Source organism: Ceratosolen solmsi, unplaced genomic scaffold (genome assembly GCF_000503995.2).
Source record: "Ceratosolen solmsi marchali unplaced genomic scaffold, CerSol_1.0 scaffold23, whole genome shotgun sequence".
In the NCBI taxonomy this organism is placed as follows: Eukaryota; Metazoa; Arthropoda; class Insecta; order Hymenoptera; family Agaonidae; genus Ceratosolen; species Ceratosolen solmsi.
In genome coordinates, this window is record NW_011948430.1 from 3551101 (window position 1) to 3695279 (window position 144179).

The 144179-nt window shown below is 32.2% G+C and overlaps 6 protein-coding genes and 1 long non-coding RNA gene across 7 annotated transcripts in view; 3 read left to right on the forward strand and 4 right to left on the reverse strand.

The window, feature by feature from the left end:
* Nucleotides 1-10403, forward strand: part of LOC105364027 (coronin-2B) — a 12729-nt gene extending 2326 nt beyond the window's left edge. The window contains exons 2-10 of the mRNA XM_011501868.1: nucleotides 5766-5963; nucleotides 7014-7130; nucleotides 7212-7526; nucleotides 8088-8312; nucleotides 8410-8619; nucleotides 8880-8997; nucleotides 9261-9487; nucleotides 9795-9863; nucleotides 10164-10403. Coding sequence (XP_011500170.1) covers nucleotides 5766-5963; nucleotides 7014-7130; nucleotides 7212-7526; nucleotides 8088-8312; nucleotides 8410-8619; nucleotides 8880-8997; nucleotides 9261-9487; nucleotides 9795-9863; nucleotides 10164-10364 — 1680 coding nt within the window. The 3' untranslated portion in view covers nucleotides 10365-10403. The remainder of the gene's footprint in view (nucleotides 1-5765; nucleotides 5964-7013; nucleotides 7131-7211; nucleotides 7527-8087; nucleotides 8313-8409; nucleotides 8620-8879; nucleotides 8998-9260; nucleotides 9488-9794; nucleotides 9864-10163) is intronic.
* Nucleotides 10404-12436: 2033 nt separating this feature from the next.
* On the reverse strand, nucleotides 12437-17632 carry bou (glycosylphosphatidylinositol anchored membrane protein boudin). The gene is made up of 4 exons (XM_011501869.1): nucleotides 17376-17632; nucleotides 14166-14321; nucleotides 13655-13801; nucleotides 12437-12889 (listed from the first exon to the last, which is right to left on the reverse strand). The coding sequence occupies exons 1-4, from the start codon at nucleotides 17428-17430 to the stop codon at nucleotides 12681-12683; spliced, it is 567 nt and encodes a 188-aa protein (XP_011500171.1). The 5' UTR covers nucleotides 17431-17632; the 3' UTR covers nucleotides 12437-12680.
* Nucleotides 17633-21447: 3815 nt separating this feature from the next.
* LOC105364124 (cytosolic carboxypeptidase-like protein 5) lies at nucleotides 21448-24303 on the reverse strand. The gene is made up of 10 exons (XM_011501988.1): nucleotides 24235-24303; nucleotides 24035-24159; nucleotides 23670-23962; nucleotides 23261-23599; nucleotides 22919-23190; nucleotides 22728-22857; nucleotides 22530-22623; nucleotides 22161-22446; nucleotides 21867-22074; nucleotides 21448-21796 (listed from the first exon to the last, which is right to left on the reverse strand). The coding sequence occupies exons 2-10, from the start codon at nucleotides 24135-24137 to the stop codon at nucleotides 21551-21553; spliced, it is 1971 nt and encodes a 656-aa protein (XP_011500290.1). The 5' UTR covers nucleotides 24138-24159; nucleotides 24235-24303; the 3' UTR covers nucleotides 21448-21550.
* Nucleotides 24304-26832: 2529 nt separating this feature from the next.
* eIF1A (eukaryotic translation initiation factor 1A) lies at nucleotides 26833-28287 on the forward strand. Its single transcript, XM_011501870.1, has 5 exons — nucleotides 26833-26946; nucleotides 27142-27225; nucleotides 27352-27588; nucleotides 27673-27773; nucleotides 27861-28287. The coding sequence occupies exons 1-5, from the start codon at nucleotides 26931-26933 to the stop codon at nucleotides 27864-27866; spliced, it is 444 nt and encodes a 147-aa protein (XP_011500172.1). The 5' UTR covers nucleotides 26833-26930; the 3' UTR covers nucleotides 27867-28287.
* A 4417-nt stretch (nucleotides 28288-32704) lies between these two features.
* LOC105364030 (ankyrin-3) lies at nucleotides 32705-116720 on the reverse strand. The gene is made up of 34 exons (XM_011501871.1): nucleotides 116418-116720; nucleotides 83834-83935; nucleotides 81834-81966; nucleotides 81114-81277; nucleotides 79963-80118; nucleotides 79553-79681; nucleotides 79276-79473; nucleotides 78607-78903; nucleotides 78261-78458; nucleotides 77995-78141; nucleotides 77757-77906; nucleotides 77534-77674; nucleotides 77281-77436; nucleotides 77071-77169; nucleotides 76425-76604; nucleotides 75735-75918; nucleotides 74508-74612; nucleotides 67384-67512; nucleotides 67131-67230; nucleotides 64164-64181; nucleotides 62038-62262; nucleotides 60878-61038; nucleotides 60559-60770; nucleotides 60057-60261; nucleotides 58313-58502; nucleotides 58091-58226; nucleotides 57625-57955; nucleotides 57325-57528; nucleotides 56108-56349; nucleotides 55656-55707; nucleotides 54543-54770; nucleotides 37738-37806; nucleotides 33299-33377; nucleotides 32705-32926 (listed from the first exon to the last, which is right to left on the reverse strand). Exons 1-34 carry the CDS (start codon nucleotides 116652-116654, stop codon nucleotides 32791-32793), a joined length of 5493 nt encoding a protein of 1830 aa, XP_011500173.1. The 5' UTR covers nucleotides 116655-116720; the 3' UTR covers nucleotides 32705-32790.
* Nucleotides 116721-123752: 7032 nt separating this feature from the next.
* On the reverse strand, nucleotides 123753-128062 carry LOC105364031 (uncharacterized). Its single transcript, XM_011501872.1, has 3 exons — nucleotides 127200-128062; nucleotides 124810-126602; nucleotides 123753-124728 (listed from the first exon to the last, which is right to left on the reverse strand). Exons 1-3 carry the CDS (start codon nucleotides 127461-127463, stop codon nucleotides 123774-123776), a joined length of 3012 nt encoding a protein of 1003 aa, XP_011500174.1. The 5' UTR covers nucleotides 127464-128062; the 3' UTR covers nucleotides 123753-123773.
* A 393-nt stretch (nucleotides 128063-128455) lies between these two features.
* On the forward strand, nucleotides 128456-129884 carry LOC105364032 (uncharacterized). The gene is made up of 2 exons (XR_912939.1): nucleotides 128456-128661; nucleotides 129565-129884. It is a non-coding gene; the product is annotated as an uncharacterized LOC105364032 (long non-coding RNA).
* The last annotated feature ends 14295 nt before the right edge of the window (nucleotides 129885-144179 follow it).

Below are 144179 nucleotides of genomic sequence, written 5' to 3' on the forward strand. Positions count from 1 at the left end.
ATCTGCCTTACTATCGGTATCTTGGATATCTTGGGTATCTAGGCACCTAGTGCAACAGTGCCCGTTTAATAATATTGAATTTTAGGAAGGGACTGGGGCAGGCTTTCCAAGGGGTTTCTTCAAGTAGGTTATTATTCATTGACTCTCATTGTTTATTCCACTTCATCGAGTCACTTCATTTATGCATTTCAAACTTGAAAATGTCATTTCTTATTTTATTTTATGCACTCGTTCGTTCATTCAATTATCGGTTCGCCTATCTTCTTGCCTCTCAATTTCACGTTTTCCTCTTAATACTGAGTTATCTTCAGCAAGCCATTCAGCGCATACTTTTAAACACGGAGTGCGTTATTCCAATCGTATCGCACCCGTAGTTCCGGTATTTATGTAAAGGTTCTGCTCGTGGCGTAGAAATTTTTTTTAGAAAATCCACATCGATAGCAGATCCCCGGTGAATAAAGACTCGAGGGGCCATGTGCATTTAAACGAAAAATAAACAATAGTGACAAATTTTCGGTAGAGTAGTAGTGATTTTTAATTTTAATATGAATGAGCACGGACCAAAATTAATTTTAATCTGTTAGAAAGAGGGAGGGGCGGGGGAGTATTAAACTGCAAAATATTGAAATAGGAAACGTCGCAATATTATAAATTATCTTTGTTGTTTTTTTGTGGTGTATTTTTTAAATTATTTTCATTTTATCGTATTTTTGTTAAAGAATTCAAATAATATTTTTAATATTCTCATAGGATAGTCAACATTATTTTATCTGATATAATATCATAATTATCTTCATCCTAATAACAATATTCTAATCCTAAATTATCTTTCTAATTGCCCGACCAAAGATAAAAGTATTACATTATTAATATTAATTCGAATCATTTAATCATAGTCCATCGGGACGTTAACTCCGAATTTTATCATGCGTTCGCTTATGAGTAGTAGTTATCCTTTTCCACCATAATATCAGCATTAAGTGGAGTCATATCCGCTTTATTTATTCTATCATATATTAAAAGAAATTAATTACTCTAATGTTAAGCTGCTCCAGTCTTCGCCATTTATTTACATAAGTATTTAATTCTGTGGTGTGTATTATATTCTTAAAATGTATGCCCGTTAAAATAAAATTCCAGATAGTTGTCGATAATTTTTGAAAAATATTCCAATTATTATTTTTTCAAAAGATATAATAACCATGCAAGTAATGATAGAGTATTCGTCAATGTCTCGTATTGATGATAAGCAGTATATCAAGCGATGTATTCGCATATAATAAAAATAGTTCTCGCATCATTTTGTTATCTTATCGATGCTGTAGCGATCACGGTAATTAATCAATTCGGAACTTGTTTGATTAGTGGAATCATTTTACTCGGCCCATTTGGTACTTGAATTTTTTCGCCTCTTTCGTGTTTCGTACACATTGACCTCTTTAATTTACTTCCCATAATTTCCTAAGCCTACCTTTTAGCATATTTTCGCAGTCTCGAAAATATTTATCAAATGTGTGTGCGGGCGCGCGTGTGTGTGCGCGTGTATGTGCACGCGTATATGTATGTGGGTGTTTTACCGATTAATCCACATAAACGTAGCCTATATTCTGTAGAATTTTCAATGATGAAAAAAGCATCAAATTATAAAGAAAATCGAAGCCACGCGGATAGTAAACAAAGCCTTTTAATCCTAACTCTCAAGCAAAGTCATGTAAAGGTGGATGATTAGCTATCTTCAATATCAGCAAGCCATCGTACTTTAGCTTCGCTTGTAGCCGCTCCCATAATAAATAAATAGATAATTATACGAAATTATCGTTACGATATTGAGACGGACGGCAACAAAGTATCTGATTAGATTACGGCGAGTCGCGCTTACCTAATTCTAAATAATGGACCGCCGCTGAATTAAAAACCGCAAACAATTTGTTTCTCTTTACTCGTATTTTTTTTCTTTTTTTCCTTCTTTTTATTTTCCTTTTAATCAGTCCATGAATAAAAATATTAAAATAGAGTGCCGTGTGATGCGCTCCTTTAATCTCTTTCTGTGTCATAAAAATTATATTTACAGCGCAACGGTGACGTATAAAATCGTAGTGTCCGTCAATCGATAATTTCAACATAATAATTTTATTATTAGTAGCCGAAGGAAATGACTATTACTTTGATAACGCAACGGTAATTCTTCTTAATTATGTCAAGTTGTATTGTGTTTCCAATATTTTTTAACCCCATTCTATGGATAACTCGGAATTATTTTCATGGAAAATCAATACTTCGTTTGTGTGTATGCTTGAACGTCTCGTACTAATGCTCCTACCATAGAATTTATAATACTTAAATATTCAAATAATTGCTATGTTGATTAGGAAAATTTCTTGGTTCAAAATTTTCGAACGAAATAAGCGGGTTCGGTAAAAATAGTTTAACATCACGATACGTTTTCAAGTTTCAGCTAATCCTTTCCTTAACGTTTTGAATATTCATTCACAGCATAAATTATCAGAAGAAGCGAGAAGGAATTTTATTTTTGAAAGCTAAACCCATGACTAAAGCAACTCAGGTTAAGAAATACCGCGTGTCGATACTTGTCACGGCCACCCTGGAACAATCGACGCGGACTCATTTTGAGTCGCGGAATCTCGCGATCAATCCTGTCTCGCGATATTATCGGGACAAGTTGGGCGTGCAAAATAGGGGTCGATAACCTACATAAAAAAGACCAAGGAACGATCTCCATGGTCGATCCCAATGCCGCCAAATAGAATCGGTTTTAAATATAACGGCTCGACGTCGTCTCTGTATTCTCTCTCTCCTCGTTCGCCCCCTCCACCCCTACCCCATCACCCTAACACACCTTGCCTCCACCCCCACCGCGGAAATACGGCCCGATTTAGCCCCCGATGAAAAATCGTAATCGGAGATGTCGCCACGACGGAAACAACAATGAACCCTCGCTCCTACACTTGCGTCACCTCTGCCTCCCCTCCCCCGGAACACTCAATTTCTCAGAGCCCTGTATCTTAATGCCCTGCATCCTTAATTATTTTTGCAATTTATTTAGGCGAATTAGTCGCTGCATTTGCGAGCAGATTCCCGGTAGTTGATTCGCCTTTTATTTCGTTTGCCTTGGCATCTTGTAATTGATTCTTCTCGTGACGATGTCACTCTCTCCGATAAATTCTTTTCTTTATGCATGCCAATTTTTTTTTGTTTTTTCCTTTGTTTCATTTATTCAAATAATTAATTACAAGTCAACTGTAAGTATTTCAATTGTATCTCTTAAATATCTGAAAGCAATGCGTGCAGAATGATTGGTATATTTTTGCCCATTGAGCGAATATTTTCCAATAAATTGTATTTTGTAGAAATAGTTGCTTTTGGTATTAATAAATTTATTGAACTTTTTTTCTTCTTTTATTATACTTTGATTAATTATAGCTTTTAATGCTGGTTTATAATCATTATATATGTGTGTGTGTGTGTGTGTGTGTGTGTGTGTGTGTGTGTGTGTCCGTCCGTGATCGCATGCACGCGTGCGTATGCGTGTGTACAGGTGTATATGAAAAAATCTCTATTGTTCGTAAAAAATCAGTACCAAATCTTATTAGTAATTTAGCCATTACATTTGACCGATATTTTTAATATAATTTCATTAATTACACAATTAATTTTTCAACTCGTTAATTAAAAATAATAATTTTTTCGAAAACATTATACATAAATACTGCGTACTGAAGCGCTAGCAGTATTAACAAAACAAATACTTTTGCGCAATAATAAAAGGACAATAACGCGAATGAATATTCATAAAGAGTAGTTCACTCGTTAAAAGAGCTGGATAAGTGTTTGTATCCTTGAGGTAAAAGTCTCTTGACAAAAATGCTCGCAAGAATATTTCCCAATTAGTTTAACATGAAAGTGGATTTCTATTGTTGTTGTCGGGTGAGATAGTTCCGAAATGTCCAGGGCACGCGGAGGACGACGTTTATCCCTAATAAGTGTCGGCCCTCGATCGAACGAGCCGCATTTGCAAGAGCGCAAAGTAAAAAAGACTTGGCTATTCTCGAGTATGTAACCTATTTACCTCGCGCTCACCTAGAGCCCCAGGTTTTTGCCAGCCTAGTGCAGATCGATCCTCGGCCGCGGCTCAGGATCACGTGCCCATCCACAGGTCGGGGGGTGGGGCGACCAAGTCGCAGTGCCGATCAAGCAGCAGCCAGTCGCCGCGCGCCTGCCACCGTCGGCGCATCGTACAACCCGCGCACTCGTTATGTAACGCCGTTTTGACAAGTACCACAGTGTCGCACACGGATTTAATTAGTGGGTGGGATACGTGTTCGGGGGTTCTGAGAGGTCATCGCTAATTAATTCGCTTTAAACGAGGAAATCCGAGCGCTTCCGAGGCCTATGACCTGCAATTTTTCGGGAGCTCACGGCCCCGGACGGATCATAAACTAATTCAATATCATTTAATACAATAACTCAAACTCGCGACACCTCTAAGATTATTATGGAAAAATCGAACGCTAAGGTACACGTCATTACTCGCAAACCAGTAATCAACCTGCTGATTAATTCTAATTCATACATTTACCTCCTCGTTGTTTATTCAATTACACCCTACTCCTCCCCTTAGTTAATTAGCCTTGTATATTATGTAAATTTTTATTTATTTTCATCCGTAGTTAGCTCGAATGGCAATGTTTTATGTTTCTTTCAGTAAAGCGATTATACAGTTTAGTTGACAGAGATTTTCAGTATAGTCGATTAGATTGTTATTGCATGGGCTGGCTTGGAACTCATCTCGGCCTTACATATAGTGCTCCTACACATACATGACAAGCGAGCTGTGTATTCTCAACAGTTAATCATGACTAACGACAGACAGGTAAGTTTTACAATTATCATTATGCGCATTTAACGCGCGCTCAACTTTTCCTAAGAATTACACCACTCACCATTGTTTTTCTTCTCCTTCTTCGTCTTCTGTTTATTCTATAAATTTCAATACGAGTATCCTCTTCTTAATACTGTATAATCTGAAAAATTATAATACGAATTGTTTCGTTTAATTATTATACAGCATGCGTATTTATAGGCATGATTTCTCGACTTTCACTTAAAACAACGCTTGCCACGGATTTAAATGGCCCGAGTACGCGCGCCTCGCTATTTATTTTTCCATGAACGAATATTGAGGCTGTTGATCGCAGCCGCGATTCACATGCTCCACGTTTTAGCCGCGTATGTATTTAACAAAGAAAAAATATTCGTCAGCGCGCAGATCGTTCCAAAATTAACTCGAGTGAAGAAAATTGATTTCGCCCAGAGCTCATATATTTATAGTAAAGCTCGTTTAGTTCGTTCGATACCCGCGTGCACATGTGCTTCTAATTAACAAATATATCTTGTCTACATGCTGCGCTACCAACAAAACCTTTACGCCGGGGTGTCAGTTCTAATTGGCCAATTGTCAAATTGACCCTGCCCGCCGGATGTCATTAAAGTCGAGAGTCCCTCGACGGAGGCTCTCGATATCTGGGCCCCCGTCCGGGGTCTGACGTAATTCCAAAGGCACGCGACACGACGAGGAGGCCCGAGCGTCGGACAATAATCACTTGTCGCCTCGGAACTCGCATAAAAATCCCAATAATGCATCGATCGCACACATTAACGATTAATATTAGGGAAGGAGAGGTGGGATGAGGCATTTGTTTGGCTAACGATCCCTCCAAATTCAACGATCTCTCATTTTGTCGCAGTCGTGGTTCCGCGGGGTCCGGAGCAGCAAGTTTCGGCATGTCTACGGGGCCCCAGCCAAGCGCGAGAAGTGCTATGATAACATTAAAATCACGAAAAACGCCCACGACTCGCAATTCTGTGCTGTGAATCCCAAGTTTTTGGCGATAGTCACGGAGGTTGCAGGTGGCGGTGCATTCCTAGTACTACCTCTCGACAACGTAAGTACAATAAGAATATCATAGAATTTAACGTTAAATTTAAGGTAAAATAAAGCTCCACTCGATAGTTTTACCAATACTCTCTCCCCACGTTCCTTCTTTTCTTTTACTTGGCCAGTAAGTGAGTATCATAAGTTGGGCGCAGTGGTATCAATCCTTGTGAATTTTAGTGCTTACACTTGATATAATAAATGGTACTTTTTTTTATATTGGCTTTTGATCACCTAACGGCAGAGCAAAACAAAAAAAAACGTTAAAAGCAAGAAATTACCTCATTGATCTCAATTGCAAAATCTCTCAACTTAATTTACATAACAATGTGTTAATAAATTCATGAACTCACCGGAACTCATCGATGTAAAAATGGACGTTATTTTTGTCTCATCTTTCCCACCCATGCGGTCTTCTTCTATCTTCTTAAAAATTTAACAACGCGCTTAAGAAAGGGAAAAAATAATTAAGTAACGAAGCGTGGCATTAAATCGAGTCAATATAACATTTGCTGTTATTTATAAAATACAATTTAAAAAGTAAAAAATTTCTTTTTCTCCCGAGCATTAACATTCTCAGGGCTATTTGGATGAGTGCTCGTTGAAACTTAACAAATTCTCTTCCAACGTAAGAAAAGCCGTGTTGATGCTCATCCAGCCGTAATGAAAAGGCGCAAAAGGCGAGAACCGAGCGAATTAAGAGCCGCGCGTAGCAGTAGCGCATTTATCATCGGCGCGAGCCAACGGCGCATCCTCGGACTGTTAACGAGGAAAGCCAAGAGCAGAGCCAGGCGCCGATAAGGATCGCGCGAATGCCATAGCGCGAGCCTTGCATTTTTCTTTACCTTCTAATTGCGCGGTCGGCCTCCTCGACCAGTACGTGCCCCATTCGTAATCTGGCTTCGCTTAGCTAAGCAGCGCACTTTCGCTGGCCACCGTTGCTAATTGCCCGCGGCCTTTCCAGCGATGCGCACGCGATTAACGTTAAGCGCCAACTTTCATTGTCGAGGACCCGCGTTAACCATACTCGGCGTAACTACTCCTGTGCCCCTATTTGCAGACTGGGCGGCTGGATTTTAACGCGAGTCGGGTGACCGGCCATAGCGGACCAGTCCTCGACATCAAGTGGAATCCCTTCAATGACAACGTCATAGCCTCCTCTTCGGACGATTGCACGGTAAGTGCAAGTGGTAAGCAAACATACGCGGCGGCGCCCCCCCCCCGGGCATTCTCCAACAATTTAACAATTAAATTACAGATAAAGTTGTGGCATGTTCCGGACGGCGGTCTCTCGCGGAATCTAACGGACTGGCTGGTGGAGCTTCAGGGCCATAAACGCAGGGTCGGCTACATAGAATGGCACCCGACGGCCGAGAATATCCTCTTCAGCGCGGGCTTCGATCACCTCGTCATTGTCTGGGATATTGGCAAGGGCGAAGCCGTAAGCGTCATCGACAGACACCCCGACGTCATATACAGTATGTCCTTGAACAGGGATGGCAGCCTTCTAGCCACCACGTGCAAGGACAAGAAATTGCGCGTTATCGAGCCACGATCTGGAATCGTTGTCTCGGTACGTGTGAAACCACTCCCTCTCGCTCTTTATTTTTTGTTACAATAGCAGACGTTTCATTTTGTTTGCCAAGTACCGCTTTAATTCCTTCAGTATTCCACTTTTTTTATTTATAGCGCTGGTAAAAAAAAGTCCACGTGTCCTACCACTCATTTCCCCGTAAACGATCCAAAATATCCTCCACCCCACACGCCACGCATGTTAACGTACGATATTTCAATAATCAACTTGCAAGTGTATTCTTTGATCGATAGCGCAGACCGAGCTCGCCAAAGCATCTCAATCATCAAACATGAGAATTTAGCATTACTCGCGTGCCTTGCTGCGCTCTCCTTTTCGATCGTTTCTTATACAAGTTTATTCAGACCTTAATCCGTATCAGTGAACGGTAATGTGCATAGCTAACGTTAATTGAGCTATTTGATCCTCGGTTATTAAGCATCGATGTATTTTTTTTTTTTGGTTTTTGTTTTTTTTTCACGTTCTGAAGTTATCTTAATTATTAAATATTATCGAATAATCGCGCGGCAGTTCGCATCTTCTCAAAGCTCAAAATTTCAGGAGGGCATTTGTCATGCTGGAACGAAAGCGAGCAAGGTTGTGTTCCTGGGTGGATCGGGTCGCCTATTGACAACCGGATTCAGCAGGCACTCGGACAGACAGTATGCCGTCTGGAGTCAGCACGACCTGTCGACGCCGTTGACTTGCGAAACGATAGACTCGAGCAGCGGCATTGTGTTTCCATTTTACGACAATGACACCAATATGGTATATTTAGCAGGGAAGGTGAGTAGATGTTTATGAATATTCATGCGCTACAGAGCGCACAATAGGAAATCAATAACCAAGCGATAATCGCCGATCGGTTTGCTTTGCGCTACAGGGCGATGGCAATATACGATACTACGAGGTAGTGAACGAGGCGCCCTGGGTGCACTATCTCACTCAATTCATATCCGGGAATCCGCAGCGTGGCCTCGGCATAATGCCGAAGCGCGGTGTTAGTACAGCAATTTGCGAGGTCTTCAGATTTTATAAACTCCACGCAACCAGAGGCATGTGCGAGCCGATCTCCATGATCGTGCCGCGTAAAGTAGGTTGCGCAACTTTCCAATAAATTTATTAATTAAACATATTTTTTCTCACTATGGGCTTATTATTGTATCAGTTGTTTAGGCTTTGACAATCGTTAAAAGCGCTTATAGACGACGACGACGACATTTACCTTTAATATTTTAGCCTATTTTCTTTTATTATTCATTGGACATTTATCATTTAAAGACGAGTATTAGGACACAATTCTTTTATTTCTTCAACGATCTTTCTTCTTAAATATCTAATCTGTTTTTAAAGAGTGACCAATTCCAAGAAGATTTGTATCCGGACACCGCAGGTACGACTCCTGCCCTGGCAGCTAAAGACTGGATAGGAGGAATGAATAGTCCTCCGCTTTTGATATCTCTTAAAACCGGTTCGTAAATATCGTTAATATTTCAGTAATTGTCACTTTCAGTGCTATTGATAGAAAAATTTCATAGTTCTTTGATAGAGAATTTTAGTTAAAATGAATTAATGGTAATCTCCTAAAGTTCAAAAAAAAAAAAAAAAAATGATATGGTTAACTGCAGAAGAAAAATGTTATGCACTATTCATAGATGAAGTATAAAATATATTGATCAAATGTTAATTAGATCGAGCATAAAGCAAATATTTGACAATTAGTTTATATTTAAGGGGGCAGTATCACTACTCATAAGCCACGCGTATACAAACCTTCGCATTTGGCATCGGCGACGGATATGAATACGAAGAAGAAATTTGCATTCCTATCGACGGAAACAGTGCCTGATTATCGATCAATGAAATACAATGAAGTTTCGGAAAAAAGCCAAAAGACATCTAGTAATCAAAGCACTAAATTTCATCAATTACAACAAAAGTTTAATAATGTCGCTTTGCAGGTAAAATATCTAAATTGCATGAAATCGTATTTAACAATTAACGGGTGTTGTGTATACTATATTTTTAATTAGTAAATTAAATTTTCTGTATTTGTGCTGCTTGTATTGTTTGTAAAATTAGTTAAAGTATTTTTGCTTAGTATAACGAGTCAATTTAATACTCGATTCTTATATCTCCGAACTACTTTAAAAAGTGCTTGCCAAATTATATAACGAAAAAAGATTAGATAGATTTTTATTTTACTGATTTTTTTCGAATTAAAGTTGTTTGTCTAACGCACTAACACTTTGCATGGTCAACTTGAAGACACCAAGATGTAGCATCAAATTCTATGAGCTCGTTAACAAGTTTGGGAGTTATTCTCATTATTGTAAGGTAGGTTTTGGCGATTTAAATCTCTATTTTTCTTTATTATTTTATCTAATTATGCCTATTTATTATTTTTAGAATATCGAACTAAACACTGTGTGTTCTTAAAATTGTTTGCATTGTACTCCTGCTTCATATAATAATAATAATAACAACAAAAACAATTTGTTATTATCTGCTTATTATATATAATACCTGCTTGATTTCTTTCCTTCTTTCTTTTTTTTAAACAAAACTAAAATAGATACTACTATTGATAATAATAGATTCTTTATTGATGAAAAATTATTTCTATTTTTCATATAGAATAACATTGTGTCTTCAACTTTAAATGACAATAAGGTATTCGATACTGCTGACGTACCAAATAATGAGGCTGAACTTAGAATGGCTTACATGAGACAGACTGATGAGTTGAGGTTAGTGAGGCATCAACTTGCAAATAGTCAACTGCGTGTCAAAGAATTAGAAGAACAAATACGAAATCAACAAGAAAAAAGCTTATAATTATTTACTACGTATATAAATTACATACGTAATGTTTACAAAAAAAATGTATACAATATAAGATTATTATAACATTAAGATGATAAATATCATAAATGTTATATATGTTAAATATCTCGCGTTTATCGCGAAGGATATACATGTGAACAAAATTTAGGATTTCAATTCTAATGTAATCAATGTATTATGACTGATGTGTATATGGATGTGTGTAAGTGTACGCGTGCGCGCGTGTGTGATTAATTAACTTGATATTATTTGATCAAAAAGATTTATTGAATTGTATAAGATAATATTTTTATATTTAAATTGTGAAAATTTTTAAAGTACAGACAGCACAGGAATTATTTGATTACTTTTAAGGTTTTTAGCCACATAGCTAAAATAAATGAACATGGAAACTCCAAAGATTTTTCGGCATAACTAATGAACAACGCAATTATAATGAATTTATGCGTTTTTTATCCTTATTTCATGTATATTTTATTTATTTTAATGCAATAATTATATTTATTAACTAAAATCATATATGAACTTCGGAATAAAATTAAATATAATATATAATTAAACTCAAGATGAAAAAAATAAAAATAATTGATGTTTTATAATTATTCATTTTAAATAAAAATATATAAACAAATTCATGGTCATGCAATACTCTTTTAAAAAATCGAATTCTTAATAAACTAGGAAAATTTTTAAAGAATTTCATTCTATTATATAGTCTGCAAGTTGTTCGTATATCGGCATTCAACGAGATAATTTATACTTGATTAAATTAATTTAACACATTTAATAGATTTATGGTAAATTTTTTGTAATTAATTAAATTTCATTATATATATATTCATAATGGTAGCAAATAATATGATAAATAAAATATTTATATTTTAATTTTATTGAAACACGTATGTGGCGCATTTAATTGCTTAAGACTTGTCTGTACTTTTTATTTTCAATTTTTATATATCATAATAAATTAGTAAAGAAATTAATTATTGTTTAAAATCGTATAGTGCTGTAGACTTGTGATTTTTATATAATTAATGTATGCTTATATTTATATATGTTGTAAATTTTCGTAAAATATTAAGTAACAGTAATTTTATAATAGTAAGAAAAAATTACTTTTAATTTGATAAATCGCTATAGAAAGTTTAATATTATTTTTACAATTAATATGAGTCTCACTATAATACAGATACAAAAATAATGTTAAATAACAAATTAAAAAATATTCTCGGACCAAATTAAATAGTATACATCTGTCTAGTAGTGGTTATTAAATTTAAATGTATTTTTAATATTTCATCTACCATATTTCAAGTGAATTGTTATAAAAGCGAGCATAAAATTTATTGATATTCGCGTTTAGAACATACAATACTCCTTTATTAATAGATAAAAAAAACATTTATTCTAGTACAATTATACTAGAACAATATATGTAAGAAAAAGGTTGTTCAACAATTTTATATTAAAACAAAATATATTCATCACCACGGATTAAGCAAATAATGCTTTATTTACGTGAGATCATAACATTCAGTAAATTTGTTCGACAAAAAATTATTTACAAGCACCATCATAATAACTTAAATGCATAGAGTGCCTTTGCAAAATAAAGAAGACAAAAGACAATGTATTTGCGCCTATGGCTATAATTTGGTAAAGAATGTCGAACGAACTGAGCATTTTATAATTACAAATATTTTGTCATTTTTACGTCTATGTATCCTTCACAATTACTGTTAGAACTGACGTAATTAATTCGAGTAGTAGCAATAACATGGGTCAAGGTGCCAAAATTGGCCTTATAAACTAAGAGCAGTTATTTTTTTTATATCGAAACTAAAGGAGTGGCGTATTTGGCCGCTTTATGCAATCATGCCAAAGAAAAATAGTGACATGAAATTATACACAAGGGAAATATATTAAAATGGACATTATTATGACATTATTATACCCGTTTTGCAGATAATTTAACCGTTTGTTGCTGTATCTGCGCAATTACATTTACAAAGCGATAGATATTTATATGACTTTAAAGTTCGTCAATCATTTTTTAATAAAAAAAAACTGACTAAATGAATCAAAAGCATTCGAAATATAAATTATTTGTCTTATTATTCAACCTAATAAATGAACTCCACTTACAATACAAAGATATAAAATAACAGCGGGGAGAGACTAATAATTAATAATTACAAAATTATCACTTAAAAAAAAATCTAGAATAACAATTCACAGTTTTTGGACGGCAATGACAATGGCTTAGGACTAAATACTAAAATGGAGTTAATTCGTTACTGTATTCTATCGTAAAAAGAAAAATCCAAAGCCTATTGCAGACAGAAAAACATTCAGTAACGTTGACGGTAATACGATGGAGGCTGGATTACATCCATTTGAGTTGCATGTAAAAAGGCAGGTACGGTAAGTCAGTTTATCACCGGGTTGCTTTACATAGTCGCAGAAATTTCCCAAGTCCACTGATGAGCAGAGCCGCTTGGTACCAATGCCACCTACAAAGTTTCTACTTTAGTCTATTAATTATTATAAAATTAATCATTACAGGTGCAATCATAACAATTAAATTAGTTGGTCCTTAATATTCAGAGAAGATAATAATATTACATCAATCTTTTTTCCTAAGTCTTTTAGATGTACTAGAGTATTGCCGTATTATTTATTTATTTTTATTATTTATACATATACCTTCCATTCACTCTGAAAGCATCATTCATATACGAAACTATTCATTGTTTAGCTTTATGCTTCATACTTATATTCCGCATCATATCGGTCTACAATCAATAGCACACATTGCTTCTTTCTACCTACAAATACGTATTTAGGACAATTTTAATACAGTTTATGCATACATTATATGATTTATAAATTGATTTTTTGTTATTTATGAATGACAATCTCGTCATTTTTCTACCAATTTAACAGATAAATGCATAATAATAAACAACAATAATAATTAAATTTAAGATATTAAAGAAGCCCTTAAGCAATTGTCATTTTATTATCTTCTTTAAATATATACTCATGCATGAAAATGATATAATTGGCAAATAATTATTTACTACACAATAATCTAACATTACTTAACGATATCAATGCAATATTTAAAAAACAAATACACGAATGTACATAAAGAGAATTTGAAATAAATAGTAACTTTAAAATATTTACTGTTGCTTATGTGCAGTTATACATTACATTAAAAATGTGCTAAGTGAAAAACATTGATTTTTATTTAATTGCTGAATTATGAAAACCTCCATAACGTCCAACAGCTTTGACACAATATCGCGCTTCGAAAACGTAATTGCAATTTTGCGGCTGCATGTGAGCCGTCACCAATTCACTGTTCTCGCACATCCAATTATCAGCCGAAGTACATTGATAGCAATCCAATGTTAACGCTCCAAGCAGATATTAAACAAATTTGTTAGTTATGATTTGAAGCTATAAACATTTATTATTAAAATTATTATCGATAAATATGTACCATACTCTCCATTTTCCACTATTGCATAAAATAAGAACTTGAAATGGCATTTATAATAGTAAGATTCTTTATTAAATCTGTTGCGCAATTAATATTGAAAATCTAAGGAAAATGACATTTTTGCATCTAAAATTGATTTATAAAATTATGCGAAATATATTGACTTATTTGAGATTATTAAATGCTTTTTCAAGCCCTCCGTGATATAGTTAGTTTTTGTATACAATGTTAACCAAAGCCTGCTACCATAAGATTTTTCTATTAAAAATATTTGTTACCCTCGAATCGACCGACGTGCTTAATACAATACTTAGCACCATAAACGTCGTCACAGGATTCGGGTTTGATGTCATAAGCATCTGTGAGAAACTCATTGCACAAAAAGGGTTGTGAACTGTTTGTACTCACACATCGATAACATTCTAGACCATGTGCTATATATATAAAAAAAAAAAAAAAAAAAAAAAAAAAGACACACAAATTAATAAATAAATTCATAAAGTAAAAATTAAAAAGAAAGATTAAATTGTTCGTAAACATTATTAAGAATTATAGTTTTTTTTCAATATCTGTTAATAAATAAAATAAAAGTTGACCAAAAAATATATATTATGTAATATGAAATCTGATTCATTTTCATCTTCATCACAAATTCATCTTCAATGAAATAAGTGGCGATAGCATATTATAAATCTCTTAATACAAGAGCATCCAAGTGTGAATGAACAGATAAAGAGCTTCAAAATTAATTCAGTTATCATTAATTTACGATGAAATTTATAATTAAATTACATTACAATTTTTATTGAGATTAAATCTCACACATGTATACGGATTTTACATGCGATAATATAATCTTAAACACTTTTCACCTAAAATGAATAAAATCAAACAATTATATTGGCCATTGTATCTTTTCCAATGTATTTTTGAATTTCTATTAAACGTTTATAGATTACAGAATTAAATAAAGTAAAATAAGATATTAAAAACAAACAATAATTTGGAAATGGAAATTTTTTTAATTAATTCCAATTAATTTATACATTAAAAACTTATGCGATTAATATTAATGTTCTTTATTATATTAGTATCAAAAAATAAATTTTGATTATTTGCAAACGACATGCAAAGTATGTAAATAGAAAAATTTTATTTGATATTTTTAACAGTATTATTTTATATTCATATTTCTTTGTTAAATAATTTGTGTACTTTAATTAAAATTATCTTTATAAAAAAAAAAAAAAAAAACGAAATTGCTAGTTATTAGAAGAGTAAATAGTTTCCTTAAATTAAATAAAGTTGAATCACTTATTAATTAAGATCCGGTAATTAGTTTTGAAACTAAGTAACTTTAGGACATGTAGAATAATTATAATTAGTTCTGCTTTCCATCATTAAATATTCCGATATTAAAGATAATATTTACTTTAAAAAAATTATAAATAATTTTTTTCAGGGATTACGAAAAAAAAATAAAAATACAATGTAGATATTTACATTATTATCCAAATAAGTAATTTCTTTCAATTATTTATATTTTATAATTTATTTTATAATTAAATTGTTATGTTTTATATAAAGATAATGTTAAATGTATAATAATTTAATATTAATTTAGTTAAGGTACCTTACATTTTAAAAACAGCATTGGAAATTGAGAATAAACGTGCGAAATAATGTTAATATTTTTTTATATTTAAATTAATATTTAATTACGTTAATGTGCTTTTATACAACATTCAAAATAAAATATCTGATCTTATTATTTGAATCGAAATATTAACAACCAAAATTAAGTTACATTTTTTTTCAATATATTAAATAACAGAATATCATGCACATCTATAAATCATTATCTTTCCAAAAATTTTAATAAAGATATAACGTGTCATACAAAAAATACTAATAAAATAGTCATTATGTAAATCAACGCGTTAAAAGTCTTTAATAGCTCTGACATGACAAATAGGTAAATAATATATAATGTAATTATAATGAGATGATTTTTATATAATCTATAAATAAACAATAAATCAATCATTTATAATCTAAATTAATAATTTTTACTGATAAAAACATTGAAAATATCAATATTACATACTTTTATTTTGCTTTAAATATTAATTTAAAACATTAATTAAAAATAATTATTTAAAATAATAATTAAAAATAATGAGACAATTATAAAGTGTAATGATGACTAACTCGACAGGAGACATTATAAATTATACACTAATTTTTGTGAATAAAATTAAACTAACCGAGCATACGTTTTAATCATCATTCTTACATTTGTATTTAATAAATATGTATTAAAATTATTTTATTAAAAAAAATTTTCTTTTTCTTTTACCTATTTTAACATCAATTTATGTATAAATTCAAATATTTGCATTTGTAAAAAATTTTAGTACAATTAATTGTCTTCAATTTTATTGTATGTATATAATAATAATTATTATTTTTATTTGTTCACAGTCTGTTTAGGTCTTTATTTTTATAAATTAATGCAAGTCATGAAATAAATAAGAATACATATCAATCTTTTAATTGTACAAATATCGGTGAAAATAATATTTAATTTAGAAGCAGTTGATGATACTTCATTTGAAATGAATATATATAAATTTTATAGCCATTGAAAATATAATAATTACGTGGTTGCTACGGTAAAGCAGAAACATAGCGATCTGAAAGAGAACGATAAATGTGAATGAAAAGAGACAATAAAGGAGAGAACAGTCAAAGCAAACATCAAAGTAATTGTCATAATTATAAAACGATATTCTATTTTTCATAAATTTCTATAAGTAAATAAAAAATAAATACAAAATGGTATTTACTAGTATTACAATTTTAGACGATAATAATGATTATTAACGATTAATACTTTAAATTTGAGAAACATAATTATTAAATTGAATATTAATGGTAGTGTTAATTTTTCAGCTACATGTTTTTATCACATTTCTCAGGCAAGTAAAAATAATTTAAGGTTAAAAAGTGCTTTCTATTAATTTTCAACTAATCTAACGGATATCGCGAATCGAACGTAACCAACAGCGACGAAAAAAGTAATCGAAATATAAAACAATTTGCTCGTGATTTTCATCTCTAAAAGACTACACTATTGTAGCACACGACCATGCAGGAAACGATAGATTTTTCCATTATCATTCCATTCTTTGAGAAAAATAAATCACCACACAACGATCATGATATACGAGATTCATCATGCCTCGTTTCCCAACGAAAATGAAAAACGAAAGAAAAGGAGAGAAAAGAGAGAGATGGATGATGATCCAGTCGAGTCGCTAGCAGAAATGCTATTAGTACTCGGGCAAAATAACGAGCAACGGACGCGGGAAAAATATCGGGTGGAAAGGCGTGGGTCGGTAGTCGGTGGTCGTTATGTCTGTCGCGACGCGTCGCCTTGCCGTTGGGATCGGCAAGGGCCCCGCCCAAACACCGCTATGACTCACCTGTTTGGAAGGTGAGAGCGAGAAGCGCGAAGAGCGCGAGCCTACGCCCGGCCATCTCTTAAAAGCACTCCGGTGTACTCCACGAGGACGTCGTCCGCGTCGCTGCAGCTGTTGCTCGATGTCAAACTGTCTCTTCGAGCACGAGCTGCGCCGTTGTTCGCGAGCGACTAATGCACGATGCGCCTTGATCTCTCCCCCTCCCTCCCTCCATCCCCCGCACTGCCAAGCCCCCGCTCCGATCTACTTGCGGCGGCCCGATCGCGAGGGAGGGACTGCCGATCAACGAAGGACACCTATCGGCGACTCCTGATTACGTGGCGATAGTTGCCGATAAAAGTTTGTTTCGCCCGACCGGGATCACTAGCCGAACAATTAACGGTATGACGATTTTTTGATCGCACGTTACCTGGTCCTATCAGAGTCTTACGGATGATTAGATACAAATCATCGTTTTGTTATTTAAGGCTCAAAATCTTTCTTATGTTTGAAGAGTTCCTAATGTATCCTTCTAATCGACTGTTAAGTAAAGCGTGAGCACTTATCTTTAATTAATTTTCAAAAAAGAAGACAATTTTTTGTTGATAGCATTAACAAACCAGATTATTTATGCGTAAGTGCTTAAGTACTTAATCGTATTGTAGGTCTCCAATTTTAATGAAACGAAATTTTTAAATTAATATAGTTTGACAATCGTTCATTGTCACCGATATAATAATTCGATTATAAGATTAAAACTTATATAAACTTTCATTCAATTACGGTAATCTTGCGAAAAAGCTTAATTTTTTATTTTATCCTTTTAGTCGAATAGTTCTCTTTTCTATTGAAATGATAATTAAACGAATAATCATTTTCTACGTTGATTTTTAATCCATAATTGTATTACGTAGAAACATCCAGATCTTGTAATATGTTTCATCTGATTTATGTTATTCGAATTATATATATCAACGTTCGAAATTTCTAAACTAAGATGTAAATACGATTATTTGTGAAATTTAATCGTAAACTTAACTATATAATCTTTAACCATTTTAACACACTTTTCATATAAGAAAATTTTCTTCACCTAAACACATGCTAAATGAATGTTAATTTACATAAACGTCGCTTTAAGCTGCTATTTGACATATTAATCAGCATAAATATGATAAAAATCTCATTATAATACATTAAAGCCAATTATGTTCAGCTATGTGCTGATTTAGGAACTCGGAAGATTACCCGTCATGAAATTTATTTAATATTTTATTGATTTTTTAATATTCACTTTAAAATTGATCGTAAAGTATTTAAAAATTTATTAAACGTTCTAATAAAATTTTATATTGATAACTATCTAATTGAAGGTTTTGACTTCTTTAATTTTTTTCAATTAGAATTATAATGATTAATAATATATTGCCTATCGATTAAAAAATTTGATAGACGTAATGAAACCAAATTTTAAAAACCAATTATTAACAAATATTTGTATTTTTTTTAACTAAAACTTAAGAATTTAAGCGATTTTTTTGTTAAAAATTCAAATTCATTTACAGAAAAGGTGCAATATTATTAAATATATCTAATTTAAACGTTAAAACCAAAAGAAATTAATTCATCATTAATTATATGTATTTACATTACTTTTTGTAAGTATAATTGAAACGCCAAAAATTAATGAATCAGTAAATTGTTTATTATGTTTATTATATTTAAAGTGCTAGAAGTAATAGAAAAATGAATTATTTGTTTAAGAAGATTGAAATAATATTGCATAGATAAACATTTATATTATGAAAATTAAAATTAAAAATTATAAAAAAAAGTTTAGATATAAATAAAGTTTTTATTTTGAATACCTAAAGTAAAATACTGATCATGATAACGATAAATATAGGAAATAAAAAAATAAAAATTCAAATTCAAAATCTAAAATTATACTGTATATAATCTATGTAAAGAATTGTATTTTTTATCTTTAAAAATTTTTATTAGATAAATTTTTCTAGAAGGATTTTTTCAATTTTGTTTACAATTTTGTATAATATCGTTATTTGCTAACAAAAACTTTAATTGTGCAATTTTTTTTTCTTTTTTTGAGTGTTTATCAACTTTGTAACATTATTCAATGATGATTCGCCAAATTCCTTTTTAAATTGATGACGTATTTTTGTTAATGCTATTGTTTTTATTTTTTTCGATCCTTGTTTTTTAATCATTGTTGTTTTTGCATAAAACTTTGATTTCTTCGAAGTATTGTTTACAGGAATTTTTTGTTCGATCATCTTGGTTTTATTCATTTTACTTTTTGTTGAATACTTTGGCTTTGCATTTGCTTGAATTTGCTTTTGTATTAAAATGCCTTGTTTAGATTTAGATTTTACGTGCGTTGAAATTAGTTGAGATACAATGGTTTTAGTCTTTAAATTATTTTGTTTACTTTCATTAATATTATTTTGAATATTTCGATTTTTGATCTGAGAATGTCTTTTACGACTTTTTATCTTCCTAACGGTTCCAAAAATATTGGAAGTGCGAAAAACTTCACAAGAATTAGTTGGAAAATTAAGGTTATTTTCCGATATATTTTTTGTACCGGTTTTTTTACCGAAGTCTATCATTTTAACTAATTTATCAACTGTTGACTCTTGAGAAAAATGAAATTGATCACCAGCATTATTCTGTAAATTGAATATGTTGATGATTACAAAAAAAAATTTATTCTATGTACAAAACTACCGCAAACAAGAAGGATAACAATGAAACAAATCAATATATATAAAAATATTATATTTGTCAACACTATGGCTACAAAATAGTATAAATTATATTTTAATGCGTACGTTCATATATACATTAGTGTATATAGAAAATTGCTATTGATTTAGAATTTATTATTATACATTTTGCATATATACATAAACACATGCATACGTACTTGCATACAACATATATATAAATATACATATATATATATACATACACATAATTTATATATATGCACGCACATATAGTGAAAATAATACATTAAACATATTTTTAATATTTACAAATTTTTTTTGAGTTTTTGAACACATCAAATTTTCAGTCAATTGCATTTTGTTATAATAAACAAAGTGTTAAAAATATAAAAAAATGTTAACTATTTATTATGCTTATTATGTTAATGATACTAAGCTACAGACTTTTTAATTATTTACAAATATAAATAATATTTGAAAATAAACTTTAATATCATATTCCGAAAATAACTTAAATGAAATTTATATAAATCTTATAAAATGTGTTATTTCACATCAACACTAAAATTGGATTTATTCCATTTTTATCCACAATTTTTGGAATAAAATGTTTTTGTTCAAATTAATTATAAAAGTCTCAAAGCCATATTTCATATAATAAATTTTAATTTTAAATTATTTATACTAATATTAAAAATAATATTAAAGTGAAAATAATAATAAGTAGTAAATGTCATTATTGTTAGCATATAATATCTAATAAGTCATTAATATAGCTATCATTACCATATGTAAGCTGTAAGCTGTTGATTTACAATTTTTAACTTTATATTTTTAATGAAAATTAATTCAGATATAAGTTATTGTTTTGCTAGATAAAAAAATAATAATCGTTTAGTTTTGATTTATCATATATCATATAGAATTAACAAAATATAATATCTGATAATTTGTTTTATGTAATATACAATTTTAAAGTGTAAAACTTTTTTTATAAATAACCACAAGGAAGCCCTTGACACAAGAAATATGAAAACTAATTCTTGAATTTATGAAATACATATTAACTAATGAGTATCATTGTTTTAAAAAATTTTTACCTTAAATTATACATAATTACAGATTATTTTACTGCAGATCTTGTAAATATTAAAATTTTTAATTTATTAATTAATTTCTATTAAAAACAGTTATTTCAACTTGATTCGATTAATTATAATAAATAATCTTTAATTATAATTCTATAACTGTATAAATTTTATTATTTAAAATTATTTAAATAATATATAATTAAACTTTTCAACTTGATTTATAAAATGTAATAAGTAATTTTACACTTTGGCTGTATAAAAATTAATTTTTTTTTTAAAATCAATGTTCCATACATATTAATGCATTAATGAATATTAAATGGTGGCCATAAGGCACAAAATTGGCTTAATAATTTGGTCAGCATAGGACGCATTGTCTTATTTCATCATTTGTAACATCATTAACACCAATAGTATCGTTTTCTGTATCAGAAAGATTTACCTTATGCAAAGGTTTACTCATTGTTGCTTGGTAATTAGAAGCAGATATCAATTTTAAATATGCTTGAAGAGCTTTTAATGAACGATAGTGACTATTTGGTATTCTGCTATTAGGATTATTACCAGTCATGTCAAGAATTGATGGTCCAAGAGCTGCTCCAACCTGTTTATTAAGATTAAAATTTACGTTTTTTAATTATTTAATAAATTAACCAGGAAGAATTATTGCTTACTTCTTCAAAGACCATTGGAGTATACTTAGGTGGTACAAATAATTGGTTGTGACACTTTTGTAATCCTTCTTTAATTCTTGGAGGAATAGTATTAACTAATCGACCAGTATTGTAATTACATTCCAAAGTGTAACTGTAGATCATACCAGTTAACTTATATACAGCCACTCGACCCGAACCTTCGCGAGATAGACCATCCCGTTTATCACTATATCATTTATTTTCATACATTTTTGAAAATTATTAGTATTTTTATTAATATTTTAATGTAAGCATTTAATTATGTATACATACATTAAGTACATATTTTTTTCAGCAAAATTACATGATGTAAAGTGAAAATTAGGATTGTTCAAAGACATCAATTTGGGTAATAGCATGCAATCTGCTGCTTCTTCTGGATCATTAAAATGGTTACCATACATAAAAATTCCTTTTTTTGATGCATGACCATGAAAATCAATATATAAAAATATTCCAGAATCATTTGAAGATTGTTTAACATTTCCAGTTGAACTTATTGTCATACCCTCGATATTTCCCACGTTATCAGAACAATTCGATTGATTTTCTAGGCATTCTTAATTATTTAAATTAGAATAAATTATTGTTTTTGCATCATAAATTTTTTTAATTGTTATTATTTTTTGTATCAAAACTTACGCATTGATTTTTCTGCGACTGGGGCTAAATAATTTTGTATATGATTTCCATGCTCTGATGATTTCTGGTTTTCATCATAAGATATTGTATTTACCTATGAATAAATTCATAATTAATAATTATACACTGTTTCAAACATACATATATATATATATATATATATATATATATATATATAGAGCTTAAAATAAATGTCACCTTTTTAAAAGTTTTATCTTCTTTTGGATTACTATTAATACAACTGGTAGAATTGTAAGTACCTATATTTTTCTTGTTTATACTTTCTGGAACTGGATCATCTAGCAAACTGTATCCATTATGATAATACCTAAAATGTATTACAATGATAAAAAAAAAAATTTTTGTATTACATTAATTAAAATCAAAACCTTAGTAGGGTTTTTGCTGCATATATTGTTGGATGTTCAGACTTTGATGGATTTAAATACAATCGATTGAGATTAACGCCTTTCGTATCCATACGATAATAGCCATGAGATACACCATCTGGATTAAGCATTGGTATTAATTTAAAAACATAAAGACGACGAAGAATAATTGCTATTGGTTCTTCTCGATTTAATATGAAATTTAAAAAGCCATTTAAAACAAAACTGGATGGTGTTTCCCCAGGATGAACTCTTGCACTCAAAAATATGACCTAAAAGAATTATAATGATATGAGGGATCTATTTAATGAATATTATATATTAACCTTAAGAAAAAATTACTTTTTTATCTTTAAATTTATAAGGTCTTTTTTCATCTTGCTCTGGATATAAGCCTTTGATTTTAGCTTCTCTTTCTGGTAATATATTATAAAAAGAACTTATTGTCAAAACATCTAGTCTTCGTCCTTCTAAAGATTTTATTGCACATTCCTTGTGGTAATAAATATCATCGGCAACATTTCCTATTCGCTTTAACATTTTTGTATCTATTCTCTTTAAATAATTTTGCAAGTCTGTATATGAAAATGGATATGTAAATGCAAAATAAGTAATTGCGTTAGAATTTTCTGATGTTTTATAAATAAATGATAATATAAATTCATTGCTTTTTTCATCTCCCTGTAATAATTAATAATTGTATTAATATTTATTTAAATCAATAAATTAGTGAGAAAAAATATATATTTACTGAAATAGTAGGCTTTTCTTTTATCCTTTCCCAATGGGGATGTCCTGGTATTACTTTATAAACAGGGGACATTCCTTGGTTAAACATCTTCAGCTGTTTGTTCAAATTAACTAAGTTAAGTTTAACATAGATTCCTGGTATTGCCGATTTAATACCAAAATAAAACCAAGTTCTATTATTATTTTGGAACTCTGTACCTTGGCAATCTTGTTTTGTCCAAAGATTAAATTCATCGCTAGGGCATTCACTTTGTGATTTATTTTTGATAGTTTTGTTATTTTCACTTTTTTCTGCTAAATAAACATTTATTGTTCGGATCAAAATGCTTATTTAAATCATTTGTTAAAAAAAATTTTAATTCTTACTATTATCAGCCTTGCTATTATCAACTTTTTCAACCTTTGCAAGATTTGCAGAATCAAAGTTATTAAAAAATATAAAATCTCCACATTCTATGTTCTCTTCCATACTTACTAAATTTTCAAATTATCTGAAAAATATTAACCTCATTTACATTCTCGCTCTTTATGCGAAAAAATTAAAATCAATTATATAACTAACGTACTTGGATATCAAATATGCATAAAACGAAAATATTATTCTTAATTTACATTTGACTAGCATTACATTATAATATAATTAAACTTTTAATAAAAAATCGTAAATCAAAAACATGGTTTTATATAATCTTTGTGAGTGCTCTCTTGATGATAAAAGAGCCAACGATCCATTTTGCTTATCGACGTTATATTTTATAAAATTAAAAAAATTAACTTTTCTTAACATATTTTTATTTTATTGTTTTTTCTGGAATTATTATTGTGGACGAGTCCATGTCTTGGACCAAAGTGACGCCAGCCTGAGACTTACGACATGAACGACGGTTCGTTTGTTGTGCACTGCAGCGCTACCGATTATGCTTATGTGCCATATCTATATCATTTGCCCTGTATCGCTGTTTTTCTTTAAAAAAAAAAAAAAAAAAAAAAAAAAAAAAAAATAACGATATACGAATTTACGAATTTCGACTTTCATGCACAGAAATGTTTTTTATAAGATTATTAAGGTAACTTGGATGTAATTCCTTATGTATTATGGAAATCGCTAGATTTTCATAAAAACATATTTTGCCTTCTAGTAGTCATAATACATTTCAAAATTTAGAATTGGAAAACTTAAATGGTAATATAATACCAACTAGCTAATCACATAGTATGGCTTTATTCTAATTCCATACCGAAATAATAAAATAATATAAACTTTTGGCTCTATATTACCTAATTAAAGATGTTATTAAATATAAAATAGTAACATCAATTTCTAGCACAAATAATATATCTATAAAAAACAATTATCATTTAATTTTTTTTTCAGCAGTTTAACAAGTCTTATGATTGGAAGATACATATAGTTGAAGGCCCATATAATCAATGGTCGCAAAATGTTGAACACTCCAACTTCCTCTAGCTGTGCGATGTAGTATACCGCCAATTACTCGTATACCTGTTCCGACTCTCTCTCTCTCTCTCTCTCTCTCTCGAAACATTATAATGCATTTTTATATTTTTATACGAATACCGGTTCCAAATTATATTATTCCATCTTATACAACAATTATAAAATTGTCAATTTATATGTTTTTAAGATGAAGATGAAGATATGTTATTGTTATGGTTTTTATCCACGTTTTAAAACTCCAAAAGTGAGATTGAATCTCAGTTTAAACACAAATATTCTATCATCGGTTCTATCATCAACGTTCCCGACTCAGTTGTCTCACAACCAAAGCATCATGATGTAGTTGATAACGTTGAAGCACTCGTACTTGCTCGCATTTTTGTATCAATTGCATAAAAAAATCATAATATTTATAAAGTAAATTTTGCACTTTGCAAGTGCACTTTGCAAGTCAAACACTGTATTCGAATGCAATCCCAATTTGATTCGAACTTGTTGAGATCTGCGTCTTTAAACAGGTTGCGTTTGATCCCTGCACTTTAATAAGCGAATATAACTTCATTATTGGTTTTGACATAACAGGAAGATTATGTCTGTGCTCTGTTTGATGATCGGTGTTGCTGCATGTTTGCGGCCATTAAAAGGCAAAATGAAGATGATGGAAGTCGTTGATATTAACATAAAGCTGGATGCGGTGTATACTCCACATACACTGATAAGCTCTATGGAGATGCTAATACTTTCAACATTTTTCCACATATACCCGTCCTATCTGCCTAATTTCTGTTCGGTACAACAACTTTACAACAACCCAGGCCACTTTCTTCCGTTTTAAGAAAGAATCCACATAATACGTACGAGACTTCTACTTTACACCGCAAAATATGCACACACCGACAGGATAGTTAGTAATAGTTAACAACATTTTTCACATGCGAGCACCCTTTGCACTACCGGTAATCGTATTTTATAGTACGAATTTTTGCTTAATCAAACGGCGTAGATTTATCGCAACGCCGATCCCTTGATTAATGTAATAGCTGACTGAGTACGGAAGTTCAACTTTCATTGAAAAGTTGATAAAATTGATTCCGTACTATATGTTTGATGCTGTCATATGTTAATGTTGATCACATGTTAATCAAAGCTCTTTTGGTAATTATTCATACTACAAATCCCCGATGCTTTTTGATATTCAATAGATTTTAATGTAATTCGTGTACTCGATGCATGATATTTTTTTCTAAAGAAATACATTGTAACAAAATTAATAAACAATAAAAATAAACATTTTAACATTTTTAAATCTAACACTGTTTAAATATAATTTCATCTAGAAATTATTCTTAAAAATTTTGTTATAATTCAAATTAAATGAAACTCTCCAACAAAAAACAATTATTTTTATTATATAAATAAATTTTGTATATAATAAACAGCATCTTCGTTACGTTGTTTTATTATTTTATTAACATTATAAAATTTTAAATTCCCGCTAAATAACAAAATGATCGATAAAACGGTGAAGTCAGTAAGAAGTCAAAAGAGCGATAAAAACATTTATTAAAAATATATTTTTTTATTCAGTATATTAAGTTATTGAATTTTTAAAACTTATAATGAAAATTAAAAGTCACTAAAATATTAGAGTTAAAAATTTTTATTCTTACTATTCTCTCTTTTACAATTATGTGATATTGTCATTTACGTAGTACTTCCTTTTTCTTCTCGCATGGCAGATTAGCTCGAGAAATTCATGATACAACTGTTGGTGTAATTGACTTTCTATAATATATCTCAATCATGCCCAAGAATAAAGGTAAATATATTATTTATATTATTTAAATATCATTGTGGTTTAATCTCGAAATGTAATATAAATCTATGTTCTTATTATTTATGTAAACTGATATTGACGTTAACCATAAACATATATTGTATATTAGATTATAAACAGAGTTTATTTTTTAATATATTTTATTATGCTATTAATATTTTTGCATTAATTCACTAGGAAAGGGAGGTAAAAATAGGAGGAGAGGAAAGAATGAGAATGAAACAGAAAAGAGAGAATTGGTTTTCAAAGAAGATGGTCAAGGTGAGATACATAATAAATCTTTTTGTGTGACCATGAATCCAAAATTTATTGCATTTTCATGAGATTCATTAGGAAACATTTAATATTAGGTGATAAATGAGTAAAGTTTTGTGTTTTTGTATGTAGAATATGCACAAGTTACCAAAATGCTTGGAAATGGACGTTTAGAAGCAATGTGTTTTGATGGAGTAAAACGATTGTGTCATATTCGAGGAAAGCTTCGTAAAAAAGTGTGGATTAATCAAGGTGACATTATTCTTATTGGTTTACGTGATTATCAGGATGCTAAGGCAGACGTTATATTAAAGTACACTGCAGATGAAGCAAGAAATTTAAAGACCTACGGAGAATTCCCAGAAACTGGTATATATAATTCTAATTTTTTATTTTTCACGGAACTTATATTTTAACTACACACATATGTACATAATGATGCATTTGTTACAGTCCGTATAAACGATACAGTCACCTTCGTAGAAGATGGTTTTGATGAAGATATTGAGTTTGGTGATGAAATTAGCGATGATGATGAAGATGATGTGGACAATGTAAGTATTAAAATTGTTTTTTAATGAAAAAATAATGGAGTAATGTAACATATATTATTTCTAACCATTTTTATTAATTTATTCCAGATGTGATGATTTATAATTTTAAAAATATATAGAATGTAATATCAGAAGTATATTAACTACTATGTGAAAATGCTAAACCATTTGCTATTCATATATAACTTATATCAAATGGTCTTTATCATTTATTTGAAATAAATTGCTTCAAGTTTTTCTAGATTCAAGTTATAGTCTTGTCAATGAAAGATCTTGTTTTCGAAGTTAATTCCATTGAAAAATAGATACTGGTTATTTTATTATGTGAATATTAAACTTATGTTACTTTTGCTCTAAGTGAGGTGACCATATTTCTGTCAAAGCGTGGTTAATAGCTTTGATTATAAGATGTAAGAAAGTTATTTGTACAATTATAGCGTAAAAACGATCAATTTTACGTTCACAATTTTTAAAAGTTTTGAAATTCAATTTGAATTATTTTGCAAAAATTATTGTATGGTGTATCAGTTAAAATAACTGAAATCAATAAAAAAACTTAAATATTATTTTGTTAATTTATTATTTTTTAAATGCAAGATTGAAGTGATTATATGATTGGATAAATATGGAATGAAATTGTGACAGAACAAAAAATTCATTGTGTATATAAGAAATATTTTTAAATCTTGGTCATTTGTTTTAAAAGCTTTATAATTGAAGGTCATTTATAACAAACATCAAGGTGATTATAGATATATACTATAAATTCTTTGGTCACGATCCAAGTATTTTCAATTATTGATTATGTTTTATTTGTTAGTTTTGTAGATTAAAATTAATTTTATTTATCTAATTGAAGTTTTGTATTTATAATAATATATAATTAACAATAAATATCAGAATACTCAGAAAAAAGTTATTTATTTTTTCTTTATTTAATAAATTTACTTAATAAACCTTAATCAACAATATATGATCTTTAAATATCTAAAGTATACAATTTTTATAAATTCAAATAGTTTTATTAGTAAACGTTGAAATTAAAAACCAGCAAATGTTAAAATTTATTTTTAAATATTATCTTCATTATATATAATTATATATAATTATACTTCACTAATTTTTTAATTTTAAACGTATGTCGATTAATTAACACATCAAATTTAAATAAAAATATATTAGAAAGTTAGATGATTAAAGCGATAACAAAATAATGGAATAATCAAAATTTTTATCTCTGACATACCATAAGAAGGTTAATAAAATATTAGTTTTAACATAGAATATAGAATAACAAGAGTAAAATTGAATAAAATTTTTTTTTTTTTTTTTATTATTCTTAAGCAAACATTTACATAACAAATTTTTGTAATTGGCAAAACTTTCTACAAAGTATAAGTTTTAAAGCTTACATTATTTACCTTTTATCTATAATATACAAACCAATGATATGATTTAATGAAGTAATACAGCTTTTTTGCAGTATTTGTGAACAATCGGTTGATTTACTTTATGCACCACTCATAAGACTACACAATAACTGTCGCAGTTAAATTCAATAATGATATCAGCTGGATAACTGGTATGGTATTGCATCATAATTATTAAAAACAATTGAAAAATTTCGTCATTAAAATTGTTTTTAATATTTTTTTTTTAAATAAAAAATTTTTTACATATATTCTGTTTTCAGTGTGATATAATTAATTCAACGTGTGAACATAAAATATAAAAAAGTATTTTATTACTTCATTTTAAACTCTAATAATCCGACGATTAATTATATAGATTATAAAAATTATCTATTCGAAAGTAAGTTAATTATTGTTAGGAGAAGTTCTATCTAAATATTCTATATGGATTAAACGAATCATGTCACGCTTCAGTGAAAATACCATCGTCGGCCCATTGAACATAAACTTTTCCTATAATCAAGAATTTTTATAAATAGTTGTATAAAAATATTTTTAATGCTTCTAATAATTATTGAAAAAAAGACATTGTTAGTTCTAGATGAAATGGGTAATTTAATAATCATTTTCATAATAATATAAATAATATAAATAATACTTACCGTATCGCGAATTATTAATATACGAAATAAAATAAAATTAAAGATATTCTTTGCACTACCCTTTGTGATTTATACTTTTTTGTAATTTTTAAGTATTCTTTTAGATATATTTTTAAATAGATTGAAAATATTTTAGTTTCTAAGCTATATCGCATTGCACAGCTATCGTTTGTCTTTTTATTACAAATAAATAAATAATTTTTTGTTATCTCTAACTATTTTTTAAGCTTTCCATTCATTATTGAACAATGACTTATTAAATAATGATTTTTGTTATTCCATCATTTATAACGATTGTTTAGAAAATTAAAAATATTAATTCAAAATGTTCAACGATATATGATATTATTGCAATTATATTGTTAAAACCTGCTTGAGGATTCATAATTTGTTACTAAAATATTAGATACAAATAAATTAAACAAATTGACCGTTGCAAATGAAAAAGTATCCAAATTGTATTTATAATAAAAATACTTGTCTGTAAAGAATGAATTATGCAAATGAAATAACATCATTGTAGTTCAAACTTTAATCGTGTTCCTATATTTAGAAGACAGCGAAGAATTCAATTTTTTAAATTTGAATTGTCATACATAATAGATGAATAATAAATTATAAATATTATTAATAAATATTATAAATATTTCATCAATAATAAATGCCTTTGAAATTTACTTTAATACAAAAGGAAAAAGAAAAACATTAAAATTTTATATGCAATTTTTAGATCAAAGTAGGGGAGAAAATAGTTATACGAGAGAGAGAGAAAATATACGAATATCTCTTACAAAGTTTCTTCTACAGCTACATCTCGATGAATGATCTACACCGCATATAACAGAAACTTTCTTATAAACAAAATTGATATCGCAGTGTTGAGTCTTTTTAATGTGGCATGACGAGTTGAAAGAAAATAAAATTAATATATTATAGATGAGAAGGCGTTGTTTTGTGTGTTACATATTGAAATACGTATTAGTAGAAGCATTTTTAAGACTTTATTAGTATCATGTGATTGTGCCTTTGGTCCTTAGTTTGGGCGGGCTCTAGGCAAGTCTATTTTGAATGCAGCACAGTGGACATTATACATTATAATTTATAAATTTTGAATTTGTAGATATAATTCATTTTAATATAATATCTTGTATATTAATATAATATCTTTATACTAGAAGATTTCTAAAGATAATTTTATATTTCGTACGTTATTTTTCCTCTCGTTAATATCGCGATTTTGTCAATTACTTGACATTGTTACATTAAAAGCTAACGTCTCTTACGATATAAAGTCAAATATTCTTAATCCTTCAAGGTCATCAAAATTGTTAATTTTCTTAATTATATCCAACATTAAATATATCCAATTTTCAGCATCAAGAGATTAAAAGTTTAACATTTAAAAAACAATCACCTTATCTCCATCGTTCTATAAATAATAAAAATATTCACCATGCCATAAAATTGCATAATTATTACAATAGCAAAATCGTACATGTATATATATATATATATATATATATATATATATATATATATATATATAATTTATGACTAAAAGTAATTATAAATATACACAATGAAAAAGATTGTTAGGCATATACCATTAAATAAGTCAAATGTACATAATTATTCGTCGCTTCGATCGTTAAAAACACGATGCCTTGCCATTGCCTCAAATCAGAAATCTGCAATTATAATCATAGCAATATAGTTAAATGATAAATAGGATCTCTATTTATTGTGCTTTATTTTTATGCTTTTTTGCTTTGTGGAATGGCAAGTTTGCATACATATATAATTGCTCAACGCTTTTCTCTTAGAAACATTATACGATTGCGCGGGAAAGCATAATATATAATCTTCGTTTTTTTTATTTCGTTCACCGAAAGCCGAAGCTCATAATAGAATCTTAAAGTCACAAATTAACAACGATCGTCCGTACGTCGATTACAATTGTCATTAAATCATCGAATCGACTTTATAGTACTCGATTCAAATGTTATGTGTTATAAGTTTGATTCTGTTTACAACTTGATTCTAGTACTACAATTCTTTTTAACGTTTCAGCACTCTTCGTCGTTTCATCCCTTTATTCTCTGTATATTTTATGTGTTTTATTTTGTGTTTTTGTTTGTTTTTTATTTTTTGTTTTTTGTTTTGTTTTTTGACTTTCATTGCTTTTATTCGAATGAAACGTTACATGGACGGGCTGACGTAGTGGGAGACTAGCGTAGCAAAGCTAGTCAAACTAGCTATAAGTTATCGTCGCGCGAACAAATAAGGCTAGAGAGCAGGACAGGGCAACGAGAAAAGCTTGTTTATTAACTTTGTGGATAAAACTGTAATATTTTTTTGGTTTTTGTGGCATTTTTTACTCATTTACAAAGTAATAAACGACTCTAGGCCAAAATTAGTCATTCCTGTCTACATTCGTGGTAACACCACGCCATAATATTTTATTTATATATAATATATGCCAAGAGAACGAAATTTCATAGGCGCAATTACAAATTTTGTCCTTCCGTTCGTCAATGCATATTATATTACACACAAGCACACACCCTCGCGCGCATACACACACATGCGCGCGCATGCACACAGGCCCCTACATACATAAGCTCGCTCGCGCACACACACACGCACACACTTATATACATTTGAATGTATATGTTGGTGTGTATGCACGTGCTTATGTATGTATGCATGTGCGCGGGCGCGTGTGTACGCATATTGATTTATTTGTTTGTTTGTTTGTTTGTTTGTTTGTTTGTTTGTTTGTTTGTTTGTTTGTTTGTTTGTTTGTTTGTTTGTTTGTTTGTTTGTTTGTTTGTTTGTCTTTTGTTTGTTTGTTTGTTTGTTTGTTTGTTTGTTTGTTTGTTTATTTATTCTATGTATAAAGCGTTCCTTATTCATTTAGCTGCGATTTTCGGAGATACATCTTCATTGGGCCTTTCGCTCCTCCGCCATGAATTGATCGACAATCTTTTTCACTGACTCGTGCAGATTGTCGCTATCTCCAGTATCCTCACCCGTTACAGGCACCGAACTCGTAATTGTTCTCGTAACTCTCATTATTCTATGAACAGAAATAAAATCACATTTATACGTCGTTAATGATAATTATGTAATTTTATTCATAAACATAACATAAAACTTTAGTAGCCTTATTTTTGTCGATTATTTAAGCGTCTTCTTGCCAGAATATCTAAAAAAAAACTTTCCACGTAAGTTTAAAATTCAATATAAGTCACTTAATATTACTTAGGCAATCAATAAGATTAAAGATAATTTTTATATTGAATTAAATGCAAGTTAAAAGTTATATATATATTTTTTTTTTTTCATTTTACAGTAAGAATGCTAATTATTTAGTGTAAGAAAATTTATTTAAAAAACATTTGCGTCAATAAAAATAATAATAATAATTCATATGAAATTGAAGTATTACCTTTCATGTGTTTCAGGACTGGTTTCGGTTGTAATTGTTTCCATGAAAGTTGGCTCGCTTTGTTGTAAAAAGTCATTGTCTGTATAAAAAAAAAAAAAAACAAGCACAAAGATCAAATACAAACTAGTGAGAAAAATCCTTTACCTTTCAAGTGCTGATGTATTTTACGAAATATAAACAAATACGCAAAATAAATGTATTTATATATCAATATTAAATTATTCCATTCATTTAGACGTACTATATATGTCAATTTTACATCATGCCCATACAAGGGTTTGGTACTAGACACATATAAAAAAATTAACAACATTACTAAACATTTGACAATGCAAATCGTACGCATTATGCTTTACTCAATTAGCCAAGTTTAAATGCAATCTACGCAAGTTTTATATGTAATACTCTATATTTTTATTAAAAATAAAGTATAAATTTACTTTATTTTGAAGCTTATTAAATAAAGCTTTTCCTTCGATAAAAAAAAAAACAACAAACAAAAATAAATAAAAACATATTTCGATTATTACATATTACAAATATAAAAATTTTATTTCATTATTACAAGTTATTATTGATATGAATAATATAGATTATCAATGTATAAGATATTACTAAAGATGAAATGAAAATGTATGATGATGAAGTATCTAAGTTTTCAAAGTAGGATCTCTGTTTTTTTACAAGACAGAAAAACTTACTTTGTTCGAAGGATCGCTTGTAGCTTTCGTTTTTTTTTTCTTTTTTTTTTCTTTTTACCTTTGAACGTACAATTTCTTTTCTTTTATATATATATATAATATAATATAATATAAAAATAAGATACCAGTGCTACACGCAGCGAGCTTGTGAGATATAAATGACAAAAGCTGTCGAATATATAAGTAAAGCATTTTAGCAATTATTTAAATATTCCCGGATTTAATATAGCTAACTTGTATTTGCGAAGACATAGCCTTCAGTCTGATAAATAATAACAATATATCGCATTAAGTTAGTATTTTTCATATGTAAAGAGGTAATGATGAAATAAAATGCAGCTTTCTTTTATAAAATAAATTCCATTAAATAGAACTACCAGATTAGTATTGTTAGACGAACATTAGGCAGTAAAGTTGTACTTTTATCTATAAGACTCCATATTATAAATGTAATTTACAAAGTGAAATAACGTTTTGGTTAACGTGTATGCATTATTAAAATTAAATATTCCACAATTTAATACATTCGCCTAATAATCCTAAGAATGTCTACAATCAACTTTGTCGTTGGTCCCTCTACGTTTTAGCTTTATCTTTATTTTGTTAAAAAAAAAAAATATCGTGATTATTAGAAGAATATTATTGGGAATTAGAAGTCGTGGATATAATATTATTGTGTATATTGTATGCGCCAACTACAATGTCAAAATACGAATTCGCCAAGAGAGTTAAAGTAAGAGAATTTATAAAAATATACGAAACTGCTTCCCATGCTAATTTAATATAAATTTTATACCATCATGCACTACGTTTGATTATCCATACATACTTATATACAAAATATACAGTCTGATGCATCAGAAAAAGAAAGCTTGTTTGCTATTTTATATATTATATTGTTAACTCTTACCTTTCAATATGATTGATTATATTGTAATTAAGCTATATTACGATTTAAAGTAATTGGTAAATAATTCACGTACCCAGTATCCATTACGGAATGACTAGAAAAGATGCTGGTGACATTTTGAAAAGTTTCTGGCTCCAGAACAAAAAGTACAGCTAGTAGGGCCACCAAAAGTGAAACAGATGCAATCATCCCATACGTGCATCTGGAATTTTTATTCTCCTTTCCAGATATTGATCCTAGAATCGCTTTAACGTGACCATTTTGTCGACTTGAATTCTCTGATCCTATACAAGTACGTTGTTCTGCCACGTAAATATCATTCTTCTTATAATTTTCTCAAAATTTTCAATAATTTCACGGTAATTTCGGATTGATAATTGACCATACAATAAAAAGAAATGCTCAGTTCAGTTATTTCAGAAGGAAAATGTTATATATCATCAAAGTAAGAGAACTGTCAATCCGAAAGATTCAAAAAGCGCACACAGGAATGATGAATGATGATATGCTGCACCAGAAGCGCCCCTCATATATTGGAAGAGTCCCCGAATTTTCCCAGCAAGAAGGCTTCGTAGAATTGATACATGAACTTCAACGCAAAACAAAACAATGTGACGCCTAATGTGACACACCCGACGCACCTGCGATCAACCAACGTTGAAAAAAAAAACCAGATTCTTCGATAGTAATAAAAATCACATAAAGTGCTGATAAATAATATCAGCTTGTACAAGCTTTGTTTTTCTGTTGGCTTCGTAATAATTCATTTAACCAACGCCATCAATTTGGAGAATTTTACAATAGCTATTCTTATATTATAACAATTACTGGAATTGATGGAAATTTATGCCAGACTACACTTTACTAATTCTATATTACAAAGTATACAAATTTTATTACATTAACTACTATCGAAAGAGTTTCTGTTAATAATAGTTTATAACATGCAAAGCTTTGACCAAGTTTAGTAAAGTACCTTAAGCTTGTTATATGCAATACTTAAAAGGCATAGTAGCTCAAGCTTATACAAACTTTATTAGCTAAAATTGTTCATTTTGGATATTAAATATTTTCTATTAAAGCAGGATCGTAGGCATTATTATTATTATTATTATTAAAAATTTTAAGCCACCAAACAAACACAATGCAATGGTTATTTATATTATAACGTACATTTATGCGATGATATCTTACGGATTAGCGGGACATATACATTGCTTACTTATAACATTAGCTGTGAGTGAGGTACCTTGATCATCCTCCATTGGGGAAAGTTCAGCCCCTTCGTGCAGTGCAACATCTGAACCACTGGAGCTTCCATAACTGCGCCTCTTATTCGGAGATTTTCTTCTATAATGAGAAGAACCATCGCTATCTGTATCGCTAATTGTTCCCTGGATCGAGCCATTTTTAACATAGTTATCATCTGTATACGAAACTGGCGAAATGTCTACCGGAAATTGAGTTTCCCACAACTCTGCCGAGATACTCGCCTCTCCAGAGCTACTCATCTTTCCCCAAGATTCCTGCTTATCGTCCGAAAAATATTTTTTAGTTCCTGTTTCGGTGATCGTTCTATTCGACGTTCTATCTATATTGGGATCTCTTGCACCTTCGAAGTCACAAGTGTCTTCTGATCTTTCATTAGTCGATGATTTCATAACGTATGAAGAAACTTGGTTACATCGATCCGCACTTTCATTCATTCGATTATCTTGATTGGAAAGCAATTCGCGCTGTTGTGTTTCGTATAAATCAGAATAATTCGTCATATTATCGTTTAAAATCTCCTCTCTCTCAGGCACTTTTGTTCTTATACTGTCAGTACCGACAATTTCTTTCATAAATTTATTGTCAATAATCAGAGCCTCTTTTTTAGTGGGAGATTTATACAATTGTTTCTTTAGCTCCGTAACTGTCGACGGGTTTTCCAAATGTTTCTGTAAAGTCTCATTCTTCAAATCTAATTTCAAGCCACTTATGTTTAATGATGTCTTGATTGTAGTAGATTGTCGAGGTACAGGAACAGGGTGCTTTGTAGAAGTTGAAGAAACATGCCTCTCTACAGTTCCATCAATCTCAGCCGAATCATGCCCTGACCCATCCAAAAGGACATGGACAAGAACAGGAGCAAGGACATAAAGCACATTGATACACACTAAAAATGTTAATTCTAGCCCATCTGCAAAGGGGCTCAAAAACAGAACGAAATCTGTTTTGAAAATTCTATGTCTAAAGTGTGATTTTTCAAACAATGAATGAACTAGAAAGAAGGATTGAATATCATGAATCTATGTAAGTCGAGTTTAAATTAGTAAATATGAACAAATTGTTAGGATTAATCATTAAAAACACTTAATGAGTTATGTCTAGATGTTTGCATGTTGCTGTTTTTTAAAAAAAAATTTTTTTTTGTTATATATATATATATATATATATATCAAAAGGTACGCAGAAAGGCTCATTTAATGAAATACTGAAAATTTATTGAAAAATATATCTTTAAATATTATGCGGTAAAGTAAATTTACTTATAAAGTATTTGAATTCGCTACGTTAATGACGTATAATCATTAGATGAAGTTAATTAGTTTACTACGGTACTAACGCCTTAACCGAGTACCTTTTGAATAAAGTGACATACAATAAAGTTAGTGTAGGAAGCGTCAGCATGTGCCAACTATAGAAGATAAAGCTAAATATAACCGAGGGCACCAAAATATGAATTTAATATGACGTATTAAACATACTGATCCTTCGACCTAAATCAGTTTTGTGTTTCCATCATGACAGATGATTTGATGTATCGTTTATAATAAATATATCACCTGTTTGATTTAGCGAACGTGCATGATCAGTTAGGAGTTGTGCCCGTTTGGTTGCTTCCTGCGTAATATCTGTAATACACAAACAAGCCACATTATTTTCACTGGCAGTGATTATTGTAACATCAAAAGCAGTGATTAACAGATATTAGGATGAATGATGTTTCCCTGCATGGCATATCTTGTATAATGCTTCACTAGACCGTGGCTTCCTGTTAATTTGAATGAAATTATTACTTACTTTAAAATATTTGAATTTGTGATGTTTATGTTTAGCTAAATAATAAAGAATAGATAGGGGAAAAATAATATGTAAAATTTGTCAAAAAAGAAAATTGTGATAAAGGCGTATCATTTCATAATTGATTTTCCAACTCTGGCCGATAGGTGCGCGAAACATCACGAAAACCTGGAATCATGCATCAAACTCAGGTAAAAAAAAGCTGTTAAAATTATAGTCACAAAAGTCGTTACAATATATTGTGTTTTGTGTGACATAAAAACTAATGAAAAGACGCTAGATATGAAATTGGGATTTTCGGATTTTGAAAATCAAGACCTGTCTTTAATCTTGGACATTTATAACATGTTTATAATGTCTTGATCTTAATTAAAGAGCGATGATCAAGATTAAAGAAGTTATTAGTCATTGTTAAAAATGAAAATACAGTCAAATGGGTGGTTGCTCGTCGATTGATACAATGAATAATTGATTTTAAAATTCCATTACTACATTGAGACACTTCATAAACAAATATTTACAAATGTTTTGCCAATGTCCAAATAAAGATAAGAGTGCAGTAATAGTTTTTAGAATCACATATGATATATGTGAACTAAGGTTACAAAAAGCATTAACTTAATTAATCATGTTACACACAGCTGGTATATAATATATATATATATATGTATGTGTGATATATGTACGTATATAACACAATTATTGCAAGGTACCTTTACTGCTATTGTCAGTGAACTCGGCAGAGATGGGTGGTGGGGTCGCCGCCGAACGCACAGACTTTGTTATGACTGTGGTAACGGTTTGATGTGCGTGAGGTTCAGAATGCAATAAGCTACTAGAAACATCTCTTTCAACTATTGTAATTAACTCTTCCCTAATTTGAATATCGGACCGTTGTATCTCTTGGTAAGACTTAACCTCTTGTGGAATGCGTGACTCTACTTTACGTATAACGTTTGTCGTACAAATATTCGAAGACCCTGGAATTATGTCTGGTTCTAAAGCAATGTCGTTTTTCACTTTATGTGAATCACTGACGCCTGAACTTACATCGTAGCTACCAGACGGTCTAGACTCTATAGATTCATTCTTTGTATCTTCCCAGAATTTTCCCGTTGCATCTCTAATACCTTCAGTTGCGTGATCAACCTCTTTCACTAATTTATGGGTTGCACCTCGAGCCTTCTTTACAATGCTAGATACAACACCACCTTTTTTAGATTTTTTTACTATATCCCTTTCAGTTTTACCGACTGGATCACGCTCTAATGAACTTCTACCCGAATTTGATTCTGAACTCGAGGAATTGGCCACAATAGGAAATGGCTCGTTTCTTAAATTTGCTGTATTTCGTGCGTCATCAAGGAAAACTAGGGTAGCATTTTTCGTATTAGCTACATTTATACAATCAGTCTTTTTTGAAAGAAATGAATCTTTATCTTCGACGGATTGGTTAGACTCATGTAAAGAGCGAGGTGCTATGTTATCTAATTCGTTACTAGTCACAGCGCTTGAAATTTGTACAGGACTACATTTCCTTACATTATCAGTTATGCTAATTACCGTTCGCTTATACGATTTATTTACATCTTCGGATTTGCTATCATTGGCATTAGCACTTACATTTACAGGCTCACTCGCCATTTTCTTAAACTGATCCTTAGTATTCTTATGATCGGTTGACGCAAAACTCGTAGTTACATTATCTACATTTGATAAAACTTCTAACGGATTATTATTATTCTCTACTTCAACCGGTGTAGTAATCGACTCCGTATTCTTCTTAGTTTTCTTTTCTTCATCGAGTGCTTCTTGTTTCGTTTCCTCAACGAATTCTTTAACATCATCAACAACCTCTCCAGCTGCCTGTTTTGCACTTTTCAATATACCAGATAAAAAGCCACCAGATTTTTCCTTGTGCTTTTTAGACGAGAATTTCGTGGAGCTATCCAATTTGGATTTCGGAATTTCAGGATTAACATTAACCATAGTATCGATATTAACTTTAGTTTTTTTCGCAGCTGCTTCCGTTGAATCAGCAACCTCCTTCACGGTCTTCTCAGTTTTCACTTTAGCATCATTTGCTGTATCAACAATTTTGTCCATTGCGTCCCTTGTTGCATCAACGACATTGTCCTTTGCATCTCTTGTTGTATCGACGACTTTGTCCTTTGCAGCCTTGCTCGTGTCCTTCACATCCTCGACTACGTCGTGAACTTTTGTAGCAGCTTTCTTTCCAGTATCATCAATTTTATCTTTGAGGTCGCCCAAGCCATGTTCGATTTTTCTCTCAGTTGTTGAAAGTTTTGTTCCAACTGCTTCGGCTCCTTTCTTGACGTCATCTACAACCTTCTCAGCCCCATCTTTCAGACCCTTGGCCGCTTTCTCTGCTGCTCTTTTAGCTTTTTCTTCTTCTTCAATAGCTTCTTGTTTAGTCTCTTCAGCAAATTCCTTCACGTCGTCTGCAACTTCGTCGGCTGCGTGTTTCGCGCCTTTGAAAATTCCAGAGAAGAATCCGCCAGTTTTATCTTTAGCTTTTTTCGCAGCAGCTTCCGTTGAATCAGCAACCTCCTTCACGGTCTTCTCAGTTTTCACTTTAACATCATTTGCTGTATCAACAATTTTGTCCTTTGCATCTCTTGTTATATCGACGACTTTGTCCTTTGCAGCCTTGCTCGTGTCCTTCACATCCTCGACTACGTCATGAACTTTTGTAGCAGCTTTCTTTCCAGTATCATCAATTTTATCTTTGAGGTCGCCCAAGCCATGTTCGATTTTTCTCTCAGTTGTTGAAAGTTTTGTTCCAACTGCTTCGGCTCCTTTCTTGACGTCATCTACAACCTTCTCAGCCCCATCTTTCAGACCCTTGGCCGCTTTCTCTGCTGCTCTTTTAGCTTTTTCTTCTTCTTCAATAGCTTCTTGTTTAGTCTCTTCAGCAAATTCCTTCACGTCGTCTGCAACTTCGTCGGCTGCGTGTTTCGCGCCTTTGAAAATTCCAGAGAAGAATCCGCCAGTTTTATCTTTAGCTTTTTTCGCAGCAGCTTCCGTTGAATCAGCAACCTCCTTCACGGTCTTCTCAGTTTTCACTTTAACATCATTTGCTGTATCAACAATTTTGTCCTTTGCGTCCCTTGTTGCATCAACGACATTGTCCTTTGCATCTCTTGTTGTATCGACGACTTTGTCCTTTGCAGCCTTGCTCGTGTCCTTCACATCCTCGACTACGTCGTGAACTTTTGTAGCAGCTTTCTTTCCAGTATCATCAATTTTATCTTTGAGGTCGCCCAAGCCATGTTCGATTTTTCTCTCAGTTGTTGAAAGTTTTGTTCCAACTGCTTCGGCTCCTTTCTTGACGTCATCTACAACCTTCTCAGCCCCATCTTTCAGACCCTTGGCCGCTTTCTCTGCTGCTCTTTTAGCTTTTTCTTCTTCTTCAATAGCTTCTTGTTTAGTCTCTTCAGCAAATTCCTTCACGTCGTCTGCAACTTCGTCGGCTGCGTGTTTCGCGCCTTTGAAAATTCCAGAGAAGAATCCGCCAGTTTTATCTTTAGCTTTTTTCGCAGCAGCTTCCGTTGAATCAGCAACCTCCTTCACGGTCTTCTCAGTTTTCACTTTAACATCATTTGCTGTATCAACAATTTTGTCCTTTGCGTCCCTTGTTGCATCAACGACATTGTCCTTTGCATCTCTTGTTGTATCGACGACTTTGTCCTTTGCAGCCTTGCTCGTGTCCTTCACATCCTCGACTACGTCGTGAACTTTTGTAGCAGCTTTCTTTCCAGTATCATCAATTTTATCTTTGAGGTCGCCCAAGCCATGTTCGATTTTTCTCTCAGTTGTTGAAAGTTTTGTTCCAACTGCTTCGGCTCCTTTCTTGACGTCATCTACAACCTTCTCAGCCCCATCTTTCAGACCCTTGGCCGCTTTCTCTGCTGCTCTTTTAGCTTTTTCTTCTTCTTCAATAGCTTCTTGTTTAGTCTCTTCAGCAAATTCCTTCACGTCGTCTGCAACTTCGTCGGCTGCGTGTTTCGCGCCTTTGAAAATTCCAGAGAAGAATCCGCCAGTTTTATCTTTAGCTTTTTTCGCAGCAGCTTCCGTTGAATCAGCAACCTCCTTCACGGTCTTCTCAGTTTTCACTTTAACATCATTTGCTGTATCAACAATTTTGTCCTTTGCGTCCCTTGTTGCATCAACGACATTGTCCTTTGCATCTCTTGTTGTATCGACGACTTTGTCCTTTGCAGCCTTGCTCGTGTCCTTCACATCCTCGACTACGTCGTGAACTTTTGTAGCAGCTTTCTTTCCAGTATCATCAATTTTATCTTTGAGGTCGCCCAAGCCATGTTCGATTTTTCTCTCAGTTGTTGAAAGTTTTGTTCCAACTGCTTCGGCTCCTTTCTTGACGTCATCTACAACCTTCTCAGCCCCATCTTTCAGACCCTTGGCCGCTTTCTCTGCTGCTCTTTTAGCTTTTTCTTCTTCTTCAATAGCTTCTTGTTTAGTCTCTTCAGCAAATTCCTTCACGTCGTCTGCAACTTCGTCGGCTGCGTGTTTCGCGCCTTTGAAAATTCCAGAGAAGAATCCGCCAGTTTTATCTTTAGCTTTTTTCGCAGCAGCTTCCGTTGAATCAGCAACCTCCTTCACGGTCTTCTCAGTTTTCACTTTAACATCATTTGCTGTATCAACAATTTTGTCCTTTGCGTCCCTTGTTGCATCAACGACATTGTCCTTTGCATCTCTTGTTGTATCGACGACTTTGTCCTTTGCAGCCTTGCTCGTGTCCTTCACATCCTCGACTACGTCGTGAACTTTTGTAGCAGCTTTCTTTCCAGTATCATCAATTTTATCTTTGAGGTCGCCCAAGCCATGTTCGATTTTTCTCTCAGTTGTTGAAAGTTTTGTTCCAACTGCTTCGGCTCCTTTCTTGACGTCATCTACAACCTTCTCAGCCCCATCTTTCAGACCCTTGGCCGCTTTCTCTGCTGCTCTTTTAGCTTTTTCTTCTTCTTCAATAGCTTCTTGTTTAGTCTCTTCAGCAAATTCCTTCACGTCGTCTGCAACTTCGTCGGCTGCGTGTTTCGCGCCTTTGAAAATTCCAGAGAAGAATCCGCCAGTTTTATCTTTAGCTTTTTTCGCAGCAGCTTCCGTTGAATCAGCAACCTCCTTCACGGTCTTCTCAGTTTTCACTTTAACATCATTTGCTGTATCAACAATTTTGTCCTTTGCGTCCCTTGTTGCATCAACGACATTGTCCTTTGCATCTCTTGTTGTATCGACGACTTTGTCCTTTGCAGCCTTGCTCGTGTCCTTCACATCCTCGACTACGTCGTGAACTTTTGTAGCAGCTTTCTTTCCAGTATCATCAATTTTATCTTTGAGGTCGCCCAAGCCATGTTCGATTTTTCTCTCAGTTGTTGAAAGTTTTGTTCCAACTGCTTCGGCTCCTTTCTTGACGTCATCTACAACCTTCTCAGCCCCATCTTTCAGACCCTTGGCCGCTTTCTCTGCTGCTCTTTTAGCTTTTTCTTCTTCTTCAATAGCTTCTTGTTTAGTCTCTTCAGCAAATTCCTTCACGTCGTCTGCAACTTCGTCGGCTGCGTGTTTCGCGCCTTTGAAAATTCCAGAGAAGAATCCGCCAGTTTTATCTTTAGCTTTTTTCGCAGCAGCTTCCGTTGAATCAGCAACCTCCTTCACGGTCTTCTCAGTTTTCACTTTAACATCATTTGCTGTATCAACAATTTTGTCCTTTGCGTCCCTTGTTGCATCAACGACATTGTCCTTTGCATCTCTTGTTGTATCGACGACTTTGTCCTTTGCAGCCTTGCTCGTGTCCTTCACATCCTCGACTACGTCGTGAACTTTTGTAGCAGCTTTCTTTCCAGTATCATCAATTTTATCTTTGAGGTCGCCCAAGCCATGTTCGATTTTTCTCTCAGTTGTTGAAAGTTTTGTTCCAACTGCTTCGGCTCCTTTCTTGACGTCATCTACAACCTTCTCAGCCCCATCTTTCAGACCCTTGGCCGCTTTCTCTGCTGCTCTTTTAGCTTTTTCTTCTTCTTCAATAGCTTCTTGTTTAGTCTCTTCAGCAAATTCCTTCACGTCGTCTGCAACTTCGTCGGCTGCGTGTTTCGCGCCTTTGAAAATTCCAGAGAAGAATCCGCCAGTTTTATCTTTAGCTTTTTTCGCAGCAGCTTCCGTTGAATCAGCAACCTCCTTCACGGTCTTCTCAGTTTTCACTTTAACATCATTTGCTGTATCAACAATTTTGTCCTTTGCGTCCCTTGTTGCATCAACGACATTGTCCTTTGCATCTCTTGTTGTATCGACGACTTTGTCCTTTGCAGCCTTGCTCGTGTCCTTCACATCCTCGACTACGTCGTGAACTTTTGTAGCAGCTTTCTTTCCAGTATCATCAATTTTATCTTTGAGGTCGCCCAAGCCATGTTCGATTTTTCTCTCAGTTGTTGAAAGTTTTGTTCCAACTGCTTCGGCTCCTTTCTTGACGTCATCTACAACCTTCTCAGCCCCATCTTTCAGACCCTTGGCCGCTTTCTCTGCTGCTCTTTTAGCTTTTTCTTCTTCTTCAATAGCTTCTTGTTTAGTCTCTTCAGCAAATTCCTTCACGTCGTCTGCAACTTCGTCGGCTGCGTGTTTCGCGCCTTTGAAAATTCCAGAGAAGAATCCGCCAGTTTTATCTTTAGCTTTTTTCGCAGCAGCTTCCGTTGAATCAGCAACCTCCTTCACGGTCTTCTCAGTTTTCACTTTAACATCATTTGCTGTATCAACAATTTTGTCCTTTGCGTCCCTTGTTGCATCAACGACATTGTCCTTTGCATCTCTTGTTGTATCGACGACTTTGTCCTTTGCAGCCTTGCTCGTGTCCTTCACATCCTCGACTACGTCGTGAACTTTTGTAGCAGCTTTCTTTCCAGTATCATCAATTTTATCTTTGAGGTCGCCCAAGCCATGTTCGATTTTTCTCTCAGTTGTTGAAAGTTTTGTTCCAACTGCTTCGGCTCCTTTCTTGACGTCATCTACAACCTTCTCAGCCCCATCTTTCAGACCCTTGGCCGCTTTCTCTGCTGCTCTTTTAGCTTTTTCTTCTTCTTCAATAGCTTCTTGTTTAGTCTCTTCAGCAAATTCCTTCACGTCGTCTGCAACTTCGTCGGCTGCGTGTTTCGCGCCTTTGAAAATTCCAGAGAAGAATCCGCCAGTTTTATCTTTAGCTTTTTTCGCAGCAGCTTCCGTTGAATCAGCAACCTCCTTCACGGTCTTCTCAGTTTTCACTTTAACATCATTTGCTGTATCAACAATTTTGTCCTTTGCGTCCCTTGTTGCATCAACGACATTGTCCTTTGCATCTCTTGTTGTATCGACGACTTTGTCCTTTGCAGCCTTGCTCGTGTCCTTCACATCCTCGACTACGTCGTGAACTTTTGTAGCAGCTTTCTTTCCAGTATCATCAATTTTATCTTTGAGGTCGCCCAAGCCATGTTCGATTTTTCTCTCAGTTGTTGAAAGTTTTGTTCCAACTGCTTCGGCTCCTTTCTTGACGTCATCTACAACCTTCTCAGCCCCATCTTTCAGACCCTTGGCCGCTTTCTCTGCTGCTCTTTTAGCTTTTTCTTCTTCTTCAATAGCTTCTTGTTTAGTCTCTTCAGCAAATTCCTTCACGTCGTCTGCAACTTCGTCGGCTGCGTGTTTCGCGCCTTTGAAAATTCCAGAGAAGAATCCGCCAGTTTTATCTTTAGCTTTTTTCGCAGCAGCTTCCGTTGAATCAGCAACCTCCTTCACGGTCTTCTCAGTTTTCACTTTAACATCATTTGCTGTATCAACAATTTTGTCCTTTGCGTCCCTTGTTGCATCAACGACATTGTCCTTTGCATCTCTTGTTGTATCGACGACTTTGTCCTTTGCAGCCTTGCTCGTGTCCTTCACATCCTCGACTACGTCGTGAACTTTTGTAGCAGCTTTCTTTCCAGTATCATCAATTTTATCTTTGAGGTCGCCCAAGCCATGTTCGATTTTTCTCTCAGTTGTTGAAAGTTTTGTTCCAACTGCTTCGGCTCCTTTCTTGACGTCATCTACAACCTTCTCAGCCCCATCTTTCAGACCCTTGGCCGCTTTCTCTGCTGCTCTTTTAGCTTTTTCTTCTTCTTCAATAGCTTCTTGTTTAGTCTCTTCAGCAAATTCCTTCACGTCGTCTGCAACTTCGTCGGCTGCGTGTTTCGCGCCTTTGAAAATTCCAGAGAAGAATCCGCCAGTTTTATCTTTAGCTTTTTTCGCAGCAGCTTCCGTTGAATCAGCAACCTCCTTCACGGTCTTCTCAGTTTTCACTTTAACATCATTTGCTGTATCAACAATTTTGTCCTTTGCGTCCCTTGTTGCATCAACGACATTGTCCTTTGCATCTCTTGTTGTATCGACGACTTTGTCCTTTGCAGCCTTGCTCGTGTCCTTCACATCCTCGACTACGTCGTGAACTTTTGTAGCAGCTTTCTTTCCAGTATCATCAATTTTATCTTTGAGGTCGCCCAAGCCATGTTCGATTTTTCTCTCAGTTGTTGAAAGTTTTGTTCCAACTGCTTCGGCTCCTTTCTTGACGTCATCTACAACCTTCTCAGCCCCATCTTTCAGACCCTTGGCCGCTTTCTCTGCTGCTCTTTTAGCTTTTTCTTCTTCTTCAATAGCTTCTTGTTTAGTCTCTTCAGCAAATTCCTTCACGTCGTCTGCAACTTCGTCGGCTGCGTGTTTCGCGCCTTTGAAAATTCCAGAGAAGAATCCGCCAGTTTTATCTTTAGCTTTTTTCGCAGCAGCTTCCGTTGAATCAGCAACCTCCTTCACGGTCTTCTCAGTTTTCACTTTAACATCATTTGCTGTATCAACAATTTTGTCCTTTGCGTCCCTTGTTGCATCAACGACATTGTCCTTTGCATCTCTTGTTGTATCGACGACTTTGTCCTTTGCAGCCTTGCTCGTGTCCTTCACATCCTCGACTACGTCGTGAACTTTTGTAGCAGCTTTCTTTCCAGTATCATCAATTTTATCTTTGAGGTCGCCCAAGCCATGTTCGATTTTTCTCTCAGTTGTTGAAAGTTTTGTTCCAACTGCTTCGGCTCCTTTCTTGACGTCATCTACAACCTTCTCAGCCCCATCTTTCAGACCCTTGGCCGCTTTCTCTGCTGCTCTTTTAGCTTTTTCTTCTTCTTCAATAGCTTCTTGTTTAGTCTCTTCAGCAAATTCCTTCACGTCGTCTGCAACTTCGTCGGCTGCGTGTTTCGCGCCTTTGAAAATTCCAGAGAAGAATCCGCCAGTTTTATCTTTAGCTTTTTTCGCAGCAGCTTCCGTTGAATCAGCAACCTCCTTCACGGTCTTCTCAGTTTTCACTTTAACATCATTTGCTGTATCAACAATTTTGTCCTTTGCGTCCCTTGTTGCATCAACGACATTGTCCTTTGCATCTCTTGTTGTATCGACGACTTTGTCCTTTGCAGCCTTGCTCGTGTCCTTCACATCCTCGACTACGTCGTGAACTTTTGTAGCAGCTTTCTTTCCAGTATCATCAATTTTATCTTTGAGGTCGCCCAAGCCATGTTCGATTTTTCTCTCAGTTGTTGAAAGTTTTGTTCCAACTGCTTCGGCTCCTTTCTTGACGTCATCTACAACCTTCTCAGCCCCATCTTTCAGACCCTTGGCCGCTTTCTCTGCTGCTCTTTTAGCTTTTTCTTCTTCTTCAATAGCTTCTTGTTTAGTCTCTTCAGCAAATTCCTTCACGTCGTCTGCAACTTCGTCGGCTGCGTGTTTCGCGCCTTTGAAAATTCCAGAGAAGAATCCGCCAGTTTTATCTTTAGCTTTTTTCGCAGCAGCTTCCGTTGAATCAGCAACCTCCTTCACGGTCTTCTCAGTTTTCACTTTAACATCATTTGCTGTATCAACAATTTTGTCCTTTGCGTCCCTTGTTGCATCAACGACATTGTCCTTTGCATCTCTTGTTGTATCGACGACTTTGTCCTTTGCAGCCTTGCTCGTGTCCTTCACATCCTCGACTACGTCGTGAACTTTTGTAGCAGCTTTCTTTCCAGTATCATCAATTTTATCTTTGAGGTCGCCCAAGCCATGTTCGATTTTTCTCTCAGTTGTTGAAAGTTTTGTTCCAACTGCTTCGGCTCCTTTCTTGACGTCATCTACAACCTTCTCAGCCCCATCTTTCAGACCCTTGGCCGCTTTCTCTGCTGCTCTTTTAGCTTTTTCTTCTTCTTCAATAGCTTCTTGTTTAGTCTCTTCAGCAAATTCCTTCACGTCGTCTGCAACTTCGTCGGCTGCGTGTTTCGCGCCTTTGAAAATTCCAGAGAAGAATCCGCCAGTTTTATCTTTAGCTTTTTTCGCAGCAGCTTCCGTTGAATCAGCAACCTCCTTCACGGTCTTCTCAGTTTTCACTTTAACATCATTTGCTGTATCAACAATTTTGTCCTTTGCGTCCCTTGTTGCATCAACGACATTGTCCTTTGCATCTCTTGTTGTATCGACGACTTTGTCCTTTGCAGCCTTGCTCGTGTCCTTCACATCCTCGACTACGTCGTGAACTTTTGTAGCAGCTTTCTTTCCAGTATCATCAATTTTATCTTTGAGGTCGCCCAAGCCATGTTCGATTTTTCTCTCAGTTGTTGAAAGTTTTGTTCCAACTGCTTCGGCTCCTTTCTTGACGTCATCTACAACCTTCTCAGCCCCATCTTTCAGACCCTTGGCCGCTTTCTCTGCTGCTCTTTTAGCTTTTTCTTCTTCTTCAATAGCTTCTTGTTTAGTCTCTTCAGCAAATTCCTTCACGTCGTCTGCAACTTCGTCGGCTGCGTGTTTCGCGCCTTTGAAAATTCCAGAGAAGAATCCGCCAGTTTTATCTTTAGCTTTTTTCGCAGCAGCTTCCGTTGAATCAGCAACCTCCTTCACGGTCTTCTCAGTTTTCACTTTAACATCATTTGCTGTATCAACAATTTTGTCCTTTGCGTCCCTTGTTGCATCAACGACATTGTCCTTTGCATCTCTTGTTGTATCGACGACTTTGTCCTTTGCAGCCTTGCTCGTGTCCTTCACATCCTCGACTACGTCGTGAACTTTTGTAGCAGCTTTCTTTCCAGTATCATCAATTTTATCTTTGAGGTCGCCCAAGCCATGTTCGATTTTTCTCTCAGTTGTTGAAAGTTTTGTTCCAACTGCTTCGGCTCCTTTCTTGACGTCATCTACAACCTTCTCAGCCCCATCTTTCAGACCCTTGGCCGCTTTCTCTGCTGCTCTTTTAGCTTTTTCTTCTTCTTCAATAGCTTCTTGTTTAGTCTCTTCAGCAAATTCCTTCACGTCGTCTGCAACTTCGTCGGCTGCGTGTTTCGCGCCTTTGAAAATTCCAGAGAAGAATCCGCCAGTTTTATCTTTAGCTTTTTTCGCAGCAGCTTCCGTTGAATCAGCAACCTCCTTCACGGTCTTCTCAGTTTTCACTTTAACATCATTTGCTGTATCAACAATTTTGTCCTTTGCGTCCCTTGTTGCATCAACGACATTGTCCTTTGCATCTCTTGTTGTATCGACGACTTTGTCCTTTGCAGCCTTGCTCGTGTCCTTCACATCCTCGACTACGTCGTGAACTTTTGTAGCAGCTTTCTTTCCAGTATCATCAATTTTATCTTTGAGGTCGCCCAAGCCATGTTCGATTTTTCTCTCAGTTGTTGAAAGTTTTGTTCCAACTGCTTCGGCTCCTTTCTTGACGTCATCTACAACCTTCTCAGCCCCATCTTTCAGACCCTTGGCCGCTTTCTCTGCTGCTCTTTTAGCTTTTTCTTCTTCTTCAATAGCTTCTTGTTTAGTCTCTTCAGCAAATTCCTTCACGTCGTCTGCAACTTCGTCGGCTGCGTGTTTCGCGCCTTTGAAAATTCCAGAGAAGAATCCGCCAGTTTTATCTTTAGCTTTTTTCGCAGCAGCTTCCGTTGAATCAGCAACCTCCTTCACGGTCTTCTCAGTTTTCACTTTAACATCATTTGCTGTATCAACAATTTTGTCCTTTGCGTCCCTTGTTGCATCAACGACATTGTCCTTTGCATCTCTTGTTGTATCGACGACTTTGTCCTTTGCAGCCTTGCTCGTGTCCTTCACATCCTCGACTACGTCGTGAACTTTTGTAGCAGCTTTCTTTCCAGTATCATCAATTTTATCTTTGAGGTCGCCCAAGCCATGTTCGATTTTTCTCTCAGTTGTTGAAAGTTTTGTTCCAACTGCTTCGGCTCCTTTCTTGACGTCATCTACAACCTTCTCAGCCCCATCTTTCAGACCCTTGGCCGCTTTCTCTGCTGCTCTTTTAGCTTTTTCTTCTTCTTCAATAGCTTCTTGTTTAGTCTCTTCAGCAAATTCCTTCACGTCGTCTGCAACTTCGTCGGCTGCGTGTTTCGCGCCTTTGAAAATTCCAGAGAAGAATCCGCCAGTTTTATCTTTAGCTTTTTTCGCAGCAGCTTCCGTTGAATCAGCAACCTCCTTCACGGTCTTCTCAGTTTTCACTTTAACATCATTTGCTGTATCAACAATTTTGTCCTTTGCGTCCCTTGTTGCATCAACGACATTGTCCTTTGCATCTCTTGTTGTATCGACGACTTTGTCCTTTGCAGCCTTGCTCGTGTCCTTCACATCCTCGACTACGTCGTGAACTTTTGTAGCAGCTTTCTTTCCAGTATCATCAATTTTATCTTTGAGGTCGCCCAAGCCATGTTCGATTTTTCTCTCAGTTGTTGAAAGTTTTGTTCCAACTGCTTCGGCTCCTTTCTTGACGTCATCTACAACCTTCTCAGCCCCATCTTTCAGACCCTTGGCCGCTTTCTCTGCTGCTCTTTTAGCTTTTTCTTCTTCTTCAATAGCTTCTTGTTTAGTCTCTTCAGCAAATTCCTTCACGTCGTCTGCAACTTCGTCGGCTGCGTGTTTCGCGCCTTTGAAAATTCCAGAGAAGAATCCGCCAGTTTTATCTTTAGCTTTTTTCGCAGCAGCTTCCGTTGAATCAGCAACCTCCTTCACGGTCTTCTCAGTTTTCACTTTAACATCATTTGCTGTATCAACAATTTTGTCCTTTGCGTCCCTTGTTGCATCAACGACATTGTCCTTTGCATCTCTTGTTGTATCGACGACTTTGTCCTTTGCAGCCTTGCTCGTGTCCTTCACATCCTCGACTACGTCGTGAACTTTTGTAGCAGCTTTCTTTCCAGTATCATCAATTTTATCTTTGAGGTCGCCCAAGCCATGTTCGATTTTTCTCTCAGTTGTTGAAAGTTTTGTTCCAACTGCTTCGGCTCCTTTCTTGACGTCATCTACAACCTTCTCAGCCCCATCTTTCAGACCCTTGGCCGCTTTCTCTGCTGCTCTTTTAGCTTTTTCTTCTTCTTCAATAGCTTCTTGTTTAGTCTCTTCAGCAAATTCCTTCACGTCGTCTGCAACTTCGTCGGCTGCGTGTTTCGCGCCTTTGAAAATTCCAGAGAAGAATCCGCCAGTTTTATCTTTAGCTTTTTTCGCAGCTGCTTCCGTTGAATCAGCAACCTCCTTCACGGTCTTCTCAGTTTTCACTTTAGCATCATTTGCTGTATCAACAATTTTGTCCTTTGCGTCCCTTGTTGCATCAACGACATTGTCCTTTGCAGCCGTTGTTGGATCAACGACATTGTCATTTGCACGATTAGGCCATTGACTATGCTTCATCGAATCTTTCGTTGGTAAATCTTGCTTGAATTTATCGGTTTCGTTATGCACTGTTTGGCCGCGGTTATTTATAACATTTGCTGGATACGGACGTGCGTCGTTAATTCTCGCTATGTTAATACTATCTTCCAAGAATTGCTCCGTAGCTTTTTTAATATCTTTGCTATTAATATTTACATTGTCTTTTATACAGTCTGGAAAATTTTCTGTATAGAGTTGTAATTTTTCTGAACTTGTATGACGTATATTTGCAGATTCTTGATTTCCCTCTAATTTTGACGACAGCGGTTGATTATAATCTAGTGTCTGATTTTTATAGTCATTGGGGTATGGATTTGGTCTTACAGTTGTCATTTTAGTATCTTCCAATAAATTGTCTCTGATATTCCGTGTTGCTTCATGAATACTTTCACGTTGTGTTGTTTGTAAATTATTTTTTTCTATGGATTTACCGTATTTTTTTCCCTTTGTTTTCGGATTTTTGAATTTATTAAAGAATCCGCTTGATTTATCGTTATCTTTCTCATCTGCTTCCTTAGATGTTTGCTCGTGTGTACTGTCCTTATGTTTCTGTTCGTCATTTTCGTTATTCGAATATCGTTGGTATATATTATCTACATAATGTACATCTGCATCGATTGTTTTTACAACGGGATCCGTATAATATGCTGAATTTTTTTTAATGTCTTTTAAAATGTTTGTAGTGATTTTTCTGGTTTCTTCATCACCACTGTCAAATGAAACATCATTGGAAGAATTTTTTTCTTTGGAACTGCTTCTGCTTTTGCTTTTTGATTTTGAGTGTTTAAATATTCCAAAAATGCCAACATTTTTATCCTTGGCCGTATCGGTTAGATGTTTATCAAGTACATCATCTTTTACATTAATATCTACATTTGTCAAATCTTGGCGATTTTGCTGTTTGTCTTGTATTTGTTCGACAGTTATAACTTCATGGCCGTGCGTTTCATTCGTATATTTTTTCATATCGTCCAACAAATTTATTGTTATTAGTTTTGTGTCTTCATCAGCACTGTCGAATGAAATTTCCTTCGATTGTTTGGACTTATCTTTTCTTAATTTTGGTGTTTTGAATATGCCTGCAAATATACCGTTCGTTTTGTCTTTTAATTTTTTATTTTCAGTTTCGATATTATCTCTTTTCTCTTTATTAATATTTTCTTTTGCACTATAAACTATTTCATAGGCTGATGGTTGATTATTTTTATCAATCATACATTCGTGTTGAGATTGCGGTGCATCGATTTTGTCTGTGGTAACCGTTTCACAAATTGCCTTGCTCTTCGATTGATTATCACCACCGTATTTTGGAGATTCACTCTCATCGATTTCCTCATTATCAAGAATTTTTTTATTTTTACCGTCCCTAGTAGTTGTAATTATAGTTTTAGTAGTTATTGTTGTTACAGTCCTATCGCCATTAGTCCCTACAATGCATTTCTGCTGAATAATAGGCGGTTCAACCGCTACGCTCGGATCATCTACCATCGTATGTTTCTGTTGCATTATAACATATCCCACCTCATTATTTTTTCGCACATCATCATTAGAAACCACCGACCACCCTTCCGTCGTTAATTCGCCCATCTTTTTCTCAGCATCTTGTCTTACACCTGTTAATTAAGTATTTCATATTTTAGCCATGTAAAATTCGTTTTTAAATAAGTATCATTATGATCATATTTTCATATTCTGTATTCATCATTAGTGTTAGCTGAATGACTTTTTCTTGCCTATCGATATAATGATAACGGCTGTTAGACTTCCATATAGCTTGTGCGTAGTGTAAGTGCTGTGGAGCAGTCATCACCATTATTAGATTAACTAATATTCTATTATTTTAATGATTTTGTTATTGATACTTTAAAAGACGTTATTTTGATATTTTATTAATGCATCTAAATCATATAATGAAATTTCATACGTTTTCATATCACTGGATCAATTATTGTTAGACAGAAATATTTATTAATAGAACTGCTTTTGTAAATCTATGTAAGTAAGTAAACACTAAATAGTTTTACAAGCGTACGTTACAAATTCAAGTTCACAATTGTTAAAACGATTGCTATTTAATAAAATTAGTATCATTTATATGAAATTAATACTAGGCGCTACTTTTTATAAAAAAAAAAAAGAAGAAAAATAAGAGAGAAAGAGAGAGAGAGAGAGAGAGAGAGAGAGAGCGCTTCACCACGTAAGACGTTAAATACTATTTGCTAAAATTGATTTTAATCGATAGCTGCTATATACGCATACGCAGTTAGACTATGCATGCAGCGCCAGAAAATTGCAGAAAATAATCTTGCTGAAACAAATCGTCGCTGAAAAGCTGAAATAAAAGATGTAAATAGAGCTTATGCAGCACATATCAGCGATACAAAAAATCTGCTGCTAAGAAATTAAATCTTTTGTTATACATTAATCGTATGTTTTAATAAGCAAGCTCTGCAAATTTGAAGAAATTGGCACCGGCTTCCAGAAACCTGTCACATTGTAGTGGTAAATATATATTTATATAAAAAAAAAAAAAAGAAAAAGAAAAAATAATTAATTGGTTAAATATAAATAAGGATATAATAGCGCAGAATTTTGCACAGAGTGCAAAAGCGTATATTATTATATTAATAGTAGACATCGAAGTGTAAATCATGGATTAACGTCAGTTCGTAGTTAGACGAAAATCATGAGTTTGTTGCGTAAGAAAAATTTATTTATTAGCTTGTTTATTTTTACCGTTCGATGTCATTATTATTTCTATATCAAGTTAAGCTAATCCCCTCAACCCGGCGACTATTCCGTAGTCATGCATGCATATATTACTTACCGGAAACTATTTTGTTAGCATCTGCCAAGACCCGCTGGCGCTTTTTGTTATCGTCGTCAATTTCATCGCGAGATTTTTTCACCATTGTATCGGTGGTACGATATTTATTCTCGATAAAATCGGCCATCGTATCACCAAGATCTTTTTCATCGCTGGCATATTTATCTTTGATTGGGGTCGAGGTAGCGTTGTAAACAGTGCCATTCGTAATAGTTACGTGCTGTTTGGCTGTTAAGTGCAAAAAAAAAAAAAAAATGAGCAACACATAGTGAATGTGAAATAAAATAAACGCCAAATTTTATTGCCCTATTAATCAATTAACGGCAAAATTATTTTCATTAGCCAAAAAGAAAATACCTTGAGAGAATTTCGGAGGGCAAGTAACGATAAAATAATTCATTGCAAATACGTTTCAAACCAAATCACTCGAATTTTTGAAATATTACTCGCCTATCAATCATAAACAACTGAGACTTTATTTATTATAATCGTCACTACGTCTTTCTCAATAATGTATTTATAATTTTTACGATTTCCTCTTTTTTCACTATGATCTTTATTATATATTCATGATGTAATCTTTATTATTAGAAATTAAATCATTTTTACAAAATTCGAGTAATCTGATCGAATGAGAGAATCATATCACGAAAAATATAAATACCTCCGACATCCCCATCAATGCAACAAGAATATAAAGTTAGAATAAAAATGCAATACTGACTAACGCTATATTATAAAAATTCAGATAATTGTATGTATAAGCGATTATGTCATAATTATACATCAGCGTAATGACTTAAGCTTTTGAAGAAGAGTGAAATAATTGTGAAAAGTGTGATGTGCTCGCAGTAACATTGACGACATAGTTTTCACGACACCACTTACTGCGTAGGAAGTTAGCTATGCCGTGAATCATGCAATAATATTATAATAAACCGGAAGAGCCATAACAGCCGAGGTATAGTAAGTAATTAATTATCTATTGAAAAAACTTTAAGTAAAATTGCTTACATTTCACTGACGATATGTATAATAATGAAAAAAAAAAAAAAAAAAAAAAAAAATCCATTTAAATTTAATTCAAATGTCATATTTGCAGATAATACTTACTCGTCCTTTTACCACCACCGATATTATTCAGGTCTTCTGTGGATTCAGAATGCTGCAACAAACAATAGAGTCACTTTTAATTAACCGGGTAATTATCATATCGCGAATAAACTAATGTACTTTTGATAATTTCAAAGGTCAAGGAACACAATGAAGAATATATATATATATATATATATATATATATATATATATATACACATATATATATACGATTAAAGTAAAATTTCAACTATATTACGCTCACTTATGAGTATTCATTATTAAGATTATTAAGCCGGCACCCATTGAAGAAATAAAACAGCAATTTAACATCTAATTGAAGACAATCTTGTTTTTTTTTATTTCATCTTTTTTTTTTTCTTTCTGTACTTACTTAATAAATATTTTATCCCATAATTTCTGTAGAATAAGTCCGAATTTTTAAATAGCCATCTATCATCACACCATACCTTTATTCTGTCAAGTTCTTCGTAATCCGGATCCATTTTGGGATCCATCGTTGCGTCTCGTCTAAGAGATGTATTTCTCGATGGACCCAATTCTTCTTTTAGGGAGTCAAAACCAGGTTGATCCAACCTGACGCGAGCGACTGCTTTTTCAATATCATCCGTCACTAGCTCGACGTTAAAGATGCATTGCTTTACAATATCCTCGCGACCAATTTTGTTTAGCGCCTTTTCCAAAGTGTTTCCTATGTTAAAAATTTATTGAAAGCTTAATTATACCATTATACCATTCATCTAATTCTCAAACGAAATATGTATATATATATATATATATATATATATATATATATATATATATATAAAAAATAATAATTGTTATTTTCGTGACACTCTGATACTTGAATGTGTAATTTTCCAGTCTTTTAACACTCAATTTGAAAGCTATAAAATTTCATAATTTTTATAAATAGTAAATATCGCAAGCTTTTAACTTAATTAAATTTTATTCCATAACTTAAATGCTTGGATATTATTTTAACACGGACCTTCCTGCCGAGTGACTTTTTCTCGCAGAGCTGGAGTTCGTTTAAACAATATCATCAATTCACTTTTGTATTGTTGTGGCGTTTCACTTTCATATTCTTGATACAATGATAGAAACATTGTAATATAAAGGAAATAAACCTCATCCGCAAGGTCTGCACTAAAAACGATCGACCTCCAGCAATCTGCAAGTTCTCCTAATGTCACTTCATGCAGGTCGGTTGAACACTGAGCTAATATCGTTATTTTTGCTGATTATAGTATAACGATGATCGCGAGCTGCAGCGACACGTATATAATGCGACGTCGACGATTAGCGCGAACGAACTGCGTGAGTAGGGAAGGGGAGAGGGTATTACGAGGCAACCGCACACGGTCCATGGATTTTATGTCAAGCATAATAATGAATGACATCATCGACTACGATTCTGCAGAGATTCCACACGTGTGACTCAATTCTTTTTAAACGTGTGTTTACCTCACTCTGTCGTGTGAAACTGGTTTTTCACACATTCATATTCTACAATATTATTGTAAACATTTTTTCTTTTTTTTTTCTTTTTTTTTTTTTTTATTTTAAAGATGTTTTCACAAATTTTTTCGACAATATATAAGACATGACTTATTTAAAATAAGACGAATGATGATACGATGAACTAATGCTATGAAAGACTTACCGGTTGCCTTATTTCCATTGCTTTGCCAGACTTTGAACATCGCCGTTGCTTGTTGCGCGGTTTTATCGGGATATTCTTCTTTAATTTGACTAATTTCATTGGAGGAGATATTTAACTCTTGGGCGAGTTTTTCCCAATCTTCTTCGAGCAAATTAGCGATATCCGTCAGGCGTATTGTAGCACGATGAATAGCCTCGGGCCTGCCTGTAAAAAGATTAATTTCTCGATTAAATTGAATAAATTTTTAAAGATGTGTGCCACTCATAAAGCATTAAATAAATAAAGTGCATTTGTGCTTACTTAATTCTCCATCGCGGATGAAACTGTAATTTTTCGACAGCTCGAGTAAATCGAGCTCGGAATTTCTGCTTTCGGGTGAGATTTTCTCGGGTAGAAGAATGTTCAACGTACAAATTGGAGTCTGTGGTGGTTCACCCTTTGCAATTCTAGGCTCATTCATAAACATGATTCTACCCATCATATCTGCTGCATCGGGATCTTTAACCCTAACGGTGAAAGGAACCCTATTTTCTTTAAACGCTCTAAACGGTAATTGCAATTGTTCGCCACTTTTCAGTACCGGTATAAGATTACCACCAAATTCCATGTATTGTGTTTTTCCCTCAAGAACCTAATTGCCAAATAGCGTTAATATTAAAAAAAAAAAAAAAAAAAGAAAAAAGAAACAAATAAACAATAATAAATAACAATAATAATAAAAAACTTCTCGAAGGCAATTTCTAAGAAAATGCAAATTCATTTTTACCTCGACATCACGGCTCTTGGCAACTTCGGTAAAGTGTTCTTGATGCTCTAATGTTTTGTCTTCTTTATCATCTGTCATACAAAATACGCGCAATCTCGCTTCTAAGGGATCGACTCGTTTAGCAAAAACGACGAATCTGCAAACATACGAATATCACGAACAATTAACTATTAAAACTCCCTATGATCGATAATATGACAATAGTAGACGTAAAGTGCATACTTAGCCATAAAAGGCACATGAGTTGCGTGTGTATATAATTCTGTTGCCATTTTCGTAGCCTCCGATATATTTCGGCAATCCATTAGCCAAAATCGAGCGGAGACTGTCGTTGTAAATGAGACGCAGTCCTTGACAAAAGTCAAGGGTGTTGAGCCGGTCACATCCTCCCAAACCGCCCGAGACTGACCCCCTGAACGACATACATACCAAGTCCAATAAAATTATTAGAATATGTCCGTGCTGCGGTTAAGTAGATAATCGTCTGTATTACGATATGAGGCGTGTGAAATTGGATGTGTGGTTATAACAAAAGACGATAAATAAAATTACAGTATTTTCTATTCTTATCTAAATATACAATGAACCATATTTCGGATCGTTTAGAATAATGTGTTTATTGACGCGTGCCCTAATCATATTAAAAATAAATAACAGCAACAATACCACTACTATTACTACTACTACTACTACTACTACTACTACTACTACTACTACTACTACTACTACTACTACTACTACTACTACTACTACTACTACTACTACTACTACTACTACTACTACTACTACTACTACTACTACTACTACTACTACTACTACTACTACTACTACTACTACTACTACTACTACTACTACTACTACTACTACTACTACTACTACTACTACTACTACTACTACTACTACTACTACTACTACTACTACTACTACTACTACTACTACTACTACTACTACTACTACTACTACTACTACTACTACTACTACTACTACTACTACTACTAATAATAATAATAATAATAATAATAATAATGATAATGATAATGATAATGATAATAATGATAATAATGATAATAATACTAAATAAAAAAAAAAAAATAAATAAATAAATAAATAAATAAAGAACATTAATTACTCTAATAAGCAAAATAAGAACCAGAACAATAATAATAATTTGAAGAAGAATAATGCGTTAATCGTATTTGGCTGATAATGCTTGCGAAATAACTTAAAACAGTGAAAATTATTCTACGTGAAAGTAATAATAAATATTTGTAATATGTGTAGAAAATGAGCGAAATAACTAAAGCATTAAATTATAAAATACTCGTTTCATTGCGTAATATTTGTCAGTACGAAATATAAAATTATGTGTTCATTTGCTTATAATATAATGTTGTTAAGAAAAAGTCAAAAGAATCTATAGCAATTCAATTATTACTTATTATGTGTGACTGATTAATCGTTGGAGTCTCGTATAAAAAGTCAACTTTAAAATATCTTACATTTTTATAAGCTTTGAAAACAATTGGGAAAAAGTTATACAAAATAAAATTCATAAGTGATTGTTACATATGCTAATAAGAATTCTTCAAATAAGCGTATGTGCTGAAAGAAAAACTATTGATTTAAAACGGTGCTAGACATAGTAAAAAATTTAATCTACGTTAAGTAATGATCCATACCTAAATGACTCAATCCTAATAATACGCAAGCATTAACAATGAATCACAACAAGATATGTATACAACAATGGTAATTAACAAGATGTTTCCTATGAAATAAAAAGTGCGTGCCACCTCATTCTTTTACATCTTCCCGTTAGAACTGCATGTCGCTCGTCAAAGAGCGTTTTCAAGATCTCGCGGGTCCCCGTACGCATTAATTACAGCAATAGGTTTATCAAGGGGAAGGAGCTTATTCCGAGAGCGAGGTGGCCTTTCGCTAAATGTTACGCGCAAGCATATATTACCAGTTATACTGCAAAGGAGCCTCAGCGTCGGTGCGTCCCCAGAATATTGGTTGATCATTCCTTTATTGGCCGCTTGAGGCACGGGTATCGTCAATATTATTGGCTTGTGGAACTTCCGTCTTCGTGGTTCTACAGTTACGATAGGCGACACGGCGACCCGATTACCCAAGAGCTTAGCTACCAATTTAGCCGGTATCGGGTGAGCCTAGAATTCGGGTATCGGAGAGAATTTCAATGGACGTTGGGAGGAAATTATTCAGCGTTTGATTAAAGCTTATTTCATAGTTTATGAAGACATTTGCGTAGCCTACGCTATCCATTGTTTTGAATTTTTGTATTTGTTTTTGCAAAACGAACTTTCGCTCATTCGTCATTTCAAATAAGAATTACGCCAAGTTCCATACTATATTTTGAAACGTTCATACACGCACGCACGCACACGCCCATCTATATATATATATATATATATAGATATAAATAAATAACGTGACGGTGATATTACCTGCAAACCCACTCTGATTTTCTTTGTAAGAGCTGCTGCTGGGAAGATAGCTTGAACTTGTGGTACTGCTGATGATGATACCGTTCCACCTTCTGGTCCTACTGCATGCACCTCTTGTCTTATACGAGAAACAACAGCGAAATAGTGCGGGAAGTCCACTGTCAATATCCTTACGATGCGTGAAGTTTGGAGATCCTCCAGCTGGCTTAATTCTTTAACAAGTAAAATGAAATAAACATAAATGTTTATTTTACACATACGTACTATAAATACGATTATTAATTGTGATTTACGATCTATTAATAGGTACTATATTTACCCTCTCCTTCAAAGCTCTCGTTAAGAACATCCTGGACCGCCTCTTCGCTAGCTTCCAGAGTATGTTCACGCCAGGTTTCTCCATTATCCGATCGCAATATAACGATTTCTCTTTCTTTACCTCGTAGTGAGGCAAAGTGTGGCACCTCGATAATTACAGGTCTGAAATTGGCCGATTATATTGTGAAATGAATCGTATTAATACTAATAATATGAACAATAATAATGATAATAATGGTATAGACGATGACGATAATTAAAATAAGAAAATAGAATAGTTGGTGCAAAGAATCAATAAAATACTGATGCGATTAAATCTTATACATTCATCGTCGCGTCGAGCATAAACAAAAAATAAGCAAAATTAAAAAACCAAATTGATCAATAATCTATAAGTTAAAAGATTACGACTGTTTGTCAATTGAAATGTAATTTGCTATTAGTAAATATTGTAAACGAAATCTTTGGGAAAATATTTTTTATCCACAAATAACAAATTAACAGATTGACCTTTAAACGATAATAAAATCATTTACTAAAATGAACAATTTAAAATAAAATTGCAATTCTAATAATGAGCCTATTGTCATTTACGTTAATAAAAAATTTTTTATTGCTATGAGAATTTGAAATTTTCATTATGATTTACGGCAATGCCACTTTTAATATTATACATAACGGCCTATGATATCATATTCCGAGAATATTTAAGTAATTATTACTTCATAATATTCTTATCTACTGTAATTAAATGTTAAATAATAATAGCAAATTCAGATTATATTAAAAAAAAAAAAAAACTTTGAATACATAAAATAATTGAATAATTACAATTCATTTCTGAAATATATTGAAAGCCGAGTAAAATATTATTTAGACTCGTACTTAGTAATTTTACATTATACAGCGCACTACCATATTAATTATTGAAAATTCATCTTCTTCATAAAAATCAAGGTTAAAAAGTTATCATTCATTATACGTTTCGATCTGTTTTTCCGATTCAAATACAATTTAATCCAATGCAATTACACACTGCTCTAATGACATTGTGAAATGAAGGTCGAAAAAGGTGCAGCGTCGCAAAACTTTTCGCGCTCAATTCTTCAATAAAATATGCTAACGATATAATAATAATAAATAATGTGTGACATGACATACCCCAAAAACTTCGCGTCCACAGGCCCGAGCTCGAGAATCCGACTGGCCAAGGCCTCACCTTCCATAAGTGGCGGCGGATTCGTTAGCTTGTCCCTCTTGAGATATCTGCAGGTTACTCTCATGGGCATCGTCGCCTTCCTGGGTGGTACTATGACCCTTACGCCACTATGGCGGCAGCCCCGCATCGCCCCACCTCTCGCGTCCACCAAAAACGATACCAGGAAGCTGTTGCCCGTGAAGCGGAAATAAAGGCCGAGTTAGTCGGGGCATTAATTAGCTAACTGTCGCCGGAGATGCAAATATCATAATTGACATAAAGAAATTGTAGAGGTATTTGAATTATCGACTTTACGGAAAGCGTGTGCTTTTGCTGTATATAAATTGCTCAATGGGAAGTGCAGTTTATTATGTTTCGTGATACGTGTTTACAAAATATTATGTATACAAATAGATAATTGAGAATTGTAAGAGGCAAGTTTACGGGTAATATAATATACGGATATTTTTACTTTGCAGGTAAATTGTAGAACATTCGTAACAACCTGTCGGATCAAATTAAATTTGCCGAAACGTTCGTTTTCTAACGCATCCTTCGCACACGCGAGCACACTAGAGTATATATATATATAAAATGCCAATACAATAAATGTGTAAGACAGTTGTTTGGTTGGCATAAATGCAATGTTAGAATAATTCCTATGATCTGACCAGTTGTACGCATGCATCTGTTAATTCATCAATGCTTATATTTACAGTTTAGTGTACAGTGTAATTATAAACAAAATTTGTATACAGAGATTTATAAGAGCTCAGCAGCGATGCTTTTCGTAATTGTAAAATTCAAAACGGGACACATTCTAAAGCGTCTCATTGTATTTTCAAATCATTAATCATACACTCCGAAAAATCAAGGACGTACATATTGCATATAAATGAACTCAGTTCCAGAATTAGCGTGATACGCGTGTTCCATATCGCTCGATGTAAAGCAAAGAAGGCGTTTTTGTATAACTCTAGCAGCACTTAATGGCATATAATTAACTTATAAAAAATGTGGCCATCATTGAGGTGTATCGTTACGATTAATAAATTAATAAATTTATAAAAAAATTCAAAATGTCTTTATCCTGCCTTGGCAAATGAGACGTAAATGTAAGACATTTGTGAGAGACGCGTGATCGTGATGATGTCAATGATTCCATGATATGATACGATATATTGAGCCAAAAGAAGCAACTTAAATCGCTGTGCACAGTGTTGATATTTTGTGGAGATTGCCTGTTGTCGATGTGACTGTGTATGTGACTTTCAAGATAATCGTCAATAAGAATAATTTTCGTCGACTCCAATGATCAGCCTCAATTGTTTGGTACGCGTGTTAAAATTATTTTATTGACTCATCTTTTATCTTAGATTTGATAAAGAAGCAGCGCGCATTCAAACGTACATTGACTGTTTTGAAAATGTTTACGATAATTTGTTTGACATTCGCGCGCTTCTTATATTTGTAATAAAATTAAAAATGAAAACATGGACAAAGCACGTTCTGCAGAAAATTTGACATTCATTTAATATTTGAAAAACTATTTCTTTTCTATTCAATAAAGAGGATACGCATTCACTGTATTCATATATATATATCTGGCAATGCACTAAACCTTTCAAGTACTTTAATCTACATTAGCATCTACCCAAAGCAACAGAGTTGTTCATGTAGTGTAACTGTTTATAATTACTGCTAATGTTTGTAGCTCAGCTAGAAATATTTTAAATTATACATAAAATTGAAGAATAGGCCTCTCCAAACATATTCATTAAATTTTATGGCCCACGTTTAGCGTAAATTATAGTACATATCTACTTTAACCGGTATTAGGTGCATAATTTTTGACAAGCCGAGCTTTAATATATTCAATTCCAAACGAAACTAGTGTAATAACACTAGAGGGAAAAAATTATAAGGGTAAAGTGGTGTGAATAATTCTGCAGCTAAATACGGTAACATGTTAAAGCTGTGAAAATGTAATGTGTTCAAGTGAAACAATAACGTTTGCATAAAAAATATGTACAAATAGCGAAACAGTAAAAAGTTGCAAAAAGCTAACTTTCAAGAAGACTTCACTTACTTTCTCCATGATGGGATTCTGCGAGTAGCGCAAATAAAATAACAGAAAGAATCGGAAACAAAATAAAACACGCGTTAGTATTAGCTTATCGTTCTCTAGGTATGAAATGATGAAAGATGAAAGGCTTTATTTATTATCTCTCATTATTTATGAAATTTTAACTAGAGGCTCTTCTTTCAGCCCAAACAAGCAAATTACAAAGTCAAAAGATTTTAAAAATTTTTTTATTTTTTATTTTTCTTTTATTTTATTAGTTCTCAATGCAATTTTAAGCGCACTGTTAATAATTGTTGCAATTATACGAATTCAGGAATTCTTTCTGCGCAGTCACATAACTCATAATACTCACAAGACAATTTAAAAATTGCAAGACTCAATAATCATTATGTATTATAGTATAGAAACTTACGATGCAGAAATCCATTCACACTGTGCATGATCTCAGACGAATAAAGTCACTCTAATTACGCTTCTCTCACGGCTAAAATTCTGTCGTTACATTCAGGGAAAATAAAATTGAAAGCTAATGGCTATAAAATAAAAACGATATAGACTTTAAACAATACACAGAACAGATAATTTTGTTTCATTTACAATACACGGACGATGGGCACAAGAGAGCACACAATAATTGGGCATGTAGAATTGACTAATTGGCAAAACTAAAATTGATATGAAATTGAGATAACAGGGTCGCCGATTAAATATAATTCTCATATTTTACAACTAATTAATTTAAAATTTTCTTGGATCGATAATTTTTTTACTTAATGAGAAACTCACAAATTCAAGACTATTGATATTTTTAAATTTTAAGAAGACGTTTAGCATCGATTGAAAAACAAATATGTCTAGCTAGTTTACAGAATACGGACAAACAATAAATGTAATATCGACGATACATTTTATATCGGCATGTTACGAAAATCAACGGCATTGATTCTTCCAAAAGTCTTTACAATTAGTTGAAATACGAAAATGGTATGTGAACTACGAGGAATAAAAAAATTATAATAGATATTGTTTTTAGTGAATTGAAAAATTAATTTGAAAAGATAAAATATAAGAAATATACGAAGAAATATACACATAACTGAGAATTAGTGTAAAAATTAGGTTTTAATAAGAGCGTAAGCGTAGCTTATTAGACAATAGTTAAATATTTTTATTAGATATTAAAGGGCCTTACTCATTTTAAATTGATGGTACTTTACCAAATTTAAGAAATTGTAATCATATATTTTTTGTAAAAAGAAAAAAAAAAAAAAAAAAAAAAGAAGTAGTATAAAAAACGGTAGGTGTACCTGTCCCTCCACATTCCTTGTCCTTTTGGCACGATACCGAGGGCAGCCAGTGACGTATTTAAGAACTCTAGTGACGCACTAATTTCAGAACAGAACCTGCGTGTGATTATCGATGGTAGCTCTAACCGTGTTCATGCTTACTTTCTTTATTTACTTATATATTTATCGTTGTTGTTGTTGTTGTTGTTGTTGTTGTTTTTTTTTTCAACTTCGTGCAGAATGTATAGATATATGGTGTTGTTTTAATTTCTTTTTATTTATATTTTATAAAACGTGTTATTACTTAGTATTATTATACATTGTGAGGAACAAACTCTATGTGCTACTAAAAAACAATGAATGATGAGCAATGTGAATATGGTGATAATGAAGTTGCGTGAAAACAATAAGTCAATAAATACTACCGAATGAACAAGACCAGGAAAACGCGTTAGCCCCCTCCCCCCGCCCCTCTGACGTCGTTTAGAGTGACAACGAAATTGTACCAAGTTTTAAAGGGCTTTCAACACTACAATGAGAAATATTATGTTTTCGTTAAGAATAAAATAGCAGCATCAAAAAATGAATTGCTTTAAACCTTTTCTAATGTCAATGATAAAAAAAAATCTTTAGACCGCAAATTGTGAGCTTTAGAAGTACAAATTTTTCTATGTTACGTAATCTTCTATTCCGATACATAGACGTCGAGAAAGAATATATGTTTCACTCGCATAAAAATAATACTTTTTTTTATCTATAAACATGTATATATATATAATATAATTATTTTTATTCTTTTCAATATCTATTGATTTCGACTAACTAATAAGGATGTTAAATAGAATCATGCGAGAGAGAAAGGATCACTCGATATATCACTCAATAATTTCAATAAGCAATCTAAAAGAATGTGCAGATAGTGTCCTTAAAAAACTAGCATTTTTTAAGAATTTCTTTTAAGTATAAAACGCTCGACTTGAGAATAGGAGTATTACTCTGCGATTTCAACCTACTAGAAAGATTATACTTGAAAATTCCTTTACCAAACTTTGTTAATATTACTATCGTAAGATTTACATAAGACTAAGTTTGTTAATAATAGCAAGCAATCTTTCATCAATACATACACCAATGCCATACGTACTATAATACACAACATTATTGTTTTAATAAAAGCCAATCAATCGCTTATTTTAAAAACTCATTATTACTTATTATGGGCTTGGTACATTTATGTAAATGGCATTTTATTTTGAAGTAATTACTTCTCAACAAACTTGGGCAATTCAATATACTTGGTATATGCTATATTTTCATGTTGTTAACAAATTGATTTGATGATACTTTTAAAGTTATGCTCTCATAGAATATTGGTATCATGCCCATATTTGATTGAGCGTATAAATTATTTATTATGTTATCAAAGGTTGTTATTACTACTACAATTAAATATACGAATTGTGAATTTAGTTTTTATTGAAGCATATAAGGTATTTTATGTGAATATAATTTATACATTATTATAATTATTCTTTCAGACTTTACTTTTAAGCATATTTTATAGATACAGCTCTAGATAATATAATATGACGCAATAATTTTTTCTTTAAAAAAAAAAACATTCTTTTTTGAATATTTCAAGTTGAGAAAACATTAAATGTGTATTGATTTTCAAATAACTTACCCAACGTGAACTGGATGTCTGTTGATATCAATGTTGTCTGGTTTCGTTGCATTTTGTCGATTATAGCTTTCTTTGGTTATCATTTCGGTTATAGTAGGTGCTAGAAATCAAATAATTTAACAACAATCAAAAATTAAATGCAGTTTACATTTTACAAACGGAAGGTAAGCCCGTGATAATTAAAGCTCCTGCAAGTCCTACAAAGTCATTAATATTTGTCGAGTCAATTGTTTTATTTTTCAAAGTGCCTTACCTCCGGAGTGTCGATTATCTCTTTCATCGTCGGTTACGTTGACTCTCATCGAATCATCGCCCATGGATTTCATGTCGTCGCCCGTCATATATTGATACTGCTGTAGATCATTGAGCATTGGATCTTCGCCTGTGAATGGAGTAAATTGAAAATTCATTACCACGTAAAGTAAATGGAAATTCAATATCCGAAATAAGTTATGTTTATTACAATGCGAGTCGATTTTAACAAATAAGATAGTTTTAATTGTGATTTTGCCTATCCATACTAATGTAAGATAATTTGTGTCTCAATTAAAATTCGTAATATACGCTTGGCATTATTGATTTGCTGATTGCATTTTAACATAACGCAAGAAATCTATCGGATGTATAATAATGCAACCAATAATAATTGAATCGTTCGAAATAATAATTAAAAAAAGCAAAGAAAATTAAATAAAATCTATAAACCCTTATCGTGTCAATTTGATTATTCGCACTGTTCTAGAAGCCGTATTTTTCCCTTAAAAATGTGCTATAAATAGAGTAGCATTTTTGGCCGAGAAAAGGGAGTTGGAGAGTTGCGATATTGCCGAACATTTAAATCATTAATAATAGATGATAAGAATTCCAGCTCATCGATGGGCTATAAAGTCGACAACGTAATAACCAAAGAACCTTCGGGTATCAATTAATCTATAAAAAGCAAACTCGAACTCGATATTCCGAGTGGCAACAGTGGTGGTAGACCACAACGCGACACAAGAAACCAGGAGTAAACATTGTGATTGAGCGTGCTTTTCCGCGAGTATCCGCAGGTGTTTTCTTTCGCGCTTTGCACGTTGTTGGCCTGCATTGACGCGACACGATTATCGTAGCACAATTCGCGCAAAGTCAAGTGCTGAGTGAAAAAGTCTGGCGATAAGCCACATGCGCTGCACATCGAACTTTATGGTGTATTTTTAATCAAGTGCCTGAACTCATGTTAACCTATACATACAAGTGAAAGTACTCAGAATCCCGAGGTAATCATCCTCGAACGTAAAGCAGAGCAGACCGATAAAGAGAGATTCGAATAATTCGGGGTTGTACCATCGGCTTCTATTGGTTATTTTTGAGATCTCGAGCGGCTTTAATCGAATTAGCGTTAAGCTGCTCTGCATCTCACGAGACCTTCATTAGGCCATCGAGAAGTTCCCCCCGCTCTCTCTCTCTCTCTCTCTCTCTCTCTCTCTCTCTCTCGATAAGCTATGCCGGCAGAATAGATCTATTTTTAAGCACACGCCCAATCTCCGATGATTATCCTTGAAGATATTTTTGACACTTTGTTCCGCGATGGACTCCGGCCTCGTGCCCGTGGAAACATTAATGCCATGAGGACATCGACACCCAGATTTATTAGACACGCCTTAGGGGTGCGCTCTGGCGTGCATAAATCCAAAACCACGAATTGTTTATATTCCGTTCGTATATTCGCTCAACCATGATGCGTCTACTTTTTTTTATTCCTAAGGAAATAGTCAGGGACAAATTCACGGCCAAGGCTTTATTACGGAGAATGGGCGTAGTAACGTCAGGGAAATCAATTTCTCGTGAATGAAAAATTAATTACCAACGGGTGCTTTGATTTGTTTTAACTTAACGAAAAATTATCCAAGAGATAAAAGCTAATAACCTATATTTTATACGTTTGAATTGTTGTATATGAAATTGTTTCAGATGTTTATGGTTTGTAATATATTTTTTTTATTGCTAATCCAATTTGATAAATATTTAAAATGCAGCATATTATGTTCAGCTTTGTACCAGCCATTGTAACATTTATGTTTATTTTAATTAAATGCAATTCTTATCAGTAATAGCTTTAATATAATTCACCATTAAAACAATTCGTGAAAATATCTAAAAATTTCTTATTATAACGAGAGAGAATGTAAATTATTAGTCTTACCTTAATTGACACTCTACAATGTGAGCATTTCAACTGACCTTATATTTATTCGTAATTAACGTTAAAAAATAAAAAAATTTATTTTCGAAATATAAGATTTTGTATGAAGTATTTAATGAATAAAATTACAATGTTTATTTTTATACAATTTAAAGACATGTCAGAGTTCATTTTGCCTTTTCATTAATAACAGTAATTACCATTTGATCTATTTAGAAAATGAATATACTTCACTATTGTATTCAGTGAAATATTTTTAGTGTCATTACTTCCTATTTATTTTTGTGCTGCTTTTAATGCACTTCATGCGAAATTCTTCGCAACGCGGATAAATGAATAAAAAGACTTTTATTTTCATAATAATTCCTTTAAATTTCAATGTAGTTCCTCTTAGTAAGTTTGTCACCAATCAGAGAAATAGGCGTTTTCGAAATAGCGATAAAATGACCGAAATTCGATCGACTAAAATGAATGAAATCAAATCAGCCAAGGAAAAACTTATCTAATACGCTATCATCACAATTAGGCAAATGAAATTCGCCTGAGGATTGGTCAAACGATTGCCTCAAGTCATTTAAGCACTTATTACTTAAACGTGCTTACCAAATTCCTTAGATTCATTTGACTTTACTCTTAATTAACGCATAATAAAAATTATTTGATCACGTTCACAGTTTCCTGTAAAATGGCAATGATTTTATTGTTATTATAGAAATCAGTACGTGACGCGCGCCATTAATCAGCAGCTTCATCATTAGAATTAGCAAGGAAATATCGGCGAAGCGTCGCACGTCAAGGGGTCGCGAAAAATCCTCGGCAAAATAAAACGGCGCATTGCCGAGTAATCTATTGTGCGATGACATCAGTTCCCTAATCAGCTCGTGAAAATTTTATCGGCGCTAATGCCGCGCACGTCGCGCCATAAGGAAGTACCGCACTTGCATTTGGCATCCGAGATTCGCTCATCGGCGCTTCTTTCTGCATCGTGGATTGCGCACGACCCAAATCCGCCACGGACGGACTCGCCCAATGCTAATTAATAAAATCGACGCGGAAACTTATCCGCGGATATGACAAAATTGACTCTCGCGATTCGTCTCAACCTCTCAATCACCCTTGCCTCCCTTCAACGACTTTTCTCGCAAAGCGTGACTAATTAGGGGCGTCGGGTGGAGAAGTGGCGCGTGACAAGAGCGACAAGATTAGCAGCCGAACTTGAACTTTGGCTCACGGGCGCTGCCAAGTATTGCTCTTACGTAGCGAGAGAGCGACAAGTGCGCTCGCTGTTGTTTTATTTATGGCGAAACCTACTGGGCACGTCGCTGTTCCTGTTGCGCGCACACCCGCAGCATGCCATCTTACTGCCCCTGTTATCCTTGGGTACGAGGCCCTTGGCTTCGTCCTTGGGACTCTTGCTCTTTTTCTTGCGCTGGCGCACCTCCGGTTGCCTCGACGCCATCGCGCCAAGAACCGCTCGGACACTCGCGGATCGGTCTTCGTCCTTGGCAGCCTCCGCAGCGCATCGGACAGATGCTGAAGCGATTACACAACGCGGCTTGTTTACTTCCTAAGGATACTCGAGGTGTCTATCCGTTTTCTTTTTCTCCTCTCGACTTATTTACATGCACACCCGCGACTCCTTTACGTAACGCCGCACTCGCGAGAGGAAAAGCGGGGTCGAAGGGCAACGATCACTACTAGTATTCTCTGGTTGCCTCCCGCATGCCTGCGACAAGGTAAGAAGCGACGGGAAGGGCAGGAACAGCGACTCTCGATAACACGATCGATTCGGTAGCGCGATTCGACTAGAAATGTCGGCGTGCGTCCGTTGAATCACCAATTTTATAATAGAAACACACAACCTTCCCGCGCTCGCTTCTCTCTCTCTCTCTCTCTCTCTCTCTCGATCACTCGTATGTTATTTAAGCCCGAGCAAGCGGACAGCGGGGGATGGATCGCGGCCGCGGTGGAAATGGAAATCGGGCTTTTTACGACGCGCGGGCTCATTAACGCTCGACTTTATGCGAAGTCCGATAGCGCACTTTACGAGCAAAACCGGATCGTTATCGGCGACTCGCGAGCGCCCGTCTCAAGCTTATTGTGTGCTTTTCGCTCGTAGGTTTGCCCGCGCCAATCGATCGCTCCACACGTAAGTACACAATGAACGAAGATCGATTGATAGATGGCGGGAGGGGAGGGGTGGAGGTGGTGACCGGCGAGGGAAGGAGAATGAAGAGAAAGAAAAAAATAGACTAGAGCGCCCCCGCCCGCCTCGAGCTGCGTTACATAAATACGAGTATTTTCGTGGTATGGAGCGTTGGTTTTGGCTTGCAGCCAACGTATGGCTAACTGAGCCACGTCGCGCAAAACGAGACCCATGGAACAAGGCTGAGTGCACGCCACTTGCGTAACAGGTAGCCGTAGGGGGAGGTGGAGGTGGCAGCTGAGGAATTCGAGGAGGATGACAGGCCGGGACGGTGTGCGCCCGTGCGTGCCTGTGTGTGCTAGCGTGTGTGCGGGAGGGGTGGGTGAGGGGGACCGCACGTGCTTTTTCAGAGCGGGAAGATCATCGTTGACGATGTGCCGTGGCTCGACAACAGCTCACAAACTCGCTGTTCCAAGAGCTTCCTTCGCCGAATCTCGAGTTCGATTCGTAATAAAGAGTAAAAGCCATTTGGCTTATCGCGCGAGCTTTTAATTGCGGCCGCTACCTCGATACATAATTTGCCGTTACTCACGTCGTAATATTGTGGAACAATAAGTTTATTTTCGCTTTATATCGTATTTATCTACGAGACTCCCGATTCGAAAGAAGAAAAAAAAACAAAAAGGAGAAACAATAGAATAATGCACATTCAGAAACTCGTGGCGTTTATTTATTTGCGTTTGCGTTCTCATTTTATTGCTATCCCATTTAATCCGGTGTATTACGTACGTCGCAACGATGTAACCAAGTGCTAAAGTAGCGTGCGCCAGTAATGTCGACGACGTTGAGCATTGACAAATGCCTTTATGGGACCCGCCGCCGGTCTTCCGCGAAATTCAATAGCGAGCCGTAAGTAGGAAGCGCATTTTGAGCTGGGCAGCACTTAAAAGCTAACCAGTGCGGATGATTCGGGGTTAGAGGTTGTGGATGGGGCGGGTGGGGGGAGTGAAGGAGTAATGAAAGTTGATGAATTAGATGGGATGTAGCAGCCTTTTCGCGCCCGGGGTATTGTCAAAGACACGAGGAGGAAGTGGAGACCGCGAAATAGAGTCGCATAAGCGAGCGGCGCTAATAAATGTACTCGATGATACGAGATGAGAACCAGGATCGCGACGTTTCTTCGTGTGTGGCGACTAATTCACGACACGTACATTCAGCATTGGCTCTTTCCAAATTGTGTCTTTAATTATAGACGCCGATGAGACCTACGGGCATGGAGAGCACTTTTTTGTAATAAACTACGCTGATATTTAAAATCGATTTTATGGGGGAAAGGCCAAACTGTAGATCAGCCCCGGTCTTATTAGCGTGAAAAGTGTGAGAGGAGGGGTAATCGCGGACAATTGATTGTAATAAGATTCTTAGAAGAGCGATCAGAGCATTCTACATGTGTTAATTGCTTTGCCAAGTAAATAGTGAGAGGGAGAGAGAGAGAGAGAGAGAGAGAGAGAGAGAGAGAGACGGAAGGGGAGTGAAAAGAATAACGATGACAAAAAGTTTGACGATGTGGATTAAAGAGCCTCGGGCAGGATAATGCCCGGGATCGTATCACTCTTGAAAATAGAACGCGAGTGCCGCAAATGCGAAACCATTTTCGATTGTTTTTTATTTCCTTTTCTTGGGAAGCACATTCCTTCCGCACCAATTATCTAATGCTGCGCTAACATTGAATTACACGTAACACACAACCGCGCGCGTGCGCGCGCACGCGCCTCGTGGTCTTCCGAACAATTCCCAATCGTTCGCGATATATCGTCGCTTACCTATGTAAGCATCGCACGCCCTAAGGTCAAAAGCAAATTGACTACTTCATAATCGTTATATATTACCAGCCCACTCGAAGCTCGCGCGTACACTCGATTATTTATTATTTATTTTCCTTTATTTGGTTCACATGCATCGATCTTCTTCTTTCTAATTCGTTAATGATGCACGGGCTCGCTGTCTTATATTTTCTTTTCACTATCCATCGAAAATCGCATAAATTTGGATTGCGATATATTTTCGGATAACATCGACTACTGTTATGCAAATATTTTTTACTACATATTGCTCACATTTGTGTGTTTATATATCCAAAAGTATTATTAAAGGAACACTCGGATAGTTTTCTTTTTGATTTAATAGACACATTAGATTTAAATAATGAATTCTATGAAATTTGTGTATTCTATTTTGATTAGCTGATGAATCTGTTTATTTTTAAGTATGACATAGGCAATAAAATAAAATAATTAATACGTATTTTGAACGATAAATCAATTACATTATCACTTCGTGTTATGATCCATCTACGAAATTAATCTCACAATATAGTACTACCTATTGAGTATTGTAATTGAGAAAAAATTTTATTTCGTTTGGAATAAAAAATAAAACAATTATGTCTAGTAATGTGATGAGGAAATGTGAAAATGTATCTTAAAATAATATGATGTATTCCTTAATAATTATAGTACAGAATAGAGGAGTGAGCTATAAGTTAAAAAAATTAATAATATCAGAGCAAATTAAAGCAACAAAGTATTGTGCGATATAAATTTGTAAAACCTGTAACGTTCGTAATACTTAATTGATTTCTATAATAAATAAGTAAATAAATAAATATATACATACATATACATATACATATATGTATATACATATACGTATTCATATATATATATATTTTTTTTTTTTCCATTGATTTCTTTTATAAATAAGTAAATAAATAATATATATATATACATGCAATGAATGAATGAGATATACTAAATTTATCAAAAATCATATCATCATAATAGAATGGACAACGAAAGAAAAATATACAATTAAATAAAGACGATAATGTTATCTAATACATATATAACAGAAGAAATAGTGATGCGTATAAGGGTAGTCGGGTGACCAATCAATCAAAAAAAGTAAACTTAAGTGTGAGAATAATGGAGAACGTAAAAGAAGAAGAAGAAGAAGAAGAATGTGCGAGACATGACAGACAACTTACGAGTGTAGGTCATTTGGCCCTGGTAGTAGGAAGGGAGGTACACGTGTTGCGCGTGAGGCGGTTTCCCGTACACATTCATGGTTGCCACGCTGAACTCATCACCACCTATATGCCGCACGTCACCCAGGAAGGTTATTTTTCATCAATACCCCAAAAAGTTTTACATTCTTTTATTGTTTGTTACAAGCGTTTATTTTAAACTGCTCAACATTGACATTATCGTTGCTTCAAAGCTCTGCATTCACCTGGTTGCTAATTTCAATATTTCTAATTAAAATACGAATTTATTTTTACATCGGTAAAAATCTAAAACATCGGTCTATTGAATGGATAATTAATGCTCTCTCTCTCTCTCTCTCTCTCTCTCTCTCTCTCTTATCTGAATGTAGCAACCGAGTGAAAATCCGCTAAGAACATGCTCTTGCCAAAAATATGCAAACACGTACGCAATAATAACAAGCAACTGAAAAAATATTGTCGAACGTAATGAATACTAAATCTAAGAATGAAATCTCGCTATGAAAATACTTCAAGAATAAATTAAAAAAATACTCGTAAGATACTAAATATTTCTTAACTTATGTTATGTGTGTGTGTGTGTGTGTGTGTGTGTGTGTGTGTGTGTGTGTGTGTGTGTGTGTAAGTGGTTGTGGCTTTTATATATCGTCAATTTTTCTTCGCAAATTTAACTAAGGTAAGATAGTTTTCTGCTCTCAATGTATCTTTAAAATACTTGAAAGGCTAATATTATAGGGAGGGCAAACTGATGAAATTTTTTTGTATCACTAGGACGGGAGCGTACGTTGTAATTAAAATAAATATACAAATAAATACAGAAGAGTAATAAGGAGATAACAAAAGAATATCAAGAATATTAACATTCAATTTCAAGTGGGAATTATTAAGTACTCGGCATGCAGTAACATTAAAAAGCATGCGAATAATGTTAAAATGCCTTTTTCATAAAAGTGTAATAATTATGAGTTATCGATATCTCTATACCAATCTCTACTATTTTATTGCTAAAAGTAAGAAATAAAGTAGGACTTAAATTTGAAAATCCTTGCCAATTAAATATTATGCTTGTGAGACCCGATAAACGATAAGCGACTGGAATAAACGAAGATAATAGACTTGTGCATGGCGTACGACCGACAAAAGCATTTAGCAATTAATTCATTTGCATTCATGCAACAAAAAAAAAAAATAAATAAAAGAGAAACTTGCCGCCCTCTTCCTCGCTGTCGCTCATAAATGCCTCTTGCATATACTCTGGTACTTGAACTTTGTATTTCTCCTCGATGTTGATTGTGTGGGTTGTTGTGATGACAGTCTCCGTTACGACTTTTAACGTTTCGACAACACTTATGTAGCCGAGTTTTTGTCCGATGTCTAGTGCCGTATAGCCGTTCTATAATTAGAATAATATATTCGTATTTAAATTACAGGGAAAGAATTGAATTCTTGGAAGTTGAAAAACACTGATTTACTTTTCCGAACGAAAATATTGAGGTAAGCAAAAGTTTGCACGGAAGCGATCGTAGGGATTTTAACTATGTAGCAAAAAAAAAAAAAAAAACTCCACGTCTTAAAATAAACTAATATATATATATTCTTATACGAATTACAAAAGACATTATATTTTTAATAGACATATTAAAACACCTTGCGATAGAATTATTTTGCACGCGGTATTACTCCACAAATCGTAAAGACACAAAGTGGCGAAAATTTACAGCAGAGCGTTCTCGTGTTAATAAACGCTGGAGATGTTGTACGATACTTCCATCATTCGAAACTACACAGCGGATCAATTGAGTGCAGCGTTATTACCGAAAGAAATAGAAATGACGCGGCAGCAATTTTCGACAGATTAGCAAATGAGGAAAGACGGAGGAATTGATTAATTGTGCTTACGTGGCTGACGACGTTCGGCTGGGCCTTGTTCTCCAGCAACAGATTTATAACTTGTGTGTGGCCTTGTTGAGCTGCCTGATGCAGAGGCGTGTAGCCCACATTGGTTCTACTGTCGACGGAGGCACCGGAGCTCAATAGGAATCGGACCATCGCGGCTTGACCAAAATGAGCCGCTATGCTCTTAATTGAAACAGCATAACTTTCGAATTATCATTCCCGTGGATCGACTATTTTCTTTTTTTCATTTTTTTTCTTTTTTTTTCTAACGAGCTTCGCGTAGGAAAAGGCGGGAAAAGTGAGAGTGGAGCAAACAAATGGGAGCCTCGTTATTAATGAGCTTAATGAACGTAATACGCTTGGGAGGGGGGGGGGTAAAACAGTCCGGGAGGAAATTAGCTGGGATTTATTAATATATTGTTGTAGTTTAAAGGGGACTTTTCAGTGGAGTTATCAGCAACAGTTATGTCTGCGATTATATATGCATTGTAAATGAATTTGCACCTGTGCGCCTAAGTTGCTCATTATGCGCGAGTCTTCCGGCATTGATTTAACAATAGTGAGCTTACGACAATTGCTTTTATATAAGGAGTGCGTTGAATAAAGCTGTATAACAATATAAATGTAATAACAAATTTTCTTTGCTTACATTAGTTTTTTCATCGATGAGAGAGCCATTTTTAACGAGAATAGAGGCAACGTTGACGTGATCCTCTTGGGCACAGAAGTGAATTGGCGTAATTCCATTCTAAAAAGTATCGAGTTCATAGATACGCGCTAACTTTTCAGTAAGATAAATATAAAGATAAAATAGAAAGCGTGAGAAAGAGATTATGGGAATTGTGTTTTGTCGACGTACCTTTGCCTTGTGATTCAAATCGCCTTTGTGCTCGATTAGTAAGGTCGTCATATCAGTGTGACCCTCAAGGGCACTCAGGTGAATGGGCACGAAGCCACCTTTAGATTCGACATTAGTTTTTGCACCGTACTCCAAGAGCGTGGTGGCAATGTCCATCTGTAGAGAATTAAAGAGATATAAATTAATAGCGGTGAGTGCGCGAAATTGCTAATAATAGTCTAAAGTGCCGCGTATCCTTGATCGATGAACTCACCTGGTTCTTCCAAGCAGCGATGTGGAGAGGAGTATTGCCGTTTTTGGCCATACCGTGCGGTGAGGCACCTTTATCGAGGAGAAGTAGCGCCACGTTTTGATGATCGTAATAGGCGGCCATATGAAGTGGAGTCACGCCGTTCTGTGCGGGTAGAAACATAAAATAATGGCGATTATAGCGTAGCCTGGATTTAGAAGGTTTTCGAGCCTCGAAGATAATTTACCTTTCCTTCGGCGTCAATTGGAGCGTTCTTCTGCAGCAAAAGTCGAGCTACATTCATATTACCGTATTTAGCAGCTAAGTGCAAAGGTGTGAACCCTTTCTTGGTGGGTGCGGTAAGCGAAGCGCCATTTTCTAATAATACCGACGCCACCTGCAGCGTAATAGATCGATTTTCAGTGCTAGCACGTGGCTAAAACGACTTAATTTGTAATCCGACATTAAAGACAAAAGCGGCTTACCTCTTCTTGACCTTCCTTCGCGGCTATATGAAGAGATGTGTACGAATCGTTTGTGGTTGCATCAACGGTAGCGCCGTGTTGGAGTAAGAGCATGACAATGTCGACGTTACCCAAACGCGATGCAATATGAAGCGGCGTTTGCTCTTCCTATGTGGCAAAAATAACCGCGCATTTAATAATCACGATTCCGTGTTATTCGAGCATGAGTGGAAAAACAATTAAAAAAAGAAATTAAAAGAAATTAGGGATTAATGAAATTCATCTACCCTGGCATGAGCATCGACTTGAGCTCCATTCCTCAAGAGTATCCTAATAATGTCAGTCTGATTCGCTCTAGCAGCTAAATGCAAAGGTGTTTCACCTCGTACTGTCGGTATGTCGGGATTAGCATCGTGTTGCAACAGGTATATGACGATATTCATGCCGCCCATGAAACTCGCAACGTGCAAAGGCGTCAAGCCAGACTAAATGGTACAGACAATGCACAATTGTTAAGCGATAGTACTGTTGTAATCGGGGTGTCGGGGGACGAAAGATTTTATTTTGAAAGCTCTCGTCATGAAAGCGAGCGTGTGTGACGCGGAATGGGTGATGAGATGCTGCGACACTTACCTCCGTGGTTGCTTCGATGCTGGCCTTATATTTTAATAATAATTCGACGATTCTAAATCTATTCTTTTTACAAGCGATGTGAAGAGGCGTAAATCCGTTCAAAGCTCTTGCATTCTTATCCGCATTTCTATCTAAGAGTAATTTGGCCACGCGAACGTGACCGCAGTGCGCAGCTACGTGCAATGGCGTGAGGTAATCCACCGTGACTTCGTCAACCGGAGCTCGATGATAAAGTAAGATTCTCGTTGCGTCGACGTGATCGCCCTGTACTGACATGTGCAACGGTGCCAAGCCACTCTGTGACGAAAATACAAGTTCATTTAATCGTATGATCAAATTGTTTTTAAAGAATCCTTATTATCAATATTGGCCTGCATATATATTTTTAGATTGTGAATCGCGGGAGACGCTGGAATTTCATTGATTTGCTTGGAACTTGAACAAAATACAGGAATAGTCTCGTTTAAACATTCGTTAAAATATTCTCAATGTGACAGAAATAAATTATCATTGCATTTGTGAGTTATTTTTCGTTCGTTAATTTTTAATTATATTTTTTTTCTTTCTTTTTTTATTGATGATTTTTTCGTAATCTATTACGAAACAACATCTCGATTAATTCCTTATACGCTAAATATATTGCATTATTGATGAATAATCGGTACGTACTTTCGATTTGGAACCAATTGGGGCTCCTTTCTCAACAAGAATATCGACTACTTCGTGATGTCCGGAACGAGCCGCACAATGAAGAGGAGTAAGCCCGTCCCTAGTTCTTACTGCTATTTGTGCTCCTTTACTTATAAGGAAATTTACCATTTTTATTTTTCCCCATTTAGCTGCTACGTGCATTGGAGTAATATTGTGCTGAAATTGAATAATCTACCTATTAGAAGATGTTTATTTCCTAGTATTGAAATTCGAAAGTGAAATCTTGTGTACTTACCCTAGCTACAAAATTAACATCTGCTCCCTTATCGCAAAGTATCGAAGCAATTCTTTCGTTGCCGTAATGCGCGGCAATGTGAAGAGGCGTAAAACCACTTTTTGACACCACGTCCACGTTGTGATCGCTCTATCATTCAATAAACATTACATATTTATATATATGCATATGCGTATCTGTCTGTCTGTCTCTGTGTGTGTGTGTGTGTGTGTGTGTGTGTGTGTGTGTGTGTGTGTGTGTGTTTATATATATATATATATATATATATATATAAATAAAAATTCGTTATGTATGAATATTTTAATAGAACATTTTAACAAAATATATATATATATATATATATATATATATAAACAAACTAGTCGATCATTTTATTTACCAATATATACTGTAATATTTTATTTACAGACCTGCAGAAGTAGGGTTGCTGCCTTACAATCATCTTTTTTTGCGGCTATGTGCAAAGCGGGTAATTTAATTTTCCCTCTCGTACAATTCTCAAGAAGAACAGCGACTACTTTATCATGTCCTTGTTGCATTGCTACAGCTAACGGAGTAAAACCATCCTAAAAATTAAAAAAAAGCAAACATACTTTGTTAAATTTAATATGACTAAACATTATTTTTTATACGATAATTGTACAAAAAGATAGCAGTACAAACGAATATTTATCAATATTTACTGAATTAGTATTAACAGAAACCTTAAATTAAATTAAAATCTTAAGCCTAAGCATAAAACTATAAGCCAGATTATTTCCATTTAATGATATTTAAAAGCAAAAAAAAAATTATGTGCCTACTGCAAAAATTAAATTAACTGATAAATTTCTTGAATTTGACACAGAATGAAATGCAAATGTAAATATTAATACTTTGATAAATAAAAGTTTGTACATATTTTTAATTATATTTGCTAACATGTTATAATTATGCATTGATGTACATTAAATTCTAAAGTTTATCGTGTGGCTGCATGTAGTATTGAAATATTCCATTTTATTCTAAATCTGCATCAATTCGGACTTTGTTATCTACATTTTTTTTTAAAACTTTTACAATCATTATATATCATTGAATATTGAAAAGATAGAGACGTAGCTAATTCATTGATATAAAATAATTTTACTGTTAATACTGTTAGTAAACAAACAAACGTATAGTAAAAAATATTGAATCGATAAGCCTCTATTACATTTGCATGTAAAGTAAAAGATATTTCTACGTTACGTTGAATGCATACTAAATTTCTAAACTTAATGGCCAATGATGATAATTATTTTGTCTATTGAAGCAATAACGTATATAATCATAACATCATTTAAAACACATCTTGAATAATTAAATAAATATTTGTATTAACGTGCATTAATATTACGTCGTGGATTAAGACTCGTGTAAGCTACATATTTAAATGTATGTAAAAAACCTATGCCTTTCCCTCAAATCCCCGACTGCGCTAATTGAATTCATCATTCTAATTATATTTAACAATTGTGTACGTATATAGAAAAACAAAAATGTAATTATTCGTAGGACGATGTAGAAAGAAGCATAGTACCTCAGTGGCGAGTGATTGATTAGCTCCTTTGTTAAGAAGAAATTTAACGACAGAGTCATGGTTCTCCTGCGCCGCCATATATAATGTTGTAAACCCGTTTTGAGATTGTGCATTAACTGATGCACCGCTTTGAACCAATAGCTGCACAACTTCCTCTTGGCCAGCTGAAATACACAAACGACGTCAATAAATTATTACTAAGTAAATAAAGTAGATATGCTTAATTTCAGAACTCCATATGCATAATACATGAGGTTTTGTTATTTAGTAATGTAAAATTTATTTATTCCGTTAAAAAATACGTTTGGAATCATAAATTGTACGAATAGCAAGTGGTAATTAGCAATCTTAATTATTTAAATTAACAATAATGAATTCTTAATCGTATGGCATTTAGCATCTAATTGAAGATATAATTGACTCGTAATTCGAATCTCAATTTAACATAAACACGTTTTAAAAAAGCCTATATGAGCTACCGTTGCTTTTCCTTTTTAATATTTCACATTTCCATAGTTGAATATTTACATTTATTTTTACTCAATTAACATAATCGATAATAAACATTACTTTTAAGCAAAGAAAAAAAAAAGAAAAAAGGTACAAATGCAAAAATTACTAAAATCGACAAAATTCTAATAATCTTCCTCGCATAGAATGAAATTAGAAAAGTATGTGGAATCTGTGATATTAAGGTAAGGTACTCTCGATTAAACTTACCAAGAGAGGCGATGTGTAGTGCGGTATTTCCCTTTTTTGTCGCGGCATCGACGATTGCTCCACGCGTGAGTAGTTCTTTTACAATTTCCAAGTGACCATCTTTCGCCGCCAAGTGTAAGGCATTTAGTCCATTCTAAAAAGAAATTCAAAGAAATTCTTTCAGATATTCCATAAAAATATGTACTGCAAAAATAAGATTTTCTTAGCAAATAATATTGCAAATGAATCGTAATTAATTCTTAATTAAAATGACTTTCGTTAAAAATAGGTTCATTTTGATTTTGAATTAATAGAAGTTAATCAGGTGCAACAATATATTTTAAGTTTCGAATTTTTAAAATTCTATTTTTTAACAATTAACTTTAATTTACTATGATTTCTAATCAATTATAAGCTTTCTAGATTAGTTCAAATATTAATTACACACCCACACACACACACACACACACACACAAAACCCACGTATATACACACACATACACACACACGTATATATATATATATAATATATTTCTAAAGTTTTAGGAAAAACGACATAATTACTCTAAATAATCAAATAACCATTGGGATTCGTAAGCATTCAATAATAAAATGTGTGGATATCAAATACATTTATTTTTAATATATTATGGTACAAGTGATTTAAATTTAAATTGTTTATTACAATCATTACAATCGAATCTTTTTCAAATGCAAGATTTATACGTTACAATGTAAACAATTTCATCTGTAATCTGGAAAAATAGCCACTAGTCAATTTTAGGCTTATTAGTCTTTCATTTTATTTCACAATTAGATCATTTATACAGCATTCCTTTTTATTACTTTCAAAACCATAAATTCTATGTACAATTTGATGTAAAAATGTACATTGTATACACTTTTGTATTTCAAAATTAAATTGTACCAAACATTATCTATAAATTTTTTAATATTTTTTAGCAATAATGTGAAAATTTCTGTTAAATATATAAAATATTATTTATATTGATATATTTCCTTATTGTTTTATGCCTTTGAATTAAATTTTATACAAGAATATTTATATAATCAATATATTCTGAAAAAATATCAATAAAATATTAAATTGAAAAATAATAAAAATGTTAAACGCTGCTATGAATGTTTTACATACTTTATATTAATAAAACCCGAAAATTTAATTAATATTACTTTATTTCTTTTTATTAATTAAAATTAATGAATTGTAATATAAAAAAAAAGTACAGTCGTACCGTTTGCTCTTAAAAAATGAATCCTAAACTGAACTGTGACATATATAAACATAATTGTTAATAGATACATTAATAATTTACTAATATACGTTAATTTTAATAAAAATAATGTTTAATTAACTTCTACTACTGTTAATATATTTGTCATTTGTTTATAAGATAAAAAGTGCAAATATACAAAACAATAGTAATTGTAAAAATAAAGCTTTGTACTTATAATTTAATAAGGTAGAAATCATTAAAGACGATAATTGAACTTTATTATCGCAAGTAATGTAATTAAGTTATAAAAACCGCGAAATTGGAAAGATATGATAAAATGTCTTAAATCATTTAAAATTCTCATTAGGCTCTCCCTTCGCGTTCAATAAGACGATGAGCTTTCAGTCTCGGAAAGAATGAAGAAGGAGGTAGGGTTAGGTGAGTAAAAGGGACAACGCGTGTGTGGGTTGGCGCGCGCACTCAGGCATATGTGCCTATGAATAAAAGCCAGAAAGTGATAACCGAAGTATCATGTAGCGTAAAAGGGAGTCGAGTGATGCATAAAGAAACGCCGAGGTGAATCCTGGAAGCCCCTTTCAGCCCTTCGGGCACTATTCATCCGAATACTTCCTGTGACACCCTCGTATCGCCCGCATTACAAACTATGTGTTGCAAAGGACAGAGTAGACCGAAAGTTAGGCCTCGTTCCCTTGTCTCCAGATTTTGTCTTTAGGGTCGCCCTGCGGCTCACTCAACAATTAAAATAATTATCTTTGCACTTACCGCGTTCGAGGCGTTGATATCGACCCCCATATCGAGGTACTCGAGTACTCTTTGGAGATGTCCGGCTCTTGCGGCCCGTAAGAAAAATGTGCTCAAGTCACCCTATAATGAAAAATTTTCATTTATTATTTTTTTCTTCTGGCAAATGTTGCATAATATATTATAGATATGGAAGAGAAATGAAAATGAAGAATTCTTTTTAATTTAAAAATTTTTTCCATTTTTTTCTTCCTATTTTTCTAAAAATGTTTATTCTATTATTATACTATTATTATTGTAATTGAGACATTAATATCGATTGAATACAAAATATTTATATTCTGAAATAAGTAAATAAATATATATATATATATATATATAAATAATTTTATCGTCTAAGAATTTTTTATGAATTTTTAAATTAAATGATTTTGAAATTAAAGAAACTTCGTAATATTGCTTTTAAAATCTTTGCCCAAGAATTTAGGAATACTCACAGGTACGTCGATAAAACAAAAGTTTATTTTCCGTCTTATCGTTTTATAGACGCGTTTGCATTTGATAAGAACTCAGTCAATATTTAATCCGTGTATTATATATTGTTACAATTGATCCCATTCATAAGTTTACGTTATCTCGTAGCTTTCTGAATATGTAATAGTTGTTACGCAATGACATTACAGCTGATGCTTCAAGTTCAACATTGATCTTTTAATGATTTCAAGAAAGCTGAACAAGAGTTTATTTATAGTTATACGCTTATACGCTGGTTATAAACCTATACACTTATGTACAGATTTTGAGATAGAATGATAGAAAACTCTACAAAAAATATAATCCATTTTTAAATTTAACGTTCATTGAACATAATATCTTAGTACTTTGAAAATTATTTTCAAATAAGCATTATAAATGCATGAATAAATAATACAATGTCATTATTTTAACTTGAGAATATTTAGGTACTTTCATCTGCAATCGCAATCCTTTAAACACAATAATAAAAAAGTGTATCGAAACATTTATTTCGTATTACTTGTATTACTTACGATTAATTTGAAATTACTTTATATTTAATACTATTAATTCAGAGCGTAAATAATTTTTCAAAATTCAAATTATTTTAGCGTATGTAGGATAATATCAAATAACATATTACGTTGGGAATAAGATATTTCACAAAATCTATCCTTATTATTATTATTAAAATAAGATTTAAATGAAAATGTAATAATTTTTAGAGCCCGTTAATTAAAATTTAATGTAATTTTCATACATAGGAATAGTGAATTTGTAGATCTCGGTTATTAAAATATACGATATTCAATTCGATCAAAGTGCCGATCATTTCATGGATCTCTAAAAAGTCAGCCAGAAAATACGACTCGACTAACCTACATATTTTTGGCCATTTCAACGTCACGTAGGACATTTCTCTAAATGTCGCACTGCTACTCTTGGATCAAGTAAAGGCATCTACAATGCGACCTTTATAAGATTGCCGCAACACTTACTCCAAGTGCAGTCAGCAGCTGCATTGATTGGCGAACTCTGCAGCTCTGTTTATTTTTGCAAAGACACAAGGGATTTTACTTCCGACGGTTCAATTTTTCTCGACACTCTAATTTAAATGGCAATTCGTAGAGATTTTATTATTATATTTTTGTCTTATTTTTGCCCAATGTACTAATTCGCACACTTTAAAATTTCATTTATTAACTTTTATTACCTGGAGCGCTGCTAGATTTTACGAGTATTTTTTTCTCTTATTTTTATTTATAAATTATGGCCTTGGAATAAGAAATTTATAAATTAGAAAAGCGTAATAAGCTTAAGTAGAACATTTTTTTCTTTTTTTTTTTCTAATACCGTCCAAACTGTCCGATAGAATACTACTCTTCGCTTATGGTTATCCTTTTTCAGGGGAAGTCAATAAAAATTGTTATACCAAGTGCTATTCCAAAGATAGCAGACATAGCCTTTTCCGACGTCGATAGCGTTTCTGTTTTCATTAGTGCACATTTACCGGCCATTATTTTGACTTCATTTCAACTCATAGTAAGTGCAAATAACGTACATTACATCAACATTTTCACAGCGATTGTAAATTAAAAACGCCTATTAAAATTAATTAAATAGGCGAATTAATAATTTATAAAATTAATTTAAGCCATCGGTTGATTAAAACCTGAATTGAAAACGCACTCTATCCAGTTTTATATTTATTGTAAACGGAACTAATGGTTCTTGTAGACTCTTGTATAAAAATCTGGAGAAATCTGAACGCTACGCTCATCGAGGCTATTATACATCCCTTGCAAATAAAGGACTCACGTGGACGGAGTCAATACTTTAACCCTCTTTACGCGTCGCTCGAGCGCTACGAACTTTTGTCTCTTCCGTCCCCGACTAGGCGGATTGATTTTTCTTTGAAAGTCGCTCGGTCGTCTGCTCTTGTTCCTTGCTGAGCAGAACTTTCATTGTACACTACGCCCGCACATGGGGATAAGTGAAAATCAGGCGAGTCAGGCAAACTAGGTATCACCTGAATGCACGAGCTTGAATTATACGTCTCATTGGAACAGTTCTTACGTACTCACTGCGCAACTCTAAATTTTTCGATCAATTTATTCAATTAATTTTCAAGGGAATAGAAGTGAATTTGTGGCGAAGAGGATCGAGTCGGCTGAATTACTTGCTGTTTAAGCAGACGAAAAGACACAAAGTTTCACTAAAGTTTCACAGTCTTGTTCTATTCTTAATAAAAATGAGAAAAGGGTTTGTTGGTTCTCAATTGTATTAAATACTGTGTCAAGCGGTATTGAAGTTTGTGAATTAGCACAACAGCGTACTGTTAAATTATTAATGTTTCCGATTGCTTAAATCAAGTTTAATGTATTGTATATAATACATATTTATTCATTGCGCTTATTGTATTGTAACAATGCGATTGACTTTCTTCCATATATACATATACCAACTTTCATTTGTACTTATACTAATTGAACACAAAGGTGGCTGTATTTGTTTCAATTATCATTTATATATATATTATCTCCGAAACCTGTGCAGTATTAACATTCAGAATAAATTTACCAAATCGGTATCAATATTTATGAGAATAATAAGATATTTTTATTTCGGCTAAGATTACGTGCATTCAAAACAAGTAAATCTAATCTTAACCGAAGCAAATATTCTTACGAAAGTATCTTAAATTTTATTAAAAAGTAATATTGTTTTGTATACGATAAAATTACAAGCTTATAATATGTCAATAATAAATAATTGTAATAATAAAAGCAAATCTATTTTGCGATATCATCGAGCATTTAGATAGTGACTTATGCTTAGAATATTTTTTTTTCTTTCTTGTTATAAAGATAATTATAATTAAAAAGAAAAAAGTTTGTTTAGTCTTTATCGGACGGAGATATCAATTCAATTTTTCAGCTAAATTGATTTTTTCATTATATTGTTTTGGAACTTTATTTTCTTTTGGAGAATATCTTGTAAAATGTCATGCGGGGTCATAGTATAAATCGGAAATTTGCTTATATGAATAATTACAATACCGTTGATTCTTTGTAAAACTACGAATTTTCATTCATATTTTTCTCGAAGTATAGCTTCCACTCTCTATTCTTAAGCATATCACTAAGTTTTTGGATTATAAAATTTGACGTGAGAACAAACAACAGAATAAATAATAGAATAAAAAAAAATTGAATAAACAGCATTGACCGATTTAATAAACAACAAAAATTATGCTCCAGCTTAATGTAAATCTATTGATGCGCACAAATGCACGCAACAGTTTAACAGCAAAATTTTACTCTTAATCTTCACAAAAGGTAATTCATTCGCGGAATTTTGATTTATCGCAATCAATAGTTTTCAAACTTCTGCTACACTAATCCCTATAATAGTAACTGCATTGAACCAGAGCAGATGTTCATATTTTCTGTGGTAATAAAAGTTCCCCAGCTATGATTGTTTGACAATGCAGGTATCATATGGTCTTGATTGGACGACAAACGATAAGATCAGAATGAGAGGATCCGTCCTGTCACAGGAATATCCAATCTATATTTGCACGTACGTACGAGGGCGTAGGTATATTTAGGAGGAGGGATTGGGGGGGGGGCAGACGGAAGCCAGAGCCCCGGTGCGTAACCACGTAAACTCGCTTCATGCAATCGATATTGCGAGAAAGAACGGGGGTCCTGAGCGTGAAAGGATGTCCTGTCCGGCATCCTGCATTCTCCACACGGGCGCTCGCCCGCCCGAATTAACGCCACGAAAATAGGCGGACGCTGCCCCCTAGTCATCCTACGATTTACTCGTTTTACCGTCGCTTGTTGTTGCTTGATTCGTTCATTTAAAGCGCTTATTTTGAGTCCTGCCTCACTCGCTTTGAAATACCCAGTACTAAGTACCAAGTGTACTTTTTTGGACTTTAATTTAATAGAAAATGAAGGACTTATTGGTATTAGGGAGAAACATTCAAGTCGAATACTGTAATGTTCGATATGCGTATGTGCAACTGAAAATGGTTTATGATTCGCTTATTCTCACACATTTAACTATAAATATCAGTTAAAAATCACGCAAGATATCGTGTGAAATAAGTAATGTAAAATAGAGGAATCGATAAAAAGGAACTTTGTGGGTTCACGCGGGAAATTTGACAAATATATAACGTTGCTATACTATTTTAATATTTTGTGTTTAATGCTCAGCTACGTGGCAATTAAATTTTAATGCGCGCAGCAATAATGTCGGTAGACAATAAACATCCAACGTAAAGTGAATATAGCTACATAAGTTTTTTCACCAAATCCCTCCCTATAAGAAATACAAGATTATGCATACAAGATGTTAGCACTTGATGGCTATAATAAGACACCGACTACGAATGAATCCGAATTCCTGAAGAAGCTCTCAAAATCTCTGGAAAGGTATTCATTAGGTGATTCTTTAGGAAAAAATTCGCTAGTCTTTTTGATTGTTTCTCATGCATTTTCATGTCAATGAGAAGAAATATGATAAATTAATCAAGGACAATAAAGCACGTCATCGTGCAGGAATGTCATCCTAAAAATTACGTAATCGAGCGTATATGCGAGGTCAGCTAATGCGCATGTACCCACATGCATTTAAATGTCCAGATTTAAAGCCACCGCAGCCGCCGTTGCAGCCGTGATATTTAAGTCTCTGACGTGCCGAGAGAAAGAGAGAGAGAGAGAAAGAACTTTGTGATTCTTCACGCGTTGCTATTTTCGTTACACTCTCGTCAATTGTCTACTTCGATACTCAGCTTAATACACGGAATATTGGCCAACGCCCAGGCCTAACACTTTACCTTTCCAAAAAGAATGTCCGAGCTCGACGGCAGCTTTTTCCCGCTAGACACACATTAATATAAGTCAATTTGTATAGCCGCGAAGAATGAAAAATTTGTAAGCGACTAATGCGGTCGATACATGCTGGTTATATATAGGCGAAGAATCTTAATGGAATCATACTTTAGTTTTTAATAATAACATCGATGAATGTATAAATTACATTAGAAATGATCAAAAATAACTTAAAAAAAAAAAAAATGAATTCCCCAGAATCTGCGATTTCTCAAAATGATTCATACGCTATTTTAAATCTTCCAAATAAATTTTCGAACTTTAAATGCTTGTTCATTGGTAAAACTCAATATTTCAGGTCGCTATATTGTTTAACTTATCAATTATGATAATACAAAATGAATCAAGTCCTTTCATTTATCGTAAAAATACAGGACTAAATTCTTACCGATTATGAAAAAAAAAGGTAATTAATAATGTTATTCTACTTTTTATTCATAATATGATACAACTAATTGCGTGAAATGAATACAACTATTGATTTTTCATATTATTCCTTTATTTCGCTGGATAAACTCATTAAATGATTATTAAACAAGAATCTGGTAAAATACGAATAAACTATTTCAAAAAAAAAAAAAAAAAAAAATTATCTCTCGCAGTCGCAAACGTAGCACTTTTTAGAAATAAAGATAAAGCTTTACGGTAATGCGTACCGAACCGTACATTACAAAAGTCACTAAAATTTATAGTATAGAGTTTCGCCATCTTAATAAAAAGCAAAAATCCTGATAATGCAGAATGTATCCTGTATCGGTATGTATGGAAAAGAAAAAAGTATTCCTATTCGCTAAAAGCAATTCGCCGAGGGAACGAGCTTTCCCGGCATTTGGCAGAGTTTATTTAAAAGCCGGGCGGCGCGGTTAGATAGAGACGACAAGCAAATGAAAGAAGAAAGTAAGGGAATCCAAGCGGGTGCAGGGGGGGGGGGGGAGAAGGGAAGTGCTGCTATCTTAGAGTGTATCGAAAGAGTGCAACGGCCTTTAGGCACGTCGATCTTTGAGGGCCCACTCCATTCAGCCCTCGAAGCGGTGCGTGTTTGCTCGTGTGACTCTTCAAAGAAGAGTCTTCTTGTTCGGTCGAGGCCAGCTCCTGAATAATTCGGGAACACTTTAATGGACTTTTTCCCGATCCTGAGCCTTTAATCATTATTTATGCATGAAAAAACGCGATCCGAGCTTACGAACACGCGAACATTCACTCACGTATGCTTAGACCGGAAGGGTTACTTACTAGGAATGACGCAAGCGATGACGAGGAGTACTTGATCGCCTAAACGGACTTGGACTGCGTAACAAGTATTTAACAAATAAGCCTAACTGTTTCTCCACGAGCTGATCTACGTGTTCGGCATCAATTTCAGATGGGGGCGGGTGGGGGGAATGAACGGGAGAAAGGTGGCTTCAATTTTTCCACGGCTACGAACAACTTTTGATTTTGCTTTGTGCTCGCTCACACGACCCGTTACATTCGGTCATAACGAAGATTTAAAGATACTTGCATTATCTGTATGCATTTAAAATGCTCTTAAATCATTGTTTACTTTATCTGTTCTCATACTACTGATTATCCCATATTCAGATATGTCATCAATTTGACTTTTTTAGTAATACGATACGTCGTTTCAGTATTTGCTTTTTATGCACACGTGTCTGTATTTTATATGTCGTAGGTAGCTTGTTTATTTCGCTCGCGGCCTATATTTTAACGTAACTGAAACTTAATTACAAGCTTATATTTATTCTCATAATTCATGTTGTAATTACAAACAGAAATATAGATACGTGTGGCAATTAAGTTTTCAATCGGGTAATACGATAAACATATGGGCTATGCTATTGCCAAACAAATATAAATTTTTGTTACGCTGTTTTTATACAAATTTTAATAAATTCTTATATGATTTTATATATTTGAATTTTATTAAATTTTTACGTTTTACTTTGTATTAAGATTTATACATGTATTTAAAATTCTATTGTGTATTTATTTAAGAATTTTATCATCTCTTCAAATCATTTTTGAATATTCTAGATATTAATAAAATTTAAAAATATTTAATATTATTTGAAAGCTTAATATTAAAATGCACATTCATAATTAAAGGTCATTTTTATTTAAGTATACATACATTGGAATTAATTTAAATACATTAGTATGTTTAATATTTTATTTGCTAATGTAATAATATACTCGATAAACCAATATTGATGTTAAGATAATAGGAAAAAGAGAGAAAATTGTTGTAATGAGTAAAAAGAAAAATCAATATTTTTCAATTACGTTCGTTCATAGAAGAATCCGATATCAACGGCAGTCTCAATAATAAGATCGTAATAAGCTAACAAGTTAGATGACATGCGCAGTTACAAAGATCCTTTTTATTGAGAAGCCAATTGTGCTGACAAGTGTAACATTCAAATGAACGTGTCCTTTCGGATGCCAAATGTTTTTGTTCGTGCCAGTGAAATATAAGTGCCCCTTCGTCTTACCCGATGAGATAAGATTCGAGCTACATTTAGATAGTTTGCTTAGCACTTGATTGAACGGCAAGATCACTCAAGAATGGGCAGCTAAATTTCATCGATCTTGTTTCTCATATCCGAGTGAATATTCTATTCCGTACGTATGAGAGTTTAGTTAGACAGTCTGTTTTGTGTCGAAGAAAGAGAGTGCGATGAAGAGAGAATGAGCAAGGAAGAGTAACTTTAATAATATACGCTACGCAAAATGTATATTAGCAAAGAATTTATATTTTGCAATGGCTTCTGAGTTAATTAAATCTTATTTAATATACTGAAATATGAGAAATTTATTAAATGTGCGGTAGATTTCTTAAAAAGAAACGAAATTATATCAAATAGAATTATGACCTAAGGGATACGAACATTTTCGAAAAAAACTTTTGTTTTAAATTGTATTTCGATGTAATGTAAACATCAATAAGATAAAATGGCTTTGCTCTTTTTTATGAAATTGAGTAGAAAATAGCAATTCACAAATATTAAGAGCACAACAAACTTGCAAAGATTTATCTTTATTCCGTTATTTCGAGCCAAATTTGACTTCGGTACTCATTCATGCTTGACTAAAATTAACTTTTTAATCTGAAATATTTAAAAATATCTACTTCCGTAATAGAGTAATGTTTCTACAATAGCTTATGCTTAATATTTTCTAATAAGTTTCATGTCATCAATAAATTAACCAATATTACACTCATATGTCTTAAAGTATTTATGTAAACATTTAAAAGCGTTACATTTAAACAAACGTTCACGAATCGCAAAAATTATTGTCTCTCCTTCATTCTAATAGTATTTCGGTCAAATTCCTCAAAGAAATAATACGCAAAACTTTACAAATGCTCAGATTTCACCGATTTCAATTTTCGCATGTTTATGACGTACATCTACAAAGTCGGTCAAGGCCGAAATGCCAAGGGATCTTTAATCGCAATTATGTCCCGTAATGTAATCGTATTCAGACAGTTTGCATTTGGTAATATTTCGCCGGTAACGACTTTTTCACAATGAGAATTTTACTCGCGTGTTCGCTGGCATTGCCAACAGTCTTAGCGGTGTTCGCCTCGTATTATCACTACAATACTTCCCCGTAACTTCGATGTTGACATAAATCTCATTTTACAATGCCCGACGCCAGACATGCAGTTTTTCGAATATCGTATTGATTGTAAAATCTAATAAAGAAGTGTGCATCCACATGTCCGTTCATTTGGTTGTTTTTTTTTTTTTTTTTTTGTTGATTATGCAGTCGTGTAAACAAAATTAATACTGAATTAAAATATTGAATGAGAAGACGAAGGATGTATAATTTGAATTAACAAATTAGCCCTTGAATCATCCCCATGAATATAAAGATAGCAAACTAATTACATGGAACTCTTGTTCGCGGATAATAAAAATGTCATGATCAAATCGTGCCAATGTATTCTGAAAAAATTTGTAAATACACGTAAGTCCGCAAAGGACTTAACTTATACGTGGCAAAATATTCAATAAACAATTCGTTTCCAGTATTTTTACGAGCCTTCTAGGTTGTCACGCAACTCATGTTGAGTAGAGTAAGAAATGAAAGGAAAAATATTAAGCCCTAATGCGCTTGAAAACGAGTCTTTGATTTGGAAAAATAAAAATCTTATTTATTAAAGTTGTCCATTATAGTATTTAAAGGAATCTTTTTTGGTAATATACTCTCCTTTAAAATTTTCAGAGAATAAATGAAATCCGGGATAGATTATTGAATTGTCAGCCCGTTCGATTATTTCAATGCATAATATCGTCAGGAATATTATTTAACGCCACCTTATTATTAAATCATTATCAAATTATTTAAATATCTAAGTTTTTATTCATTTGATCTTAATATTATAAAATACCGAAAAGAATTTTAGTGTTTACACCGTTTTTCTGTAGAATTTAGGCAATTAATTATCCAGTTGTAATTCGGAAATTCGCATTTAAATGAAAATCATATATGAAAATAAAATAAGATTCTTATATCTAATTTATATTCAAAAATAATTATTTTATTGAATGAAATTTTATAAGACCGTGTGTGCAATTATTCACATAATTTCTTCATCTTATCCATTAGCGAATTCAAATAATTAGACAAGTGGAGGCCATTCGCTATATAATTTGATAAAGCTTTGGTTAAATGAAAATAATTGGTGATTTTTTTCATTATGTTTTGTAATCGAAATATTTTTGTTGCGTAGAATCTAAAATAAATTATTATATATTAAAGTATTCATAGAAGACTTTAGTAATATTTTAAAAATAGTTGGCAATTCAATTATTAGTAGAATAGATAAAGCTCGTTTAATTAATAGGGATCTAATAAAACGTATTATTCGCTTTCATCTTTATTCCTTAGTCATCAATCTGAAATATAATACTTGTTTTATTTATTAATCTTTTATTTCTTTTTATTGTAAGTAACTATGAATATATATATATACATATATACATATATATATATATATATATATATATATATATATATATATATATTATATTATGAGTATCAAAATATATTTATTACACACATTGAATGGATTTTACATCCATTTTAAAATCCTTTTAAATTCACTCTAGAAGTTTCAACTCCGCGAATCATAATTTCATATTATAATAAGATTGAATTCTGGTATCAAGCATAGAAATTGTTTCCGCAATGGCACGGAATTATATAATTTTATATCCTCAGGAGCTTACAATACGAGCTTAATTCATGTTATAATCGACCAGCCTAGGATATTTAGAGAAAGAGGAAAAGGGGAATAAGTGTCAAAATGTAATGAAGGGTTCCGGCAATCGTCTCGTGCATACTTTTTTTATTTGACGACTTACGTTACAAAGTATCACTTCCTTTCTGATTAAAGTTGACACAGCTCGTTTATTGTCTCGAATGAATCAAAATGGATACATGCGCTTTTTGTAATGCAAATGGTTCCTTTAAACAGGCATGGTAATTAATTCTCAAATTGTAAAGTATAATATGCAATATAAAATGTTTCTTTACCTTTAAAGCCTGATAAATTCTAAATCAATAAATTAAGTTTATTGCATTATTTGAGAAAACTATGTTTTATAAAGGTAAAAATAAAACAGTTAAAATGCATTCCGTTATAATTTTTAAATTAAGAATATCATTTAGCGCACGCGCATAATCTCTTACTATTATTAAATATTTTTAAAGCATATTTAGAATATATAGTTTAAATAACCATATTATTTGCATATTTATAACAAATTTTATGCAAATTTCAATTTAAATTGCAGAGTTAATCTATCGTTTTAAAATGAATCATAATATCAAATTGTAATACTCTATGATTATTTGATCAGGGTATTTACATAATTGTTGACCTACATAGGCAGATAAAATAAAACATTTTAGCCTCTAAGAATCTAACTTCGAAATTGTTACGTTCAAGCTATACATTATTAAAATTATCGGTTATACTGAATTCGCAAAACAACATATGCTCCAATGGACTTATTTCTTCTTCTGCTTTTTTTTTTTTTATCTTATGAAACGGATTGCATCGTAAAGGCTTGTAACACAATTTCTGTAGATGTGCGTGAATTTTATTAAGGAAAACATTCCCCGAACGGTTCTTAAGCGCCAATTCAAATTAAGAACAATTTAAGAATTATACGATGCTTTTTCATTAGAGAGGTCACAAGTAGCAAGTGGTTGTGCCTGCAATTCATTTTACTTTTTCAAACGCATAATCAAAACGCTCGGCTCGCAAGTAAGCCTCATAGACGTTGTTGAAAAAATACGAAGACGTGAGGAGGCTTTTGTCGTTAACAATTTGTATAGGCGCAATCGCCGAGTGAAAAGAAGAGTCGACGCACGCAGTCAACAAGTGTAAAGGGTGAGCTCCCAAGTCTCCCATTGAAAATAGCCGAGAAAATTGTCTCGCGCTTCTCTCGCCAAACAATCTAACTATAGCAACCAATCTAACTATAGTTATTCCGCGAACGGGTTAGGCTTGCGTCCAGACGGAGCGCGTCGAGTGCAAACCGCCGTCGCGATCTCACTACCTGGGGCATTATTAATCGGAATCGCGTCCCGATAGCAGACACAGCAGCAGCAGCAGCAGCAGCAACAACCGACGCTCCGTTGCCGTCGCGAAAAAGGAAAGGCGCTCACTCCCCTGCGTCGAGCAGCTTTTTGTCCCTTCTTCCGGCCTTGGTGCTATCTCACTCTGCCCGCACGACTCAACCTGGAGAGTGCGCGCGCGCGCACGCATATGTGTTTGCGCGTGTGCGCGCGTGTGTGTGCGAAAGAGAGAGAGAGAGAGAGAGAGAGAGAGAGAGAGAGAGAGAGTAAGAAAGAGCTGGAGGGAAATAAAAGTACAGTGACTGCATATAGATAAAGCAGCGGCAGTCATCGCAGGGCAGAGGAAGGAGGAAGTCTGTAGGAGGTACTGTCGGCGCGATGCTCTGTCGAGTTCGTTGACTGGTGCAGCGGAGGTGGAGAAGGAGGAAGAGAAACTGCTAAGAAGAAGAAGAAGAGGTGGGCGAGGCCGCGAAGCGTGACGAAGAGACCCGCGCCACGTACTGTCGGTTCAACGAGGAATAAATAGCGTGGGTGGACGACCAGTCGACTGGGCCGATCGGACGCTGCTCTTGACCCAATGGGACCGCTCGAGGCGCTGGAGTCCTTCCCGACTATCCCTCGGACTTGCAAGCATCCATTCATGGGGGATCAGGATGCTGCGATAAATTCTGTCGTAGGTAGAATGATACAACGAGCGAGTCTAAGGTGGGCAGGACATTATTTCACAAAAAGAAGAATGGCAGATTTATTTTTATAATTTATGCGCATTGTTATTAATATTATTATCATCGTCAAGAAGAACAATGGAAATTTCTTTTGCGCGACGCAAATTTATTACAGGCTTGATGTTCCACGTCTGTTCCAAATTTCGTTTATCCTTTGCTATATAATTATTTATATTCACTCATACTGTTAATTATTGCAATATTCATGGTCTTTGGCTTTATTAATTTACTTTAACATTTATAAATTTCATAAAAGACTTTTCTTTGTTTTTTCACCCATTATTATTATTTTTTGAATTATTTTTTTTTTTTTTTATTGTTATTTTTTGGTTGTTGAAAAGTTTTCCAACTGCATTTTAAACATTGCATAGCACTTATTACATATGTGGTAGGAATAGAACGGTAAAACGATCTTGATTCATGATTTTCTAGTCTCTCAGTTAATTGTTTACCAGAAAAAATCGTAATGACTAGGTTGACGTCAAGTTACGAAGAACGGCGACTTCCATATTATAAATTTATATTTCTTATCTTTATGTCGATACGCAAATGTAGGGCGAATTTTCATTTCTAATAATTATTCCGAATAAAGGTATAGAAGTGCGTGTCGAGTCGCGAGTACCCTCGAGTGTCTCGAATTCGCATGCGCGCCAGCAAATTTACCGCTTGTTTCTAGTGCGCTAGAGCGTTGACCTGTTACAGAGACAAGTGCATCGAGTTGCACAATCGCCAGCTTGGTAATGTTTTGTCATATTAAGTATCGAGATGACTGAAAATGATGAAAAGCAAAGTAAGTCCATGGTGCAGCCAGCGAGGAAAGTTCAAATAAAGAATCTACGGGATAACTGGCGACCCAACACGGAGTTTACTATCTAAGCAGGATATATCGATGCCTTCGTTTCATGCGTCTTGTCAAAAGTTTACGTTTAAGCATTGTTTATCGAAATGAAGAACTTCACAGACTGGCTGCCATGATTACTACATTACAAGAGAATATTGCAACCGATACGAAAATCGAAGCACCAAATTATGAAATTTAAAATTAAGTAACGGTTTCATATTTTTTAAACTGCTCGGCCCTCCTCGGTATTTAACTCGGTTCATTTGTCAAGCCTTTATATGAATAAATTATTTGATGCGTGAAATGACTTTAAAAAAGCAATACTCTGTATAAAATGCTTCTTTATTGTAGCTTTTATTTATAGCTCTATAAATGATATATAAATAAAGCTGTTGTTCATTAAATAGAACTTTGACAATGCTCAATTCTTCGACCTTTTAAGTCACAAATAAAGTTTGTCGAGGCGAAATTTATGGTTTGTCTAATGCTACACAGATAAGCACATCTATTTTGCGAATCATTAAGCATTCATTGAAATAAATGCTTATAATGACCGAACATTGATCAAGCTCATTTATAAAATTGAAATGTGCATTAAATAAAATAACTCGATGCTCGGCTTAGATTCGAAAGCACTCGTTAATAAGTGCGTGACTGTTGGCGTGGAGTTGACCCGCGACGCGGAATTTTTTCCCATTAGTGTCCTGGTGTAAAAAAGAACGAAGAGAGTTCTCTTCTCCTTAGCGATTCTTATCGCTCACATACGAGCTCGATTGGAGTGCATGAAGAACAGCCGATGGATCATTAGCGTACTCGTTCTCTCTCTCTCTCTCTCTCTCTCTCTCTCTCTCACACACACACACACGCGCACACACACGCACACACTCTCTCTCTATCTCTCTATCTCTATCTCTCTATCTCTCTCTCTCTCTCTCACTCTCTCTCTCTCCCTCTCTCTCTCTCTCTCTCTCTCACGCACGCAAGCACAAACATGCACTAAAACTCTTCTCACGCACAAGGACGCACGTTTATCCAATTATGCGTACAAGATACTCGTTTCTCCGTACGACTTGGTGATGAATTAAGCCACTGGATTCCACTTGATAACGCCGGCGTAGGCACTCCATATTTCAATCGTCGGCGTATTTCATTTTAGTAAGTCGGTCAGCTTCTTTTCAAGACACTCGACTTCTCACACGCGCTACCGAGATGACGGTGCGGGAGCGTAGATATATCGAACGTATTGTGTGATCCACACATTTTTTATACGATACTTTTCCGCTGCATTGCGCTTATGCCTAATCTCCCTCCAAGACTCTTTCGGTGGTTTCTTAATATATAGGCAACTAAGAATTTTTTTTGAAAATAGTTCGATAGTTTAAATTATAGGCGTCAGTCTTTTATATAAGACACGTTGATTCGCCATTTAAAAAATCCTCTCTGTACTTAAGAATGAGATCTTAAAATTCCAAATTGAAAATCAATTGCCCAAATTTTTACCTTAAATCATTTCTCAACGAGGATTGATGAATAGACATTGTTTTTTTATATAATAGATTAAAAGTATTTATAATATAATTTTAATTGATATTGAATTCATTGAGATTGGTTTTTCGTGTATCGAAACTTTCCGTCAAGGCTTTTATAAAGAAATGTCAAAATATTTGACATATACTTACGATCAACGAGGTAACTATTTTCTTAAAAAAGAATTATGAAAAAATATTTGAATTGAGCAATTGGTTACATAAACATTTGTGTTATTTTTTTCTTTTATACTTGGAGGAAGGCTTAAATCATTACTGTATATAAGAAGAAGTACAAAAGTCATGAATATAATTTAAAATTCGAGATGTTCCAATGCTGTTAAAGCAATACATATATATATATATATATATATTTTTTTTTTTAAGACATATTACGTAATACATTTGCACAAAATTCAGATTTACCACTTAAACAACATAATGTGCAAAGTAATTTTTTCATAATTTTATCTCATTCAGAATATAATATTAAAATATTCATAGTCTAAGTTCAATTCTAAATGTACTTTACACTTACTAATAGGCATTTTGATTATTTTTGATAGCCAATTTCAACAACTTTGAAATTCAAAATCGATTACAACAAAAACTTAAAACACTTAAAATTCATTTAGACTAAATAATATTAATGATATTATAAAGGTAAACAAAATATTTATTATTATCGATTTGGTTTCAATTTGTATGAAGAATCGTACGTATATTAGCACAAGTTCTATTACTATATATTCATAATATTCATTCAATTGTCGTAAATAAATAGACGCGACAGCACACAATAAGAGCACTGCAACGATTTATAGTCGAATCAAGCATTTCTCACTGGATACGATTGCGGTGAAATAACGGTACACTGATTTCATGTCCGCTAAGAAATCGCGTTTAATACCTCGCAGAACCTCATCTCCAATCCCAATTTATCACAATAAGCCAAATAAGAAGCAATGATTCCGTTCCGAATGAGAAGCTGCATGGGATGATCGGAAAAATTTCGCGGGGACCTCGGCAATACCATTTACGGGTGGCGGATCGCCATTTGATTTCGGCGAGTGCCGGTGAAAGGCGAGTCTAGTTCACGGCCGAATTGGCTCGTCGACGTCGAAAACGACAAGCCCGGAGCCCTGACCGCTCCGGTGCTTTTATCCGCATTGGTTCCACGGGACATTGAATGCAGCGTTGTTGTGCACGCTCGCGTTTCTGTTAAGTTAATAGAGTTCGTAGCACCTGTTGACTATACTATTATTATTGAACGTTGGCATGATAATGATGATGATAATGATAATCATGATGACATAGCGTTGACAAGTTAGTGGGAAACCATAAAAAATATAGATGCTATTTTTAAGAAAATTTAACATGAAGTCATATGTTTTTATTTATACGTCATTTATATGTTGGTTTAAAGTCTGAACAAATATTATCTATTGGTTTAGATTTAATGAGAGGGTGAGTAATCGCTACTACTTTTCGTTTTTCGTACGCGTTATCGTTTTATACCTCACATAAGGATTATTTCGAGTAAATACTAAAATTTACAATATTCACTTCAAATAAATAGAAGAAGCCATGAAGAATAAAGAAAATCTGATGCTAAAAAATAATACGAGATATTATTTGAAAAATTTATTGGTAAGCAAAAAAAATATAAATAGTAAAAAAATTACTTCTAGACAGAGTTTCTGTGATAATTTGTGTGTGAGTTAGTGTGATAATTTTGAAATGCCACGTCATTCGTCGAAAACAGAAATCTCCAACTTAAGTAATTAATGATTCGACGAATTTCTTGTTCTTAAAAAATTATCAATATTTATATTTGAATAACTTTATCTACATCTATCATGTTATTATGTAAATGGAATGTATATAAATTGAATTTAAAAATGTTTTTTTATGACAATCATGACCTCATATTTAAATACTATATTTAGACTTTTATTGTTTTTATACACTATTAATTATTAAAAAAATTTTCACTAACAGTTTTTTATACAATAACAAATACTATTACATTGAAATTTGCCAAACATATGCATTATTGATTTAAGGTTACCAGGCTTATGCACATACAATTAAATCTTGTTATTGTATTATACCGCACTGATTATGTCATTTTGCTGCATCCGTGTCGCACTGCAGGAAATCCTGTTATCACACAGAAGTGTGATTTTATATATATATATATGTGTGTGTACCTTAAAATCCTTATGTTTTCTAAGAATGTCAATCTCATTATATTACCACGGCATATTGCAAATAACGAATCACTGTCTAGATAATTATTAATAATTACAAGAATATGGAATATTGATTAAAATTACGTAGATGTGATGAGTTCATATAAAAATTTAGGTTAATATTATTATAAGTACAGGTACAGTCATGTCCAGAAAATCATTGCGATTAATTGCCAAGATAAAATGACGTTCCGTTTCAGATTTTAATTGATGATTTATACATTTTAACGTATTCGCAAACTAAAAAATGTTCATAAACAACAGAAGGAATATTAATATTAAATTAAACTAACATAAAATGACGTTAACTAATTAAGAAGTTGATTAAATGAAAATGAGTAAAATGTTTAATTATAAAAATTAATTACATTCATTCGATTATTCTTATGTTTAATAAAAATATATTATATTAATGAATTTAATTATTGGGTACAGTATTAAATAAAATTAAATATAGTAAAATTTATTCTCCGTGAATATAAGCTCTAAATAGTACGTTTAATTGTGATCAAATTTTATTTTTCATAATATTGAAATAATTCCTCTAAATAATAATTTTTCTATTAACTTTAAAACAGATAAAAGTGTCGATAATGTTCCTGTTGAGAGAAAACTGCCGAGGACGTAAATATTGCAATAGGAATAAGAATTAAATGATTTATATCAAAGAGGGATCAAAATAATATACTTTACAACAAAATAATATAATTATAGCTTATTATAATTGTCCTATATGACTACGCAATCATCGAATACCAAATATAATTGAAGTTTTTTACAATAATTTATAATGTAAATTGAAGAAAAATCTGAATATATAATAATAACAACAACGACAACAACAACAACAACAACAACAATAATAATAATAATAATAATAATAATAATAATACAGTTGATATTAATGTTTCCAAATGATATCAAGTTATTAATTTAAATTCAATTTCGTATTGAATATTGTAAGCAGCATTATGAACTGAGTTATAATGAATTTTATTTTAATTATCAAGTTATTGAAATATTTTTAGATATATTATTACAAAAGAATTATAATTTAAATAGCACCAAAGTTATTAAAGCAAGAAATGTGTGTAAAAATATTTATATTCATACACACATTCTGTTTACAGTTCTTTCAAATATATCGTATAATTTACTATATTCCACTTTACTCTATTCATATAATTAATGATTTTTTTTTTAAATATCTCTGACTAAAATCATATGTGCTAGAGAGGGTATATCCAGTTGGAATGTAAATAAATTAGATACTGCATATGATATTTACAGAAGAATATGTGCGCCATATAACAATTAAGAGTGAGAGAAAAAAAATTAAAAAATGGAAACACTCAAGTGTTAATGAAACGTTATCAAATTCTTTATTGAGACGTGTTGCCTTGTACTTCATGCGTTTCATGACCTAACAACAACGCAGCTGCGCTATTCCACGGAGATTTACAAGGCCGAGCTTTTTTAGCACACAATGTATGTACATTATATTCCCGTGCAAAGTAACAAATGAAAAATGAGAGAATAATTCGAGTCTTAGTCATTGGCAGAGCATCGCTATGAATAGAATGAGAATATCCTGTCTCCTCTTCTTCCATCCCTCCCTCGCGCCCTCACTCCCTCACTTACTCAATTATTTTCAATAACTAAACACGTCCCGAAAATTGTCAGACGGCGATATCAGTAGCGCTTAAAAGGACAGCAGAACTCGCGTGGCCGGTAATAATGTAAAGTTGAGGCCGTGACATACGATATTCGGCTTACGTAAGGCCCCCAGTGGGACATCATGGCCGTCGGCTCTCTGCCCTCGTTATATCTTGAGTGCCCATTTACGAGAGGTGCCCTCTCCGCAACACCCGCCCTAAACGCCGCCGCCATCATATCCGCACCATTATTTATCGACAAATTTCGCGTATTCGCTGATGCTTCTTCTTACGTTCCTTTTGAAGGCGCTTTCGTGTAGTTGTACACGAGCCTTTTTATCGAGCGACTCCGTTTCTTCCTTTTGCATTGTGACTTGCTCGCACGAATGCTACGTCGCTTAATGTCCGCATTTAGATCCGTCGTTAATTTTTCGAAAGGTGACGTCAACGGTATTTTTTAAAGTGCCATTACGCCCACACCCCTTGTATAAGGGCGTGAGTTTTTGAATATTTTTGAGTGCTATATTGTGGTAACAAATTATGCTAACTCGTTAATCTTGTTGAAAAGAATAGGTTTTAAAGTTACTTGTAGCAATAATAATCGAGTACTGTTGTGTCTGTATTAAACTCATAACAATACGGAATCAACTGGTTGCCTAGAAAATTAATATTGAAAATATTTTGTTACATATAATGTGTAGGCAGTATCTAGTCTCTGCTTATTGAAATTATATTATTATTAAATAGAAATTGAACGCACTTTACTTCGTCTACTCACGATTATCGATTTCTTATAAAATACGTGCATACGCACGCCCATGAGCAAATATATATTTATAATACGACACGAAGCATTTAATTAAGCGCTAATGAAATTAAAGTGTCATGGTGCAAGGGGGTGAACGGAAAGGTCTTGTTTATTATTTCCCCTACTAATTAAGAACATATATTCACAGCAATGTATAATTTTACAATGAAATTGTATCATCGAATTAAACATTATAGAAAATAGAATATAGAAAATAGTAAATGACAATTTCGCTTTAAATATGAAAAAATGATCTCAATAATGAATAGAGTGATTTAATTTAAGTATTCTTATTTAAATAATATAGTATTGACTCACGTTCTTCTCACATGCATGAATGAAACAAATGAATTGACAGATTCCGCATAAGTTTCGTGTATTAAATTTTATCTACGTCCGGGGAAGATACAAATGAAAAATATCGTTGTTTTATGTCTTTTATAAAATATTAGAATAAATACAAAACAATAACAAAGAAGAGCTTTTTCTTGACTTGATCTTTGAACTGCGTAATTTCAAACGTAGGAAAAAAAATTAAATTGAATTTAATGATAAAAATAAATAATTGTTTTGTTAAAAAACTGAAAATATTGTTACTCTTATAGTAAAATACCTTTCAAAAGAATAAGTATTACATTTATTTAGTTTTGGGGAAAATGTATTCAGTCAAATTCTAACGTAGACCATACTTATATTTTTTAAAAAAGATGCGGTACTTAGACGCAATTCTTGCTTCATAATTGTTCTACAAGAATTTTACAAAAAACAAGAAGAAGAAATTCAATAGAAATTAATTTAACAACAGGAATGTAAATAATATGATGTAAGAAAAGCTACAGCGACAGCAGCTTCTCGATAAAGCTTCTTAGAAAGATATTCTATACCTTCACTGATAAAGGGCAAAAAAGTGCTGTGTTAATAAGAATATTATTGTTGAAAAATTATCGGCACAAAACATACTATCGGCTATAAATTCAAAATTAACTTGCAAAATTTTTTATAAATAAGAAATACTTTATAAAGGAATCAAGACTGTGCCCGTAATCTTATTGGACCGCGTAGTCCTACATCCTTTTATTAATAGCCTGTCTGTAAGTTTACCGAACTATTAATGAACTTTTAAGCATTGCCATTAAAATTCCGATGATTACTGAATTGAAGTAATCAAAAACTTTCATTACTTCTTCGACAGTTATATATACGTTTGGAGTATCTAACTATGCTGCAACGTTGTTCGTCTTTAATTTGTCGTGCCGAATACACAAACTTACTTCGTACTCTAAACTAGGAATCCGTGCAAAATTCACCATCGAGTAATTAAATTTCTATTCACACTCGCAAATTACTCGTAAGCGATTAAACATAATCGCATCGATTCCCTATAGCATCCGTTCGACAATTCATCGATAACTGGAAAAGATTATCGAGCGACCGACAGCAACGCGATTGCAGCAATGCATTCATAAAATTTCGTCGTCGCCAAAAAAGTCGCTCTCCTCGAATAAAAAACAAGATGAGGCGTCCTTCACCCACATCCTAAGGAACGACATCGTAGGATCGATTGGACATCGTCATCTCGGCGCCTTCTCCCCCCCCCCCCGGACATCAAGCCACTGTCCAGATCAGATATTAACACACATACTAATATCTCATTGAAGCATATGTTCCAGCGATGACATGAGGTGTTGCGAACACCAAACTAAGTAAACAACACGATGCGAATGACTAATCAAATGAATAAGTTACTCGATCGTCAATGCAATTTAAGTAAGACCATTCCCTGACTTTGAGTAGCTATTACTTGTTTATTTCCTCATGGTTCGTTTTAACAAAATTCTCTAATCACGTGCTACAATGTTCGCATTCATCTTTCTTCAACATTCAATACCTTTGCTCGATGTTTTGCGCGCCCGCTAATTTTTCGGCCAGTATTATTGTCCCATTTCATTTACTATTTTATCAATGTTTAGCTCATATAATTTTATAAAAGCACGAAATACTATCGATATAAAATATGAAAAAGAAGAAAATGTACCAAGACTAGGTAACTTCTTTAAATAAGTAGTAAGACTTCCATCGCCCAAATTAAGATAGTTTATTAATTAAACACAAAATCGGTCAGTCGGAACACATCAACCATATCAGGAAATAAATGGTTGCGTCTTTTCTTCGCAAAGCTCGATTATGCAATTGACATAATAATTAAACCAAATTTTCCATTTAACTTAAAAGAATGATATAGCATAGTTAAAATTACATGCTAGACAAAAAATAGCGATACAATTGGCAGTATTAAAAGATTAATGCCGACGCTATTAAAGCGAAATCTGAAAGCCTTCTTAATGAACTCGATACGCTAAAGCTTGGAAAATCGACGAGAACAAGTGGATTGTAAGTGGAAAGTGGCGTTGGGGATCGCCGATGAATCCCAATTAATCCGGCATTTCGATAGTCCCTCTGTGCCCCTTGGCCTCCATCGCCTTCTGTTCCTATCCCTGACTCTCCTCCACCGCCACCTCGTCGGAGATTGTATCCGCGATCGATGTCTATGTCCCTGTGGCCTCGGGTTCTCCCGATGCTTACGCGACGTCGGCCGATATATAGGTTATCGGACGAGATCGCGGGTGCGGCACGGCTCCCACCCGGGCGTATGTGGGCCAGGCGGGTCGATAGTTGCGCCGCGTCGACGCCTACGCCGTCTAGCCATCTTACGGCACCCCGACGAGTCGTCGCAAACCCGTTTCCGGCAGCCAACATTCCTGTAGCACCAACCGAAATCGGCGACCCGAGGTGATGGAATTTTAGTGCTTATGTAAAATCCTCTTCACGCACGATACGTTTTGGTCCATTCCAGGCTAATATGCGTCAGAATAAGGGGGCCTTGTCTTCTAGGCATGGACTTTTGCGTTAACGTCCCAACGATTCATACAAACTCATTGGAGGGTAGCAATAGTAGGCCGGTGATAACGATCGCTAATTAACCTTAATGTCTCTTTTCGTAATATACGTATTCACGCGAATCGTATGTGAACACGCAAATTGAAATAATTTAACCATTTTGTACACGGTGAGGAAAGATGATTTAAATAAATACATCACAATGCAAATAAAACAAATAATGCACTGTGATGGAGAATTCGTGTGTTGTTATAATAATATCATGTATCTGCATGCATGTCTATTTATTATAGATTCCATTGAAAAAGTATGATTACCAGCTGCACTTTGTACTAATATGCGCGCCATTTTGTCTCAAACATATCGATTTTTAGATTGGTAGACAGCAAAGTCGATCTTTTTCAATTAAAAGTTTTATTAATCAAACTATCGAGTAATATGATTTAACTTTTAAAATGGATAATGCTCAATTCCACTGTTTTCATTCTATTATTTCTGAATAAAAGCCACATTTGCATTTTGGATTGATAAAATAGGTAACATCTAAACAAAATTACATCGTGTCTATAAATTTCTTATCGATTCGATTTTTGAAATCTCGTTACGAATTATTGTTTACACTTTCATTCATAATTAGTTTTCATTTATTCCTTTCTCTCGATTAATTACACTTAAAATATATGCAAATAAATATATAAAAATTATTAGTAAAAAAGATGTTTTATAAGCATTAGCGTATTTGGAACGATTCATTCAATAAATGATTTTATTCATCTGGAATAGGAAAAAAAACTTCTGCGATAAAAAATATAGAGCCAATACTTTTCCAAATCTCATTACAACATTAATAATCAGCGATGCTATGTAAGGCCGACGTCACAGTTTATTTGATGAATAGCGTGAGCCGCGTAAATACATAATATATCACCCATTTAAGATAAAACTGGTAAATCGCAATTCTCACGCAACAACGATTCGCGTTGAAAAGAATTCGGATAAGAATAATGCAGATTTAGAAACTTGTCAATAATACATCGGAGACGCTAGGTAATGACAAATATAAGTAAGAGAATGCGATCGATCTGCAGTGGACAAAAAATGAGATAAGGTTACAGGTATGACCTAACCTTGGACATCGTCAAGGTTCTTCCTCTTTGCCTGGATGCTTGAGGGCGTGGCGCTTATATCACTATCGTAGTTAAAAAAAAGTGCCATCCAATATTCAACTTGGTGAATAACTTAAATACAATTTATCAGATGTCATGCTATATATTTAAAAAAAAAAAAAGGTAACTAACATAAAGCTAACATCGTAACCGACCAAAGAACTCTGCGTAAATTATTTCTGCCGAGTCGCATACCCATGCGTTAGTAGCTTCGTCGTGCGTTCAGAATAAGTTTGTAACTGGACGGAAAGTACCGTATGTTACATTCATAGTGCGACTAAACACTGAAGATATTAGGGTTAAAGTCGCGATCCCCATGAATAAAAAGAGGGCATAAACAAATGAGACATGCTGTGTATTTTCGTAAGACAAGTCCTCGAGCATGGCGCGATGTCTACGCTGGAGGATTACGCCTCTGTATTCTCTCTCTCTCTCTCTCTCTCTCTCTCTCGCCTTCTCTTTCTCTCGCCTTCTCTTTCATTCGGGTATATTTTTAACTGGTATACGATGTGCGACGGGCAGCAGAAAATAACGGCGGAAGAGTTTGGGCATTACTTGCGCAACGACGGGCGCATAATCGAGGGGAGAGACAGACGTTTTCCATGAGCCGCTTTTTATTTACCCTTGCACCGCTCCATCTTTCCTTTTTTGCATCCGCACTCGTGAGAACAGTGTCTCTTCTCAGTTCTTATTCATTGCGTTGAAGACGTTGATAGAAGCTCATTTTCTCGGTTTATCTCTATAAGTACAGATTCAGATGAGGATGGTGCGAGTGCGACAAAAAGTGAATAGCCTTCGATATTACATTGCAACTCTGCTTGTTCTTTACCTGTACGATTTGCAGTGCACAAGGATAATGGATGCTTATTGACTGGATTTTTAAAATCATTAGCTTTATTAAATAATAAGAAAAGGAAGAGAAAAAAATTAAAGACTACAACGGTTATTTTACGTTTGTCTTGAAATAATAAAGAACAAAATTATTCTCTTATACCGCTATTCGTATTCAGAATCCAATTAAAAGATCCTGTTGATCTAATAGTGTTGATAGTGTATGAAATACAGTATTTTAAATAACATTTAATATTTCATTGATTATATTTATTGTCATTATCATTATATATTAAAAGCTGCACTCATAGCGAATACAAGTGCTAATATTTCTATATTTTTAAGATAAGCAAATCGGCGATTGTTACTTATGATTTCGAAAATTATTTTTATCAGAACCCAGAAAAGATAAAGAATATAAAATATTATTTTAATTTTGTAATAATCCAATGCATAACATACTTCATCCGAGCTTCCATAAACACTTATAAAAAGGAGGTTAATTTTTAATAATTTTAATTAATTAGAAAAATTTATAGTTATATTATTTTAACATTATTTGAATAAATATATAATATTTTTGTAAATAACTCTTAAAGCGATCTGATTTGAGATTGAAAAAAATTTTTAAAAATACCTCGGAAAATGCCTCTATTTGCTCGAGATCTTCATATTTCAGCTTTGAATATACAAATCTATTATAAGCTACATGTTCATATTTACTTTCCTCTACTTAATGCTAAATATATGGCAATGAGTTTCAAAAGAAAACTATGGCTTCAAAGGCCTAAACGTGTATCTGTATCAATTATAATTTTTTTATTCAAATATATTTTGCATGTTTAGCTGAGATTTAAAGCGGTAAAAAGTATGTTATGCATCGTGAATAAAATTTATCTTAATTATATTTTATACTTAATAGCTTTAAGGCATCTTTATAACTTCAAGCAGAAGAAGAAACCGTTATTAAAATACGAAATTGAAATACGTATTACAAAACAGTATAGCATACTTTCCTTGAATAGCTTTGGTTTATTTGCAAAATTTAACAATTATTATCAATAATATTTTACGATATGCCTCTTAATATGTATAAACATATATATATATATATACAAAAAGAACGAAATATATGTGCGCTTGTTAAATTAAATAATATTTGTTAGTTTTAATATTTTTATGAAATAAGACAATTAAAATTTCTATTTAAGGAAGAAAAATAAATATGTTATAAGTTATATATTATTTAAAGTTTTCATTCTTTTTTTTGTTTTTATATCGCTAATAAATCGCTTGATATTAACGCTATATAGCTTTAAAATATGAATTCACTGAATTATTAAGGATACTTGTTTCTTAATTGTAAAAGCTAAGCTAATTTGCATAATGTTTTACTTTGTAAATTTATGGTTTAATATCAGAATTTCATATTAAATATTAGTTTAAAGGTAATTTTTGTAATAAGTAGTTGATTCGAAAGAGAACTAAAATCCAAATATAAATAATATAATTAAACGAGATTATCGTTGACCATCTGGAACTATTTGGACTGTATTCAAGGGCGCAATTAGCTATCAAAAAGTATCATTATTTAACAATCATAAAGTACAAATTTTTTGAACTACGAATGCACTGACGATCAAATTTTTTAGCAACAATTAGTTCTCCTCTAATAAAGTCGATCAACCCCGATTGCAATAGCCAAAGTAACAAGCCGGAAAAGTTAAACAATTTTCATGGATTATATATCGCATAAGTATGGAACGATCATCAATTCTATGATACCTCACGGCCATTAAATCGCAATCGCATTGACCTAAGAATTATCCCACAAAAGCCTTGTCCAGCGAAACTTTGACAGCAATCTGCTTCATACTAAACTTCGTATCCTAAATCCAAGAAGACTCACTACCCTCTCACGTAATTGGGTGACGCTGAGACGCGGTGACACACCCCATGCGGGTGCGGCCGGAAAGCGGATGTCGGATAGCCTGGAATATTAGACTCGCGGTTGACCTGTAGCAGGCTAACTATTGTCAGCGAATGGGGGTAGAAGTAAAAAGAAGTAGACACGTGCCCAAGAGACGCCTATAAATGAATGAGAACCGATGCGTCGCGGGCTATTAAACGAAGAAGATAAGATGGAAATAAGAGGTGAATATCGACTCACCTGAGACTCGTTAGAACATGACACGACACTCGATATTAAACGACTTGAAACGCTCGTGGTTTCGGCCGTTGCGCCTGCTTTTTTTTTTTTTTTTTTTTATTGTACTTAATCAGACAGCGATACTAGCATATATTTATAATGTTTTTCTTGGTATTGAGACTTTTGATTCCCTTATTTTCTTAAATAAAAAGAAGATCAAAGAATTCAATCTAATAGTTTTAAGGGCACATATTTGTACTGTATGTATTACTGTATACGTCCACGTGTGAACTAGTTTATTTAAATATTATATGACGTTATTTATATACGTAAAATAAGTGCCATAAGTTAAATACGCAATTTCGCCCTGAGAGTATTAAAACTTTTTGTGGTTATAAGTAATTGCTATTTTAAATTATGAAATGACTTATACTTCTTTAGTAATTGTTTTCTAGCGTGTTTTTTCAAAAGAGAAGAGAAATAAAAATAAGCAAATATTAAGATCCTTGAAAATGGCGATTCTTATGCTCTGGTAATAACAGCGTTAAAATTTATGTTTCTTAATCTTATTTGATACTATATAATAACGCATATAAATATATAAATGCAAATAGTGGCATTTTTTTTAATAATTCTCGAACGCATAACAATTAATTCGAGTACAGACAGTATCAAATATTCTTCGCTTTATATTCATAAACACCTTGTACTTTGAACTTAGAGGTAGACATCTGGATAAGTATTGGATATATGTATCTAGTGTATGTATCGGCTTGACCCACGTTACGTTAGCTTTCCATCAAGCACTTATGAGCTCTGAATTAAGGAATTGTTAAACAATATAATTGCAAGATGTTTCTGTAATGTTCGTGACTTACACGAAAAATTTTACAAGCTCCTCAAGTCTTTCTAATTTTCCATTCGCCGACATACGAAATAGCACCAATCATATCTAGCAAATGAAATTTTGTGCTTCTACTTTTCTAACCATCCAAAGCCAAATGGATACCTGTTAAAGTTCATTAATATACAATAGACTCACCAATTCTCAACAAATAAAAGCCGATTTTAGCCTTTATGTAGCTGGTATCTTTAAAGACGTTTAAAATAAAATTTTTAATGACCGACATTTGACATTTATGACCTTAAATTATCAGATATAAGATACGGCATAAGAAATAAACGATAAATTAATAAGAAATGGCTGATCCTTATTAATAATTACTATTCGGTAACTGCTCATTATAGGGCTTACACAAGGAAAGAAAGTAAAAATATACCAAATGTGTACACATGCTTAAAAGAAAAATAGATTGAAATCGATATTGATTAGAAAATTATGCTTATTTAAAAATCAAAGTAATAATTAATCATATCTTTTTTCCTATTTACTTCAATGTTATGTTATTTTTCCTTTCGATAAATAATTTTTTTACGCGAATTTTTTAATAAAAACTTTTTTCTATTTATTTTTAGAATGTTTTTTTATCATTGCTTACGTATTACTTTCATACTCTGCCTATAGTATAATGCCTTTATTTATTGACATACAAATAATTAACAAGGTTGCGAACGTTAAATTTTAATTATTTTCTTTCTTTTTTCTTTCTTTTTCTTTTGCTACAAAATAGAATTAAAAAAATTATACATTACTTTGTAATTAATTCGATGAAATAAAGTTTTTCAATCTATAAGAGTGTTATTGTATTTAAATAAGAAATTATCTCCAAATCATTAAATATATTACTAGTTTATTAAATTTTAATAGCTTATCAAATTTATAAATAATAATATTTATATATTTATAAAGAATATTATGATATTTATAAAGAAATGTAATACAATAAAGTTATTGACTGCCTGCAATAATAAATTAATAAAAGCATGAGTTGCGCTTGACTTTACAAGGCCATTTGATTTTCACCAGCATTAACACAAATTATACTTAACCGATAGTATCTTCGATATTTAATAGCTTACAAACACTCTATAAATAAGCCAAACAGATATTCGCGACAAATTAAGTATATATATATATATATATAACTCGACAGGTTTCATATGATATCATGCACATAAATCTAATTGCATATTATCATAAATTTGCATGATTATTTATTTTTACTTCCAAGCTCAAGTTTACAATAAGAAAATCGTCTAACGTCTTGACAGCCGAGATAGCCATTTTCTAATCAGTCCGCAATTATAACAATCAGCATATATTTTTCCTCTGGAAAACTTCCTCTTAAAACTCTCCCTGTCCAAACTAATTGTTGCATAAAAAAAATTAAGAAAGCCATCAAGTCATAATTCGCATTGGACAAAGTCAAGGGCTCGCGCGCTCGGGCGCATGCGCTCAAGCCGATATCTACCGATCGCCGCTGGCGATGCTCCAAATAGACTTGTGACCGTCGCGGGGTCGTTGCTGATAAAGCACCACCCGATTCAACTTAATGTCAAGGCGATGTCCAAAGGAGTCGCCGCCTCGCTGATAATTATTTTCTCCCCCCAGCACACCTTTTTCTTTTCCCACCCGATCTCTTCACTGACGCAGACATAGAGACGATAAGCTGGCCGCAACAGCTGTACTATAAGCATTAAGGTAGTGAGCTGAAAAATTCAGTCACTCCTAAAAATGCGGATAAATAGCTCTTTTCTAAGTACTGCTCTACTTAACGTATACGTTTATTTCAGTTTTTATTGGCTTTTTTTTTGTTTTTTTTTTTTGTCTTCCCAGAGACTTAAGTAATCACAGCAAGTATAAATACATTTCACATATGTGCGTATTAATATGTTTTGAAAGATTTCATCGGTACACTTTTATTATTCTACTGCATAGCATTATGATTGAATTTAAGGCTATTTATAATTGCTGCATAATGCAATTGCTTGATATCCAATAAGAGAAAGAAAAATAAATATCATACCAGCGTTTATTAGCGAATATTAGCGCCAATTAATATTTCACTTTTATATTAAATTTCAGGCTATAAAATTAATAAATAAATTATTCTAGTTCTTCAAATTATTTTAGTTTCTCAAAAATTATTTATCAATCAAATAATTAATAAATTCAAACTAATGCTTCTAATGTAACTCCAAATTCGTAAATAGACTTATTCAATCCAATCGTTATCCACAAATAATTTTATAATTATAATAAATGAACATATTTAGATTCAGATATAGTGATTTCATTTCATTTTTATTAACGCTAGGGATCACTTAAGCATTTTTACTTTCAATCGTTGTATCTTTTGAGTCGCATTGAATGTACTATAAATACGCATAACGTGGGTGTATGTAATATTTAGTGTTTGCAAACAAAAGGCCCTTCGTATTATTTGCACACGAAATGACTTGCGACATGTAAGAAAACTTCGTAAATACCGAAAATACGTAGTTAGTTGCATACAAATAGATATAATTTTTTTCAATGAAATTATTCAATGTAATTAAAAATATGTTATCGTCACAGTTTAAAAACTAATGTCAAAGAGCATTAATATATTAATCAAATTTTTATAGATTTTAATGCTATGAGGTAACACTTTTCTCTCAGTACAAAAACTAAAAGAGGGGAAAAAAAATAAACAATCGCTACTTTAATGGTACTTGTATTGTTTAGTAGAATACGGCCATACATTAGGATTTTATCATAATTTAAGAAGTCGCCGCTCGATACCTAATCGATATAGCTATTGCAATGAATAGGTCACTAATTCCCAGCATAACGAGCCCTCGGTAATTTTTCGAGTTAATTCGATTTGGAAATTGCCTGGATTATCCGTCACGGAGCTACCGAAAAAGTCGTACGAACAGCTGCACTAGAAATAGGCGATAGATTCACAAGAGAGGGAAGTGCCAGCTGCGTCGCACTTAAATATTTCTCTCTCTCTCTCTCTATCTCTATCTCTCTAACTATCTCTCTCTCTCCCTATCTCTCTCTCTCTCCCTATCTCTCTCTAATCATAAAAGCCAATAGCCTATCTCTCTCTCTCTCTCTCTATCTCTATCTCTCTAACTATCTCTCTCTCTCCCTATCTCTCTCTCTCTCTCTCGCTCCTCAAAATCATAAAAGCCAATAGTGTATATGGCAATTTAATATTAAAGCCGCGCGAATGTCGAGGCGAAAAATAAAGACAAAGCCAAATAAGAAACATTGATTATAGCTAATGATGCCTATAACGCGTAAACAAATGCAAACGCCCGGACGATATCTTATCAGTCTACTTACGACCAATATTATCACAAAGCGCTTGTACTCCGCACGTGATTGTCTTCAGGATTCTTCGTATTTATTTAAACAATATCAGCGATAATTATGGATATATTCGATTTTTGCTTCGCGCCCCAACGCAACGTGGCATAGCAATGGTAAAGCATGAAGGAATAAATACCACGTGCAACTCAACAAAGTAAATTATTCCGGGATTTACCCCACTTTACCCCGGATTCGTCATTGGCTGAAAATACGCGTGCGCGAATAGCAACGCGCGAGTCTTTCTCTCCAGTCGCTCCGTTAATTCTCACTTCGTAATAATGCCGGTACACAATAAAGCGTATTTGGGACACATATTTTTTTCATTCTTTTTTATGACGATGCGTCACGTATGGTTACGAAAGTGGAGCGGTGAGATAATTTTCCCTTTCTCGACGTACTGACATGCACGCATTAACATTTTTCCGCGGGGATCGATCTCTGGTCGGGTCAATAAAAAAAAATATAAAATCTCACCGTAACAATACCGACTTCGGGAGCTTCCATACGGATCAATTGTTTGTAAAAATACCACCGCTACTCCCCCAGCCAAGACCTTCCCCGCTAAAACGTCCGTGAACATTAAATCGAATCAAAATAAAATACAAGAATGCAGCCAGGGCCATAGGTTTTCCAGAGCTACGCTATAATATCACGGAACCGAATTTCCTGATTCGGCAATCGCACGATATCGTTGAGATAAATTGTAATCCTTGGGAGCACTAAGGCGCACTCGTGTAACTTTTATCAGACCCCTTTCCACTTTCATAATAACGCTCAGCGCCGCTGACATAAATTTCTGCCAAATATTTAAATTACCAAACATATAAATAAGAGTTGGTAGAAAATAAGGTAACAATATGTAAAAACGTTGTACGCAGGTTGAAAACTAATGGACAAAAGCTTCCATTCTCATTAGTTTTAAAGAAATTCTTTCTTATAAATGTAGATGTATAGATGGGCATTGAATTAAAAATGGTCGTACCAATAGCTTCAATATTACGTATTTGCAAATTTTATTGTTCAAAAATATTATTTTGTTATATATATATATATATATATAATTCAACGCAGCTCACTATTCCTTCGTTTATCCTAATAATAAATAGGAGAATATAATTGCCTACAGGTCTACATTACAAAGCTTTGATGCAATCAAAGTTTTGAACATGCAAGAAAGTTATCGCTCGCACGCGAAGATTTCGCTAAACAGTTATATTTAGTCAAGTAGCCGGCTTTTTCTCCAAGTTATTAACCGTAGCCAATAGTCGATTAATTGCCAAAGTGGATCATACAAAAATCATAGAAAGCCCTAATTTCGTGAAACAGTAAATTGAAGGTGTCCCTCTGGTAGTTGTCAATGGGTATTGGAATCGACTTCACCGAAGGGAACGGTGAGTTTGCATCAACACCCGCGTCCTTTTACAATTTCATCCGAGCATAATGACGTGGGAGTTGCAGCGGTGAATTTACCTGCTTCTCAGGCCGTGGCAGCGTCTCGACGTTGGTCCCGGCGACGACCGGCGCCTTCTCCAGTCCCCCGTTCTGCTGATTAACGCCGTAGTTTGCCTCGGAGCCGTTCATATTCGCAACATTATTCGCATTATCAGTGGAGGTTAGGTTGCTCCTGGTCGTCGTCCTTTCCCCACCTTCGCCATCACCGCCTCCGCCTCCGCCTCCGCCTCCGCCCTTTCTCTCCTCTCCCGTCATCGCTCCTTCGTCCTCGCCCACCCCCAATCGTTTCGTCCGTTTTTTCCCGTTGTCCCTCTCTTTTATCTACTTAAATTGTAATCTCTAATGAATTGCCGCTCTTTCAACTCTCTCTCTCTCTCTCTCTAATATTCCCCACTCTCTATCGCCACCGCCACCCTGAGGCACTCGCGGATCTTTAACTCACGACGAAATCGCTGGACGCCCAATTTATCGAACGCGTCCAGAGTTCGCGCGCGCGTACGTACGTACTATGCTCGACTCGTGCTCTGGGACGCGGTGAGAGAGAGCGACTGAAATATCATACAAGTTAAACACGAGGAAGATATATATATATATATATATATATATATATATATATATATATATGTATGTATATATACATATAAAGAGAACGAGAGAGGAAAGGGAAGAAAACCCGAGGGGTCGTTCGCTCCCTTGTGTGCGCTCTAGCTCCGTTTATTTTTCTTTTCTCCCTTTTTTCCCGTATACGAAAAACTCATGTATACCCTCGCACGGATTGGTCCTTATTTATAATTGAACCGTGTCGGTTTATTAAAAAGCGTGTAGCAATTCCCCACGTTACTTCGACAACGGAACGAGCATCAGCCCGTACTGAACCGAGCGGCCAGTTACACTAACTCCTTATGCTCCAAAGTAGCCAGAAGGAAGCGCGTACTTGGACTACTGTGCCTCTACCCTCCCTCTGTCTCTCTCTCTCTCTCTCTCTCTCCCTCACTCTCTGTCTCTGTCTCTCTATCTACCTATCTATCTCTTCTCCGGGGTATATATCTACAAGCGCGTGTGACACATATAGATATAACGAGCGCGCGCGTGTATCTTTGGTCGGACGTCGACGGTACTAGGGAGACGAGAGACCCTTCTCCCTTTTCCCCACTGACGTACTATAGTATACGCTCGTACTCTCTTTACAAGAAGTCACGTAAGCCAAGACTTACACCGGGAGCTCTAACGAAACGCGTCCGTCCTCTTGAAGAGTTGGGACCACTTTGCCGAGGGCAAAGCCGAGCTCCGCGACATCTGCTGCCAGGGAGTTATAGCTTTTGCTTTCTCGTTCTTTCTCTCTTGCTCTCTTTCCCATGCCAAGCCCCTCCACCTTTACCACTTCTTCATATCGCTGCATATATAACTCCGTGGCTGTATTATACTGTATCCTACCAGCCTCTTTTCTTTCCCTTTTTTTTCATTTTTTATTTTATTGTTTTTGCACACTTTTACTACTCGTGGCACTCGTTGTTATGCTGTGCTGATGCTTCTAAGTTGTTGGAATAATAATTTTCTTTTGGTACTAATGACATTCGAACGATTAAAATATTTCTTCAATTTTATTTTTACTGCCAACCAATGCATGCGCTTACACAATCTTTGTGCAAATTTACGCACTAGTTGAGTATTTTATTTCGCGGGTACTTTAATAAAAATGTTTTATTATTATATAGCGCACTGTAATACAAATTTTACTCTCAATTTAGATGATTTGAAAGATAGAATTATAAGATATCCGTGCTTTTTCAATACGATGAACTTATGCTTATATAAAATATTTGCCAAAATTGATCAAAATCACTATTAAAATTTCAAAACAAATCATATTAATGATTTAAAAAAAACAATAAATAAACTACACCAGAATTGTGTAATTGACTATTTTAATACACGGATTTCTGTAATGGTTTAAAATTTTATTTTTTATCCTTTTATAAATATTGATTTAACTCTGATTATATTATATGGCCTATACGTCTATAACATTAGTTATCAAATTTTGTATTATAAATTGCGCTTGTGTTATTTTATATGGATCAACAATTTCAATTTTAATTGCAATAATAGTTAATAAATTAATCTTAATTAAGTTATTATTAGAAATTTTATGAAAAAATAATATTAAATGATTCTGAACATAAATGAAACTTGATCCTTTATTCATTATTGTTAACAACAATCGGATGATTTGTGATAAGTCAGTAATTACATTTATATCACATTTTCACTTTAATTTATTTGCGTTATTGTGTATTTTTAAAGTATATTTTATTTGTGGTAACAATGTTTAAGTTAACTGTAATTTGAGACATTAAATTCAGTTAAAGCATTTAAAAAAAAACTAATTTCAATTGACTGTCTGGACTAATATTTGAACAAGAGAAAGTAATCAGGAAAATGAGTCATATTGTTAATGAAATATTGCTAAGAATTTTTCAAAATAATCAACTTAATATTAAATTTTACTATAAAAATAACAACAAAATTTTAAAACAAATAAAAATTTGTAAAAATAAATATTTTTTTCATTCGTCACTTGACTTATATTAGTACATAACTCATTTCAAATTACTTAATATGTTTGAATTTTAAAATATATTATTCAATATAGTTATATCTCAATAATCCTTAGCAATTACACTTAAGTTTACAATTTTTAAATAAATGAAAAATTCTGTTTTACGTATAGAATAGACAAATTTCAATTTTTATAGAAATACAAACTGTGTATAAATAATATAAGTAAATAATTCTACATTTGAATTCTATAATATTTCATTTGATAAAATTTTATTTGGGAAAGTAAAAGTACTGTTGAATACTTCATTTTTATAATTTTTGCGGAAAAAAAAATAATAGACTTAATCACCATGAATTTTATTTAGATGATTAAATCTAAATTAATCATCGGTGTAATATTTAAAAATATATATTTCTATATAAAAGCTTAAATTTCCATTAACTTATATAGCATTTTATCATAATTTATTAGGATTAATCTATTCTTTTAAAATTTTTGAATATAGTGATTTTATTATTGATCATTTTCTTGATTTCATTTATTAATAAAAATATTTACATACTTATAATAAAATCTTTTACATACTGGGCAATAATCATTATATATTTAAAATATATACATTTGCTTACTTATGTTATGATCATAAAAAAGAAAACTTTTAAATTTACTAATAACAAATAATTATTTATTTGTTTTCGATAAAATTAAAATATTAGCAAATAATATAAGTTTATGACGTATTAGGATATAAAATAATTTGGAACTTATAAAATATTTACAAAATTATTTAAAGGTAAAACTGATTCTGAGAACATTAAATGTATTTCTCATAAAAGAAAATGGTAACATTTGACAATTGTTTTAAAATTTGTTAACCTGTTATTTATCAATCTACAGTTAATTTTCAATTTTTTGTACATTATAAATCTTAAATATTTAAGTTTTATTAGATAGAAAGGAAGGCTTACTATAATTTAAAAGAATTGCTTTTATTTTATCATATTTTTTTTATTTATATTTATAGAACGAAAAAAATTCATTTAGTCTTCTATATTTATCATTATACAATCTCAAAAATGAAGGGTCCACGATCATAATACTTATTTATATTCACTTAATTTTATTAAAACAATTTAATATTCAATATTATTATCGCAATTTACATTCTAAGCATTTTATATCTTCAATATTTCGATACATAATTTTAACAGAATATGTCGTATTATAATTATAATTTATTTAAAGATTAAAAAAATAAAGTCAAGAATTCCAAAAATATAAAAACTATTTCTAATATATTCATAAACGAACAATATTTTTTTCGTACATTTTAAGTTTATGCATATACATACATTACATTCTGATTATTATAAATTCATTGTTAATTAATTTCTCACTTAATCAATTTTAAATATATTTTCCAATTTAATACGTTTACTCAAAGTAATTATCATTCTATTATGCATTCGTACCTTTTTAGACTCACTATTTGAAAATATAAATCGAATAGAGACTTAATTATTATTTCCGAAATTTCTGAAGCTTCCACGTTATTGATTAAAGTGTACGTTTAATTATCTGTTCAAAACAATCTATTCAATAATATTTCAATCTTTCTTCGATCTACGTTTCCAACAAAAATATTTGTTATAAAACTGTAAGTTTTATTATAAATACTAGTGCTATCAATACAAAGAATAACTATTAATTTACATTTAGCATTGCGCGTGACTTAATATTACTTCTGTTTTAGTAATCAGTTTACTTATTAAAAATATAAAATATTTACAAAAGTAAGATGCTGCACCTGTTGCAGGTTTCAGATCTTCTGAATATTGAAAATACATTTTATTACATAGTTTCTTATATTAAATCGACCGCACTGCGACAGATGATAACAAATTTTTTTTAATAATAGGTGTAAGAACTTGAATTAATATTTCTACTCTATTTTTTGAAGATGTAATAAAAATAATTTTGTATATCTTATGTCAAATGATGAATATTAACATAAAAATATATATTTGTATATAAATACGATTTTGAATTATTAAATCATTAAACAATTAAAATATGTGTTATAAGCTACATTCGAACAAATTTACGTAAAAAGTAATAAAAATAAAAAATATTACTATGGTATGTTATAAATAAAATTATCTTAGCATCTTAAATACACTTTCATTGAGCCCAATTGTTTCACCTAATATTCATCAGATACAGTTACCGCATTTTTATTTAGGATAAGATTCAGTCTTAAGGGTACTTCCATTGGGAAGAAAATTCCTGATGTGTTAATCACTACGCTTTATTTTATCTTAAATCTAAGTAGTCATAAGAGAATAAGTTTTCATTCATTTCTAAAGTCAACCGTAGCACCCTCATTTTCATCGCGAACGCTTATAGAACAAGAAATTGTTAATCCAATGAGCTTTTAATTATTTACAGTCTAAGCGAGATTTGCAAATCACTATTAATATTCTTAAGCAGTTCATTCTTGAGATAAAGACAATTAACGTAACTCTAAAAATTCGTATTTTCGAAATAATAATTTTGAAACAAATGCATGATAAGAGTAATTATGTATATATATTAATAGTAAAAAATGTTTGAAGAAACACGAGTTAATAAGACGATCTCGGATTTAATGCCCTTAAGAATTGTAACAACAAATTTTTATTTTTTACTTTCTATATATATATATATATAAATCAACATATGAACTATAAAAATATTTAAAGAGGCTTTTTTTATTAATTTAAATTCATCATACAAAAAAAAATTCTGATTATTTTAAGACAATTCAATAATATTTATTATACGAAATATTATTAAATTTTATCAACTTTTTAAGTTAAACTTGTAATTAATAATTATAAGGTATTTACATCCAAGAAATCCTGTTTTTATAACTTTTGTCGATCCTCATTATAATCGATTAATCGACTATTATGTTGCATATTTTTCTCTAATTGATCTAATGAAGTATAAATACAACGATGTTTAAATTAAAATAAGTTATTACTGTCTGCTTAATCTCAGAGTATCTTCTGCTGAAATAATAAAAATGGTTAAAGCAATGAAGGAGGTATTGAAAAACTAAACATTACGGCAAGATGCATAATATACTACTAGTACGGATCATTTGACAAGAACATATTTTCCAAATCTTGATTTCTATATCTTCTCGTTTTTAGTTGAAGGCATACGTCGATTTGAAAACGAAACTTCCCGCTTTAAGTACGAAATTTTATTTTGTGCCTCACAGTGAGGACATCAAATCATTCTAAATGCAATGATAGATATAGTACACATTGAGTGCGTTGGCTGATTAATCGACGAGAAGCTGCTTCTGAATCTAATCCCAGATAACATGATTATTTCAGATCAGGTTTTTTAATCTTCAAGGTAATAAGAAATACCACCCCACTCCTTAAAGGAACTTAATAAAATTCAACCTACCAGAAGCCAAAGTACCGGGGTCACTAACGTACAAAATAACGTCAATGTTTTGGTTGAATATCATGACGGAAATTCTTTGCCTAGATGTTAATTTCTCAGCAATGTTAGCAATGCATCTTTTAGACTATCTCGCTAAGGCAAAGCAATTAATATATAATCAAAACTTTAAGAAATAAGAGCCAAGAATAAAAATTTAGAGAAGCAAACACGAATTTCTGAACTAATTTACTCGTAAAAATTTGCTTGATACGTATTCAATTTATAAAAAAAATTGTCCGAACAGTGTATATATTTTGTTCCTATTGTATAAGGTTACGTACTATGAATTATAGGAGTTACTTATCCTATTAGCCCAGTTTTTACATTCAAGAAATATAATTCTGCATGTAAGATTACAGATCAACTCGAAATTCTAACTGTTTCATTTAATTGGCAAGAAAGATCGAAATTTAATTTTTTAATATTCCATATGAAACGGTGATGCCATTCATTATCATAAATATTATACGTATGACAAATGTAATAGTATTTTGCCTCATATTGAACATGTCTCTTAAATTGGAAAATTTAAGAAAGTCTTAAGATTTCGACTCTAATTTTAGCTATTGTAGAAAATTCAGAAGTTGATGAGGAAATTAGTTGATCTAACATATCTGTATAGCACGTGAATGTGCATTTAGTAAAATGTAATTCATTAACTAGAAAATTAATTATAATAAATGTCTACCAAATCTTGATTCAATAATGTCCATACAACGTAAGATTTTCGATAGTAATTATGTATTTTGTCAAAATCATCCCTTGTATCCTTATATTATTTATTGAATAATCTAATTGAATCATAAGTAAATGTAAAGAATATAAGAGTTTCGAATCTTTTGATAATTTGGTTAAGCATCACGTTATCACTTACAATTTTCATAAATAATGACTTAAGAAATATCACAATCTTTGTTGAATTAGATGATATTTAGATGAGATCAAGGAATTGTTTAATATTAAAATTTAAATAAATGTTGCTACGTAAATTTAAAAAATATTAATTGTATTGAATTATGAAATACGAAACTTCTCTTATTGATTGTTTTAATTTCATTGATTTATTAGATGCAGAATGGCAAAAGAACTAGGCTTTGGAAAGCATGCTTAAAGCACCGTAGTAACCTTATTTAAGACTTAGAGAATATGGTAGTCTTCCTTTAAGTAATAAATGTAAAATATGCTTTTATAATTTACATTATATAATTAAATTATTCAATCATATGTATATACTTTACAAACATATTTATAATAAACAAACTCTATCTTTCTTATAATATAAGTAAAAATAGCATATCCTAATAAATATTTTAATTTATCGTTGTATTTTGTACGAGCGTGGATATGCCATTTGTCGTCTTAGAATTGCAAGTACCTTCATGACAATGCTCTTCATACCTCTTATCAGAAAGAAAAGACATATTACAAATATCACATTTTAAAATGGGATAATCATTAGGATGATCGAGTGCTACATGATCTTCCAAGTTTTTCTGCTCATCGGTTCGATAACATTTGTTACATTTTCTACAAATTTCTGTGTGCAAGTGAAAACTCATATGCTTTCGCAAGTACCTTAACTTCATATTTTTTGAGCAAACTATACATTTTACTATTTCATTTACAAGAGGATCGTGCGTACCCTGAATGTGTTTCTTAAGCAAGGTTTTTTGTGTAAACGCTTTTTTGCACAAATGACAAGGATACCCTAAGCCATCGTGATAAGCTTCATGTTTTAATAAATAATCAATATGCATAAGTTTTCCACAAACCCGACATAAAGAAAAACCGTGTTCTTTGCTAAAATGTGATCTTCGCTGATGCGAGTTATCAAACTTTAATTCACACTTAAAACATTGATAGTAATTGGCTGCCTCAACATTATGAGTCTTCATATGTTTATCAAATTGTTCGCCAAGATCAAGTAACATTTTGCATTTCATACATTGTGTTTGGATGATTGGCTCAATGAATGATTTTCCTTCTGTTACTAGACAATTGTGCTCGATAAACTTTTCAACTCTATCAAAATTCGTCATACAGTAACTGCATTTTAGTAAGAGTGGATGATACCTTCTTACATGAATATTAAAGTACTTTAAATTTTTGAATTTTTTACCACATGGACAATGACTTTTCACATTGTGTTTCATTTTTAATGCGTGTTCTATTAATTCAGATTTATCCTTAAATTGCAATAAGCACGATTGACATTTGTATGAGCTCAGTTTTTCCTCTTCGTGTTTTACTTTGGCTAGTACTTGTCTGAAAATAAAAATTCTTTGTTTAAAATAAACAAGGATTATTAAAAAATGTAAATTATAATTAATGAAAATTATACAGTACTTGCAAAGATAAGTTAACGAGGGCACGACGTTGTTTCTTTTAGCTGACCTTATAATATCCGTTTCATTTTCCTGTGCAATTTTACCTTCCGTTGAATCAGATATCATAGTTTCTGAAGTATTGTGTAGTGAGCTAACAATAGCAGTTAAATCATTGTCTTCGTTTAAATTGCTACGATCCGAATTATCATCTTCTATATCAACCTCTTCATCATCCTCTGCTACTTGAATTCGCAAAATACTGTGACTTTTACTATATTTTGCTAATTCAGTAGAATCCATTTTTTGACTATTATAATCAATAGAAACCATGCCGGAATCATTTGATGAAGCATCACTGTCCTTAGAGCTTCTAGAATCTTTATAAGCTTCCTCGATTTGAGTATTTCTTGGCACAACTTCATACGAGTCATTTTTGTTCTTTTTAATTTTTATACTAATCCCAATGCCAGAATCTGTATCGTTAGCATTTTGGGAATGCGATTTGTCATTTTTTATATCAGGTCCTTTACATTTAACTTTATGTAAATATAATGTATGATAATTTCTAAATGACCTACCACATTCACAACTTGTTTGCTCAGAATTACCTGTATTATTTACATCTATATCCATACCATCTGGAAAATTCAAGTGGTCATTTTGTATTTGAGATTTGTCATTGTCTTTCTCTATGGTAATATAATTTGATAATGTATTTTGCGATTTAATAGATTCTTTTGCCATGTGAAAGGGTGAATTGAGGAAACGGCACTTGGATGGATCAAAATTTTCAGGAGTCTCGCCTCTTTTCCTGTGTAGTCTTTTATGAAAGCCAAAACTTTTTATACTTTTATAATAACCTAAACAAACGTTACATTTAAAGGGACCTTTAACGTTCGTAGTTCTTGTAGTTACATCAACAAGTTTACATCTTTTCTTCTGGATGGTCCAACGAGGTGTATTTCGTTTTCTTTTTTTGACAGCAACGGCTAAGGTTTCATTTATATCTATCTCACTAGGATCAAAGAAACTTTCAGTTTTTTTCTCTTCGTTAGGTATATCAGAAGATACCGGATTATCTATAATTTTTTCACACTGAGCAATTATTGAACGTATACAACCAACTTTATGGTAACCTTTCATATGATAAACTATATCTGTACATATTCTTTTACAAAGAATGCATTTTATTTTTTCTTTACCATTTAATTTTAAAAAATCTCCGAGTTTTAAATCACTATTTGAACAGTTTTCCGTTTTTTCAATATCTGGTATTTGTGCCGACTGGGTTATTTGTACTGGATGCATCGACGGTGAAGCAATTGGTACAATATTTTCAGATTCCATTTCTTTAATACATGTAGTTTTATTAGCATCGGAATTCACTGGTATACTCCTTGCATCTATTTTTGGTTTACTGTAAACTCTTTTTGGATGAACATAAACTCCATGGTCTTCGATCGCATGATGCCGTAAATGTACACTATCGATAAATTCTTTTCCACATGTTATACAGTAATACAATTTCTTTTTGCTTTTCACTGAAAATCTAAAATCAGGAAGAGCTTTATTGCTATTTCCTAGTGTAGGTTTATACATTATGGATGGACCAGACGACTTTGGCTGGCTTGATGATAAATTCTTTGGCAAATTAAATTGATGATAACTATTTTCATTACTTGAAATATTTTTAATCAGCTGTAAAGTTTCCCATATTTTGTCACAACTTTCCAGTTCAACCGTTACATCTTTCAACTGGTATTTACATTTGTAATATAATATTAGTTCTTCAATTTTTCTTTCACTGGGATCCTGAAAATAAATTTATAAGAAATTACAAGATGCATATTAATGCCATACAAATCCACTTTTAATATAAGTTGAAAAATGTTTGCAAACAAAATTTTCCATTTTAGCATCGACATTTATCAAATTCTACATTTTATTTTCATCATAAACATAAAAAAATATATTAATGTTCAAAACAAATTATTTTTATTATCAGAAATATTAACGTAATAAATTGATAGCCAATTAAAAAATTTTACTGCAACAGTACAGTGTACTGATCTTTACTATCGCTACAATAAATTTAATGCAAAACACAAAATCGAACAGTTTGAAACCATAACAAAAGGTTTGGTGTTGATTTGAAAACAGCAAAGAAAAGGTATAAAAAACAAAAGAAATAATAATAGAAATAAAAACAACTACAGTAACAATAATAAGAATAAGAAGAAGAAAGGATCAAATATTTCAAGCATCCGTCTTATTCGTGGTAATCCTTTTTTCTTTTTTTTTTTGTAAAACAATGTGTCATTTGTTTTGAATGATTAATTATGATAATGATGAATAACAATAATCGGAGCTACGTCTACGGCGTTTAAATAATAGTGCCAAAAAACGCACGTCGTATGTCGGTGGCGAGACGGCTCTCTGCATAACGACATCGCTGACCTGGGGGAAGACCTGAGGCAACTGCTCGTCAACCCCACTGAAGTCGTGGGACTCGTGCTCGTCCATACCGTCGGTGGCAATCATCTCCGGACCTATCTCCTGCGGCTCCTGCTTAATCACGAACTCACCGGTCTGAGCGACGGAGAAGGTCGTAGCAATCGCCAGCTGGAGGCCGCCTCCCGGCTCCTCCGCGGCGCTCCTGTCCTCCTCCATCATCGGCGTGCGCCCGAGCAACTGCGTCGCTCGCGAACCTCCCGCTCACGCAAAAATTAGCACCGTCCTCGAGACACGGACGGATGAAATCGAGAGTTCGGATCGCGAGTCTAGGGCACGATTAGCACGCAACTGACGTACCAAAAACACCAGGAAAAGACTCAGCGCGTACGCGCGCGACCGTCCGACTCTCGTGGCGAGGCGCGAACTAACAATGGCCCCGAGGCGTCCCAAACAGACATGTCACACGAGTTATAGGTACGGCCGTGCAAGCCTATGATGCCATAGCCGCAGCTGGCGATTTCCGAAGCGACACTGCCGCGGATGAGAGTCTTTCCTCTTTCTTTCTCCTTCCTTCTCACGACACACAATGAGTGTGCGCACGTGTGATTCTCCTCCGGCGAGTTCGTTCCCGATGACTACGCACTAACAAATCAACCTCTCCCGATTCCCGTCAACGGGCTACTGGCGCTCGTTCCACTTCCTCCTCTATCGCTATTGCTTTTCCTCCTCCCGTCACCTCTCCGCGCGTCCCTTCCATCTGATCTTCGGATTAAATGACTTTCTACTCGCGCCTTGGCGCTGACGTCCGTGTGCTGGGACACCTTTTACAAACCCAACTTGCACCAGTAGTCGACGAAAAGGCTAGCTCATCTGGTTCCCAGCTAAGCCGATATTTTCCTCCTCGCGTAAGGGCCATGTACGAGCCCGGATAAGCGAGAAGAATATTCAATGATTATAAGAGAGAGAACCCTCTTATGGATGTTTAACAATTATCCTAAGCCAATAGCTTACTGGTTATGTGGCCCTGGAGGGATATTTCGATGATACGTTTTAAGATCCGAAGCTTGAGCAATTGAAATATCCTTCGGGTTAGTCCAGAATGTTTACCATCTCATATGCCAGAAGAAAATTCTGCTGATTCAACGATGGCTTCGAGAATAACCGAGATGCCACGGCGGTGTGAATCGTTTATTTAAGCTAATCGTGTGAATTAATGATAATTTGATTTGAATATAGCAAATAAGTAATGGCTAATAGACCGAACGTTCTTTGTTCAACGAAGATGTGGATCGGGGTGGTTTAGCTACGTCCCTGAATGCTAGTTGAGATTAGTTAAGATTTCGGAAGGGAGTAATGGACGAGTTCATGTTTATGGATACCACAAGACTCCTACAAATGAAATAGACCACCAAAAAAAGTGAAGTATATTCTAAAATACGTATTTATGTAAAATTGTATTTGCGAATGATATGGTTTTACATTTCCACAACGCGATAACTTGTATAAAGTCGAGAAAAAATTAAAGAAATGTAAATAGCATTGCATAAGATTTGTAAGAGAGCAACTCTGCTTCCCCAACTTAATATTATTGATCTGGAAAAATACCCGTAACTGGATTTTCGCATAAAAACAAGTAGACTGTAAAGTTAACAAGGTCAAGGCAATGGAAATACACGACAATCAAAACAGCATATTGAAATAGGAATTTTTTGTGAATTTCAAATCTATTAAAATACTCGATGTACGGGAATCTTATTCATGGTTATGATCGTTGTCGGTTGATCAACACTATTTTAATGTATGCACATATTACATACTTGCATTGCGTGCACGCACACACGCACGCGCGCGCGCACACACACACACACACACACACGATCTTACGTAAACGTATATATATATATATGTGTGTGTGTCTGTGTGTGTGTGTGTGTAGGCACACACATATATAAATATATATATATATATATATATATATATATATATATATATATGTATGTACGCATATGTATGTATGCGCGTCGTATGTGTAGGTATATATTACGCTCCGCAAAGCGACGCAGTATTAGGAAAGATCGAGTCAGAAGTCGGACGAGTCCATTTTCGTGCTTGAAGGCAGCCCAAAAGCAGCCACGCGGCGAAGCCATGCGAGTAGAATTAGATAACAGTAGCTCGATTTTAAAATAATAACAATCCAGGATTAATAGGAGAGCCGTTTGCTTAAATTATTCTTGCACCTTAAATGTTTTGCCTATAAAAAGTATCGCATTCTCAGCTTAGATGCATAATTCCCCAATGATTTACATCCTCTTAACTCTAGATGAGGCATTGATCGGCAAGGAAAATGTATATAACTGAGGAATATTAGCTAAAAAGACACTGAGAAGAAGAAGAGCTGTTCAACAATCCAGCAAGTAAACGATCGATTCTTCGGGCACGGCGAGCTGCTTTCCTCACGAAGGTTGCTATTTATAGAACTAGAACGGGTGGAACATTGTAATTCTGTGTAGAATGAAAGAAATAATTTGCTTTGCGAAGAATTAGCATGGCATATGCCAACTTACTTCTTCAATAAAATACTACGCATCTTACATTACATGTACTGCATATGTAACTTGTAATAACACGAATTTCACAGAATTATGTTCTTTAATTTCACAAACCATGATCTATTAAATATCCCTTCTTATTCTATTAATATTTAAAATTTGTCAGTCTTGAATATTTATTATATCTTCCAAATGTTTCAAATTATTGTGGACCATCGTCTTCCATTATTATTTCAATCGAGCAATATGAATAATACATAATATTTTTTACATGACGTTTAAACGAACATAATACAGGGAAGTAGTTATTGTTATAAGAGGTGATCCAAAAGCGAGTTGATTTTGTTCCTTTATTGTAGAATTACAGGAGTGATTATAAGAAATTTTATTTAGAAGTTTATATATTTCATTACATTATATACTTAATAAATATTTAATATCATGTAATTTACCAAATATAAATTTTCTAGATTATCTAATATATTGTACATTCTAAAAATTTGTTAAACATAAATTTTGTCTTGTAGCCTTCACATATTGTTTTTAAAATTCGTAATTAAGTCACTTTTATAACTTTCCGTGATTTCAAATAAAAAAGACATTATCTTCTTTTTAAATTCAGATAACGAATTTGTAGCGAAAAGGAAAATATTAGCTTACTACAGTTATAATTTTACTAGTTAAAAATTTTCTTGTAATAAAATATCGGCATGAGAATAAAATAATCTAAAAATATTGCACATACATACGTAGAGACCAACATTATGTCTATCCCAAGTTTTACTCAAGGCTGTTAAATCGTGAACGAGATAAAGAGACTTGCTTTCATAAAGTAATGGTGAATAGTCGTATGATTACTTTTTTATAACATTTGCTGTTTGTTTTCGATACGTTGATATCGATAAGTGACATTGTTCATTACAGCTTAAAAAACTAATTTTCATATTTCATTTCTTTCTGTACGTTATTCGCTTTTCTTGCGTTGCTAACCTACATATGGGAGCGTATAGTCTTGTACATTTTACTGTTGTTCTTAAACACAATTGCGATTGTGCCAAATACAATTCGTATATTTAATTGTACACCTTGAATATGCAAAACTAATATCTATATTAGTGTATTCTTAAATTAACGATTCTAAATGATAAAATTCGATAAAATAATGTGCATCAAGTTACAAGCATCGTACCAATATAATGTTTATATTATAGTTAGTTGCAAATATATTTTTTCTATATATTTTTTCAAGAAGTGCCTGTCATTAAACAACCTGTAAACGACTGATTTACAAACAAATTTTCGAGCTTATGGAGATTTAAATATACATAATTATAAAAATATGTTTATAAAATTTACGGGAGATATTTTAATTATTATAGTTAAGGTCCGTACTCGTTAAGTTTATATATCTATCTACTACCGAAAAAAAATGATTAAAAATATTCGAAAAAAAATACGCTCGTGTGCGTATGCGCGCGCGCACGCGCGTGTGTGTGTGTGTACGTATGCATGCGTACATGCGATGTATCCAAATTAAAAACGTTAATATTCAGGTAGGTAGGAGGTATTAGTAAGAGTTTTATTTAGTTAAAGAAACAATGATATACTATTAAAAATTAATATGGTTTTATTTTATAAAATTTTAACTTTAGAAATCTGATAAAATAATATTTTCTTCTATTCTAGATACATATTTTCAAGTATACATATAATGACCGAAAAGTGAAGGTACTTCTTTCTATTCATTACAAATTTGTTTTAATTCGAAGTATCTATTTTCAAGTATATTATCATATTTTCAAAGAAATGTGAATAAGAAGTAAAATAAATAAGATTGCATGAATCAAATATTTATCAAATAACGTGGCAGAAAAGCGTATTCTCATATATACGGTGACGAAATTTTTCGGTTTCGAATTCTATCAAAGTGAGCTTAATTATTTCAATGATTGACAAATAACTACTTAACTTTTATAAATAAATTATAACGAGGTAATCGCAAATGTGCTTACTATCTTAATTACATACGTGAATAGCGAGAAATGAAATGATTAAATTTCTTAAGGCACAATAAAGTAAGAGCTGGGGCGTACGCTAGCTTCTTCTGATATGGTTGATCAATACTGGTTAGAGGACGTACGTACATGAAATTCGTTGTGAATATTCACTATGAAATTGTATAAAATATTAAAGCTACTGTCACTTTACTATGAAAGATTTTCTTCTCACTTTCACATTTTTAAGTCATTTACATGTCTAAGAAATTCTAATAACTGTTCTCATACTTGTTTTCATCATAATTAAACATGCTACAATACTTAAATCATTTTTTTTTTCAAATCTCTATAAAATAAATAAGCAAAATGATATTTACAATATGTACAGTATAATCTAAATATTCAAACGAAATTTTGTCCAAGGTTATGGCTTCTTATTCATTTCCTTGTGGAATGACATTGAGTCCACCATTTAGAAATACCTATACAGACGTCAAGTTTCAAGGCTTCTAAAGTTTAAAACGTTGATTTATCAATCATATCAGTTCTTGGAAGAAGATTTTAAAATATAAAAATAAGTGATATCTTATTAATTAATGCAATGCTTTTATTTCGTACATATAACTTTTCCTAAAATATTTCACAACAAAATGATTAATTTAATTTGATGTCTTTCTATTTTGAATCTTAATATTAAATGATTACTTTGTTATCCTATTATTTTAAAAATGAAATAATTACTTTGATATCATTTTCAATTTTATAACGATTATGGATAAAAAAAATTGTGAGAATTTTCTGTTAACATATTGAATTAAAAATTAGATAATATATATTTTTTAAACATAGTGGCAAATGATAATTTACATTTAATTTTATGATTTTTGCCATTAATTTTTATCCAAATGGATTTACAAAAGTATATAAAACCTCTTTTATATTACGAATGAGACTAACATTTTTATACTTGTATATGCTTTTGGTAATATCTCGTCCTCTAAAATTTCTACAATGTTTAATAAAATAACTGAATCAATTAGATTTTGCTTAAATTAATAAATATTTATCAACACCTAATTGTAAGTAAGGCCAAAGTAATACATTGTAACATTGAAGTTTGAAACTTATAAGACGAATATTTAATCTATAGAGATACTGGAGACAAAAAATTGTAAAAAAAACTTGTTTCAAAAAACAAATGTAAAAATATGAAACCAACAAATAAAATTAAATTATATTCAATGTATTTACAAAAAAATATTATTGTAAATCGAAATAATTTTTCATATATGTGGATGATATACGAAGGCCTATTATATTATATTCCATTTTATGCAAAGCTTTATATAAATAAACTAACAATAAAATACATTTTATGTTAAATAGTTATAAAAGGTTTAAATACTCCGAGGAAAAAAAAAGGTTAATTAATGCATAATATTATTTAAAATATTTACTATATGACTTAGTTCTTATAGTTCGTAAAAGTTATATAAAATTCTATTAAAATTCTAAGCATTTCATTCAATAAAAAATCATTTTAAAAAAATCTTAAAAAAATTATTTTTATATTTATTTAATAAATATGAAAGTATTATAATTTACATTACTCGTAAAATATCAAGAAATTTCATGTGCTGTTAAAATTACAATAACTGTGTAAGGTTATACCTCCTTATAAGATTTATGAATTCCAAAGTTTCTATTATCAAATTACCTTCATTTGGAAGTAATTTAAGTACAGGCCGAATGCTCGTAGTGTATCATTTAATACAAAGAATAAAAATAGCGATAATATTTTCGATTTTCCGAATTATTGACGTCCCATAGTATAAATATGAAAACTGTCTATTTATTTATTAAATGCACTTATTAATATATCTGTAAATACAACAATTATTCGACTTTTCAGATCTAAAATATTGTATACAATTAATGAAAATTAATTATTAATATATATAAAATATACTTTTTTATTTGTATAATGTTTACAAGAAGATAATAATGTATAATAACGTTAATTTAAATTTAAATTATGTTCATATGTATAAGTAATAGTGCTTTTAATGACTTAACACGGGACAATGATAGAATAAGTGGAATAAATATTTTCTGTTGTTAGAATAATATTAAAATCTTATATTATATATAAATATTCATATTTGGAATTCAAATTAGAAATTAGATTGCTTTAAAACAAGAAAGAAAAATATATATAATCACAGTTTTAAGGTATGATCTTATTCGTTTTAGGTAGACAACTTTCTGTATAACATCTTATGATATTCCATAGCTATCTAAAGAGTAGAATCGTTTTTCAATTTAATTTTAAAATAGTATAACTAGTTAACGATATTGTCTAATATTAAATATTCTATTGAAATATTATATTCAACCGAGAAAACACTTCTATTCTTCGTTACATCGCACAATATTTTGAATTCTAATATGTCAAATTTAACGAACGTAGTTACTACGTTCAATGATAAATAATCGTTGATCTAAAATTTTAATTAAATTTAATAAGTGAACTTATATTTAGTTACTGGTGAACTCGTATTCGAAACCAATGAATGCCTTTTGTATTTTATATTTGATGTAATGAAATATTAATTCAAAAACTCATATCACAGCATAGTAAATTACAAATACTACTATTTGGATCAATTGCTTAAAGTGTTTTAATTGAAATAAACTTAAAATTAATAATAGGAAAACTAATGTTTAATAAAGCATATTTTTGGTATACATTTTTAACGAATTACATTTGTATTTGGAATTATGCTTAAGTTAATGGCGTGATACAGTTACTTATTAAATTCGCAAAGAATTACAATGTATTCATACAAATTGATTTAATATTTGGTTATCGCTATATATAATGTTGATTTATTACATCAAAAAATCTATTTCTGTTTTTACAATATATTGAATAAATTAAGTTACATAAAAATAATTATAATTGTTTCAATTAAAAAAAAATAAGATTACAACGTAAATTTAGAATATAACAATGTAATTTTATACAAATTATCTCTTGTTCATTTATTTAAATATCAGAACATATTATTTACAACAAAGTATTTATTGTAAGTTATAAGCTTATGAGCATAAATATATCAGTCCACATATTAATAAAACTACTCATCATTTTACGATTAAATTAATTGATAAGTTAAATATGTTTTTATTTAATTTTTTTTCTTTTTGTTGGGGATCATGATAACAATATACTCAAATGTTACTTATTATATCAAAAATTATAATCTAATGTTATAAAGAATAATGGAAACATTTTAAATCGATTGGTTTGAGAATATATCGAAACTGTAAGAGTCTGAATTCTATGAAAAAAATTCTACCATTAATCTTACAAGTGTTATCAAAGTAAAATAAATAATAAATATTAAAAAAGTTTAATCAAGATAATATTGTTATTTGTATCTTATAATTAAAATTGACAACAAGTATTCATAGCGAAATACCAAATGGTAATCTTTTTTTATTTATCGTTTGGAATTTCTGAATATTTTGTATTAAGTACGATTAATGCTCATTTTATTATTACAGTAATTACATTTTTCAAACAGAATACAATTTCATTGATGAATCTTCTTAGGGAAACACAAAATCATGTAATAATTAACATAATGTCAGTTGTTCTAAATCCGTACTATATAGATTAACATTTATAAAATATGAATCTATTAACTGTATTAACTATATGTATATTACATGTAACACGTTATTATAGTGTTAAATTAATACTGAATATTGAAAAAGTATATTAATATTATTCTATTATTAAGCTAAAGTGATGTGGGAATAAAATAATAATGTACGGCCTGAAAATTGATAGAAACCGGTAAATAAAAATTAGAGAAATGTTTTGTAATATAGCGGAATAAAAGAATGATTTGATTCCATAAATTGTAATTATTTTTGTTAAATGATATCATGGTTGTAATTATCATTGTTCGTATGATTTCCAATTTATATATTCACCTATTTGAAAGGAACTTCTAAATGGATCAAATATTCATGAATTTCAAATTCTTTTAAACGTTCTTTAAATTGAACAATATCAAAAGTCAATATCAATATCAAAACCACGTTGTTGAATATAATTGTAACGTTTTGATGTAATGCGTTGGAACGATTCAATATAATTTTCTGAATATTTTAAAGGATCAAATAATGTTCTTGGCCATTAATACCTAGTACCTAAACCTGCACTTAAAAGTCTTTGTCAGGAATATATAGTTTAACTACATTTAAATATAGCTAACTGATATTTGAGAGCCCAGTTCTGAAAGTTTATTTTGTATTTATTTGGACATATTAAGAACTAGAATAACTGTTATAAAGTCACGAATTCAATGGGCGAAAATGAAAGACGCAATTGAAAACATGAAAATACTGAGTAATGGTCAAATTAAATTTCATCGTTCAATGGTGATTCTTAATCAGGAGCCTGAAATAACAATGCGTACATTGCTATCAACTAGTGAAGAGAAGGAAAGCATTAAAACTGATGCCCGTGTCATAGATGGCCAGTCTACGAAAGAATCAAAGCCACTTGTACAAGCTGGCGAGTGTAATCTGACAAAAGAGAAAGAGTAGGGGCGGTCCAAGAATTTCACAAGCGCAAACAAAACAACAGAATACTCTATATACCGGGCGTCAACAAGTTTTTAATAAATATAAATTGTTTATTGGTTGTTATGTCGTTAAATATATTTTATTCTCTTAAATTCACTTTAGTGTATATTTTTATCGTATGTGGTTTTAAAAGATATGTGTCGATAAAGATACTAAATCATCTAACACTATGTCTTTCAGAGTCCTGTAATGGATTTAGCGATATTCCTTCCAAGGATTTTGGTTCTCCAACGATCGGAGAAACTTCGATTCGCAAATAAAACAACGTTCTAGATAACAATGGTGCGAGCGCAATTTTGAAGGGAATAGAGAATTAGTAGTTTACTTTGAAACTTGAATTCCTATTTATACAAATAAATAACTTACAGTGTTAAAGAATAAACAAACCGTTACATTATATAGTCCATTTTTAATTTTTGCCACTATACTATAGTCATCTACATTTCCTGAACATATTTCGTATTTATATAAAATCCATATACAAAAACTGAAAACTTTAACGATATTGGTTCCAAAGATTTCTAAAACTCGTTACTGCAATAGTAAAATTGATTTGAGTATTTACACGATAATATCGTGACAATAATTATTTGAAGGCAAAAATATATTTGATGACATTCCACATGCAAGCTTTATTTTATATCTGCATATGAGTGTATGTGCATAAATAGATAAGGGAATTCAATATACATAATATTTTATTTAAGTACATAAATTTGCACAACTTATATTTAAAATGGTTATTAAACATATTGAAGCCGCTAGCATTTAGAATTTTGCTATACCTCCATTTATCATTCAAACTAAAATAATGAATATTATTTGTATAGGTAACTTATAAGGATGAGTAGAATTTGTTGATAGAAGAAAAAATTGAGTATCTCCTATCTCTATTTGGCAATTATACAATCAATTTGTGTTATAGAGCATCGATTGGACGTCAAATAAACTGATTACGTATATTCAAACAAGAGATTGGATGGAAGAGATGGATTAATGCTCGTTATGCTTTTGTTTTTTTTTTGTTTTGTTTTTGTATATACTATAAAAATTATTTTATATATTATAAATCGAATCAATCAATTACATAATGTAATAGACAAAACATTATTATAAGGCAATTCAAAGAAGTTTCATTACTGATAGTTCATCAATTCTAGTTGCGAGTCGGAAAATGAATGCTTGATTTATGTACAATTATTTACAAATACCGTGTTTAATATCAAGTCTATCATATTAAATATAAATATATAATAATTGAATTATTTTAATTTATCTGTAAATGATAACTGTGTCTCGGAGTATTTTTTTTAAATAATTTTGAAAAAAATAACAGCGCTATAACCAAGTATAACCATTAATGTAATGTTATTTTCTCTTGGTAAGATATTTTTTTTTTTTTAAATATAATTTTTATAATTATTTTTTAGACTTTATAAAAAGTTTCTTTATAAGTGTCATTAAGCTTAAGGAACGTATATTAAAAATTGAGAATGAAGAACCGTTGAGAATATTTAAGAATTAAAATATATACATTTTCTGTTAGATTAGAACAAATCAATGTAGGACTATTAAAATACTTTCAAGTACAGTCATATTAAAGAATTGTCGTTTATTCATAATAAATAATAAATATATAAAGGTAATTATAAAATTAATGTAAGTAAATAATTAAGTCATCCGTTTGTAATTTTCATTTGTAGTAATTACAATTTTCACCTTACTGTATGTAAATATATGATATTTGATTTAACTTACAGACTTAAAAAAATATTTTTAATTTAAATTTGTTAATGATTGAGGATTGTATGAAAAAATCAAAATCCGTAGTAGTGCCTGCTTTAGTAATGTTTATAAAGTTTATATTGCGTTTACAAAAATGAGATCTTTGCTGACAATATTATAAATACTAAGTCTTACGTACAACATAATATTTTTTCAAGTTAATTAATGACATATCAATGGATTTCCCGCATTTGACATATCGACAATTGTATAATACTTTTATTTTACATAATGTAGAAATTAACCAATATATATTAGTATTTCGAAAAGAATGAACTTCATTTAAACGGACAAGTCTCGAATACAAACTCCAAATATTTTTACAAACTATTGATTATAGTATTAAATTCACCTGCTAAATGGTGCTGAAGCTTCACATCAGACGTAAGTCCGATCGAGAATTTATAAATACTACAAAAGTACTTAAGTTTTCAAAATATTTATGTTTTTTTAAATTTTATTTATGGAATATACATACATTGAAGTATAGGTATTAAAATTAAAAATTTCATAATATTTCAGCGTTAAACAGTAGGTTTTGAAACTAACACCACTTTTTCAATCTATATCGATCTTTCATTGACTTATAAAATTCTCATTGCTTTAACAGTGTTTTCATAATAATAACCGACGATATATTGTATAAACATTTCCAAGAAAATTATCGGTTATCGAAGTTAGGATTTATTAGTTATCATTTAAAAAGAGTATTTTTATCTTTAAATAATTATTTTGTAATGAGCCAGAATTTTAAATATAATTTTCGTGTAAAGAATATTTTACTTACATTATTGAAATAAAAGCTTGTTCTGTTTGATATAAATAGAAAATGTATTCTTATATTACGTGTCTGTATTAAGTATTGCGTACGATTGTTTTAATACTGAAAAATGATTTTATTAAAATAATATTGAATATTAACAATTTTCGTACCAGTACTAGTGATATAACTACCGAATATAATTTTTAGTTATGTTATTAGAACAATTTTTTTCGGAAAATATTTTACGTCGATTACATTTAAAGCAGTTGATAATTAATTTCAGGTTACATTTTCTGTTTTATCTAACCTATATGTAGAAGTTATTTAAAAAGTTATAAACATAAAAAGGAATATAAAATACACGACATATAAAGTGTTAAAACACATATAAACTTTAATTATTTATAACTATATATTTTTCATATAAACAAAGTGACTTGAATAACTTACAAAGTTTTTAATATCTTAATATATATTTTAGTATTCAAAATGGCATTAATTTCTAATGAATTAGTATAGTATTTTATTTTTAATTGAGCTTCAAATATCTATTATATATAATGATATATCAAACTCCTATTAAGTTAATGACATTAGTTGTGTACGATTAATGGCACGCATATAATTTTTAAAACAAACAATACTCGGTAATGAACTATGTGCAGCAATGATTTAAAATCCGACTTATTTCAGTATATTCAGCGGTCAGCCTTTAAATGGTTCAATAATATAAAGTCGTATATGTAGAAGTTAAATATTTTTCATGAAAAAGGCTAGATTTTTAAAAAGTTCTATACTGTTATATTATATTATTATTCATTTTGGGAACTTGAAATTAGAAAATGATAATAAATAAATATTTGGAATTATATTACATTACATTTACTTTTTACAAAATACGCTTATATTGTTTATACAAAATATTTAAATTTCTATCAGACATAATTTATAATTAAAATAAGGTTTTATAACATATTGACTAAAATAGTTAGTATTTTTATGCTACCTGAGCGCCACCTTGCAGACTAACGAGGAAACTCTCGAACAACAGGAATGCACACACGTTACTCGCTATATAAATACTTTTTATTACTGAGATGGAAGTACACAAAAGCATAAATTCAAACATTTCATATTACTCCAAAGAAATTCTGGAAAATTAATCACGAGATTTTATATTAAGATTTGTGAGAACACGCACTGAAACACTAATTTTTCTAGCAAAGTGAATTAATGAATCTTTATTTTAATTGTAATTTTTCTACTTCGTAATATAATTGAATAATGACTTTGATAATAAATTGAATATATTATTTTATATACATTTCATACTTTATAATATTCTGCGATTAGTTTGTTCAACAGAATAACAGGAGTTTGACATTATTAATTATAAATGTTGTAAATAGCACTATCGTTAATGCTAACTAATTTTTGCGTTATGTAACAAATGTTTGTATGTCGTTATAGCAATAGGTATATGATAAAGATAGCTTATTGCATTAATAGCGATGAAAAAAAAAGTAATACTGAGTAGATATATGAATTTTGAGTTAGAAATACTTTAAATTAAATTACATATATTTGAGTTCCATATTTTGAAGTACAATGATTATAATCTTTCACTTAAATTTTAAAAGAAAAAAAAAAAGAACTTCTAATACTAGTGCATTATGTCAAATAATCAAAATTTCTGATCTTGGCTCTTAATAAAATGGATCAGAATATTAATATTTAGATAATATACAATTTTTTAATTATTATATTATATCAGTCTAAATTAAATCATAATATTGTTTTTCATTAAACTTTATAAGATCATCATTTTTATTAACTTTTTCTCACTGTCTTATTGTGTAAAATATCAAGCAATTGTATATTTCAGAAATTAAAACAAATTAAAAGTATATCAACACATTTACATATTTCATTTACATCAATATTTTCGCCCAAAGTATAGTCATTAAGGATTGTAACATTATTGTAATTATTAAAATTGTAGAATGTTTACACGTTTTAAAAATAATATCCAGCCATCGAAGATTCAAAGAACAAGATAAGAAAGTAAGGTTGAGTTTGTAGTGAAGCAGCATTTTTAATAATTTTATTTATATTTCGTCAATTTCTCAACATTTAACCAAATATGTAATAATTTTATTGCAAGTTATATTTTTAATGGAAATATTCCTACCAAGTTCTTTTAGAATTACAAATCTTGGACGTCTCGGTAACGTCTCGTGCGAATATTGTGGATATCTCTGCTTTTGGTATCTAGCATCTAAGAAAATATTGCTAAGATTACGTGGATTAGATATCAATATTTAATATATAATATGGTGAATGAATAAATTTAATTATTATTTTAAGTTAAATAGCACAGTTCTTGAACTATTCTATGATATTCCTCTGGAAAGAAATACCAAACGTTTCAAATTGCCTTCTACGCTGCATAAACTTGTAGATAATTTTTCAAGTTATAAAAAAGACTTGAAATAAACGTGTCTAGAAGGCAGTGCAGAACAATCTAGGCCACTTTGCTTAATTTGAGAAACGGTTTTGATGAAATTCATTACGTAAATAAATTTATGATCGTATTATCCAAAATCAATAGTTGATTTCCGTGCGAAGGAAAAATATATTAGTTATTTCAATTTGAGCACAGGTATTGTTAGATATAAAAGTCTTTGTCTGCACAATCAAAACAATTTTTATTTACTACTAATTAATATTACTTTTTAAAAATTTTAATTTATTTTCGGATTCCAGATAGCTGTTACAAAATTGTTAAAATTTCTGTACATGTTTTTTTCGTATGCATATTATGTATATTTTACATTGAATAATAATGTTTTTAATTTTAGGGAGCTATGATTTATTTTGGTAAAATTTCACTTTATTCTAAAGAATAAAAATATCGTACTTTTGGGAAAATTCTTATATAATATCTATTTTTTAATATTAACAAGTAATATTGTAATATTCATAAATTACAGACTTTAATAAAATTAATTAAAATTATATTAATCCTATATGAAAAATCATTCAAATGAAAGGGTTAAAAAGGTTATACACAGAATACAAATAGGGTGCGGCAATATTTCTTATCAGTCTTACGAGTGTACGTAAAAATGTGAAGTATACTAACCATCTAAAAACATTAGCTCACGAGCCTAGCTTAGATACTATTAATAGAATAAACAATATTGTTTTAAGATTTACAATTTATACTTTTCATATTTTATTAACACATATACATATGAATGTATATATATATATATATATGTGTGTATATGCATATGTTTGTGTGCGCGCGCGTGTCTGATATCTACACATAAGTAATTGAAAAATTAAATATTTTTATAAACATTTTTTAAATGATTAAAGATAATTTAATTATGTTAATTTTGAATATAAAAGAAAATTTCCGTCTATTTATAATATTTACGACATTTTATAATAATATAATTATAGTATACACATTAAATATCTAAAGCAACTTTAAACATAAACAAATATATGTGAAAGATTAATTTAATCATATAAATAAATCGTATATCATTAGAACAATATGACATTTAAATATCAGTAGCAAAATCTTATTGAAATTTGTAGAGTTCGATTTAATTTAAAATTCATATATATTACCTTGTGTAGATATTTGAATTATAAATATAATATTCTTCATTTTTTACACAAAACTTCAAAAAGTTATCGACATTCTGAATTATTTGGTTGGATTTACATCGATATTACACATTCTATAAATTTATTGAATATATATTTTTAAAACTTACTTTAACTATTCTTATGATTTATTTTATAAATCGCTAACAAACTTATAACACGAAATAAAATTCTTACAATATAATATTTGATAAAATTGTATTAAAAATACATATCATTTTTATCAAATTATATGAATAATATATATATACATATATATATATATATATAATTATAATTACTTTGCTTTGCTTTTTCATGCAAATACGTATAACTTTTACAATTATTTAATAAGTTTTTAAATGTTATTAATTTAATTATGGTAATGCACAGCCAGTTTTAATAAAAATTAGAAATGAAGTACAAAATTGTTAGTAAAGACATTTAAATTATCAAGGCTTTAAATTGATGCTATCACGTTTTGTGACGGTACCATAAAACAATATGTTGATAGCTGTTGATATATGTGAAATCTAGACTTTTAAATCTTAAGAAGTAAACGAATTACTTTTACAATAAAAAATATAAATTTATAAAAAAAAAATGTAAAATATATCTTTAGTTATGTCAAAGCGAGCATAAAGTTAAATTAAATTCATAAATAATTATCAACAATATTTTTCAATATAGTAAATAAAAAAATGACATTAGTTTTAGAAATGTTTCGAGTATTAAAAATCTATTAAGTAATACAATAATTATAAAAAAAATTTGTTAAATATATATATTTACAAAGATAAAAGAAAACTATATTATAATTTTACTTGAAAAATATATCATATAGAGTTAAAATAATGAGATTAATATATAAATAATAAGATGAATACATTTATTTCCTTTGGTCAATGTAAATCTAAAAAATAAGTTATATTTTTATATAAATTATTCTTATATTCTTATAAACATAAAATTCTTTTCGTAGTTGCCACATTTGTTAAATTATATTAAAATTGTTTGGTTACTAGTCTCATTATTGAAATTTGTGACATATGAACAAATGTAATTATTATTCGATTAATTAGATGTGTTAATAAAATATATTGAAAACTTATAATTTTTCGAACATTATTTTTGTTATTAAGTGATATATAAAAATTGGAATTATTAAGTTTTATTATATACTAATATTAGTATTACAAATTATTAATTATTGAATCATTTCAGTATATGATTGAAAAATTAAAATTTTTTTAATGTTATAAAGTTATAATTAAAGATACTTTTCTTGTTTTTATTTAAGTATACATATCTCATTTTACAAGTTTTTAAATATTTTAATATTTTATTACATATTCTGTCAATTTTTAGGTAAAATAATTATTAAATTTCGATTTTATTTTGAAGTGACTATAGTGGTATAACTTATATCTATAGCCCAATAGTAAATTTCAAAATCATCTGCATTAATTAAACAATAATACAAATTACCCAAATTAATTTTTTAATATTTGTTCAT

What these genes read in the sequence shown, in the direction of transcription:
- bou (XM_011501869.1), bottom strand. Translation starts at nt 17,430, where the DNA reads ATGGCCGGGCGTAGGCTCGCGCTCTTCGCGCTTCTCGCTCTCACCTTC. An exon ending in GCACGTCGGTCGATTCGAGG is followed by an intron (nt 13,802 to 14,165) that starts GTAACAAATATT and finishes ATCTGCTTGGAG; the next exon opens with CGTTAACATTGGATTGCTAT. An exon ending in AGCTGTTGGACGTTATGGAG is followed by an intron (nt 12,890 to 13,654) that starts GTTTTCATAATT and finishes GAAACTTTGTAG; the next exon opens with GTGGCATTGGTACCAAGCGG.
- LOC105364124 (XM_011501988.1), bottom strand. Translation starts at nt 24,137, where the DNA reads ATGGAAGAGAACATAGAATGTGGAGATTTTATATTTTTTAATAACTTT. An exon ending in TAATAGCAAGGCTGATAATA is followed by an intron (nt 23,963 to 24,034) that starts GTAAGAATTAAA and finishes ATGTTTATTTAG; the next exon opens with CAGAAAAAAGTGAAAATAAC. An exon ending in AGTCGCAGAAAAATCAATGC is followed by an intron (nt 22,447 to 22,529) that starts GTAAGTTTTGAT and finishes TAAATAATTAAG; the next exon opens with AATGCCTAGAAAATCAATCG.
- eIF1A (XM_011501870.1), top strand. An exon ending in TTTCAAAGAAGATGGTCAAG is followed by an intron (nt 27,226 to 27,351) that starts GTGAGATACATA and finishes TTTTGTATGTAG; the next exon opens with AATATGCACAAGTTACCAAA. An exon ending in CGGAGAATTCCCAGAAACTG is followed by an intron (nt 27,589 to 27,672) that starts GTATATATAATT and finishes CATTTGTTACAG; the next exon opens with TCCGTATAAACGATACAGTC.
- LOC105364030 (XM_011501871.1), bottom strand. Translation starts at nt 116,654, where the DNA reads ATGACGGGAGAGGAGAGAAAGGGCGGAGGCGGAGGCGGAGGCGGAGGC. An exon ending in ATCAATCACTCGCCACTGAG is followed by an intron (nt 80,119 to 81,113) that starts GTACTATGCTTC and finishes TTTAATTTTTAG; the next exon opens with GATGGTTTTACTCCGTTAGC. An exon ending in CGACAGCGAGGAAGAGGGCG is followed by an intron (nt 74,613 to 75,734) that starts GCAAGTTTCTCT and finishes TGCGGCATATAG; the next exon opens with GTGGTGATGAGTTCAGCGTG.
- LOC105364031 (XM_011501872.1), bottom strand. Translation starts at nt 127,463, where the DNA reads ATGATGGAGGAGGACAGGAGCGCCGCGGAGGAGCCGGGAGGCGGCCTC. An exon ending in TCTCGCCACCGACATACGAC is followed by an intron (nt 126,603 to 127,199) that starts GTGCGTTTTTTG and finishes ATTTATTTTCAG; the next exon opens with GATCCCAGTGAAAGAAAAAT. An exon ending in TCGTTAACTTATCTTTGCAA is followed by an intron (nt 124,729 to 124,809) that starts GTACTGTATAAT and finishes TTTTATTTTCAG; the next exon opens with ACAAGTACTAGCCAAAGTAA.